At 40.7% G+C, this 144,179-nt stretch overlaps 9 protein-coding genes and 2 non-coding genes across 16 annotated transcripts in view; 2 read left to right on the forward strand and 9 right to left on the reverse strand.

The window, feature by feature from the left end:
* Positions 1-3,788: 3,788 nt before the first annotated feature.
* Positions 3,789-7,730, reverse strand: LOC115017437 (extracellular calcium-sensing receptor-like). The gene is made up of 11 exons (XM_029445872.1): positions 7,562-7,730; positions 7,346-7,437; positions 7,032-7,211; positions 6,711-6,899; positions 6,368-6,610; positions 6,056-6,283; positions 5,705-5,914; positions 5,493-5,616; positions 5,143-5,336; positions 4,643-4,924; positions 3,789-4,548 (listed from the first exon to the last, which is right to left on the reverse strand). Exons 1-11 carry the CDS (start codon positions 7,728-7,730, stop codon positions 4,126-4,128), a joined length of 2,334 nt encoding a protein of 777 aa, XP_029301732.1. The 3' UTR covers positions 3,789-4,125.
* Positions 7,731-9,218: 1,488 nt separating this feature from the next.
* On the reverse strand, positions 9,219-64,675 carry plch1 (phospholipase C, eta 1). The gene is given in 25 exon segments (XM_029446272.1): positions 9,219-13,136; positions 14,035-14,422; positions 14,886-14,945; positions 15,078-15,098; positions 15,100-15,158; positions 15,595-15,741; positions 17,393-17,477; positions 17,614-17,738; positions 18,634-18,741; positions 19,591-19,770; positions 19,871-19,968; positions 21,391-21,488; positions 23,494-23,556; positions 24,306-24,461; positions 26,262-26,369; positions 28,753-28,924; positions 31,320-31,440; positions 32,163-32,366; positions 33,814-33,907; positions 34,455-34,625; positions 37,438-37,567; positions 37,770-38,013; positions 40,328-40,474; positions 56,749-56,870; positions 64,414-64,675. Coding segments are annotated over 24 exon segments (5,784 nt in total). The 5' UTR covers positions 56,828-56,870; positions 64,414-64,675; the 3' UTR covers positions 9,219-10,410.
* A 1,698-nt stretch (positions 64,676-66,373) lies between these two features.
* Positions 66,374-69,367, reverse strand: c18h3orf33 (c18h3orf33 homolog (H. sapiens)). 2 transcript variants are annotated; one of them, XM_029445990.1, is made up of 5 exons: positions 69,149-69,367; positions 68,688-68,747; positions 68,216-68,375; positions 67,000-67,160; positions 66,374-66,874 (listed from the first exon to the last, which is right to left on the reverse strand). In XM_029445990.1, exons 1-5 carry the CDS (start codon positions 69,284-69,286, stop codon positions 66,620-66,622), a joined length of 774 nt encoding a protein of 257 aa, XP_029301850.1. In that variant the 5' UTR covers positions 69,287-69,367; the 3' UTR covers positions 66,374-66,619. The 2 variants fall into 2 exon arrangements, with proteins under 2 accessions (XP_029301850.1, XP_029301849.1); XM_029445989.1 differs by having other exon boundaries at positions 66,374-66,877.
* A 627-nt stretch (positions 69,368-69,994) lies between these two features.
* LOC115017499 (mediator of RNA polymerase II transcription subunit 13-like) lies at positions 69,995-91,547 on the forward strand. Its single transcript, XM_029445988.1, is given in 31 exon segments — positions 69,995-70,858; positions 71,613-71,847; positions 72,907-73,075; positions 75,497-75,642; positions 75,757-75,954; positions 76,558-76,752; positions 76,881-77,037; positions 77,139-77,246; positions 77,341-78,057; positions 78,171-78,387; positions 79,066-79,093; positions 79,211-79,332; positions 79,497-79,587; positions 79,682-79,878; positions 79,971-80,170; positions 80,625-81,514; positions 81,644-81,811; positions 81,936-82,159; positions 82,283-82,478; positions 82,583-82,952; positions 84,305-84,521; positions 85,692-85,883; positions 86,009-86,042; positions 86,045-86,231; positions 86,341-86,483; positions 86,575-86,733; positions 86,841-87,023; positions 87,179-87,324; positions 87,830-87,994; positions 90,431-90,531; positions 90,639-91,547. Coding segments are annotated over 31 exon segments (6,354 nt in total). The 5' UTR covers positions 69,995-70,792; the 3' UTR covers positions 90,772-91,547.
* An 8,023-nt stretch (positions 91,548-99,570) lies between these two features.
* LOC115017308 (histone H4 transcription factor) lies at positions 99,571-104,328 on the reverse strand. The gene is made up of 10 exons (XM_029445613.1): positions 104,195-104,328; positions 103,559-103,753; positions 102,450-102,676; positions 102,251-102,362; positions 102,009-102,161; positions 101,843-101,917; positions 101,280-101,400; positions 100,654-100,792; positions 100,414-100,538; positions 99,571-100,317 (listed from the first exon to the last, which is right to left on the reverse strand). Exons 2-10 carry the CDS (start codon positions 103,707-103,709, stop codon positions 99,885-99,887), a joined length of 1,536 nt encoding a protein of 511 aa, XP_029301473.1. The 5' UTR covers positions 103,710-103,753; positions 104,195-104,328; the 3' UTR covers positions 99,571-99,884.
* A 2,661-nt stretch (positions 104,329-106,989) lies between these two features.
* Positions 106,990-114,303, reverse strand: map6b (microtubule-associated protein 6b). The gene is made up of 3 exons (XM_029446320.1): positions 113,004-114,303; positions 111,434-111,647; positions 106,990-108,820 (listed from the first exon to the last, which is right to left on the reverse strand). Exons 1-3 carry the CDS (start codon positions 113,744-113,746, stop codon positions 108,611-108,613), a joined length of 1,167 nt encoding a protein of 388 aa, XP_029302180.1. The 5' UTR covers positions 113,747-114,303; the 3' UTR covers positions 106,990-108,610.
* A 628-nt stretch (positions 114,304-114,931) lies between these two features.
* thap12b (THAP domain containing 12b) lies at positions 114,932-119,605 on the reverse strand. Its single transcript, XM_029446319.1, has 5 exons — positions 119,249-119,605; positions 117,754-117,874; positions 117,561-117,668; positions 117,425-117,461; positions 114,932-117,312 (listed from the first exon to the last, which is right to left on the reverse strand). The coding sequence occupies exons 1-5, from the start codon at positions 119,335-119,337 to the stop codon at positions 115,385-115,387; spliced, it is 2,283 nt and encodes a 760-aa protein (XP_029302179.1). The 5' UTR covers positions 119,338-119,605; the 3' UTR covers positions 114,932-115,384.
* Positions 119,606-120,139: 534 nt separating this feature from the next.
* On the forward strand, positions 120,140-120,211 carry trnap-agg (transfer RNA proline (anticodon AGG)). Its single transcript has one exon. It is a non-coding gene; the product is annotated as a tRNA-Pro (tRNA).
* A 248-nt stretch (positions 120,212-120,459) lies between these two features.
* On the reverse strand, positions 120,460-120,531 carry trnap-cgg (transfer RNA proline (anticodon CGG)). Its single transcript has one exon. It is a non-coding gene; the product is annotated as a tRNA-Pro (tRNA).
* A 231-nt stretch (positions 120,532-120,762) lies between these two features.
* dyrk1ab (dual-specificity tyrosine-(Y)-phosphorylation regulated kinase 1A, b) lies at positions 120,763-132,761 on the reverse strand. 4 transcript variants are annotated; one of them, XM_029446019.1, is made up of 12 exons: positions 131,922-132,761; positions 130,023-130,092; positions 128,138-128,334; positions 127,727-127,819; positions 127,409-127,597; positions 127,026-127,173; positions 126,621-126,907; positions 126,358-126,504; positions 125,802-125,942; positions 125,365-125,668; positions 124,866-124,990; positions 120,763-124,417 (listed from the first exon to the last, which is right to left on the reverse strand). In XM_029446019.1, exons 2-12 carry the CDS (start codon positions 130,045-130,047, stop codon positions 123,830-123,832), a joined length of 2,244 nt encoding a protein of 747 aa, XP_029301879.1. In that variant the 5' UTR covers positions 130,048-130,092; positions 131,922-132,761; the 3' UTR covers positions 120,763-123,829. The 4 variants fall into 4 exon arrangements, with proteins under 4 accessions (XP_029301879.1, XP_029301878.1, XP_029301880.1 ...); XM_029446018.1 differs by lacking the exon at positions 131,922-132,761 and adding an exon at positions 131,058-131,780 and having other exon boundaries at positions 123,830-124,417; XM_029446020.1 differs by lacking the exon at positions 130,023-130,092 and having other exon boundaries at positions 123,830-124,417.
* A 6,683-nt stretch (positions 132,762-139,444) lies between these two features.
* Positions 139,445-144,179, reverse strand: part of LOC115018171 (CD166 antigen homolog) — a 34,345-nt gene continuing 29,610 nt past the window's right edge. Inside the window, exons 12-16 of one of the 2 annotated variants that reach the window (XM_029447031.1) lie at positions 143,177-143,309; positions 142,457-142,486; positions 141,866-141,977; positions 141,200-141,339; positions 139,445-141,103 (exon numbers count right to left, since the gene is read on the reverse strand). In XM_029447031.1, the coding sequence (XP_029302891.1) occupies positions 141,237-141,339; positions 141,866-141,977; positions 142,457-142,486; positions 143,177-143,309 (378 nt within the window). In that variant the 3' untranslated portion in view covers positions 139,445-141,103; positions 141,200-141,236. The remainder of the gene's footprint in view (positions 141,104-141,199; positions 141,340-141,865; positions 141,978-142,456; positions 142,487-143,176; positions 143,310-144,179) is intronic. The other variant, XM_029447032.1, reaches the window with a different exon arrangement.

Below are 144,179 nucleotides of genomic sequence, written 5' to 3' on the forward strand. Positions count from 1 at the left end.
AATAGAGTTAGATGTTCATCTTTAACTATTAGTTAATAAATTAATCCACAGTGACTCGTAAAATCAGGGCCACACCTCTCACACCAGGGCCCTGCTTAACCACGCTGTTGTTTTAGTGAAGGTTTATTATGACCTTTTGGAAAATGTTTTTTTGTCAAAATGAGAATTTTTGTGTGTGTAAATCTGAAAAAAATGTCCAGAGCATCCATGCACTCATCACCACCATATGTCCTTCCAGGTTAAAGGCCCTGTCACACATATCCGTATGACAGTATACGTATACGTATACGAACATTTGTCAGAGTCCAAATACATCCAACTTTTTACCGGATCGGAAAAGTGAACATATACAGATACGCATGTCTAACCTATTGATAGCGCTATCACTTCCTAATACAAAATGTATCAGACGAATACCCAACAAATGCATAACGTATACAAAAATATGGCGTATACAAAATATCGGCAACACGCTGGTTTACGTTGATATAAGGTAATGGAATAAGTAGTATTCGTTAAGAGCAGGCGGTGTTACGCTGGGGTACGTTGTTGAACGCTGATGTTTTGAGCATGTTCAGAATTACCGGACGTAACCGACGTGTGCTTCATAAGATATGTAGACGTTACGTTATGTTAGACATACGTGAATACGGAATACGTACGTGAATACTTACCTACATAAATACCTACGTAAATATAGTACGTGAATACCTACGTGAATACCTACGTGACTACTGTTAGAGGTACGTTAGATATAGGCTACGTACGGCTGACGGTGAATCCTACAGCCAATGTATTGATAACGACGGGATAATCCTATTCCTACCCTATGTTAAGATGATGCCTGATGACGGAGTAACTTATTAAACGTGTTTCTACAGTACAGCTAGCATTCAGCATGTTAGCCGTTCTCCATCATCAGCATGACGTGAACCAAATGGCACTTTTCCAGCTCCGTTGTCCAGACGCTCTGATACATTTTGTATAAGTAAGTGATGCGCTATCAATGTTTGACATACGTATAATAATTTGTTATGTATATGTTATGTATACGTCAGCTACAACACCGCTGTGGAAAAGTTGGACGTATTTGGACTCGTTACAAATCTTGAGCTACTTTTCATATACGCCGGCATGTTTCTGCCATACTGGAACTGTGTGTGTCTGGCGTGTTCGGCGTAACGTCTGCGTCCTTCAAATGATCACAACATACCCTTAATTTATATCAACCTATTGCCGATATTTCGTATGCGCCGGCATACGTTTCTGTCATACGGATATGTGTGACAGGGCCTTTAGCTAGAAACAAGAAAACCTGCTACATCTCTGCAACTGAAGCAGCAGCACTAAACTCTCAGCTAACAGAACAAAGTAGAACGTTTGGAAAAGAAACTAAAAGAGCCGGTTGAGTTCAGTTGTTGTGCCCATGATCTTACAATTTCCAATAAAGTAACCGCTGTGAGTGTCATCATGTTTATTTGTGTTTACTTTGTGCAAATTCAGGCGTTCTCAAGGAAGATATTCCAATGTCAACCAGGAATGATTTGCCGATTTGCCTCAGCGTGATACTAGGCTATGTAAGCAAGCATGTGAACAATGCCGCTTGTGTCGCAGCTGCTTGTTTACGCGTATGGGTATGGTATTTGTTTTCAACAGAAAAACATACAGTGAAAAACAAGGGTAGGCCTATGCATGCTGGGAGTTTACAAATTGACAATGTGCTTGGGGAAGCAAATGCTGACTTTGCTCAGGTTCATTGAGCCTCGGACAGCTCTGGTTCAAAAGAGTAATAGGTCATCTCGTCTCAGAGGACTAAGTTACATTAAAATTCATTCAGTGGGGGTTAAGTGGGGAGATAATGATGAGCCGCAGGTGTGCAATTGCTCTCCTCTATTATTGTTATTTTACAATCCCATTACACACTAACAGAGAGGTGGCACAGAGGGGGAAACAGAGGCTGTGTGCATGTTTTTTGTTTTTCATTTAGTAGATCATAGCTAACCCACTCTAATCCATTATTTATTGACATACATTATTCATAATGTGAGTGGAATCCTTTTGTTCATTGTCAGGATACATAACTACTATTATGCAGAGAGTGTGGCTTTATATAATGCATAAAGATTGTATGGCAAATAATTAGAATTAAAATGACATGCAGCTTTAATCCCTAAGACTGACACATGAACAAACAGAAACCTAAGAAATGCAAAAAGCAAACAGTCCTTTCAAATGCGGTGAAGTCTGCACTCAACACACTCTGATTGGCATTATACACAAGTGAAGTAGGCAAACAACTCCTCCCCCTCCCCCTCTCCACACACACACACACACGCACACACACACACACACACACACACACACACACACACACACATACACACGTACACACACACACCTATCTGCTTCCCTGATGGGAATAAGTGTTGGATGGGTGTTTACTATGTGAGTAGTTTTATCTGTAGTTATATTCATGGGCGGAGTACACTTATTTTTCAAATATATATTCAGCAGGAAAGTATATTTGTACAATGTATTTGTTGCTTTGTTGAACAAAGAATTAAAGTTGTATTATTGTATAATGTTGCGATTCCCCTGCCCTCAAAGTCCTAATAACTTTCTCCATATTTTCTTTTCTGTGACTATACGGTGGACAGTTAAAGTATATAATGCCTAAACTGTAAATTGCTTAATCTTCACACAGACTCACTTTGCCTCATTTTAAAAATGTCCACAGTAACGTGCAAAGGTTACTGTATATGAACCATTAGGGCAGTTATATTACTTTTAGGTCAAATCCTTCAATTAACAGTAGCGAAAGAGTAAGATGTTGCACAGCTGCGCAAGTTAATTGAAGATTTACATAAAAAGTTCACCAAGGAATAAACCTTGAAATGAGGAAAGGAGCGTCAGAGCATTAATAAATGGTATAATACTTCCATCTAGTGGCTGTTGTTTGGTACATGCAGCAAAACAATGATGGCCATGTTGTCGTCATCATATCGTTCCTTCTTTAAAGTGATTAGTGGAATAACTGTAGATAGAATAATGGGTAGCATATTTTAATATTTATCTCACAGATATGATTTTGATAGCTACATCAACTATTGTAATAAGGCATTCTGAAGCCCCAATTTATTTTAGTTGGTAGATATACTTATCATATCTTTGTAAAGCAAGAACATACGACATTGGCGCAGTGTAAAAGTAATACATCTTTTTACTTCTTATATTATTTACTTTAAATATTGCATGTATAGAGTATAATAATAGCACTGTATGCTACACAAGTTACATAACTTGTAACCAAGTTGCATAACTTGTGTATGTCTGGCAGTGGCTCAGTCAGTAGGGGCTTGGACTGTAAGCCGTAGGGTTGCTTGTTCAAGTCACCAACCAGACCTAAAAAATGGAGTGTGACTGCTACTTGAAGAGGTCCCAGTTCACGCCCTGCACTGCCATGGTGCCCTTGAGCAAGGCACCGGACATCCCCCTTCCCCCCCTCAATCCCATTGCTCCCTGGGCGCTGTCCTATGAGCTGCTCACTGCTCCTAGTACTCGACTCCTGGTACTAGGATGGGTTAAAAGCAGAGAACAAATTTCACTGTGTGTGCTGTGTGCTCTGCATGTGTGACCATTAAAAAGAAGGTTTCACCCCTCCAATTATAATATTTCATGAATAAATGATATATTAATGTTGTTTTCTGAGAAACTGGTGGAGAATTTTGTTCAGTTGGAAACAGTATTTATTCAAAACACAGAAAAAGAGATATGTTCACGTTGAAGCCAGAAAAACTACCTTACTATCAAGTGTTTCTTAGTGTTTCTCTCAGGGAAAACAAAACCTAACTTTTTTATCTCCATGATACAATACTGAATGAATATAATAAATGCATGCAAATTGAAGGAAATCTAAGAGGAACAAAACAATGACTGTGAATATTGGTCATATTTGATTAACTAAAATGACATTGTAAATGTATCTATGTTATCTATGACACATAGTTTTATGTTAAACATGTATGCTATGGTATTATTTGTTTTCTTGTTTTCTTGTTGTAGCTGCAGTGTTTGGTGTGGATGATTTATATCCTGTACCAGAATTTTTAAATAAATGTCCATAAATTATCTTGCCATCAGGTGTTTCTTAGTGTTTTTTTCTGGCCTCAAAAGAATGATGAAACATTTGGGGGCAAAAATACAGAGCAGTAAACCAAAGCTAGAAGCCAGGATTGCAAAAATCTCCACAGCGACAACATATTTCCCAGGAGAGCTAACGTAAGCAGGAACAAAAGCTATCCAGACAGCACAGAAGATCAGCATGCTGAAGGTGATCAGTTTGGCCTCATTGAAGTTGTCGGGGAGTTTCCGAGCAAGAAAGGCCAAAAGGAGACAGGTGCAGGCCAGCAGACCGATGTAGCCCAAGACCAGAGAGAAGCCCACCACAGAAGCCATGGCACACTCCAGGGTGACCTTTGACCCTTGGAAACCCAGATTACGTTTAGGCACAGGGGGACTGAGAGACAGCCATGTGGCACAGATGATAATCTGCATGAAAAGAAAATTCAGTTAAGTGGTTTTGTTTTCAAGTGTCAAGTGTAGAAATGTTATCATCATTTAATCAATAAAACAATATTCACACCTGTATAGATGTAAAGAGGCAGACACTTCCTCTTTGTTGGCCTGGACCAAACCACTTGATCAAGGCTCCAGCACCAGGCCGAGCTGAGCGGAAAACAGCAAGAACCACTAGGGTTTTGACCAGGAGGCAGGAAACACAAAGTACAAAGCTGATCCCAAATGCTGCCTGCTGGAACCGACAAGACCAGACTGATGGACGACCAATGAACACCAGAGAGCACAGGAAGCAGAGCTTCAGCGACAGGAGAAGCAGGAAGCTCAGTTCTGAATTGGTGGCTCGCACCTGCAATTTGGGATTTAATTGGTAATAAAAAGACAAGCACATTAACAACCCAAGATGGATTCCTTCAGAGAATTTCAAACACATATATTTTAATATGCAGTAATGCAGAAATATATTATTTCTGAGTAAATACAGTATACTGACCAACAACTACAAATCAACAATGAGTTGTAGAAAATGTACAGTATAGTCTCCATTGCATTACTCTGGGTTCTTACCATAGGTGTTTGACGGTAGTAAATAAAAACTACAAACACAGCTGTTGTCACAGCGACACCAGACACAGCTACAGTAGTCAGGGTAATGCCCAAGGTTTCATCAAAGGAAAGGAAGTCCAGCTGGCGAGGAATGCAAGCAGTTCGTTCTACATTGGACCAAAACTCAGATGGACAACGCTCACAGTGAAGGGAACCTGGGAGAGGAAAACACACAAAAGAGGGTAGGGGGGAAATGGGATAACTACAATGAGCTGAAAGCATCATACACGGGAGAGCAATAAGGAGAAGAGAGGGAAAGAAATAAAACACAAAGGAGAAATTAACGTTGTCTTATGAAGTATTTTCCTCACCAGTTTTATTGCTAATCTCTCCCTCAGCACATGGGATACAGTCAAAGCAGCAGAGAGGTTCTCCTTTCCTGTTAGCCAGTCGGGTACCTGGGGGGCAACGCTCACTGCACACTGAAACAGGCACCTAAACAGCAAAGAACCTTATTCTTAAGTATAAAATGTTTTGTGTTTTACTGTAAACATTTAATTCAATATTGTTCCTTTTTAACCACCTGATTGGATCCTGTGTTCCACTGAATAGCTGACTGGTTAAGGTGGAGGTCAAACCCGTCAACACGACCAATCAAAACAAGTTTCAGTGACCCCTCAGGGGTGTTCTGCCAGTTGACAAGGTCGTACTTTGCTGGAATGTCAGCACCTTGGAAATAAAACCTTTCCCCTTGTGGTGTGGTGACGTTCACTTTGTTCAAGTGCTGCAACAGCTGAAAGTACAAAATGTTGAAGAGACTGTGGACATTTAAAATTGTGTATTCTGTATACAAAAAATGCATTTACAATATTCAGTTTATCAAAACTTCAAGAGCTATGACTGATAAGAAGGCTCAGTTGATCACTGTGTTTACCTCTATGGGTTTGATGTGTTTTGGAGAAGAGCAGGTGGAGCTGTTGTTTCCAGGTGAGCTGTCTCTGTCAGGGCAGGAGAGCAGGCTGTGGAGGGCGTGGGCTGCAGCATATACAGCAAGGTAGACATTATATGCCACCCTGAGCTGAGAGGTATCAGTGAAGTGATTCTGCACTCCCTCCAGGGACTCTGTCCCACTGCAGGGTGGTAGTGAAGCTTTCTGACTGGACTCTTTAGCAGGAGATGAAGTAGAAACATTTGACGGATGGTTAGACCTTGTTTTGAGCAGAGATAAATATGAAGAGAGAGGCACTGCATGCGATTGTGTAGCTCCAGGTCTGCATCCAAACTTCTTTTCCCAGAATTCTTGTAAGAATTCATCGTCAGGACGACGATTTGGGTGCAAACTTCTGAGATAATTTTCAAATCCGGGTATTAATGAACTTCGAATGGCCACACCGAGAACACCTCTTGCCACTTTAGAGATGGCAAGATCTCGGAGAAGATCATCACTGGTGCTCCAAGCCTCACTGGCCAGAAACTGTCTGTCAGTCACCTACAGTGAGAGAACACTGTCATAAATTATGACAAGAAAAAAACAGAAGACATTTTGTTTTAACAAACTATATCTGTGTTTGTCCATGCCAGTCGCTCACATTTAACTTGGCCAGTTCCAGAAATACTTTCTTTACATCTGTATACCAGCAGAAGATCAGAATCACCCTCGCAGTCGAAGCTTGAATTGTGAGGGCTGCACGTCTGGCATCACTCACAATAGTTTCTCTGCGGACAGTTTCAATGAAATCCAAACACACCCCTTTCCCCTCAGTCTCTTTCTGAAATGTCTGGAGATCAAAACAACAAATATATTCATACATGTATTGTTATATGTACTATATATATATATATATATATATATATATATATATAGAACCATTAGTTTTTTCAGGTAATTTCTAGTATAATACAAATAACACCTGTATCGCCAAATGACCATAATCATTGTTTACAACCACTGCTCCCATCCAAGTCCAGTGGAAGCGTATGGCCAGTCGTGCCATGGCCCGGGCTTGGTATAAATCACTGGGGATTGTTCTGAAGACGTTGGGAAACTTAAGCCTGTCACTAAGACAGGGGCAGCTTGCCAAGTAGCTGATCTGAGAGAAATACACAGAAATATTATTTTGACATGCTTTTATTTTAAATTAAAAATGTTCTAATAATAGAATCTTGATGTATATATTAAAAAAAGGTTAATCAGAGGTATTCCTCTCTAGGTAATGAAACTCACAAGAGGCACAGAGAGAGGCCCCAGGATCCTGGACAGAATTAGGGTTGTTGTTGACGAGGCGGCACCAATGAGCAAAGAAACAGGCTGACCACCTGCTGATAGCGTTAGACGTATAATTACATGAGGACAATCTTTTTACACCAAACAAAACTATACTTACGATATGATATCAAGTCATACCTGCTGTCTCTCCTGGTTGTTCATAAACTGCAGAACGAGACGTAGAGGCTGTTAAATTGCAGCTGTGTGCGTCTCCACTGATCAGTGACAGTGCAGCTTGCAGAGCCCAGTGGGAATGGGAACAGCTATCAAGTATACGGTAGCCCAGCTTCACTCCTGGTAGCAGGGTGCTGTTACGATTGATTTCCTCCACCGCAAACTCCATAGTATATATATTTTTTAAAGACTCTAAATCTAAACTAAGACCACATGAGAAGAAAGGAAAAGTGAATATTGAAATAATTCTACCATAACTGAAATATCCTTATCTCAATATATGTAACATGTTTTATTAATAATGGACCTCTCATAAAACATTATGTGGAGCGATTGCATAACTTATTTTTACATTTTTAAAAGAAACTATGAGCATGAAAAACAATATAAAAATGAAAGACTATGTGTAACATAATAACCACCAGACATTCACTAACAGTACATGTTGTGATTCAGTATTACCCAGTGCAAGGTTCATAATGAGGCAGTTTGGTGAATCCCTGCTCTACAGCTGAAGGCGTGTAATACAGATTAAAAAGTCCACCGATAATCATATCTCCGTCCCGGGAGTGGCACTTGCTGCTCGGTGCTCCCCACCGGGTGCACACTATCGCCTGAACCACTTCCAGCCCTGTCTGTCTGCCCACTACACTGATAAGCAGCAGGGAGAGAGCTGATGAGGGCCACCGAGTGAGAAGCCAGGGGAACCAAGACATCGATGCAGCTGTTCTGGACATTTAACACATATAGATAATCTGAATGTCAGAATATGCATCAATAAATTCAGTCAGTGCAAAACAGTCACATCAAACCCGCTTCATCAAACCTGAAAATAGATTGAATTAAATAAATAAATAACAGTACCTCATAAACAACGTTCAACAGTCCAAGTTTAACATCATAGCGTCATGTCAATTGCCTGCAAAAAGAAAGGACATTATAAACAGAATCATATTTCACTTGGTTTAAAAAGCTCCCATCACAAAGTAAATAGTTAATTCTGAAAACGGTATCTTGACTAAAACATAACCACCACCCCCCACTCTGCATAAGTGAAGTGTTGATGTGAGTATTTATAATAGGTGTAAAGCCTTTTGCAAGGAAGTAATACTCATAACACAAGCCAAAATTATTCCTCTCTAGAGTGATGGTGGAAAACAATCAAATGCTCGCAAGTGATTAGTCTGCAAGTAGTCGGTGTGTGTGTATGTGTGTGTGTAGTTTCCTATAGATACAGTATGATGTCATTCGAATGACCCCAGGTAACTGGGACACTGTATCAAAGGATAGTGGAAAGTTGTGTGAGGCTGCTTATCCTTTATCTCAATAAGATGAAAAGTGGAGATGAAACATAAAAAAAAGATCCAATTTCATGTGTCTTTTTCTCTTAGAATTGATTAATCCATACAATTTAACAAAGAATGGCAGTTTGTTGGAAGCAGTATGGGGAATTGCAAGCCCAGAGCAACAGGTGTGCCATCTTTCAGCCCTATTATACAGTAATTTCATGAGCAATTACATCCCATTATGTTTAAGGTGGCATATGACAAAGAGGCTGTTTGTGACTGATAAATTATTTTTGAGCTTGAGCTTGACTAATTATCTGTTATATGCTCAGTGTATAGTTCAGTAAAACAGGAAATAAACATGACATTTGTTGAAATCAAATACTTCAATATTTTTATTGCATTGGTAGGAAAATGCTCACAGTCTTCTGATGAGCAAAAATACAAAGAATAAAGGATGGCGTAACACTTAAAAAAAAGAAAAGAACAAAAAACTGCTGCTTTGTCTACCTCCCCTCTTCAGCATGGCCCTGTGTAGTTATCACTCTGTTTTTTTCATTCCATTAAGTTTTACAAAATAAAACAACCATAACCTACAAGGGATTATTTTTGCAGTCTGTATCAAAGCAATTATAAAAATAAAAAAACCTTTCAACTGCAAACCTTTAAAATTTGCAATCATGCTTTCGGATTCTACAAATCATATAGAGCAACACGTCCAAGCATGGAAGTTTATGTACTGTATTGCACCTAATACAAACAATCCTATGTCCTCTGTTGTATCCAATGCAACTATTTGTTCTGTGCAAATGTTGGGCGATGCAACATCTATTGTATAAATTGGTGCATAGTCATGCTTGACATGTTCACAGGTAACATGCACAAACATAAAAGTACAGTTAGAGTTGGTTCTCAACTAAAACCCATCTCAGATTAAAAACAATGACAGGAATATTTACACACAATATAGACACAAATAAAGAAATACCACTGAAAAGAGAAGGAAGACTTACATTTGATCTTTGAAAGGATGAACCCCCATCTATTAGAAATAGCTGTTTGATTTTACTACACATTCACATGATACAAAGAAAGACATTCCCTCTCTTTTTTTTGCTTCATAGTCAATTTACGCAGTTTGGACAGTACATCACAGGGACAAAGATAACGAGTATCTGTACAATCAATCTAGGAAGCCATTTGGAGGGAATCAAAGTTCCCAAGTACATTTACACATCAAGCAGAATATAGACAATACACTGCCAGACTAGAAAGATCATTCACTATTGAATAGTGGACACTTCATACAGGAAATTCATGCTGTCAGATCCAACCATGGATTACATTTGATGTTTCACTTACATTGTACAAACTGTATCTTTCTCTAGAAATAGCCAAGATAAGATTTATTTAACCGTAATAATGGAAACCTACTGGTCTGTGAACACGGGAAAAAACCAATGGCATGTGTTTATTTCCTTGATCTTCTGGCTCTTTGTGTAATTGAACATTATCAAGAATCACTGCTTAATCGTTAAATCTTATTTTAGGTTAGGGTCAGAGCTACAGTCTGAGCAGAAAGTACACCTCAGGCTCTGACGCAGAGTGGTTCGAGTCAGCAGGTGGAAGAGAGTCATCTGTGTAGTACCGATCTCCATAATGATCCCCATTTCCATAACGTAATGATGTACAGGCTCCTTCAGGAAGTCCCCTGTCCTCCAACTGACCAAGATAACCTGCTATGTAAGAACCAGTAGAGTGTCTGTTAGCTGGGGGGTTCTGTGAGGCTGGTTTATTCCTCAATACCACCCCACCAATGCTGGAGGTACTATTGATCATAACACCTGCCCGAGGCTTCAGAGCCTCTTGTTGTCTTTCGCGAGCGCGGCTATTGATGTGACGCACTCGGCTTTGGCTCCGAGAAGATAGGCGCCGGGTAAGGGGTGGAGGGGAATCATCTACATCTACATCCCTAGGATGCACAGGAGCTGCACTTGTTGCCTGTGGCTGTGACAGTGGGGCTTTTGCTTCCTGGTGCAACTGAGTAGGCTGGGGTTCAGCTCTGTCACTGTCATCCCCCTCCAAACTGACCAGTTTTCGTAGCTGTTCTGTAAGTGGATCACAAGACTGTGATTGGAAAGTTACTTCCCCCATGGTGCCCATCCTCTTTTGCTTCCTCATGTGGGGAGTGATAAAACTGCGACTAATAATGTGATATTTGCTCTGGAAGTTGCATGATATGTCTTCAGAGGTCAGGTCTCCCAGGGACTTGGACTTACATGGGCTGGGGGCTGTGGGGTCTATGGTACCAGACTGGGGTTGAGTTGGTAAAGGGCCTAAATTTGAATGCAGAGAATCTCTGGATTCAGACTGTGACTTCGTAGTGATAAGGGAAACCTTTTGGCTCGATGGACGAGTCGGGGTGTATGATTGCGTTTGACTTTGGCAGTGTGGCTGGGTGTTTCGAGGAGCTGAAGACTCTGATGGGGGCGTAATGCAGTCATAGTCCAGGTGGCTGTACACTGCATCGCAGTCTGAAGAAGGGGAATATAGGCCTCTGTCTCTACTGATGTTTGTAGACACAGCAGATTGTCCAGGGAGGCTTTCAGAAGAGGAGAAACCATTTTGGAAGCATCTTACTTGCTCCATCTCCATTTGTTTATACCCTAGCCAACCTTGATTAGACCTGTTTATGACGTGGTTGCCACTATAGCTCATCTGTTTTATGTAGGAACTGCTGAAGTCTCTGCTGTTGTTAAAGGCATCAGAATTACTCTGAGGAACTGGGAAGCTGTTCTGACGCAGTGGACTAGGGTTGGAGGGTCTAGAGTTGAGTTGTCTGTGCAAGGGAGAAGGCTTGGAGTTGTTCTGGTGCTGGTGGTGATTAGGTAGCTGATAGGAAGGTTGATTCATTGGGGAGGGACACTGTGAAAATGCAGGTGACGGGTAATGCTGTTGAGGATCGCGGTATGACGAAGGCTGTCTTTGTTGGGAGTAGTTGGGAGTGGACTCGTGATTTTGGTAAATAGCATGCCGTTTGGTTGGACTTACGAGTCCCTCCCATTGGCTGCCGTGTCTCGGTGCGGTCATCTTCTCCAATGGATCCTCATCGACATTTATCTCCACTTCTGCAAAAGCATTTCCTGCTGAGTCATGGAGAAACTGGAAACGGTTGTTGTTTACAGAGGAGTCCATGTACCTTTTAGAAGTACCCTGCTCTATCCCAGGTACTAATGCTAGTGTCGGGGGATCATACACTTCCTCGTACACACTCTCCTCTGCCTCCTCAATTTCTTCCCACCCACCTCTCTTTCTGTTCCTATCATCCCAGCCCACATTGTGCCCTTTCTTTAAACCCTGGACCACCTTTGCTGGAGAGGATCCCAAACTGTTCAAGGGTGTGCTCTCCCTAGTGTCTGCCTGAACATGGACAGTCTGTTTTCGAAGGTTGTACACTGATACAGGCGAAAGCACCTCCTCATCCAGAATAGTGTAGACATCCTCAAGCTCAGCAGTTTCTGGGCTGGAGAGGAGAGTTGGAGCAGGTGTATCTACCAGGGAAGTTTTGCGCGGTGAATGGATTTCATGATTTGTTTTTGGAGCTACTTTTTGGGGACTTATTAGGTGTTTCTCATTAGTAGATGCAGTGTTGGTCCTCAGAGGAGACCTTAAGTCTTGCAGCGCTTTAGGGGTGGTAGGCCTGAAGTGACGAACAGGGGTGTGATCATGAGAGTGTGAATCATTTTGTTCAACGGTGCTTTCAAACTGGCCAATCAGAGCAGAAATAGAGCCACATGTATCTTGCTCATTGTCTAAGGACACAGCATCAATGAGTCTGGAGATGGCGCTATCATGCAAAGAGCTGGGACTTTTCAGATTACACTCCCTACTGACAGGGGAAAGAGGGCGCAAAGAGGAGGGGGCAGAGGAGGAGGATGAGGGGATTGCAGTTGCAACTGTGAATGTTGTGCCGTTTGATGTTTCGGGTTTATCTGATCTCATCTGGTTGTTCCTGGAAGGTGAGACTAAACACTTTTTCTCTGCTCTTGTCGAGATGATCTTTGATTTGTTGACTCCACAGTCTTCTGACTGGTAATTGGCATATTCCTCTTCCTTTCTTACTGATACTCCACCAATAACCAGATAAGAAGCCTCATCTGATTGGTAAAATTCTTTATTTCTATTGATGTATGTCTTAGAAGGGGAAGTGATATTTGGTTCAATAGAGAATGAGGATTCGATGAAAGGGTCCAAAGAGGAAGACCTGGGCCTGTTGAAGGGGTAAGCTCCTGTGGACACAGATAATTGAAAAAAAGGTTAATAAAAAAGGCTGATACCATTTGATGTAAACACCAAGCCAACCAACGATTAAATGACAACAATTAACAGTCCAGCCAATACAAGGCAATAGCACTACACAGACAAATGGATCACCAAGTACGACTGTGAAGGGGAAGCTGGAAAATGAGACTGTGGAGTAAAAAAAAAAAAAGAAGGAAGAATCCATGTTTGTGGACACCAGATTAGGAAAGAGATGGTCGAATGGGATCAAATGACACAGCAATATAGTTCTCAGACCACTTTTGGACAAAATACATTGGGTGAACGCAATACTGGTATGTTTTTGGACGATGCAACCTTCAGACAATAGGTATTTTAGATTACCTGCAGGAATATCCTAGTCAGTTCTCTACTATAAAGAAGCACAACAAATGAAGATGGGACAGAAAAGGCATGTTAAGGTATCATGGAGAGTAGGCTGTAGTATGTCAGTTCACATGGTTACTGTACATGAATGTAAAATAGTTGTAGCTGGATAAGTAAAGCAAAGGACATACATTAGAAAAAATAACATCTTGCAATAATCAATGTGCAAAATAAGTCATGCAAAATGCTGCTTTAAGACATGTCAACTCCAAGCATTTTATCACAAAGAAAGTAACACCTTTGTACTACAGTTTAACGAAATGACTTGAATAACACGGCATAACTGTTCTCAAAGCCAATAGTGACTATGAGATTAATGCCTCAGATTGCTGTGGCTTGGTTTGTGTTAGCATTAGATAGTGAATCACAAATCTTTCAAAATCCCTATACTAATTAAACTAGATTGTATGTAATTTGCTAATTTGCTAAAGTTCAAAAATAATGAATTCTTTGACTGGGATGATGAAAGAAAATACCCACCGATGACCGTGTCTGAGCCCATATCATGCTGATCCTTGTCTGGGGAGCAGATAGATAGCTGCCCTTGCAGAAGCCTGTCTAAGGGCATGGAGATAGGTCTGTGGATGAGGGGGCCTCGTGGCTGGTAACGCTTCTCCACACCTCCTTCCCTCCCTGACATGCCCTCTCCTCTTGCTCCTGCACCTGTGATGTTCTTTTGGTCTGATATCGAAGCCACTGACTCTGATAGCCCCATCTTGGTCTTCTTTCGTCCCTTTGCTGGGGCACTGGCTGTGCGCCGCAGGAGGTGATCACTGATGGAGCGTTTCCGAAGGCCAGTGGAGTTTGTATCCACAGAGGACTTGGAAGAGCGGTTAAACAAACCCCGGATACCTCGCAGCTGATGACCCTGAGAGAAGGTGGAACAGAACACAAAAATAAATAAGAAGGGGAAAAAATACATCAAGACAGAGGAGAGGAAATGCGCTTCTCATAAACACGTTATCATCCAAGGTGCACTTCGGACATAGACTGAACACAACTTTTTCACACATTACAGTTAATTTTCATGAAAACGATGAAACCAACGCACTGAACAGTAAATGTTAACCATTGCATGCTTTTACATGCATCGCCTATAGATGGCATCCTTACTCTGTTATCACAACAAACAATATGCAAGAAGCCATTGAGGATTATGCATGCACCTTTGATGAAAATGAGACAACAGTTGACTTTTTATTTTTAGGAAGCTGTACAACTCAGTTAATCAATGTCACACACAGCGACTTGGAGAGACAGCTGAACACAAACTGCACTTTTGCTTCATGCATTTGCAGTTCCATGCAGCACCAAACAGAGTCTCAGGATACCTTGTTAGATCCTAGAAAGTGCATTATGGTAAAGCTGGGGTTCAGGACTAGAGGGCTCCACTAGAAAGACAAAGGATTGAGCTTAAATAGATTGATGTGTTGAGAGAAACACATTTTTTTCCCTGTTTAACTCGGTTAACAAAAGAGTGTCAAAGGGGGTATGCTACAATAAAAAGGTTATACAGCACTTACCTTTCCATAGACATCATGCACCTGACACATGCACAAAGATGGAAGCCTCAGTCAGCCCCTCCAAGTAAACATGTCTGTAACCTGTTGTTGGAGATGAAGGGAGAAACCAAGTGAGAGAGAGAGAGAGTGAGCGATAGAGTGATGTCAAAGAAAGAGGTCGGCTGTCATCAGACTGGTGATCGTGTAGTAGTTGCTTGAGGAGAGGGCATCAGGAGTTCAGGGACAACTCTGATAGATTTATCAACAAAAATAACTCGCCAAGCCACAGGTCTTTTACTATACATATCATGGTTCACTAGACACAAGACAATGTGCCCCGTGACCATAGCACTGCCATAGGGAAATTATGTGTTTACATAAGTCTGTCCGTCTAGTTGTGTTAAATAGCTGAACTATAATAGTTGTAACTGGCAGTGACAAACTGTGCCCTGTCTTCAGTTCATGTCATCCACACACAAAAATGTTTGTTTTTTTCTCCTTAAATAAAGCTGAAAACACTGAGGAATTCTGCACAGACCAGGCATCAGGCTGCTGAAGGCAACAGTCCGTTGACCAATAAAGTCCCGTCCAATTGGGTCATGGTCCCAGACAAGGAAACGCACCAAAACCACTTCGGCCATGTGAAGTGTAAAGGACAGAGTCTCCTCCCATACTGGATTAAAACCTGAGGAAAAACACACACATAGTATGCAGGATTCAGGATGTGTTTCATCAGTATATCATTTACCCTCTTATATACAACTCCTACAATAAACTAGGAAAGATGGAGTTGGTGGTGGTGATGTGTCAAATTATGCATTTCATGGATCAATGCTCTGCACACTAATCTTTTAATTGAGCTCCCAGGACTTCATAACCTTTCCAAGAGGAGGCTTCTCCTCTTCCCCTGCCGGGTGCCCTACTCTGTAGTGAAATGTTAGGGGTGACACCAGCAGTCCTCTTCGTTCTGGTTCCTTTATGCTTCTAATTAATTAATTATTGTATCTGACTTTTGAACCCAGCAGTGCTCCACAGCCCAAAGTCAAATGCAGAATCTGTGGCTTTGGCATCGTTTCATCTCTGCTCTGTTTTTGTTTTTTCTGTAATGATGGCATTAATTATTGGAAGCTTGCAGAGGTGATGATATCAGATTATATTCCCTTTTGTTTGTGTGCCATATAAAATATGTTCTATAGTATTTAAAGTGTAATTTATATGTAGTATGTGGTACTTTCAAGAGGTAAAGAGTGTGGCTGACCCATTTATCCAAGTGAGGTCATTGTAAATTATCAGAACTCCTTAGAGATCGGAGATTAGATTGGACTGGATATTTTTCATCATATACAGAGAGCTGTATCAGGACATCAGGTTATGCTCTATGCTATTTTGGTAAAATGTCTGTAATATGGATAAATATGATCATTAAAATGTTTCATTAACAGGCAATTTTCGCAGGAGACATTTTGACTTGTCAAGAGTAGGAAAAGCTCAGGTGTTACTAATAACATTAACGATGGCTCAGTTCTAGCCAGCAGGCAGTTATTTAAATTTAGCTGTAATTAATTTAATGATTTACACATGTGCTTTTCCTGTCGCGACATGTCAAAATGTCTTTATTAAGCCTAATTTGAGAAAACATTAAGAGCTACTTACTGTAAAGATACTAAAGTTGAAGAATCTAAACTTCTCTAGTGCTGTTTGTCTAAACTAAGCAGGCCTGGTTAGATGTGACATGAAATACTCATTACCCACCAACAGGAACTAGTCAGTCTTCTATTGGAAGTAAAATAAATTGCAGCAGGAAGGAAGGAAGCAGAGAAGGAGGAATGCTACACTCTAAGAATTTAAAGTAATTATTAACCAGTAATAACTAATTTTGTGGCCACTTGGAGACAGCTGAAACAAGTCATGAACACAACGTTGACATATCATCACCTTTTTAGAATCTATGGCCAACCTGTTAGCAAACAGTTGCTTCTTTACACATCCAGCAGTTATGGAACAACATTAGCATTTTTATGGACTTGTGTTTCTGGCCACATGGTCAGCAGCTAGTATATAACTGTGTCTATCTGCTGTTTGGTGCTGAGCATGTAGTGTACAGTGTTTTTTTTTCTTTCTGAAACAGCTAAGCAATGAGCTGAAAATTGCTAAGTATCTGTAGGTTCACCACTACGAGCGACCCCTTTCACATTGTTTCCACATTGTCATTTGATATATTGTTATTGTAATATTGATTGTGGCTGCTTTCAAGATGACATGTTACAAAATGATTCAGTGGTTCAGTGAGTGCTCAGTGTTGTGATGTTGTTTAAGTTGATCTGTGTGTGTCTAACCGTTGTCATCAACAACTCGTGTCTGTTCCTTGCAGCAATCAATTGGCAGGCCGATGATCTCTACTTCGACGAATGGATCAATAATCTGAGGAGAAATGGGCAATAAAAAACATTCATTCTAATTTCGCTGCGAACAAGTTGAACATTTCTGAGTAGTCAAGCATTATAGTGCGTGTGTGTGTGTGTGACAGATGGAGAATGTGTCCTGTGAGTGTTTATACCTCTCCACGGTCGCCCAGCATGGAGTCTGGTGGTTTAGGCAACTGCTGTCCACTAATGATCTTGAGAATGAGTTGCTTCTTGGGGTAAGCTGGAAGTGGGTCATCACTGAATGGATTGAAGGAGCCTGAAGGGAACACAAGACATCAGAGCAAGATTGATTTATGCCATCACTTAATCCTAAAATCCAATCCTCTTCTCATTGTTCTGTTTGTTCTGGTTATATGCAATCTTTATATGCAAAATGAAGGGTGAAAATAATACATACACACACATTTCTGTAACTTATTAGATAATGTTGACGTATTGGGCTACAGTCACATTCACGTCTACCATAGAGCACACATTTTGTATGCTCTCAATAAGCATTTCATTTTGAAGAGCAGCATCGTAAACCGCATGTGCAGCAAGCTCGTGAAAAAACATCCATGCCTCCACTTTGTTCCTAGTTGGATATCTAATATCAAAACAAACAACAGTGTAACAGTACAATAATGAGGAAGAGATCATCTTTATAAACTCATGTGATGCGAACAAAAACACGCCGCAAAGAGAGCAAATATGTCACATTGGATTACAGCAGAAAGTGTATAACTTGATGCACACGTTACTTCCTGTAATTGTGTACCAATATAAGTCTTGTGTCTTCCCGCGTTTTAATATTTCCCTACCTGAAAATATCATATATTGTAGGTTAAACAGAGCAATCAGATACAAAATATACTGTATATGCAATGGTGCAAATCTTTTTAATTTAAATAAAGAATCTGGAGTTTATGATGTATAGTAATATAGGTTAGTGTAGTCCCCATTCCCCATTTATAATTGGGAATCAGTCATCCAATATGGTTCCATTACACATACCTGTGCTGTCCCCAAGACTCTAACGTATTATTTCATACATTCAATCACAGCAAATAAACAATGATTTGCACATCAATTTGTATTTGTATGAATAAACAGTGATTTGTATGCATGTATTGGTGCTTGTTTGTGTGCATGCGGTCTGTTTGCAGCAGTACCTTTACACATGGGAGGAGGCTTGAGGACGTAGCCAATACCTCCGTTAACCATGAACTTGGCTCTGTTGAGCTGCATCATCCTGCCCTCCGTCTGGTAGTTCAGAGCGACTGAAAGAGAAAGAAAGAACATTTTATTAGATACAAAATGTCACGAAACCTCTGCCCAAATAAAACATATTTATTTTCCAATAGTGTGGAACTGTGAAAATCCCTGAGGATGCTGAATAGTCTTAGGCAAAAATCATATGAGACTGATTTGTCACTCTAGTGATCATTTTGCATTGTATCAGATGTTAATTCATTCATTCATTTATTAATTAAGGCTTTATGGGAATACAACCTTGAAACTTTAATTAGTAAAAACAGATGAGGAAGGAAACCTGTAAAAAGAAAATTGAAACAAAAAGGATGAATCACAGCTGCTTCAATCTAGTTCAGTGTTTATTTATCTTTTTTATTTATGTCCTCCTTTATAACCATTTCTATTTTTGTAAACCTGTAACGATGATTTCTAAGAAACTAAGAGCCCACTATTGCTCTCTGAATTTAACTGAAATAAATTCAATTGGCTGGGATTCCTTGGATCCTCCGATATTGCTGATTGCTGCACATAGAAAAATATTCAGTTCCAACTTGTTTTCATACGCTTACATTCTTTGTAGCTCTACAAATAAACTTGCACATACTCAATCACACTCAAAATGCAAATGCATTCAGTACACACACATATCTTAAACTCATACCAATTAGCCTCTGCATATGACCACTGGCAAACTACACAATGCGATGTATGTAAATTAAGTTTGTGGTGTACAGGCCATAGATGAAATCTGTGTGTGTGCAGAGTCAGTTCATGTGTAATGACATGTATGTGGCTCAAGGGACGACACCTGATGTTTTCATTACCGGCAACCTCAATGCACGTTAAAAGCTTAGAGTGACAGACAGCTGTCTTACCCAACTGACAGCCCACGTTCCAGTAGAACTGGGGGTTGAAATTGGACGAGTCGATGCGATAGGCTGAGGGATAAATCCGTGACAGCTGCCTCTGGTTAAAAGCCAGAAATTGTTCGGCTCTGTGATTAACCAGAGATTGTGCTCTGGTCTCGCTGAAGGACAGAACGTCACCTGGAGTACCTGAAGAGTAACATGGGTTAGGAATGAGAAAATGTCCTTGAGGTAAAGATTGCAATGTCCTTGTTTGTTTGTGTGTGAAGAGCTTTGTTTGATGTTTCACCTTCATTCAGGCACTCCTGTGAGGCAACCGAGTTGGTGAACACCACCAGGTTTGACAGATCTCTACTCAGTTTCATCGTCTTCCTCTTCCTTCCACCCCTAAAACGATTGCCAAATGACAGAAGACATTTGCAAGAGAGGACAGAGGAGAGTGAGTGAGATCATGTAAGATATATGAGACAGGTAAAGTAAGACATGCACTCACTCATATACCTGTTTAAGAATTTAGTAGCAAAAGCAAAGCAATGCAAGATAGGGTTGTCCATAAGGGAGTCAGCTTGCAAACCCCAGGAAAGAGCATCAAAGGCAAAAAAAAAAGCTTAATGGGGACCAGAGTACATGCAGTGCAGCAAGACTCAACACATATTCAACTACACACAAACGCTTGCACACACAGTCTTGTAGGAAGACAGTCCGTCAGTCACATACCCACTCAGAGGCATGCTTGTAGGAATCTGCACTGTGACCTGCATATATGAATATGCAAACAGAGACTGGGAGAACAAAGAGAGACAAAGGCTTTCTACACAGAGCGGGATATATATAGATTTTCTCCACCTTGATTAATGAATCAGATCAGTTTTTAATAACAATGGGAAAAAGAACGTGATTCTGACACGTTGAGTTCTGATTTGAGTCTCTTTGAATAGTGAATATCTAATGTGTGGCGATGGAGCCTGCATCTCAACACTGATAGTACTGAGAGCACTGAGGGAGCTTGTGTGGCATTTATGTTATTTCAATGCAACATTTTTCTCATGACTCCATACTGATACCTGTGGGAAGATGGAGGACTGTAGCAGTGGAGCAGTGAATGGGGAGAGTGATGTGGAATATTTGGGGTGCAATTAACTGTAGTACTGTACAACACTTAAGTACAGATTTGAGGTACTATACTTGAGAATTTCCATTTTTGGCTTCATAATCTTCATACTTCTACTCCACCACATTTCAGAGGGAAATATTGCATTTACTATATTTATGGATAATATATTACTTATTATTAAATACTTCTTTTTAAGAGCAATATTGTGTTATTTATTGGGCTTTAATGCATCAAATATATTGGACAATATTTTTAACATTTTTGACACCTCTCGTCTTTGACTTGAATTGCATTGATCTGATTGTTCCGTCTTTGTTATTTTGCACTTGTGCGTCATTCAGTAAAGTGAGCTGATACAATAAAACAGTACGAAAAAATACAAAATCTGGTGTGAGCAGGAGGTCATGATTGAGGCCTGCAGAGTGAACATTCCTGCTGTCCTTCCTTTACTGTAAATGTATCAAAAGTGACACATAAAAAGAGAATTAATCAAATTCAATAAGGCTTCCCTTTCTTTGTTGTCAGTGGTAGCTCTAGGCTTTAACTCCATCATTCTTTCCCCCACACAAACATAACTGAGTGCTGAAGAAGCTTTAGCTTGCATGGCACTGCTGCCCTGGAGCAGTCAGCAACTATCAAACCTCCCAGTACTCAGGGAGGGGTCAGTGTTTGTGGTGAAGCAGGTCGAAGGTCACCTGTTGAACTGCCCTCCGGCCTCCTTCCCAGTCCCAGTCTCCTGAACGTCGTCCTCCTTGTCCACACTTTGGCATGACAGCCTGGATTTGGAGTGCCTCTGGACAATGGACACACACATATGAATATATCAAAACACAGACACACACACACACTACAATAAAAGCTTCCTTACTGGTAGGAAAGCAGAAAGTATTGTCTTTATCTTTTTCTTTAGTGGAAATCCTGATAATGTGTTAAATACACATCATACCACCTACACATAAACTTGCAGTATGAGAGTTTGTAAGTGGACAAGGGTGGTTGATAATGTGTCATTAGGAAATTGTATGTGTTTCTGTGTGATTCATAGTGTTGTTATTGTAGTAGCTGTTTGAGTGTGTGGTTGTGCACGTCGGTGGGTGTTTTAGGTAAAACGTATGTAATTATAGCGAGTGTGTATTCGGTGAAGTGTGCTTTTCTTTGTTGAGAAAAGCAACATCTCTACTAGGCGAAAGTAGGGTTGAGGAGAGGATGAGGGTAATTACAGGGTTTAGGCCGGATGCCAACAGATTACATGCGCACACACACACACACACACACACACACACACACACACACACACACACACACACACACACACACACACACACACACACACACGTGGGAGGATGCATAATATGAAAAGAGGGAGGCATAAAAGAATGAAGAGGAGATATGAGTGGGTAAAGTAAAAGGAGGGGGTAGAGGAAGGTAAAATGAAGCAAATGGATAGAGGAAGAAATTCAGAGTGGGAAATAACCAGGCTGAGAAATTAGGGAATGTAGCGAAAATGTCTGTAACAAAAACACCCATACAGTCCAAACCTATATCATATTGTAAAATGAACTGTACCTCAAAAGAAAACCTGAAGAAATATGAAATATCTCAATCAGTTTCACTATAAGTGAAAAACACATACCATAGAGAGGATGGTACATGCTTTAGATCTGCAACACACACATTCACTGCATTGATCTGCAGTGTGGAATTGGAAAATAAGTGTGGCAGTCTTATTTGTGGTCCTGCTACCTACCACAGGTTGAAGATAACACTACAAAGGGTGTTTACATTTATATGCATTTGCTTACGTTATGGTAAATTTATCTTCAGAAGAACAGTGAGGAGGCTTCTTTTCCTCTTCCCATAATTGCAAGAGAAGATCAGTTGAAGAGGCACCTCGCACTCTTAATGTTTGCACTTAGTGGCCGGTTTAATGGGAACTCACAGCTAAATATAATTGCTTCTATTGAAATGATGAGAGGTGTTGGAGGCTGAAGTTTGTGTTGTGTTGCTGAGAGGTGTAGTTATGTCTAGTGACTCGCTGTCTTTCCAGCAGAGAAACAGAGAGTCTGACAGTAGCTTCTCACGGCTGGTTAGCTGTGACCACCAGCTCTATGTCTTAATCCATGCTACACTGAGCTATTCTTGAGCGAGTTAAATTCTAAGTTCATCTCAGTAACCTCAGTTATTTAGTGCTCCTCCACAAAAACAAATTGCTGATCTTTAACTGCTCTATCAGGTGAGGTAGTATAAAGAAGAAAAAGTGTAGGGAGGAGTTGATGGATGGGTCAAAAAAGCACAGTACTTTCACACAGGAGACCGCCGTTTGTGTCCCATGTGAAACCAAAACTCAATAGTTATCTTAAGATATATTACGTAACAAACATACTCGTTTTAACCCAAACCACAATCTTTTACTAAATCTAACCAAGCAGTCGTTTTGTTTGAATTCACAACGTTAACCAAATATTTGCTGCAACCATTTTGGAGCGTCATAATTCGGGGTGTAGGACGGCCAAGAAGTCATGACCAAGTTTCGGTATGTGACGAGTTAGGAATGAGAACAGGTTGTTCATTCTTTACGGCCAGTTTGGTGAGTCAGGGCCCGAACAAGGTAATAAGCTAAATATAAGAAAACTAAATGTGGATACTGTCCAATAGACATTATTTGAAGAAGAGAACTACCTAAAGTTCTGTAGCAAAATATTCCAATACCAACTAACATGAAGCTGAACTAACCTATCATTTCAGACCTCACACAAGTAGATTAAGAATCAAGCAACCTCTCTTGACATGCTCCTCACCTTCTGTTTGAGTGTTGTGATGAAGGATCTGCTTTGGGATTTCTTCAGAACCCCTTTGGAGCCCTAGAGACAAGAAGAACACATTCAGAGACTCCTTTTATATGTGTGTTTGTGTGTGTTCGTGTTTACATTAATGTGTGTGGATCATTTCATGTGCATCTAATCAAAACCACATTAGCACCCAGCAAGACACTTAAACCCTAAAGCTCAATAGCTCGAGGGGCTGCATCAGATATCAACCAATAAAGCAGCAACTGAAAAAGAGAGTGGGTGAGAAAAGAGAAAAACTGAAAAAGGAAAATTGCAGTAAGGAAGACCGAGAGAAAAAAGGCTTTAGAGACAGAATGAGGAAAAGGGGATTACCAACAGAGGAGTAGAATAAAGAGAACAGGAAACCCCAATGTACAACACCCACTACGTACAAATGGGTGTCAGGAAACCGAAGCTTCTAAAAATAGCACAAGAGGCAAGCAGAGAAATTAAATATTAAGTAACACTGCAGACATTTAGTTTCTCATCACTTTCGGTCTGTTTTGACATGCTGTTTGGATGAAACGTACACAAGTGCCTTCGGACTGGCCTGAGGAGGTCCTGCTGGACTCTCCAGTTATTATGGATTCAGTGGGTGTGTCTGACCTGTGAGTGGGGCAGTAACTAGTCAACTCCTTTATTCCTTTATTTTCTCCATTTCCCTCTGTGACTAATACCGTGGCCTAGTTTTATCCCCCCCGCCTCCCTTCTCTTTCTTCTCCTCATCTCTTGACAAGTATTACTCTGCTCCATATGCAGCTCTACACATTGCCTTGTGGTACCTGCCGCAGGTTCTTCTGAAGGCCTTGGTGCGTAGCCCGGAGCAGAGCTCGGATGCTGAAACTGTCTGTATCTTCCTTGTCTCCAATCCGAGATTCCTTAAGTAGAGAGTCCAGTTTCTTTCTGATGTGAGACTCCACCTGGTGATGACCATTCCCCTGTGTGAAAGAAGAGGAGAGTTATTAAGGCAAGGAAGAGAGAAACCTGAAAGAGGTCATTTAAATAAAAGGTACAAGGACACATACAGTATATTGACAGGAGATGATGGAGTGTTGTGTCATTTTGGAGCAACAACACGCATTGTCATCGATACCACCAGCACCACCTTTTGGCAAGAAAAGTAACTACAGCAGCAGTTTAAAACTGCAGCTGTAGAAGTACAGTTGTCCGCCATCTACAGGTATAGAAAATAAATGCAATTTTGACTCCCACGCCACCTGCAGGCAACCTTCTCATCACATCAGTATTTCTTCATAGCTGCGAGTGTGTTTAATATTTAAAGCCAAAAGGTGGTACGAGTCTAAAAAATGTAATATTAAAACTATACAGACACACAAACTGTGTCCAAAATCATTCAACTGTTCCTACACTTGTGTCTCTATGTAACACACAGTAGTTTAGTCTGTAGCGAGCTGCAAATGGACATTTTAGGGAGATTTTATTTGGCATAATACACAGTAGGAGAAAACAACAATATAAGTTACCTTTTTTCACTACTGGACGAAAGCTATATCACACTATTAATGCAATGTTCGTGGCGGACTGCTGTGAACGCATACTGGTTTAATGAGCTCAATACAAAACCTCTCATCAGTGGAAACCTGCCACCACCCTTTTAAAATGGCAATGATCATCCAAAGTGGCATCTGCAGCCTCGTGCCGCCAGCTAAATGTGGAAGAACGATGCCATATTGTGTTACACAACGAAACCATCTGGAAAATAAATGGGTGTTTTCCTGTTTTAAATGTGAGGAGGACCCTGGCTTTACTGTCTCATGGAATAAATAAACAGGATTAAGGATGACTATAAAAAATGGCAGGAGGCAACTTCGGGTGTGATCCAGCAGCGATTCGATTATTTTACAAGTTTTACACGTTTCTGCAGCAAGTTCACATTCTTGCATTGACTTAATATTTATATCTGCACCATTAAGCTTTGATCATTCTGAAAATGTACTGCAATGATGATCAATAAAACTTTACAAGCACCGACATAACTACCCAATTACTGAAGTCATTACGTGGAGCACAACAATGTCATTAAGATCCCATTACCTCATTACTGTTAGTGGAGCCTGTGTGTGGAGGACAGGGTTTGATTCTCGAACATTAGTCCCTGACACTCAACAATATGTATTTTGTGATAAGATGTTGTGACGTCTTATTTTCTTTATAATAATGATTTAATATAATAATTTAAAGAGAAGCGTAAATAGAGCTACAAAGGAAAGCTGCCAAAACAGAGACATACACAGCAGTGGGAAAGAAAGTTGAATTGATTCACTTTGCATCTTTATTTTCTTTCATGAAATATGTTGTAGGTAAAGAAATGAGAATACAACATGTCTGCAATGTTCAATATCTGTTTTAATTTGTTAAAAGTATACGTTTTATTCATTCAAATAATTGTGATGCTTTTTTGGTTTCAATGGCATGTAGAAAAACAGGAATGAGGGCTCTGTGACAGGGGAGTAAATGCATATTGTTTTGCACTTATTTAAATGGGAAAGGCCTTCCTGAGCCACTGGTTATTTTTGCCAATACATATAATTGTCTTTTTTATGATCTCTGTAGCCTTTGTTTCACTTACATCAATACTTTAAAGTGAAGACACACATTTAACTCAAAAGTGGCCTGAGAATAAAGAATCGAGAAATGTAAAGTAACGTGGGGGTGGTAATGTGATTGCTCATGCATGAAATGCACATAATGTTTATAGCTACATTCCTCGGTCTTACATTACTGCTCTTGAGCTTGAAGTCGTCCTCAATTTCATCAGCGCTGTCATCATCAGACACTTCGCCTTCCTCGGCGTCCGCAGACAGATAGGCAGGCAGACTCTTCCCCTGGATAGAGAGAGGACAGACAAAGAGATGAGAGGAGAGTAAATAAACATACATTTGACCCGAGTACTTGTCTCTATTATACCCTAGATCGCCCACACACGTTGCACCTCTAACATAGTGCGAGAATAACCCAGCAGAATGCAGCATGTTTACTCAGACGTTCACTGAACTACCTTGACATAAAAAAAGAAAAGAAATGCACCTTAAAGTTACCTCTGTTATGTGGCTCCTTCCCCAGGACTGCCACATATACGCACACCACATAAAACACACACTTGTGCACACACAGACACGCACAATTTCTACAATCAGCTGCCGATTTTCTTAGAAGCTGCCTGAGCAGCTCTTTCAGCAGAGTGGAAGCCCATTAGTGAGCCATTCTGAACGTGTGAGTGGGAGTCAAGATTTTCTAAGCTTCTTTCAAAATCAATGGCAGACTCCGAGCTTCCCGCAGTACATCGAGTGTCTCACTGGGTGACACCACCGCCCTCGTTTCAACTACTGCCAACAGTAGTCGATCCCCTCTTTCTTTTATCTGTGACTGTCAAAAACACACTTTCCTCTATTGTCTTGTGACTCTCTGGTCTCTTGCTCCACCGGGGGATGGAGAGAGGTGAAAGAGTCTCAAGCAAGTGCAGAGAGAGAGTAACGAGATAGAGAAAAACTGTTAGAGGAGAAAAGGGCTTCATAGAAAATCCATAATGCTCTTTCACTTTTCAGACATCTTGCTGGGAGGGACAAAGCCAGAGCTCCTTTTTTTGCCCAGGGAACAATGCAGACTCAATTTTATCCGGATTCCAATAAATGGTGAAAGCTTTTGCTAATCAAGATGCTCTTTGTTCCTTTGTATGAATAATCTTCTCCTGTGCCGGAGGATAAGGATCTTCTGGGTCTGAGGCCGCCAAAGTGAGAGCTGATATTTCAAAAATAATGTTGGCTTTTCGTTCTTTTTGAGGATGATCATATCAAACATGTTTCACAGATCATGCTGCTGTGCACCCGTCCTGCCTTTTGGGATTACAACAGTAGGTGCTGCAAAGAGATAAGTTTGTGAGGCTGGACATGATACCTTACAGTGTAAAGTATAAACCTTTGTGTTTTGTTGACATGAACTTTACTTCCACTGCTGTAAGTATATATAAAAAATCTTATATTGTATTTCTTAGGTCTTCTGACCTAATTAAAACGTACAAAAGCTTGAAGAGGTAAACGATCCATTTGCCACAAAATGAGCTTCAGACTTTTTACAAAATACAGAAATGACCGTAAAGCACGTTTTACTTATACGTTTTAGATGTATAATGGGCTATTCTTTAACAATTATATTCCTTATGGCACAAAGTCATTCACAGACAAAGGAGCTTTAAAACCCAAACAGACTTTTTTGGGACGTTTGCCAAAAATATAACAGATGTATGAAAATTCTTTAATTGAACCATGCTTTACAGAGGTGGTCTCTTGGTCGTTTGAGGTGTTGAAGAGGGACCAGGGTCTCCAAACAGAATAATACAGTTTAAAAACAACCTTCATTGACCGGTGGTAAGAGACAGAACGTGAACTACACTTTTTATACAAACATTTTTACATCCACCCATACAGTACCTCCTCCCTGTATCTAATTCAAGCCAATGCTATGGTTCCCCTGGAGAGGCAACCTCCATACATGGCCAAGTAAAAAAGTAACTAACGTTAACCAAAAGAGTGCGCCAGTCTTAAAGGTATCAGTCTGAATGTGCCAGGGGTGAAAAAACGGCATTATTCATTATTAATCTAGCGGGAAATTGCCATATTGAGCCGCTGTATTAAATGTAAAAATATTACTAGGAAAAACTAAACAAAAGTTTTACTTTGCAGTTTAGTTTTAACCAGGGATTTCAGAAATAAATGATGGATTGTGATTTTGTATAAACTCTGCTGGGTAGCTGTTTAATTTTCAAAGAATTTAAATAAATCTTTAAATATTCATCTATTCATTGTGGTTAATATAATTGCTGTGACTGGTTGCCGTGCAGGTTATGTTTGTCAATGTGCTTGTTTGTGCATGTAGCTGTTACAAAAATATAAAAGGCAACAATGTGTCGCTCACTTATCATGTGCCAGCATCTCTTCCTTTTCTCCTTTCCCCGCTATGATTAATGCAACAACCTAGTTTTGTCCTCCATTTATCCTTTTCCCTCTCTTCAACTTTTTATGGGCAATAATTAGCTGTCCTGAAGTGCCTCTTCGCATCGTCACTACATGACGTAACATATGGAGGGATAACAAGTGCTCCACTTTCTTCACTGAAATAAGAGGAATTAATTCATTTTAATTTAGCTTATTATTTAATCATTTAAAAACATGAACTGTCAGTCCACCATAGTAACCATAGATGTGTTCTTACTTTGATGAGTATCTTGCCCTGCAGGCTCATAGGGCTGGGTAACACTTTTGAGTCTCTGCTCAGTGCGTCTCTCACGTCCAGTTTGTCTCCAAAGATTTCTCGCAGGTACTGAGCGATCTTCTTCTGCTGCTGGATGCTACAGTGGTTCTCTATGGAAAGAATTACCGGGAACCTGGAAAAAAAATCAACATACATATTCAGATTACCAGAATTTACATCAAAACCAGTCAACCCTTAGAAAATGTGTCTTGAATGCAGCCGATGAACTGAAGTGGAGTGTGAACCGCATCTCAAACTGTGCCTCCATCTTTCACCTCCAACTAACTGAAAAGCGAAGAGGTAAATGATAAAAAATACAGCAGCGCATAAACATCTCTCACCTCTGGGGCATGGTATGGTGTGTGTGTGTGTGTGTGTGTGTGTGTGTGTGTGTGTGTGTGTGTGTGTGTGTGTGTGTGTGTGTGTGTGTGTGTGTGTGTGTGTGTGTGTGTGTGTGTGTTTTCATTAAGAAAAGGTGAAATGACTTGTGGCCACATGACAGCGCAGCTCAAATGTCAGGTCTGTCAGACTGACAGCTCTCCCTCAGGGGAACAGCCCTGCTCTCACCTCCAACTCTGATCCACAATGAAAACACTCACATGGCACGTGCACACTTAAACATTTAAACACTTACACACTTACACACACACACGAGTCCTCTGCCATAGACAAAAAGAGACAACAGAGAGAGGAACATCCACAGTGATTTCACTTCGACATCCAGGAGCTCTTCTCAGGTGAAACAGAGAGGCGGCTCAATGAGCTGTGTAATGTGTCTGTGTCTGTGTGTCTGTGTGTCTGTGTGTCTGTGTGTGTGTGTGTGTGTGTGTGTGTGTGTGTGTGTAATAGAGCAGAGACTCGCTCTATTTCAATGCAGCCCAGGGACCATTAATCATATTAACAGGTGGTACTGATGATAAAATATCAGCTGAATGTTAAAGGTGATAACAGCAGAGAGGGTGACAGATTATAAAGCACAGGATGGTTCATAAATTCATCTGTTCGTGCTGTCAGAATTTTTACAAATGACTAATTAATATGGTGTGCGTTTATGAGAATATACAGTTATTTCCTAATTAGCAAGAGTGAATGTTTTCTTTCAGGAGGCCTAATTGAACATATAGTATTCAATCTAATTTACAGAGGAATACAAAGAAGTTACCGTCAGGAGAAAACAGCTTTGTTGACTAAAATGATTAAACAACTTGGTCATGTTTAAAGGAATAGCTATACCTACACCATTGTTGTCATTATAGATGAATCTGCCAATTTTGTGACCATCATTTGGCTCATTGACTAATAAATTAATCAACTAATCATATCAGTTCTCACTTGTAACACACAGCAGTCAAAAGACAATAAAGGCAGCCGGTAACAGGGTTTTTGTGGGATGTTCTATCAATTTCTATGTTCTGCATCAATTTGCATGTTCAGGTAGGTTGTTGTGCCTGTGTCTTTATTTTTGCTTCCCCGCTTTGTTGAATGTTACCCCATTTGTAATTAATCTGGGATTGATTGCAGTTAATGGAATAGTTTGACATTTTGAGAAACAACCTTATTTGTTTTCTTGCCTAGAATTTGATAAAAAAGATCCATACCACTCTCATATGTTCGTTAAATATGAAGCTTCAGCCACTTTGTTAGCTTAGCATAAAGGCTGGAAAGAGGGGGAAACGGCTAGCCTGGTAACAAAACCAAAGAGTAAAAACGTCTAATTGTGGCTTTATGTGGTTTATCCTAAGACGAGCTAAGTTTACCTGCTAAAAATTGAAGGAATTAACATCTAGAAGTAGAACGGCTAGAAAATAACAGATGGCCTTATTAATCTTAGTAAAACTAAATACCAAATGTATTTACACATCTAGTTTTAATGACATGGTTCCATAACACATGTAGGGATGTACTTATGAGTAGCCACAATAGATGTCGAAGCGAGCCAATGTGGCAGCAGGAAGCAGCATCATACACCACTTTGTTTTGATATTGTTGGACCCAGCAGAGACAAACTGTGGCTCCTCGGGGAGCCAGAGAAAACACTGCTAAGCAGATGGTTCAGTAATAGGTGATAATTACTGCCAGGAATCACAGTATTCTCTGAAACCTGACTGTCGCAACTTCCTTGTTAAACCTTATGAGGGGAAACCTTCCATCAAAATTCATAGATATTTCATAATAGGAGTGGGAGGAATGTTAGTTTGAGAGCAGTTTAATTAGGGAAAATATAGTTATGCAGCTTTTATAATAATAATAATACAATCCGTGTGTGTGGAGAAATACTGTGCTGAAGTAAAGAACATTATTTGCTAAATGTCAACCAGAAATGATGCTTCAGTCAGATTTATATGAGTGTGCAAAGTGATGGAGAAATACGTAACATGGCTTTTCTATTTGGCATTGCAAGTGCAATACCTATGGAATGATGGAAGTGTCTAGATTCCATAAAATGTCACAAACACCCACATGCATTCACACACACACACGCACACGCACACGCACACGCACACGCACACACGGTGTTGGCGACTCACTGGTTATTTATGAAGGCATGTTTATTGATGGTCCCTATGACAGACTTGAACGGTATCTTGGAGGTCAGTGTGTAGCCGTGTTGGACCATCGGCTCTCCATCAGGACCGTCCCAACAGTCCACTGCAGGGAAATACAGAACAAATGATGCATGAATAAATCACTGCATTGTGTTATTGTTCTCAGTTTTCTGTCTCTTCTCACCTTTTCAGCTTTGAATATAGAAAAGTCCTTATTTGTACTTGATGTATCAGCGATTACGAACACTGGCGTTAAATTATTCTGGGAAATGGTGAGAAGTAATGTTCAAACAATAACATGTACAAGATTGTGCTACTGGGTTTTTTCAGTGTCGCTGCATCCTTGGGCTTTTTTTCAAATGTTATTACCAAACATTAACACAGCAAAATGGGTGTTCGGTTTTAATTTCCAAACATTAACTAAAAGTGTCCCAAATTGCTCAGCAGTAAACATCCCTGATAGTTTTTGCTTAATTCCAAGTTAAGCAAAAACATTATGTGGTACCATTTGATATAGGGTGAAACACAGATTGTTGCACTTGTAAACCACCTGGGACATTTTGCCATGTTATAGCAGGAAAAGCAGGTGTTACTAATAACATTAACAGTGAAGTTAAGTATTGAAGTGTCCCAGTAAGCCGTGACAGTGACAGTGATGCAGGATCACAGATACCAGAAACCGCTAAATAGAATTTAGCCATGCTACACGTTATTATTTACACCTGTGCTTTTCCTACTGCGACATGTCAAAATGCCTGCTCTGGAAAGGCACAGTCAGATTAGCTCTGCATGGTGTCCATATTTTAATGTAGCTGTATTCTTTACCTTCTACACAGCGGCAGCCGGACTGCAGCACCCAGGCATACATGTCAGTCTTGGAGTGGGAGAGGAGCTGGTCTCCAGTCAGGTACGTGTTATGAGAGGAGGCGATGAAGTAGTTACACAGAGGCTGCTCCATGTCCTGATTCACCTCGTGGTGCAAAGGGTTGAAAATGTCACACGTTGGACTGCGCATGAAACTTGTAAAACCTGAAGGAAAATAGAAATTTATTGGAAAAGAAATTAGAATTTAGAATCAAACCAGTCATTGTTAAAGCATTTTGCTTAGTTTCAATTATGTTTTATTGCTTTGGATATTGGGTAACAGAAATTAAATGGGCTCAGACATCATTTGTTTAATACTAACAGTCGTGTTTATGGCAGTGCTGTCTGTCTCTTGGTAATTGCATCACTTTGGTCCAGACCGAAGTATAGGATGGATTGCCATGCAAACGGAATATTGTAACACAAAAACTTCAAATTACCAGCCACGAGATAATATCATGCACAGCTTCTAACAGCTTCTAACGGTGGCATCTGCAATACCTCTCTTCATTTGCATGATGATCTCCAGGAAAATACCAAGGATGACAGACAAGCACATTCAAACCAGAGCCCTGTGGTTTCAAACCAGAGTAGTGAGGTTTGAATACTGGCGGATATACTTCACACAGCCAACATTATATTTTGTGGGACAGCATGGAGAGGAGAGAGGGAAGAAAGCCTCCTTTCATCCAGAGAGGAGGAATACAAATGAGACAAGAATACCAAGAGCATGAAATAAGCCAGAAAGCAAACAGGGGAAAAGAAGCAGACTGTGGAAAAGGAGACTGTGGAGGAGAAACTGAAAAACATGACGCAAATAGGCCTATTGGAAAGATGTTTGGTATCTGAAGTGATCAGACTGGACATGCAGTCTTGTCACCATCATGGCTGAAATACTGTAGGTAACAGCTCATCATACTGTAAAAAAAGATGTCGATGTGAATCTGTTTGTACATTACTGTCACATCTGTGCACAATGAATGTTTAAACACACACATTTCTGGCCTGCAGACATACTGGTCTGATCAGTCTGACACACAGTGTTAGCCTCCAACAACAAGATTAGTCTCACCCTTGCTGCTCCCCCTCTCATGTCCTCTCTCCATATTCCCTCCTCTCTTTTCTGTCACAGTAATTTTCTCTCTACCGTCGCCCTCATTCTGACTTCCCAATTTTCTCACTCCAGCTACCTTCCTCAAGCCTCACTCCTTCATAAACTGACCCTTTTAGTTGCATGTGGCATTACTTTAAAATGGCTTTAAAAACACTTGCCAAAGACAAAATGTTCATGGAGATTATTTCCTCTTTTCAGGATTGTCATTGTCAGGATTTAAGATTTGTATTATGAGTGGTGGAATAAACAGTAAATAATAAAAATGTCATTTATAATTGATAAATTAGCTTTAAAATGAAAATACAATGGTGAAAATGTCTCGACAAAACCCTGGAATATTTTGGAAAGGTTTAATATTAATGTGTTTCAGTTTTCTAACTTATTAAAATAATTGATGAAGTTGAAAACTGATGGCGGGCAATGACATATACAAGTGGGGCGAAGATGACAAAAGGAAAGAGAAAGGGAAACTTGAGACATTAAATGGGAGAAAAATACCTTCAATCCCCATGACGCCACTTTGTTTATTCTCATCAGACATCTCAAACTTGTCAATGATTTCTGCGACATACTCTGGAGTCACATTGGCCATCTGTAGAGAAAAAACAATACACGTGTTTAGACTCTTTGAAATGTAGTAAATAACAATGATTTATACCAGCGTAAAAGCTAAATGGAGTCATAACCATTTCCCCTCTTTAAAACACATTAATGTTGCTATTAATTCAGCCATGTCAAACGAGCAGTCTTAATGCATGCTGGAGGCGGTAAATACAGCATGATGAAAATGACACCATTGCAGTGTAAGAGAGAAAAGAGTGTGTCAGAAACACAACGAAAAAAAGAGCAACGAAAAAGTGTAAAGAACAAAAAAAGCGGTCCCATGAGGCAAACCAATTTTAGGCGTGATAGATTGGCTTAGCTCTGGGCAGACAGCTGAGACAGAGGGAGTTACATGTTAGACTACGGGAGGGAGAACAGGAATATAATCAATCTCATTTTTGTGGCTGGATCTCAAATTGAAACGGCTGATTGGGGAGAAAGTAGTTTGGACACCTCATAATAAAAAAAGTGTCAGGTTTAACACCACCGGCTGAGCATTTTATTGACTCTCACCCAAACCCGGGGTGACCTCTTACCTTCTGCTCGTTGCGCAGTAAGTTGGTCAGGTCCTCCGCTGTCAGGTGATCCTTCCTGTCACTGTACGCCATCATGAGCAGGAACAGGTCCCGTCTCAGAGACATCATCTTGTAGAAGACAGAGAACTCCTCGTATGTCAGCGTGCCCTGCTGATCGTCCGTGTCTGCTTCCTGTGAGGAGGAGGAAGTGATATGTCATCAGTGACACATCTCAAGCGATTATATTTTGATGGTTAGTGAAACTCTACACAAACTCATAGACTGCAGTGTGACTGTATGTGTGTGATTCACACAGTCCTCATTTGAAACAACAAATGGAAACATATGAAGTTGCTTGTGATACAATTAATGTATAAAATATAACATGAATGCAGATTAGAACTCGACCCTTACTGGCTTTTGGAGGCCATAACAGGCCATATATAATCTATAATTGAGAATAATCAAAACCTGCCAATGAAATAACTGCAACACATAAACAACACTTTTACCAAGAAATCCCTAAATTCTAATTTGGTTAATAAATAATCTGAGGCAGGACAAAAAACATTATCTAACTAAAATGGAAAGAGTTTCTGTCTGTGTGTATGTCCTTTGATTTTCTCGACAACTGTTCATCCGATCAACTTCACACACCCAAAGAAGTGTAGTGTCGAGTGTGATCTCTTGAGATCTACAGGATATATTTATTAGTTGTGCGTTATGTTACACATTGTACACAACGGCATGCTGGGTATGAAATGAAATTCCCTCAAGGCTTTCCTGAGAGAACACGTCCAAGTGAATGGTACATATGTACGGCGGACCCGAAAGCATAAAAAATGTCTGTAAGAGATTGACGCACCTGAACAAGACTTACACAAAGAACAATGAATATGTGATAAACATGAAAAACGTTTAGTTGCTGCTCCGTGTCTGCCAGATGGCTGGATGGATGCGTCATTTGCCACTGATTGGTTAGAAAAAAACTAAACGACCTTCATTCATTCAAGAAATCGGTTAACATGAACTCAACGTCAGACTGAATAGTTGTGAGTGAAATTTAATGGCAATTCAGTTCTGAATTATCAGTCTATGATATATGACCAAAGAACAATAATTACTGGCAATATATCGGTCAATGCACTAAAACTAGTATAGACTCGTCAGCTGTGAAGGTATGCACGGGGGGAACAGCTGAGGCCTTGTGCAGCTGCAAACTGTTTCATCTTTTCCTTATTCATCTCTTGTCATGTTTCTCTTTTACACTGATACAAACACAAAACTCACACCAGCAAGCGTGTACCATTCTTTATGGCACAAACATATTACCCCTGAAGACAATTTATTTTCCTTCCCTAACCTCATATTTCACTCCATGTTGCCCGAGGACACACAAAGCACGGCTCGCTGCTCATTCCCCTCCTGCCACCTCGCTCTGCCTGCTCGCTGGGATCCAGCGTCTCATATTACCTGGATCTCACGGGGGCCCATCGAATCCACACCAAATCTAATAATACCAGCTAATGCCTCCATCACACTCCCGTAATGAGCTCGCTGTGTGCATCGGGGACTCGATCACAGAAAGAATCTACACACAACCAGCAGGATAAATCACTGTGATGGACTTCATGCCTGGACAGAAAACAAACAGATTCAGGGTATTTTAAGCAACTGCACAAGCTGTTCTGGCTTGCAACGCTTTTATCTGCCAATGCTTAAATAGGAAGAGATAAATTAATAACATTTCCCATCTAACGTAAACTCAAAGATTGAACTGTTTTTTTTATAGAGTGAAATTACAGTTTAGTCTATTATGAAGAGATAAAAAGCATGTTAAAATCCACTGTTTAACCCGAGGCTTTCGGGAGATACTTTGTTTGGATAGTTTTATTGAATTACAATACATGCAGCATTTTTAATTATGAGTTTCAAGATCAATCTGAGCTAAAAATATTTCCTGGTCGTCACAAGATCCATTTAGAATCTTGAGAAAACTGGTCCAGTTTGGAACTTTAATAAAAGATTTACATTTACATACTTTACTCTTTCATCATATATAAATAAACCTCTTGGCCTTGAATATTTCTGTTCCAGCATTCCTTGTTATGGTTTCATCTGAGTCATCGTCATCTAACTATAATTCCCAACTTGCATTCACCCTTTTCCCCACACTGTCTTTATTGCCTTGCTGGTTAAAGTTTGCAGCCCTGTTTTTGTTCTGCCTGCCATGCATTCCTTGATTCTTTGAGTGTTGGCTGTCTGTCAAACTTCCTTGCAGGTGTTGATTTATTTGATATGTTCAGCCCCTCAGCCTCTGCCTTGTGAGTCTGCATTTAAATCACCACTCCTGTGCCAGCTTCTTGAATCCTCAAGCACCTGCTTTTGAAGGCAGTTGTGACTGATAACCCAAAATTGCCTCTCAAAATTAGCCACCTCACCCAGGTCCAGATTAAAAAACCTAAATAAATTCTCGCTAATCTCATAATTAACTATCCAATTGAGATGACAGTTCAAAGTCAATCATGCCTGCAAAAACTAGAGCAAAGGTATTGTGTGTTTGTGGAAAGGTGCCACTGCACACTATTAGACCACATGAGAACAGCCAGTACACACTTGTGGACGTCTGACATTAATCAATGTGACTTCTGATTTAAAAATTGAAGCCACCTTCTCCCAACAGTTCTTCATCCTTTCCCCCTAAAAGTGTCTCTCTCTCGCATGAACATATTAAATATTTCTCGCATATTCATATTAAGAACTCAAATGCACAAAAAAATAAAAGATGCAACAGTAATGTGACGTCAGTGATCTTAAATATTAATACGAAAGGAATTTAATGTGTTCAAAATGAAAGCACACCTCAATTTTATTTAATAAGAGGGCTTGATATACGTATGTAAATGTTCTGTACTGAATGTTAAATGTATGTAAGATAGTGAATGTCGGTTTGAGTCGTAGGGAGTATTACTGTAAATGAATTGAAATGGCTTCATATTCTGACCTGAAACATCTGTTTGACCTTCCTCCGTGGCAGATTAACATTCAGCTTGTGGAGAAGTTGGTAGATCTCTTCGATGTTCAGGAAACCGTCTCCGTTCTTATCGGCCTCCTCAAACGTCTGATTCAGCCACGTAACACGCACACATTCAGGAAAATGAGGTGTGTATCATGTGTACGTGAAATATGTCTGCATAATTTCAAGTGTTTAAATTTGATGTAATATTGTATCCAAGAGCGATTGATTGAACACAAACAGCCCAGAAACCACTGGGCAAGAGGTGATTAAAACAAAAGGAGATAACACAAAAGGATTATCATTCGTTTAAAGGATATTGATCGTGTGTACGTTGACGTTTGGCCAGCGAGTCCTCATCACTGATCCCGGCCATCAGGTAACGGAGGCCAGTTATCCAGGTCCTAGCTTCTTCCGCGTTTGTCGTCACCAGATCGAGGGACTCCATGTGGTTTCCATGGTACACTGTGAAACAGCAGGTCGGGTCGAGGCTGCTGTCTGCATGCCGATGGAAGATGTCCGATTGACCGCCCTCTGTCACTTTGTACAGCGAATCAATAGTGACTGAGGAAGTGGGGGGTAAAAAAAAGACCAGTTTGATTATTAGTATAAAACTTTTTTAACTCATTAATGATTTCCGTATCTAACATTGAATTAAAACTTGAGTTATAAGGCTATCATCTTTTCAAAGACTATAACCAACAATGAATTTATCCTTTTCACTGACCTTCATTGTTGTCTAAAAAAACTATTAAAACACGTCGCTGAGCCACACTGTTACATGGGGTACAAGTTCCTTCATTACCCTGAACATGGGCACTGTAGTTAATCTTGATTCTTGAGAAAACACTTGCATAGCTTTTTTTTTTTTTTAAATAACCATGACCAAAATTAAGTGAGTTCCTCTCTATCGCTGCTCTTCTCTATCATGTGTAAAATAAGAAAAAAAACACGCCGGAAAGCAATTCCTATATAGACTTCTGAGTGTATCACGGTCAAATGAGATTGGAGTATAAACTCAGCTATTTTTGTTTCTGTGTCTTTTATAGGAAAGAGAAACAGCCTGCAGTAAACTACACCATGTTCTCCATTTTAACACAGATGCTCTACACATCTGTCTCTTAACCTCGCTTGTTTTCTTGTCACGGTATAGCTCTCAGGTGTGAACCTTTGACGTCCTGTTAAAGGTGTCTTATTCAATTAAATCAATTCATTAATGGCCCTCATCAATGCACTAATGTGTTTTCCTCAGAACAATGAACCATAATCTTTTGGAAAACACTATTATGTTTGATTAATTAATTACAGAATTAATTATATGATGATTCTATTCAGTTAATTGCCTTATCCTCCCAAAAAATACTTTATTTATTATCCATTGCAAAATTATCCGCGTCCAGTTCTACATCACACTCTCATACCGTTACATAATCTCTTCTGTGAAATTCTGCTATAACTGAAAGTAACAATATGGCTGTCTTTTTTTATCCTGCGCAGGCTGATAGCACACACACAGAGACACACACACACACACACAGAGACACACACACACACACACACAGACACACACACACACACACACAGAGACACTTACACAGACACACAGACACACACACACACACACACACACACAGATAGACACAAACACACACAGACACACACAGACACAAACACACACACACACACACACACACAGACAGACACAAACACACACAGACACAAACACACACACACACACACAGACACAGACACACACACACAGAGACACGTACACACACACACACACACACACACACACACACACACACAGACACAAACACACACACACAGAGACACAGAGACACAGAGACACACACACTACTGGGTAGCTGTTGTTTGTTCCTCCTAATCAATGTCAATGGAGAGGATCTAAGAGGCTTATCTAATGCTAACACACACACTGTCATTTATATACAAGCAAGTACAGGTCTATAGACAGATGTATGATTCAGCAGATAAAAAAATTAAACCAGTAAAGTAAAAAATAAAGGGAAGGGGGGGCATTAAATAAATTATGATAATCCCTTCCGAGCCAGATTTAACTTTCTTGGAAAAAATTAGTGTGAAGAAAGGGGCAATCTGTAAAGCACTTTGTAACATGATACCTGATACAAAAATTGTACAGAATTAAATTCTTATTATGTAAAGATTAATTCCTTTCCAACAGGGCAACAAATGGACAATTGGGCATCCAACGTGCAGGATTTCATATCCTGAATTCCATTTGTGGTTAGTGTCAAGGAGGCAAAAGGACTTACGTTGAAGTTAGGAAAATATTGGGGTTTAGGTTAAATAAACATGTTGTGCCTCATGCTTCAAGTCACTGTGGACTTTTTCTGTATTAAACCAAGACCAAGTCAACATTTTACAGATAACAACATCTGTGCGACTTGCCAGGTTCATTAATTAAAACCTATTCCTCATTAAGTACAGTCGGTCAAAGTTGGATACGGCAGTCAGTCTGTAAAGTATCATAGATGCCTTCAATGAACAATTTGGTGAGTAATTTGTATCATTCACCTTCGTTTTCTATTCCAAGTAAATCTGTCTAACCTGGGGTTTCGTTGCTGACTGCTGGTGTTTCTTGCCCCTTTCGACTTTATAGCAAAGTAGTAGATACTAACAGAGATTTAGAATTGCATTTCCATTAAGTTGATGTACAAAAACAATGGTCAAAATCAAAGCAGCAAACACTGAGGTATCCTGATTTTTGATCAAGCTCCAAAAATGCTGGAACCTACAATTCCCATGATGCAACTCCATAAAGTCTTTCATCAGACCTACATCATTCAAACTCCACACCGTATATGTATGTGTGTGTCTGCTCATGCATACTCACTCTTGGCCTTCTCGCTCTTGCGTGAGGGCCTCCAGCGAATGCAAGAGCGATGATCATCCAGGTAGAAGAGTCTCACCAGCCCTTTGGATCCTGCCTTCAGCTTCACCATCTGTGTCCCCGACTGCATCACACTCATGCATCGCTCCACTGCAGAAGAAAACACACAAACACTAGGGTAAGTGGAGCACTATCTTAAGACAGAAAGGGAACAGGTGTCTGGCTTTACTTGTCTTTTCTCAGGAAGGAGTGAGGCAAAGTGTCACAGTGTTGCAGAATTAGTGAAGCAGTGAGCAGCTGATGTGGGTCAGAGTCCAAACTGCAACAGAGATGCTACTGTGTGGACACACAGGGCTGCTTTTCTGTTTCCTACTGACCTGCTGCTAAAGGCAATGGAGAGAAGAGAGAAAGAGAGAGATCTCATGGAGGGACACAGAGCTGGTGTGTGTCTCTCTGTTCTAAGTTTCCCAGGCTGATCAAGAAGACATATCCACATTATGCTGATGCAGGTGGAAGCTCCAACTGAACTACTTTAAAACCTGCCTAAAACAAAGAAGCGGTTTTAATCCTGCAGGGACGATTTAAAATGTCTGTTTACCGAAAACAAACAAATACAACATTCTTCGCTACCTACCTCTGCAGATAGCTTTGTTTTTTATGTGATTGGATTGCATTTTAAAATTAAATTAATAAAATTCAAAGGCCAAATATCTTTCCAGAATGAGTGGGGTGCTACGCTGGATTATCCACAAACCTCAGTTTGCATTGGAAGTATTTCTTTAGTAGAAACTAGTCCCAATTACGTCTAATGGAGTTTTGTGGATCATGCAAAGTAACAGGGACACTGACTTTGGAAATAAATGTTGCTATTGAATTGAACAAATAACACTTGCGCATATTAATTCAAAACTATCTGAATGGCGGCGCTGAATAGCAGCAGCGGTGAGTGAAGAAATCGCTGGATTTCTTTGCTTTGTAATTAAATGTTTGGTAGAAAGCTGTTAGTAGCACTTGCTACTGCATCATCATGGCTGTTTTAAATACCGGGGTAAATAATAACGTCTCTGCCCCATCAGCTTCAACACCGACATACTCACATGATGATTGCAAACCGGTGCTAGAAATGTTTTACATTGAGCGCAAGCTGATCACAGCTGCTCCTGCAATGCATTGTTGTGCTACAGCATACAGTATGTATCATATACTCTGAAACGAAAGCTTTCTTCTTCTACAGGTGAAGGTTCAATTCAAAAAGAACAGAAGACAGAAAATAATGGTGGAGTGTTCTGAAGAGGAGAACAGAAGGACTGAAATGATGGTGAGAAGTGACTTTGTTTGATTGCTTGACTGCCTGGCACTGTCCAGCACCGAGAAAGGATAAAAGACAAAACTTCAAACTTTTTACTTTTTGTGACAGCTGGTGGCAGGGATACAGACGGGGATGACAGCAAAGAGACTTCCATCCTCATTAGTAGAGTGTGTGCATGCACGTGTGTGTGTGTGTGTGTGTGTGTGTGTGTGTGTGTGTGTGTGTGTGTGTGTGTGTGTGTGTGTGTGTGTGTGTGTGTGAACGCATGTGTTTTGTTATGCAAATGTGTGCATGTACCGTCGCACATGTTTTCATGCATGTAATAAGTCTTCAAATAAATTTACATGCATCAGTGCACACTTAGCCCTCGATTTACCAGTTCATTTACGTTCTGTCCCTCACCTCTGGTCATGTGCTTTGGGTAGTGACCGAAACAGAATGAGACTGCGGATACAAACTGCTGAAATGTGTTTCCTATGAAGGGTGGCTGGGCTCAGCCTTTGAGATAGGGTGAGGAGCGAGACATCTGGAGGGAGCTCGGAGCAGAGCTGCTGCTCCTTCACGTCGAAAGAGTTGAGCAGAGGTGGTTCGGGGATCTGATCAGGATGCCTCCTGAGCGCCGCCCGCTAGAGGTTTTCCGAGCACGCCCAACTGGCAAGAGGCCCCGGGGTAGACCCTCAACACACTGAGCGATTATATATATCGTCTTACCTGGGAAAGCCTCAGGGTTCCCAAGGATAAGATGTTAAAAGTTGCTGGAGAGAGTGACGTCTGGAATACTCTGCTTAGCTCGCTACCCCCGGTGACCCCGGCCCCGGATAAGCTGATGAAAATAGATGAATGGATTGAGGGGACACAAATTGAGTGCAGGATCTTTCTTAATGACACTTCAGTTGGGCTGTATGAGGCAATATCCAAGAGGCACAAACACATCCTTAAATTCTTTGCTGGTGCTGAATAATAATAATAATAATAATAATAATAATAATAATAATAATAATAATAATAATAATAATAATAATAATAATAATGATGATGAGTACTGAAAGATGAAGAAATGCCTGCGCACTGCTTGTTTGTTCCCAATTCTTCTTTTTATCGTATGTAGACATGACTAATAATTAAGTGACTAAGGGAGGTTTAAGATAGTTGTAAACAACTTAATGTGTGCAAACCCAAACTGCCTGGAAGGGAGGTGAGTAATACAAGGAATTATACACCTCTTTGAACTTTATCCCTCAATGTGATGGGAATCTTCCACAACACGCAGTTTAAGACAGCAGGATGAAACAGCATTTACGCTCCAAAGTTCGTATGTGAACACATCTGTCGAGCCTTTAGCCATAACACTAACTGTCCAATATCCACAGTATCCAATAGATCCAATATCTAGCTAATATAATTTAGCTCTGCTCAGGGTTCCCATGGCACATTTACAATGTTTCAGATCAATAAAGAAAATAAACTCTGCATCAAAGACCACATTCACAAATTGAAAGTAATTCCCTAAAATAATCTGAACAAATCAAAAAAATGTACAGTATTTGAACCACATAAAGGGTATATTATACATTTGCATTGCATGTTTTCCAAAGAAATCCTGGTTAAGATGTTAGGTATGTATGTATCGTACAGCTAAATGTATAAAAGCCTGTAATCACAGATGGATAAACCATCCATAATCCATAAAACCATGTTAGAAAACAAGCATGGGAAACCTGACGAGGGAACCTACAGACTCAAGTATTCCAGGTTTAAAACTACAAACTGTAACAGTCTATTAGCCCCTTGAACATATGAGAAATTACAAAATGTTCTTAAGTTGTAAGACATTTGTACACACAATTATCTGAATTTTCTGAAACGACATGGGTGATTATCTTCAAAGACAAGTTAAGTCAAACCTCTCATGGATCAAAAACACATATTCAAGAATACTCAACAGAACACACGCTGAGCAGAGTGCTTGTTAACAGGCGCTCAATCCTGAGGATAGGCTTAGTTCTTGTCTTTGATAACTTATTTGAGTCGTAGATGCTCTCTCCACAATATTGGAGCACACACAAGCATAAGCACATGGCCCTGAGGCCTGTGTGTAATCTCCCAAGGTGCATGACAAATACATTGTGAATGCATTAATCATTACACAACCTGCCATGTTGACAACAGAGTACGTGGGGAGAGAAACAGGCAGCGATGTAAATAAAACAGTAAACTTGAGATCTTTCCTCTCACAGACTTCTCCAATAGCTTGCCAAGACAAGTCTCCACCTGGGCATCCTGAGACACATCAGCTCTGGGTCAAAGATAAAACTAAAGTTTTATTTATTGCAGTTTCCAGCAATTCACCAGCAATAGGAATAAGTCCTTCTGGTAACATTGGGTTTAGGCAAAATGTATAAAAAAGATAAAGCTACTATGGGCAAATATAACAGAGCAACATAAATTAACCACACTTAGGAAATGTATGTCTTGCTATAATGATCTAAAGCAGCTTTTATGTTGTCCACTTGGGGGCAGCTGGACAAACTGTAAACACAACATTGACATGTTATCACCTTTATAAGTGGAAATAGCAAACAGTAGCATGTTTACACATCCAGCAGACATGGTGCAACATTAGTATTCATTTGGAGTCATGTGTCTGTCAATCCGATGAATGAAAGTCCAATATGTACTCTCTTTTAGCTCCATCTCCACAGCGCTGGAGAAAGGCTGCTTTATTATCATTCTGCTATAAGGTATAAACAAAATAAGGGTCTGGCTTGTTTGTTTTTCTTTAAACCAAATCACAATCATCTTGGGCAACGGTTCCCTTGCAAAATATATAGCGCAGGTAGCGGAAGGGAAGGAGAATGTCGCAGGAAATACTCTTTAGATGCTAAATGCTCCATTATATTAGGCTCCAGCTAGTCACTACTGAAAGGGTCACTGCTGTCTGTTGCACTTCTAATGACATTAGACAATAAAAAATATATATTTTCTCTGGTTCCTAACTTCTTGCCGATGACTGGTTTGGTGAAAAAAATGCTAAATTGTAATATTATTTTAATTACATTTCTGTAAATAATAAACAAAACAAAGTCTGGTAAAGATGGACAGCACTGATAAAGAGTAAAAGTTAATATTCTACATGTACTATTATATATTCTATTTGATTTAAGTTAACTGTTGTCCTTAAGTAATTTATCATACAAATGATCATTTATCACATTCTAGGAATCAATACAAACTCCTGTCTGCTCATAATGTGTGAGCAAGTACCGTGTAGTGTTGTGAAAACTCCTCAAAATGCAGAAAATAATCTAGAACACTGAAGACACGGAGAGAGACTTGGGGAAAATTATTAATCAGAAACAAGGAAATAGGCCGTTTTGCATTATTTATCTCACACAGCCACTTCTGAAATTCAAGGCTTCATTAATGATGGAATTTAATGGAGGTCACTGTCAAATGTGGGTTTACTGTAGTATTGATCTCTTCCGCAGTCTCCGCTCCAGTGAACAGGCATGTTCTTCTGGGATCTTTGTTCTCACATCGTTTCAGGCTACAAAATCCATGACTCAGACTAGACGAGCTTCCAGCAACACTTTTCCAGTGCTTGGATATGCAACTGCATTAATCAGGCCCAATGTGAATAAACGCTATTCGCCATCACTAGAGAGTAAAGGCCCATTCTCCTACAATTACCGTAAAGTATAAATATGTAAGAGTGTTTTTCTGAGGGGTAGTCAGACATATTCCACAAGAAAAAGCTAAAAGGGAATAAAGAAGTCTGCTTTTTTTTTTCATCCAGCTCAACAGCCAACATGAGTCAGCTCTCAAGAAAGACTGACATGTGTAGGTATAAATTCATCGTCTGTTTGTCTGTCTCTTTTTATTGAAAAACAACTTAGAAGAAGGATACTCCCTATTGCCGGTTCTCCTCCTGTTTCTTTTCCCCAGTCGTCTATCAACCCCTGTTAGTCCGTGACATTTCTGCAGGCACTTCCCAGTCGCTTTACTCTCCATCAGCAATGATAAGGACCATGAAAAGTCAAACTTCAAACCTAGTTAGGCTGACGAGTGCGAGGTAAGAGACCCAAGGAGAAGAGGTAGAAGGATTAATATCCGCCCAAGAGAGGGGAGCTGCCTTCTAATCAAAGATGAGAAGTGAAGTAAGTGGATCTCAAACGAGCAGTGATGGCTGAATCAAAGGATCAGTGCCCTTCACATCTTCACTCCCATCGCTTGTCTTATTTTCACAGCGCAAAACCATCTGAGGGTGAAGATTTAAATGTACAGTTTAGTTTAAACTTGCAATTCCAGTCTCTTGTTGGACATCAAAACAAATGTATTCTTAACCCCACGTGGCATTTATATGAAGGGCATCAATCTTCATGCTGTGCTATATCTGTCGCTACAGTAGCCGTGCTTTCCCAGTTCTCTGCCTCTACTTTTTGGCTCCCATTCTCTTTTGAGCGACACAGAGACTTTGCATTCACTGTTGTGTGTTTATTTTTATGCGAGTCCATGTGTGTGCGTGTGCCAAAACTCATCATCTCTGTCGGTGCACAGCAGAAAGAGCAGATCAAAGCTTTGTCTTGCCACAGAGGCTCAGGCAATTCAAACATATTTTAATAGGGTAGGTGATGAAGACGCCTCTGTGATAACCTGATGAACAAAGCCCGTCCTCACTTAGATCCATACAATGGTCAAGCCGGGACGCCAAACAACAACATCCATCATTTTTAATCTGAGGGATAATATTTCAATTGTTGAACAGCTTTCTGCTTTATTATTATTAGTCATTCAGCAGACTTACTTACAGTTAACTAACTACAGGGACATTCCCCCTGGAGGTTAAGTGCCTTGCTAATGGGCGCAATGGAGGTATTAAACTCACAACCTGTGTTCTATTTGAAAGCCTAACCACTCGACCACTCGACCACCAATGAGGTATTTGTTAAGATTTGGTGAGAGAGTGATGACGCGAATGGACCACAGTCCAAAGATTTATCATAAATTATTCATAACTACATAAATTCATATTCAGCAGCATCTGCCTGATCCGTCATGCACTATTAATGTGACATAAGGCACAACCACTGGAAGTATCCGAGCCAGTCCAAATGTTGGTGAACACACAACAAGCACGGCAATCAAACCAAAATAAAAACTGAATGGGGTCGCAATTCTTCCCTCACTGCTCTGTTAGCTCTCACGACCTGAAGGTGTTGTGTGTGCTGAAGTTTAATCAAGATGCCATTCAGTTTTGGTTGACTAAGATATTTGTACATATTTGCTATGAGGAGTGGTAAACCGCACAGAAATGCATATAATGAGCATAATCTCATTAAGCATTTTATAAGGCACCTCCAAGTAAAATGTATTATTATTATTGTTATTATTATTAAGACAAACTATATATGTTCCAAGTTATGGTAGCAGAAAACGAGCAGTTTGATGGTCCTCTGGATATTTTGCTACATAAACATGAGCTCCTGCTCTTTTCCTGTGCTATAAATAGCAGCAGCAGCAGCAAGCAATATGTTTAATATGCAATATGTTTGTCCACACACACATTTTAGTTTCTTTAGAAGACAACCTGCACAGTAAGAAAAACATAAGGACTAGATGTTTTACACACAATATATTCATTTAAGTGTTTGGAGATGGAAAATGCAGCAGAAAAAAGACTCTTATGTTTGTTAGTTTTAATGGGTTTCCGTCTGTAAGGGCAGCATACTGAGTAATAGTGTTCACACACACACACACACACACACACACACACTTACCAATTTGTGTTAGCCTGCATTTCTGTGGTACAGCCACGGTGCCACCAATATGGTAGACGTTACGCGCCAGGAGAGTCGCGACAGTGAACACAGCCGATTTTTCAGCAGGACCATTAATAAAGGTGGATCGTACTTTATGAACAGATAACGCAGTGGGACCAAAACTAATTTCCTCCATTTTCTCTGCAGAATAAAAAGGAGCCTGTAGGAGTCCTCCTTTGCTCAGTCCCAGCACACCTGTAGCTTAAAAAAACACTTTTGGTTTTCCTCACATCAGGCTCGACTGACACTCCAGACCGACTTCAGACATAAAGTCTCCACGCTCCAAACAACAAGCAAGCACACCGAAACTCCCGCTGTTCATCGTCCTCTGTACTGTCCTGTGATCTGTGGCGGCACCTTCTGACTGAAAACACACACACGTTTCCACCTTTCTCCTGGTCACCTTCTCTCCACTCCCACTTGCTGCTCTTCCCATCTGCCTCTCTCTGATGTTTGCACTGCAGGTTTCTCAGAAGATGTTCCGCTGTGTCAGAGTGTTTGCCAACACACTACTCTAATGCACAGATTTAGATTTAACAGATCTGTATTGTTGTGTAGTTTATGGAGCGATTATGAAGAGTAAGGTAGGAGAGTGGAGAGTGCAGCAGATGTGCGTCTCTGCATATCAGCTGGGTTCATTAGGGTCAACCAGTGGGATACGAGTATAAAAACGATGATATAACATTCATGATAATGCCCTACTAAAAGTACCATTTAATGGGTTGATATGTGCCGTGTGTGTGTGCGTGCGTGCGTGCACGCTACAGAATTACCGACAGCACATCTGTCTTTTACCAAATGCTCTTCTATTTCACAAAGGCTTTGCCTCTGGGGAAGTCCTCGCCCACGTTGCACTATGTGTACTGACATTTTCATGAACTGTATTGCCAAATCAGGGAGACTCCATTCTTTAGAAGCAACACAGCACCATAAAAACTGAGAATATGATTTGACTTTGATGGAAAACCCATTGAGTTCTATTTTCCTGAAATAGGGTGCGAAAGAAAAATGCAAGCAAAATCTCCAGGTGCAAACACAAATGGAACAAATTAAACAAGTTTGGCAACCAGACATAGCCGAGCGCAACATGGAAGAACCGAATATATTACCTGGGCGATATATGGGGCTATAGTTCTGAGGATGTTCATTGCGCAACCTTTCAGAAATAAACATATCGACAGTCTGGCCACTGTCTCAGCATCGTATTGTAATTAACAATATCATACTCTATATTTAATTGAATTAAAAATATATAAGTAATTTGATTGTATGTCAGAAAAATATTTTTCAAAGTCTGGTTTTTAGATCAGCAAGCAGCATGATTTCTATTATCACTGCAGCAGTGTAAATCCAAGACGATGAACCTAAAGTGAAGTAATCTTCTTCGTAAATACAGTCCTGAATTTGGGGATACGTCATCCTGTTTCACTCTTCCTCTCAGGATATTCAACAGTTTATGAAATTAAATTAGTCGTGACTTTGGAATAACTGAGGGGAAATCAGCCTGCATCATGGAGCCAGCAGAACATTTGGGACAGTACTGGGCTTCAGCCTTGGCAAAAACGAAAACTCCATCACCTGCTCCACCTGTGTGATGGCCAGTAATGTGACAACTAGGGTGGTCATATTCGTTCAAGCATAACAATCATACATAATGAACAAATAACAAAGTGACATTTATTCATTTTGTCTGCTTGCTTGTTTTTGTTTAGGGTCATGGAGGCCTGGAGCCTTTGCCAGCATGCATTAAAAGGTGGAGGGCCAGGCTGAATCAGTCGTCAGTCAGGGCTAACAAAGATAGACAGACATTCATATTCATACCAGTGAGACAGTTGGAGTCTCTAATCCACCTGATGTGTGTCATTGGAAGGAACACAGAGGAAACATGCATGAATGCAGAGATAACATGCAGACTGCACACAGAGAGGAGTGGAGCTAGACTCTAAGCCACATGTTCATTCATTGGCTAATTTATTTTGTTTAACGAGAAAGAAAACAGAGAGTTATAGTACAGTGAACACATCCTTTCAGTCTTTTTTCTGCCCTAAATTTCTCCAAAAACGTTTTAGTCACTTTGCATTGCTAAGTATAAATAATTAGCATTAATTATTCAGATCAGATTAATTGATAAAGAAAAACCCAAAACTGTGTTTTTGATAATATAGTGTTAAATTCTGATTGGTGCATGGAACAACGTGGAATCATCACACTCGAACAAGCAACCCACCTCAAAAAAAAGCAAGAAGAACACAAACAAAACACATGAAGTTATAACCATGTTATTACATAACATAACAGCGCTCATGAAAGATCCGGTCGCTCACACCAAGAAGCTGATAGCGAAAATTCAACCTTTAGCCTAAACTACAAAGCTGTGTCAGTGTCTTCCAAACCGCTACAAGTTACCACGACAAAAATTACTCTCACAGCACCTGTGCGGTTAATATTTAGGAAAATTGCTGGAATGGCATTGACAACGGGTGGAATACGAGATGTGGACGTCTTTCGCAAACGTTTTGTTCAAAAGAACAAATCTTTTGGGTGAACAAAGCGAACTGAATCACTTCCTGAAACGATGCGTTCATTTCTCAGTTCAGTTCAGATCAGTGGAGCTCTCAGTCAGTTGTGAGCGAGGGGACAGGGACTAAATGACTGAGTCATTTGTTTGCACATGGTATCTTTATCCAACTCAATTCTCAGCTCACTGGCTTATCCTTCACGAACGACTGTCCTCAGTTTCACTGTTCGAGAGCTTAACTGAACATTTGGCCGTGTTTTAGTTCAGCCAGTGGGACTACGGCAGTTGTAGCTTCGGTCAAACACCGAGAGGGAACGGTCCATGTTCAGTGATTCCTTCAGTGCTACACAGTGAAAGTGAGCCGGAGCCCTGAGTGAAAGACAGTCGCTGAGTCGCTCGTGCCTGCCCCTCTCCCTACCTCTCATGTGTAATGAAGATATACGTGCTGTACATACGTAATAGGACTTGAGGTTCAGGTTACTTTATTTGTACCCATAGGTACATTTGGTTTGCAGTACAAAGACGAGCTATCCATCGTGACATACATTTTACAAACAACACAGACAATAGGTCAGTTTTGAGTCTGCAAAAGGTATCTTTACATCCAACTAAATTCTCCGTTCTCCGTTCACCTGTTAGCGACATTGAACTGAACGTTCAGCCGTGTTTCAGTTTATTGAGGGGGACTACGGTGCGGTCGAACAAATCTTTTTAATGTACGGATTGTAGTGATTCAGTACACTGAAAATAACTGCTTTGTCTATAACTATAATGTTTGTGAGTATGAAGAATTCACACCTAAGGGTACAAATTAAAATGTAAATACATTTTAAAGCCAACTAATTAATTAGACAAAAACCTGCATGGTGGAAGTCAAAAGTAGTTTTATGTACCCTCTTATTAGAGACATAAAAGGTTATGAAACACAGGGAAATGATGAGCGAAAACACACACTCTTATCTCACAGTCACCCACTTCTTCTAATTAAGAGCGCTCAAGGCAGCGCTCAAACCGCCAAAGCTACAAATGGGTTCCCAGGTCCCCCCCGGGGTGCGGAGTATAGGGACACACCGGAATGAAAATAAACACATGACAACTGCAGCATGATAATGCATTCACCAAAGATGCTACAGGAGGCTCCCCGAGTGGAGGAGTTCAGCACTGACATCAAAGGAGGGAACTGAAGCCTGTGTGTGTGCGGGGGGGGGGGGGGGGTACAATATCTTTGGCAGCAGAGCCAGACTGCCATGCAAACTGTCTCGTCTCAAAAGCTTCAAATGTTGCAAAGAAGACGAATTGTAGCTGCTTCATTTTAGGACACAGGCAAATCCTTAAAAGGTGTTGGCTATGTTGTCACCCAAGCTTCCCGCTAGCTCATTACCTGCTGAGGGGATGGAAGCAAATGAAATAAAAGCCAGTGTTTATGGATAATGTGCTTTCTATTTCTCGGTATATAGAGCAGCAGCTCTAAACAGATGATAGCCTCCCAAAAGGTTTTAGAAGCCGATGTTTCCCACTCACATCCAATATACTTGAACAAATGTGACGTGCCAGCGGCTAAATCAACATGCAGGCAAGTATACAGTAACTGGTTATTATTGAAATGATATGTGAATGCTAATCATGGTGCTTTAGGATCCCTAGATATCAGAGATGTGGAGCTAGGGGATGAACAATATTAAAAGCGACATTATTATTATTATTATTATTTTGCTATACAGGATACAAACAGATGAAAAGCAGGAAGGAGAGGAGAGGTAGGGCTGGGTATCGTTTGAAATGCTTCAACACAACTCCAGTTCCAGTAGTATCAAAAACATTATTTATTTTGATACCTTACTTTGAGCAATTTGCCTTTATAATGCTCAGGTCCTGCTTGACACCCACGTTTATTTTATTGTATTTATTTTTGGAGGCACGGGGAAGCTTGTTTTGACATCCTCCTGGATGCATGTTTTTCATATACGATCACATCATCATTTCTGACACATGATTGTCTATGGTGTACTTTTACTATGTTGTTTATTCTCAATACACGAGCTCTATTGCACAGTCTGTCCGTCCTGGGAGAGGGATCCCTCCTCAGTTGCTCTCCCTGAGGTTTCTCCCATTTTTCCCCCTTTAATTATGGGATTTCTTTTAGGAAGTTTTTCCTTGTGCGGTGCGAGGGTCTAAGGACAGAGGGTGTCGTATCCTGTACAGTCTGTAAAGCCCACTGAGACAAATGTGTAGTTTGTGCTAATGGGCTATATAAATAAATTTGATTTGAAAAAAAATGCCTAAAATTGACAAAAAATATATATAAAACATATTTTTGGCAATTGACAGTTTTCAAACTGCAATGAACCCATTTTAGTTTGTACCAAAAAGGTATTGACGTTTGAAACCCTGCCCTAAGGAGAGGAGAGGTATTCATTGAAATGTTGTGGTAATACGCACTTTGAGAAATGTGCCTTAAACTTGACATGAAATTCTGCTTTAAATCAAGAACTATTTGACATGCAATGCCTGCTTTTGGTACATTACGGTTTTCAATATTCACAGACACATTTCAGTCTGTACCAATAAAGTATTTAGGAGAAGACGGGGACCGGAGATTGACAATAACAAGAAATTGTATTTTTTTTTTTAAGAGGAGAAGAGCTGAAAGGATGAGAGTGTGTCCCTCCCCTCGTGTCTGTTAGCTGTTTCTCTGCCCTGGGGCGACAGAAAGGAAGAGGCAGAAACAAAGGGGGGGGGGGGGGGGGGGGACATGCTGAGATTCATCATCAACAGGAGAGATACATGAGGAAAAACACATTTTACATGGAAAAGCCATTTCCTCCATGTGGAGGAGATTAGCAGCCATGCATGCTCCTCTAAAGCTTTCTCCCTCCATCATTTTCTCTCCTTTTCTCTCAGCGAGGGCTTGTGGTGCCATGCAACTCTTCATAACACAAGTGTTGCCAAAATGAATGAAGAGGCAGCCCTCTTGGACACTCAAGAAAGCAGGGGCCTCCCTCTCACATCCCAACGCTCACACAGATAAAGAAAAACAGGCGCTGCAGGGGTGAAGACTGACAGCCTACACATCCTACTTTATAAGTGCCAGGGATGCGCCATATTTTTAACAGCGTATGGGAGAGAGCAAAGGGGTCACGTTAGGGAAGGGACACTAATTTTGCCATCAAAGCTCAACCCCGGGCTCAGTCACAGTGTGTGGTGATCAACATGCCCTGCCTGGGTTTCAAAGGGCTTCTGTTTCTCCTGATGCCAACGACAAAACAATCCACCTCTGTTACCGAGCTATGGCATGTGGTAACGCTATGTGGTCTGTCAGTCTCTCGGGCAGCTTCTCACCAAGACGCTGCAGTGACAGAACCTATAAACATCTCAGGGATGATTTCTGTGAACAGTGGGAGGATGCAGGATTGTAAAGGATGAGGCACATCCACACATATGTGCTGCTGTATGGACTGAGGGCAGAGCAATTGTTACCAAAACGACAAATTAAGAGGCTTTTCTGCCCCCTAGTGACAAGATCAAAGGGGCATTTTCAGCTGCTCCCCTGCTGCTCTTCATCAAGAGATCTTACATAAACTGAGAAAATCAGTTTATAAATTCACATAAGAATAAATCCACTGAGTGATATCATGTAGCCTAATTGATGTACCCCAGATGTCGATAAAAAAATCATTATTGCACAATAAATCCTTCATGCAAATTGACAATCGGCAATTAAGATTCTTCTCAAGTGTCTGTAGCAGCGTGGGGGATGACATTTCTCCACACAAACAAGCGCAAAGGAGAAATTACGCATGTGCTCAAGCTTGTTTAAAATGCAGGCTATTAGGCATCCAAAGGAATTTGTATTCCCCTCCATGTGTGACTGAAAGATGAAATAACCAAACGACAAAAAGCTAAAAGAATTATCACTTACCCTTCTCCAAACTGAGATTTCTGCAAACTTCAAGTTCTGCCATTTAAGACTGGAGTTGTTGGTCTCACAGGGTACCTCCATGCGTTTTGGACATCATTTCTATCTCCTAACTGTAGCGGTTAGAAAACCCGTCAAAACATGCCTGAGTAATCCATTTCTCCATGATGATTGGACGTTCACATGAAACGCACCATGATGGTAGAGTGTCACTTTTTTGCCAAAAAAAAAAAAACGAGCCCAGATTCAAACTGCACCTTAACATCTGCCTCCCCTGAACGATCTGCAGAGTGGATTCACTAACCATCAAAGCTCGCGCATCCACAGCTGCTGCGCACACATCCTCTGCTCTCACCAGGCGCACCACAGAGGCGAGACGATAAGCCGATTTCTCACACGCTCGTTGGACCGACGGAGAGTGGTTGTTAATAAGCAAGAGCTTAAGACTGGTGTGGTATGGGCGAGAGTGAATGATAACGCACAGAGTAGTGGCTTAACCGCCAGAGTTGGACATTTTGGACATTTCATCAGCTTTGCCCGACTGTCTGGTTCAGCTGTTTGGCGACAGTTTGAATTCCCCACCAAACTGAACTCGTGTCACATCCGTGTGTTTGTTTTTGGTCTATTCCTCGGTGTACATCCTTAGGAGAAAAAAACAGTCACAATTGCGCAGGGATGCCATTGCTATGACCCACTTTACGCTCTGTGTGTCTGTCGTTGTAATGCTTCATGGGAGAAGCAGGAAACGGGCTTTGTGGAATATGAGAGATGCTCTGCAGTGCGCATGCTGGGGCCCCGTGCCCCACGAGAGAGAAAGAGACACTTAACGAGCGCAAGTTCCGTGTAAACATTCATTGACAGGTTTAGCTTTTCAATTGTGTGCAAACGAGTATGTTTGTCCAGCCTCAAGTGTATCCCAGTTCAGTCAATTCCCTAATGAAAGTTTGATCAATTTGAAGCTCCCAGATTAGTCTTGCTCATTGGTCCACATTAAAGCCATTTCATTTAGGATTGATAATTATGGAGTGACCAAGCGCGCGCGAACACACACACACACACACACACACACACACGCATGCATGAACAAACAGTTGCGTTCAAATACTGCGGCAGAGGTTACCGAATTAGTTAGTGCTGTCTGGAGGGGAAACAATACATGGGTGACCACCAGTGTCACCCCCAATGCTGTGTGTGTGTGTGTGTGTGTGTGTGTGTGTGTGTGTGTGTGTCCATGCACATGCTGTGTCTTAGCAAGTACATGACGCTTTCCAACGATTGCTCACCTTTACTTAAGTTTTAAACATCTTTACATCCACACCTGCCTGATCACAGACTGTCCCCCTACCCCCTCAAACCCCCTCCTCACTCACACTGATTTATGTACATGGTCAAACTAAAAACATCAGCCACTCTGACATTCACAAAAGACTGGAAAAAGCTGTGAGGAAGGGAAAGAGGCAGAGTGACGAGTGGATTTAATGTATGAAAATAAATGGAGATAGTAGAGAGATGCATATGTATTCATAATGGTTCGGACTAATAAGAAAGGACAAACTTCAGAGGATATGAAGGGACGAATACCGACAGTCAAGAATCATAACAATTAATTTGCACACTATTTGTTTCTCCTTCCTTTATCCCTCTGAAGAACTTAATGGCAGCTTACAAATAATAACTGGGCGCGATTAGATTAGTATCAGAATATGTTATTTAGTAAGAAATGAATTGGAGGGGGTGGAAGGGTGGTGCAAGCTCACTTTTATGGGAAAATGTATTTTCATTTTGTGCTCAGTAGACTATTCGTTTTTTTTCAATAACAACATTAATTAACCACAGATCCTGGAAGTCGATGTTGGTGTATTTACAAAGGGATAAAATGTGATGAAATTAATTAATGAAATGTGAAATTCCCATAAACGTGATAATATCCGAGCATGTCCGAAGGGGAAACGGACACTTGTGTTCACTCTCTGCATCAATCAGGTCAATCCATCATCCACAGCACTGGACTGAAGCAGTCACGCCTGATTTCCACTACGGTACACGCTCGTACAGTGTGTAGCACACCGTCTGCAGGGCTGGGATGTGGACGCTGGCTGTAGTAAGTTGTGAGGCTTTAAGTGGGCTGTCTCCTGCAGGTGTGACAGCCACAGAGGCCGACCGAGATCAGAGATTTGCCTGGCTGATCTGTCAGTGTGTGCAGCCTGAGCGTCTCAAAACGCATTAAATCAAATTGATGTCTGGATTAATTTCAGCTTTAAGGCTAATGAAAAATGCACTCTTTGCTGTGATTCATTATATATAGGATTATATATTATATTTTATAATATAACATACTGGCTAAACCGATATGCTTATATGGTATGTGTCAGGGTACTCAAGGTGATGCATGCCGATGTTAAGAAGAAGAACAGTAAGGCACATCCCCTTGTACATGCATGGTTTCTTGTTTTATTTTCCAACTTTCCACTGTATGAGTACTAAAATGTATGAATCCCCCTGAAGAGAAACATAATACAAGTCAGGTGTTGCAGCCTACTAGTACACATGTGTTGTATTTCCACAACTAAAACTCAATATCCGGTCCGAATTAAGTTCTGTGGACAGTTTTTCATTTTAATGTCAGAGAATGATTTTGTGGCTTGCAGCATGTTTTGTGTAAAACTAAACAGTAATCAGGTGTATTTCACAATACTGAATCTTTGCTGTACTGACTGCAATATAAATGCAGGAGTGTTTGAGGCACGAAAGTGGAGACGAGTCTCCCCCTACTGTTCACTCCCATGACGTACAGTCATAAGATAGTACGTACATTATATATGTGTGTGTGTGTGTGTGTGTGTGTGTGTGTGTGTTATTTACCATGAAAGGCGCTGTTGTCATTCAGGAAGTGCCGGCGGTACTGTGGCTCTCCTTTCCTGTTCACCACCCTGGAGCTCATGGTGAGAGCAGGAGGGACGCAGGAGGAAGAACAGTTGGATGATCTAATAAGGAGAAGAGAATTTAACTGTATTGTCCAAACAAGTACAAGCAAAAAAGCAAGATACTGAACACCCAAATTGCTCCCGATGGCCAACGGTGTGAGTGTGTGTGTGTGTGTGTGTGAATGGTTATCCCTACTGATGAGCTGATGTTCACTTTGTATGTAGCCGCTGACTCTGTAGAAATGTGTGAATGCTGACATGTGTTGTAAAGTACTTTGCGTGATCTCAAAAATTGGAAAAGCGCGATATAAATGCAGTCCATTTACCATTTTGCAGGAATTTAATGAATCTAAAAAGGTATTTTGATTAAATATGTGCTATAATATTTTCTTTTTTTAAATGCATCTCGTGTTTTGTGCTATAAGCAAACTCACAAGTCTCAAGACAAACAGCGCAACACACACACACACACCTACAGTCAGAGACAGAGAGGGGTGAACTAAAAGAAATTTGCACCATGCAGTTCTTTTTCTGAACTGCATGGTGCACCGTCTTTCGCAAAGTACAGCGGAGGAGTGCCCCCCCCCCCCCCCCCCCTGCAGTACTTCGGGTCGCGGACCCCCTGTTGAAGACCTATGATTTAGAGAAGGGATGGGCCACAAAAAGTGTGTCCTCACTGCCAGAGGGCCACTTTGCACCCCCCCTCGCGGAGCTCCGACAGAACCTCAAATTTGACCAGAACTGTAATCATGATCTGTGTACTTGAGTCAAATCTGTAAATGTTTTGTGTTCTGTTTGGTTTGTTTCATTTGTCTGTCTGAAGTTTTTTTTGTGTGTTGCCATTGATGGTTATTCTTGTTTTTGATAATTACATGCGCTGATCTTACGATTTTAAACTGTAACATGTAAATGTAATGATTACTTGAACTATCAGTGTCCATCGAGGGACTAGTGTTGGAAATAAGCTTTAGCCATATTCAGTTACAGTACATCGAACAACTGTCAATGTTTCTCTGTACTTGTCCCTTAAAATAAAGAAATAAATAACAGGACAAATCTTCGGTTTGTGCAGTTGTAGGCTGTAAGACTCTTTGCTGTCTCGATACATCTCTGCCATAAAAACATGATCTGATCTTCCTCTTTACTAAACTCTCATTCTACCATTCCCATCCATCAAGCCAGTTCTTGTTGTCCAACTTTTTGCCTCCTTTGAATTTCTACATCTCTCTCCATGTGTTCTCATTTATCTTCCTTCTGTTTCTCCACGCCATTATTCCCGGATTCCCAATTTCCCACTACTTCCTCCTGATCACTTTTCATTCCTACCTCTCCTGCTGCCAGTTTCACTGCTTAGTGTTTCCCCACCTGTTGTTCATCTATCTTTCTGATTTCTCTCTCTCTCTCACACACACACACACACACACACACACACACACACACACACACACACACACACACACACACACACACACACCACACACACACACACACACACACACACACACACACACACACACACACACACACACACACACACACACACACACACACACACACACAGATCTGGAAAGGCTCGGAGCCCACGGGACAGTTAATGCCGTCTGGTGCCGGCTGACCCGAGGAGAGGTGACTGTCTGGTCGAACGAGTACATCTCACGGGTTAAGAATCTTTGAGGTGAAAGTACTTTCTTGTGACCCTGACACTACCTCACTTTAAAACACAGAAGCCTGTGAAGTCTGTGATGTTTATTAGAGACAATAAAGCCCCACTCATTCTGTAAACAGGACACCATGTTGGGGTGAATTAGTGTGTGAGAATGCAGCCAACGTAGATGACTAATGTAAATGTATTTTAGTTTGTTCTATAATGCAAAGAACGTCTGCTCTCTTACTATAGTTCTAGATCATATAAGCAATGTGTACTATCTGTTCCTTTGAATAATGTAACAACAGTCCTTTTTTATCGTCAGTTATATTTTATTATTATTGATGAGCAGGAAATTAACTTTAAAAGAAACTAAAAAGAAAGAAACATCCTGCAAAAGCTCAAACTAAAACAAGACAGAGAGAAATACAGCAACAAAGAAAAGTAGAAAAGACCTTTAAGACTGCTCTGCTATGATCACAGCTCTCAGGTGCTTTGGAAGAGGAACAAATACAGCTTTGACTTATAACAGAATGTTCTTCTTAACTATGAAACCCTTTCAGTATGGAAGGTTTGAAAACGTTTGTGTTACCTTCATGTTATAAGCATAGAAAGTCATCTTCTTCAAAGTAATTAAACTCTGCTTCACCTTGTGCCTGCAACGCTTCTTAGTTGCTCTGAGCTCTCGAGCACGGTCCCTTGTGGCTTAATTATAGAATAATGTTTCTAAATTACTGTTTGTTTTCATAACAGAGTCCAAATTAGAGATATGAGCTGTGCAGATGACTGGAGACAGTGTTTGAGCAGCTTTAATGGCATGACAGGTCCTGATACAGCTAGATTATATGAACCCTCCATAAACGCCAAAGTCACGTGGCGTGAACAAGTTGCCACAATGTGCAAGAGAGAAGCTTTTACAAATACTGCACAAGGTCACACAGCAAAGATGATCAGAGATCATACAGTGTGCATAGTGCTGGTGCATGTAAAGTAAACCTCTTGTCTACTTTACATTGGTAATTAATATTTTTGTAATACTGTCACAAACATAACAAGCAAAATAATTGCTACATATTTGCATACTGCATACCTACCACTGAAAGTAGAGTACCATTATCCCAATATGACCTAATTAAAGGAATAGTTCAACATTTTGGAAAATGGGCTTAGTAACTTTCTCGCCAACCGTTTTATGTTTGTCCATTAAATATGAAGCAACACAGCCAGCAGCTTGTTAGCTCTGCTTTGGATAGTGGAAATATCATAAATTCAAAAAATCTACCGACCAACACCCCAAAAGTTCACAAATGAACACGTTAATTCTCCTTTGTGTAATTAGTAGAATAACTGGAGTGTTATGTGCCATGTGCCGGACTATTTCTTGGCCATGAGCAGTGACTGCTTGGAGTCTTGTGAGACTGCCAGGCAACCAGCGGAGACTACTTTTGTATGGATTAAACAAACAAGATAAGATAATTAGTGAGGTTTAGAGCTGCTGGTAGGTGGACTGTGTTACATTTGGATAGAGTCAGGCTCCAGTCTAAGCTTTGTCTAATTACAGTCTAACTGTATGCACCAAGGTTGATGAAAAGTGAATATTTATACTATACTTATTCTTCTGATTTGGATTCTGAAGCTAACCTGACTGAGGCTGCTGGCTGTGGCTTCATATACAAACAGAGTGGCATTGACCTTGTTATCTAACTTACAGCAAAGAAAGCGAAAAAACCTTTTTCACCTAAATGTTCAACTATTCCTTTAATTATTTAATAATAATTAATTAATTAGCAGGTTAATAAAAAATCCAACATATGGTTTATAAACACCAAAGCAGTACTAAACAAGTGTGTGTCAGTGCATGTGAAGTGAATTAGTAAACCGACTCTGCTTCTCCTCTTCTGACTGTGCGTAACACTAGTAGCCTTCTCATCTAGAACGAGGGCCCAAACCTCAGGGGAATACAGCCTGCTCTTTCCAGTCTATCAGGCTACTGGGAGAGAAAGCAGCTTAAAAATAAATGTTTCACTGCCACTCTATCTCATGCCCTGGCAGGAAGTAGGTCGAGGATGCCCCCTAGTTAAAAGTTTTGTTGAAATGTATATTTAAATCAAACAGAAGTAATACAATCTGAAACATGGGGTTGCAGCATTTTAGTAGTTTCTCACTTTTCCTCTCTGTCCTGTAAAACCCACATTATCTGACAGGATAGAAATCCTTTTTTATACACACAGGCTGTGGAAGATACAGTGCTACTACAGCAGATTCATCATAAAGATGAATAAGCATTGGCGGTACACATGGCACCCTTTAGGGATAATATTGAGTTTTTCAAATATAACACTTTTATGTCTAACTTTAGTCCCAATTGAACCTCCTGTTTGACAATCTGCTGATATGTTTGTCTGTTTGCCTGACTGCGCATTTTCTTTGCCTGGTCGGACCTCATCGTAGCGATGTCTCCTTGTTTCCAGATGATCTCAGCAATTGACTTCAACGTTAACATAACTGATATAAATTATTATATAATTATTGCCAAAACTTTGAGCATAATAAATAAACCCAATTAATTTAAGAGTCTGGTTAATGTTCATGGCACATGTGGCATAGCACAAATTATCCCTCTTATGTGCATCCATGTACGTGACAATGGCCCTGTCATGACACACAGAAACAAAGACAGCAGCATCTGTCACCCCATATTGGCACATGCCAAAGAGCACTCTATTTTGACACGAATGATGAGCTATACAATTGCGGATCTATTTTATGTGACCATCTGCCATAAATGCTGAGTGGTTAATGACCTCGATTACAATTTTATTTTAATATGCATCTATGGTTACGACTTCCTGTAAAGCACAAATACAGGCTTAAATACACCGCAGGTATTTTTGCTTCCTTTATATCAGTCAACTGGAATGGATGAGGATCCTAATGGCATTCAGCCGGTAGACCACCTACCCGCTCTACACAGTCAATGAGTAGCTTGTAATTGCTGATTAAGTACTTACCAGAACAGAGAGTAAACAGTCTTGGTATGCTGATGGTTGGACAGAGGGTTGACTGCTCCCTCGCTCACTAACTCATTGATATATAAAGGTGTATAGGGGACTATATTAAAAGGCAATTTAATTCATGTTCATTAAGGGAGACACTATAAGTGAATAAGGTAAACATTTAAACTAATATATATATATATATATATATATATATATATATATATATATATATATATATATATATATATATATATATATATATATATATATATATAGTTTTATGTTTAAATATTTAAATGAGGCATTATTCTATTGAAGATGTGCTCATTTGCATTTCAAAACATAAATCTGAACTTTGGATAAAGCCAGGTTCAAAATGTTTGTTGCATTTTGTTGAGTCAAAGGTTTGTACAGAGGGAATTGTGGGTATCTCTTTGTATCACTGTATAAATCATAAAATACTGTCATCAGCCATAAAAGAAATCCATGTTATGTTATTGTTTATGTTTTCAGGAGTAAAATGTTATACAAACCAGGCTATGGATGATAAATGAACAAAACCCTCTCTTAAAACCTTCAGAATATATATAGGAATGTGGAAAGTGGAAAGTGTGGTGTAAAGAGCTACTGAAGTGGATATTTCTGGCTCTTTCAGATTATGAGAAGAAAAAAAAACTATTTGAGAAAAAAGCCTTTAAAAGATATACATTGTAAAATTCCAATATTTTTGTAACAATTATATTAAATTATTAAAACAATTAAGTGATTGTCAAAATGGTTGCACATTAATTAACTAATCATTTCAGCCCTACAGCTGTGTTTCCACCAGGTTAAGAGGAGCATTTGACCTGATAAGGAAACAGAGCGACCCTCGAGTCAGCGAGGTTACTGAGGGGTCAGAGTTGTTACAGAGAGGCAGTGAGGTTATCTGAGCTCGTCAGCAGACGCTGTATTAACATTATAGAGTCGTAAAAACTAAAAACTGAGGAACCTCCTCTGCAAAAGTGCTGAGTCCAAACTGATGCATTGTCTAGATTTAAAGCTGTAAAAGATGTCTTAGGAGCACTTATGTGTAAAAAATGAAGCGCCTACGATAAGAAGTTTCTAGAAAAGGTTCATAAAGTGTCAAATTATTTTCGAGTACATCCTGAAATTGACTTTACCATGTATAAACATGCATTTTAGGTGAAAGTCCTGTCTCTGGAGCCAGAATATCAAGTATACTGCATTTTCTGAAAACTGTAAGCGCTCAATCTTATTTGAACTTTTAACTTTTTTTGCTACTGCACGTGTGTGTGGTAGAATGTGTGTGTGGTGGGGTCGTCTTGCTTTACTGTGAAATTGAGGGCTGGATAAGGTCATGAGTCAAACCTCAGATCTATTTCAAGAAGAGATGCCCCCTCATCTCTCCCTCCTGTTCCCATCCTTTACTTTTACTCTCAGGTTTTAGACTCAAAACTGCTGCTTAATGTTCCTGATTGACAAGAGACAACTGTTTATTTTCTGCTGACGTGAGTGCTGAGTTGATAACACACCAGCTTGCACTAAGGAAGATACAGTTTCCCATTTCTGTAAAATTGAAATGAGCAAGTGTGTAATTGGCCTCTGACATACAGTAGCACAAAGTGACAGCTTGTTTCTGTCTTTTACTTGCAAACACACTTATACTGTTCACACACACACACACGCGCACACACACAATTTGGTTCATTCAATCCCAACGTGTCCACTCTCAGTCCTGCTCCCATCCTTTCCACCAAAAAAAAACTTCAATTATTCATGAGGGATCACAGCGCCCACAAAGAGTCATGTTCCCACTCCTACAACCCTACACCAGCAAGCCGATACACTGTTCACAATACTTCAAGTCACATAATAACAAGGGAGTCACTTTACGGCTGATGCATTCCTTCAGACAGACGGACACACACACACACACACACACACACACACACACACACACACACACACACACCTCTATAGTGCATGTGGGTGTGTGAAGCTTAGTGTTATATTTTCTTACCAGTAAGTATGTATTGTGACAGCAGGTGAAATTAAATAGCAGTGTTATATGGAGAGAGAAAGTACAATTAAAAACTGCACAAGTTCTGAGCTGAGGCCTTTATGCCTGTATCAATTTACAAATAAGCTTCACCGACTCTGCCTGACAAAGACACTCCTTGTATGAGATGTTGACAACAATCTGTAAGGTTTATCAGGCAGGACCAAAGATGGAGAGTTACCTTTGTGTTTCTTTGGGGTGTCACACCAGCTCTCTGTCTCTTTAAATCTCTTTGTCTTTCACACCCGGGCAGCTACACACAGCCACTCAAATCAAATCTAAAAATCCCCAAGGACCCTGCTCTCGGACGGGGGAGTGCCCCATCTCTTTCTCTCCAGGATGGCTACCGGCTGAGTGTAATAAAGGCCTTTGTTATGCTTCACATGCTGCAAATCTCTGTTGTTAATGCACAATGGGAAGGAGCACCAAAATGTGAAACGCATGCAGCAGAAAATGTTTTATTAATCACAGATTCATTATTGATTCAAGTAGCAAAAATGCCAAAGTACATGAGGTCAGGTCAGGCAATTTGTGATTGTCAAAATGATCCAAGAATAAGAAAATGTATTGAGCCTGATGCATGTGGCTTACCTGGCAGGGTACAATAAAGATAACGCTTGACATGTCTTGAGTTTCCATATTACAGAACCTGTTTCCAGGCACAAATGTTTAATGGGTGCACAACTGCTTGGATACTGTATACAGTATCCTACCTAACAGTACATTTAAAGTGACAGCTAACTGTATACAGATTGCCAGTCAGAAAACTGCAGTTAAGTTCCAGGAAACTTTTTAAATTAGGAAAATGCACCTTGTAAGATATAATGTCATACTGTTTTTCTCAACAACAACAAAAAGGTCTTCAAGAATCACATGAAACATTACAGGCTTACTTACTTTTGTCACTTCAGTTTAAATTGTTTGAAACCACGTTGTCAGCTTCCTCACACAATCTTGCCACTTTGACCAGAACAGTAGTCCTCCAGGCTGTGAACGTCCATGGCACAGAGTATAAGGTGTACACAGGTGTAATACAGTCAGCGATAGTCCCAGCAGTGTGGTTTCCAGGAAAGAGAACGTCCCAACAACTTCACTGGTGTGGGCAAGTACCCACCACTACATAAAGCACGATGCCTTTTCAAATGACTACCAGTGTGGGACCAGTAGATTTTGGAAAACCTGAAATGGATTTCGGAGTGGACTACATTTCCACAAGCGACCAAAGAGATGGGTTACTCATTCATTCATTCATTCATTCAGTCCTTCCGTTTAACACTAGGAACAAAAAAGAGAAAACAGAATACATTCTTGTATATCAAAATATAAGAACAATGACACAAACCTAACCTTATTACCCTTTTTACCAATGTGACAATACCTTTCTTTTAATTGGATGAAATGTTATTTATACTGTAGTTGTAGTTGTAGTTATTTAGTTTTAAGTCTAAAAGTCATTATTTTTTGTGTAGTAATATTTAAAACGTCGAAGAAGCAACTTCCCTCCCTAGAGGTTCCAAAACATTTCTGATTACATTTGGACACAAGTGAGTACATTATGTAATGTACATTGTACTGCATGGCAGGTGACCATGCGGTATATTGATGCCCATATGTCTCCTGTCAAATACTGACTGTTGAAAGAGATTCCTACCTGCACCAATATTAAATCCTCATCTGAGTTGAGGCAAAAGATGCAGTCACACTAAATATTACACACGTGTGTAAACCTCATCAGTGAACATGACTATCTCCATGTGATCTCCAGTGTCAGAAAGTCTCTCTGCCTTCCCCTTGCTGTTTGTTTCAGCCGTGGTTTCCCTCCCACTCTTCCCTCAGTGACAGTTCAAAGTCTGGCAGCAACAGCCATCAGCCTGAAATGCACCTTACAATTTAAACCAGGCCACCAATCACGAGCCTCTTCGGCCATAACAGTCGCAAGTAACATTTGCACAACAAAAGAAAGCTGTTTCATCAAACCCCCCCTTCTTCTTCACTCCCTTTCCCTTCCCCTGTGACTCCTCCTCTCCTGCCTTTGTGCTCGGACCCAAAATCCCCTTCTACCCCTGCGACCCTCCTCCCCTTTGCACTAATCTCCTTGGGCCCATTGGGTTGACTGCTTCAGTGCTACCTCTCACTGCACCAAGACCCCCACCTCACCCTGCACCCCACAGGACACACATCACTGTCTGGCTTCATTCGCAGGCCCTACTCCTCCTTCTCTGCCGTGCATGGATGAAGCATGGATAGCAACCACAGCACATGGAAGCACAAGGTTTAATGTTGGCAGTGGCCTTGTACTGCAAACAATAATGACAATCACATGAGCGTAATCCTGGACACACAGGAAATTTGCTTTGAGGCTTATTCTCCAGGACTCTGGGTTGATTTATATCCAAAATGAACAGATACCAATCATAATTTATTCATTTTTTGTGTGTTTTTCATTCATTTCTACAATGATACCACATGAAATCAAGGGCAGTTTACAGACTTGGTCTCATTTCTGTTCTACTTCAGTGCTTAAATACTCATGTTACAGCTAAAAGGGCCGTCTTTGTAGGTACCGGTACTTAAAGACCCCCACACATACACACGACATGTAAGGCTCCCATGGGGTTTGAGGGCTGCCAATATAGAGTTTAGCCTTTGCTTCGCTTTGTATTTCACATTTGGGGTTTCTATAGCAACAGTGAGAGGGACAAGTGAACCCCCCTCTCCATTTTGAACTCCATCAATTTACCCCGCCCCCGTCTTGTGATTAGTGGGGTGTCCCACACACACACACACACACACACCAACAGAGGAGGCTGTTCTTCACTGTGGTTTAATGGGGTAAGTGAAAGCCAAGAGATTGATATCAGGGTTTGAGATAGTTTTATAATCATTTCAAACATCTTAAAACTGTGAAATACAGTAACAATAAACCACAAGCCTTTGCAACAGGTGTAATGAAAAACAAAATTGACTCTTTGTAGCCTGTAAACTCCTTTTAGATGTGTCAGTAAATCCGTGGTCATCAACAGATATACAGTATAAATAAAACAGATTGTGTGCTGTCACGTTTTGATTTAGAAATGCTGTCTTGTAATGGTCACTTAGTGCATCAAGTCCTCCTAAAGATCCTCCTCATCAGTCTGAATAAAGCGTTGTCCCTGACGGCCTTGGAATATCTCTCCCATAGGCTGTCCTGCTTCCACAGTCCCTGCCCCTTCCTCTCAGCTTTGACCTCTGCCCTGTGCAGCCGTTTGTGGAGACGCCAGTAGAGGCGAGAGTCAGGCAGGACCCCAACCATGGGCGCAGTGCGAGCCAGACCGAGCCTGAGCACCTCTTCGTTCATACAGTAGCTCCACATTGACCCCTGCTGGAGAAATTAGGAAATTACTCCATGGATTTAGTGTATATACAATTAGGACAAAAACAAATGTCAGCCCCTGGCTGAGAAACTAATAATTCCCCCTTTAGCTCAGTTATTAGAAGCCTCACCTTGCTTTGAGACACCAAACAGTGTAGCATGTCGTCCTCTCGGCTTATGAGTTTTAGCCAGACAGTTTGGGCAGGAGCCAGGTTCTTCTGCAGCCATGCCCAGCCCTCTGGGGTTAACTCCACTCCTGCAAGATTCACCAGCATCGGAGACGTGCGCACACCTTAAGAAGACATAAAAGAGCCATTTACCATACGTGTTACAGTAAAGCATAGGTTATAGCTGACCTGTAGTTATGCACACTGTAAAATACTGATTATGATTAGGCTGGGTTTTGTTTTTAGTGATGATATAACCCTGAGTTTTGGTACCAATACATAAAAGTATTTTTCTAATATCATAATTTCTGATTAAACTAAAGGAAATCAAACTTTTCAAATGTTGTTGAAACACAAGCAATAACTTTGCTTACATAAAATAGTCTAATTTTGGAAAGGTTATGGCTTCATATTAGTAACTATCTAACTAAACAAGACCAATAATGTTATCAAACATGTGACGCCAGCTTCCATGACAAACAAGTTTTCAATACGGGTTGGTACGGTCACATTTCAGTTGGTAACAAAAATAGGTTTTGAGGCATTGAAATTCAATGTGAAGGCCCACATGTGATTGACTGAAACTTTGTATGAAAAATAGCATACGCAGACCCAATAAATTATCTCTTACAGCCACGGTCCCAAACGATGGGTCTAACCAGCTTTAAAACGTGGGAGGTCAAGGGGGACAAAGGTAATATTGGAAATAGCTCGACAAGAGCCAATCTGTTCATGTGAGTCCTTCACACTGAAGTTGCTGATGGAGCACTCTAGTTAAAGCATAAACTGCTTGATTGTATTGCTCAGTGAATACCATGATATGATAACACCGCTAACAAGCTTACCTATCACTCTCCCTCATGAAACAATGATAAAATACAACAGACCCTGACATTTACACAGTAAAAATACCACAATGACATTTTTGGAAGTAACAAGATAAAAGGGTGCACCTGCAGTAAATGATCATGTTGTTGAACGAAGAGGACAACATACATTTGGACCATTTTAATTTTTCAGACTCCTTAAAAGGTCATCCTTGTGTAAGAAGGCATAGTACAAGATTGACTAATGTGTGTGTGTGTGTGTGTGTGTGTGTGTGTGTGTGTGTGTGTGTGTGTGTGTGTGTGTGTGTGTGTGTGTGTCTTTATGATTTCATTCAAAGGTTACCCTACATTACCTTTGCGTTTCGAAAGTAACCTAGAAAGGACTGGCAGATGAATTGGGACATGTTCCACTTCAAGTCCTCTCTCTGTGATTGAATGAACTTTCCCGCGGAGGCTGATGTTCCTCTCAATAAAACGAGCAGGGATCTCAGACGCAGCTTGAAATTTGGTGATCTGAAGAGGTGGAATGAGACAGCTGAGTGGCCACATTTAATGACTCATTTAGGTAAAAGGTCTGAAAATGCATTTCATTAACATCCTACAAGTCTAATACTATAACACACAATGAGAATTGCTAATTAAGAGGGTGAATAGAAGCTGGTAAGAATCTATACATTTTCTACTTTACTGAGGAGTATTAGTGTCAAGACACCTGAAACAAAGTAGGGAGGTTATTATTGTGCAACAGCAAATGCACAATAAATCCAAAATGCAACTGTTAGCTGAGTCTTTAATTTGCCTCAGTGTGTGCCGTAACCCTCTTACCAGTTTGATACTTCTTGCTATTACAATAACACCAACAACTGCCAGTCCGGTGCTTATGTTCTGTGTGGGAGACGAGAGAGGGGTTTAGAGTTGAAAAGAGGATGACAGTGATAATGACAACGAGAAGACAGAGATAATAGTGACACAGGGGCATGATCAAAAACTCACTGGGGACAACTGTCAAAGCTTGACAGGATATTTGGTTTGGTTAATGTGGCGACAGCATGGGAGGAATAGTTTGGAGGGAATAGGTCTTGAATGATTTGTAAGTCCAGATATATGATTTTTCTTCATATTTCTTTGTGCCCCCCTTGTTTACCAATACATGCTACCACCCACGGAAAGATTACATGTATACGTAGGTGGCTGACGTACACTATGGCAGTAAAGTTACCATAACATTGCACGTTCATGCCCGTGCATCACCAGACCAATGCAGGTCACACAAAGGAGACTCCTACCCGCACAAATGTTAAATTATCATCTGCGAACTGAGATATCGAAGACACGATGTTATGAGACGGCTGGTTTCCTTCATCTCTTTGTTGTCTGTCAGTCATTTCTTCGTCAGTTTCTGTTTCTCTTGAAGACTCCGGCATGTTGACATTTTCTCGATGCACCCGGCGCTCCGCCTTTATGGGAGGGACGTACAGGGGTATCGCTTTTGTAAAGTCTCCGCCCTGTGGTTTGGTTTGGATATGACAGTACGAGTTCTCTTTATACATCCATGGTTGAAGTGCGCCTGAATTAATTAATCTATGTTTTTAAAAGGAAACTAAAAATGTCAACAGTGTGCACTTTGCACTGTGAATGTCAAAGTTGCCAAAAGCTCATTTTAGCACAGTTATATAGCGGAGGGCAAATTTAGTTCATGCACAATGCAGCTGAGATTTATATGATCAACCTATTAGCCTAATAAATACCGCTGGGATCAGTGACGTCCCCATCTTTGTCTGCACAACTTGACCTAGATAACTTCATACCTGCAGTATAATTCAATGCACGAAGTAAAATGCCAGTCTGACAATATAATGTTCCTCTTGATATTCATATTTATAATATTTCATATTATGTGCAAAAAGAGACAATTTCCCCCAATAAATAAATAAATGTCTCAGTTTCTAATAGCAGTCACATGGTGCAGATGTTGCACAGGGAAACATGTTTAGTAACATACATCACTGAGGAGTGACCAGTGACTGTATGACAGATGCACTGGAGCTCTCATCTTGTAAACTGTGAAGTCATGGAGCTACTTGAAGACGGATGACGCCCCCATTACCACAAATTGGCCAATAGGAGTTGAGAGGCAGAGTTGTCCTCCTGGCCGCCATTAAAGAATTCAATCCATGAACTGAAATAATGGAAATCTGCAGGACCCATGGATCAGGCAGAGAAAAGTAGCCGATGAGTACTCTCGCCAATTTAGCATTTCATCCGTTTTAAGAGTAGTTTTACTATGACGGAGCCCTGTGATGGTTTTAGCGAAAAGGAGGGCGGTGTAGCTAATTGTTTTATTTAGCTAGCAAGCTAGCGTTGGAGCTCTGGTATGTTAGCTTTTGTGCTAGCAGGCTAGGAGAGATCAGGGGGAGGGGAGAGTTCCTTTGCTTTGAAATTGTTTCAGATCAGCTAGCTGGCGTTAGCATTAGCACACCGGGGACTAAGCTTTTGGGGTGAAGTTTTTTAGTTTTCGACCTCGTATTTTTTATTGCGCATCTAACTTTTCTGGTATTTGATTCAACGTTAGTCTGTTCAGCTCATGTTAACGTTGACTATTCGGTAAGGTAATGTAATAGCAAGCTTGCGGCTAACCAGATCAGACAATACATTTCAAATAGGATTGATGAATCGAATAGCTAGAAGCTTACAGTTGACGCTGGCTGCCTGTCTAACGTTAGCTTAGCTACCGGGCTAGTGGTGGCTAGCGCCGGTTAGAAGTTGTCTGGTTGACTAGCGGTAGCTAGCTGTAGCTAGCAAGTTGGTCAGCGCTTTGACGGGATAATTACAACTGAACACCGCTTCGCCAGCGAGTTACCTACATCAGCTATTGCCCCCGATGGTGATTGAGACAATGGACTTTAACGTTACAACCACGCAGTGAAAGGATGAGTTCGTGCTTTGTACCAAACGGGGCCAGTTTGGAGGACTGCCACTCCAATCTCTTCTGCCTGGTAAGACTCTGCTCTATGCGCTAGCTAGCGTTAGCTATGATACTGAGAGGCCAGAAAGCCATTTTGGCTAATCAGGCAACAAGCTTTGTAACGTCAGTTGCAGACTGGCGTGAAGGCATCGGGCCTGCAACTTACAAATCGTGATCTAGCTAACTTTCATAATAGAGACAACACATACCGTAGAGTAACTATATTGAAGAGTTGCTCATGGAAATCGCATGATAGTGTGTTTACACTGCATTGGATACAGAAATACTCAACTAGCATTAACGTTAGTAACAGTGATGGTAACAGGTCAAGCCAACAGGCGAATTATTGAAAACCTGTCAAAAACATCTTCTTTTTCTTTAATTAAAGTGACACTGCAATATTAAATGATTTGCATATTGACAGATTAGATAGTTATAAATTAAATAAACTAATCATATTTTAGTCTGACTTGCAGTGGTGCGTCATTAGTTGTTATTAACTGCTGAGTAAATTACTGCATGACAGTTATGTTTTCAGGCAAGATTGTGGTGTCACATGTACAAAGTATTGCACAACTTTCCAAGATGTCAGCAAGTCTCAGTTTTCAACTTTTTTTCATTCAAAGTGATTTTCTGTAGGACAGCAGTCTTCAGCTTCTCATTACTGTGTGTTTGTAGGGGAAGAACCACACACACTCACTGAGTTATGTTGCCAACAACAGATGATTGGCTTAATACTGTGCAGCTATGTTGTATGTTCATTCTCGCATTGTTTTTCTTTTTAGGCTGATTTGACTGGAATAAAATGGCGGCGTTTTGTGTGGCAAGGACCCACCTCTTCGCCCATCCTTTTCCCTGTGACCGAGGAGGACCCTATCTTGTGTAGTTTCAGCCGATGCCTATCTGCAGATGTGCTGAGTGTGTGGAGAAGGCACCACACCCCGGGTCGCAGAGAGCTCTGGCTTTTCTGGTGGGGGGATGACCCCAGTTTTGCCGAGCTTATCCATAATGAGCTCTCAAGTAAGTAAATGCAACACCTCAATGTTCATCAGAAATAGTTGCACTAAAAATATATTTAATTTAGCGTTGTAATTAGAAACCATATTCTCACATCTACTTTAAATGATGTGTGTATTCTCATACAATCTAACCCTTTTGTTCAGTGCTTTGGAATTGGCACGAATATGTTATTAAAAACAAAAAATTCAGAGAATAGTGGTTGATACTGTCTAGAGCTCGAGGCAAAATTGGTCCATTTGTGGAAACCGTTCATGTTTAAACATGTTTACTGCTTGACAACGATGCCAACCATTCTGAACTGCGGCAGATTTCAAATACAAAGTCTGAAAATGATAAGTTGTGAGAGCCTAACTGATTTTTGGCTAACAAATCTTTTAAAGTCTCTTAATAAAGCCTTGTGGAATCCATTGGCTCTCAGCCATAGAGGTACAGTAGCACAAGAGCAAGGTGTTGTGCATCAGTCTTTACTTTGGACAAGGGGTTGGTTCCAGCTCTGGTAATCTTCATATCTCTGAAACAATTCCCTTTAGGGGCTGCCACGCTGACCAGGTATGCTGGTCAAGTGTTACTTGAAAACAACACAGATGGGTCATTACAGAGACAGAGAGAGCAACATTATCACAATCTCTCTCTCTCTTGATAAAATATTGTTGAATAGAGCGGCATACCAAAACAATCCATGAGTAGACTTCACTTGCAGAACAAATTTAGAACTTTTCACAATAACGCTATACTTTGTATAAACAAAATGGTTAATTTTGTGTCACATAAGTCATTCATGTTACCACCTAAGGGGCTGACTTATTTTTATTTTGGATCATGTTATTGTATAATGACCAATAAGATAAATGTTGAAATCAAATGTTATTCATGTGCACAAATTGGTAATTTCAGGTGTTACTGTGGTCAGTTGTTTACAAACCAAACGTCTCCTCATATGCGTAAAACCCATTTAACACACCATAGTTTACAATTGACATGATGCATTTTTTTTAATCAAGAAGAAGAAGAAGCGAGATCTAATTTTCATGATTGTTTAATGTATCTGTATTGTTTCAGGTGAGGAGGACGGTGAGTGGGAGAGTGGCCTGTCCTACGAGTGTCGAACGCTCCTGTTCAAAGCCATCCACAACCTGTTGGAGCGGTGTCTCATGAACCGTGGCTTCGTTCGCATCGGCAAGTGGTTTGTTAAGCCATACCAGAAGGAGGAGAAGACCATTAATAAAAGGTATGTCCCGCTTCCAAAATAGCAGACATCAAAGCTATATGACGTGCCATAAATTGTCAAAGTAAAGCAGACTCTCGACTAATTGTCAGATCACAAGTTATTGCTGGGGTGCGTTCTGTTCGAGTCAGTGGGACTTACCTGTATCTCTACCTGTTGTATTGGTACAACAGCGTGGTCATGCCACACGCCGCTCGCTGTTGCTCTGGTTTTCTCTTTTTAACAGAAATACTGTCCTCACTCTCTGATTGACTTTAATGCTGACGGACTCTACTTTTGTCACTGTTAAGCCGCTATTAATGAATCTCAACATTACCTGCAGGTGATTGTACTGCTTTTGATATGAACATGCTGACAATATTTAAGTCAGAAAGCCTATTCAGGAGTCAGCAAAGGGGTCGGCTCGATTAGTGACGACAACGTTGTTGGTATTAACCGGTGTGCGATGGTCCTTTCCAGCTGCATCATAAAGGGCCATTTCACATGTACCTCAAGGCAACTTGTTCATAACACACAAGACACAGCACAATTGCTGAAGATAAATATGGCCGTAGAGCCAGATGTCGTGAATTGTGCTTATGCTGAAGGGCTGAACATTACTCAGCATTTGGTGTTGGAGTACTGGTCAAGATTTGCTGCATGTGGGGGTTGGCTTTTCCAGTTGTCTTTTTATAAAGAGGTGGATTTACTGAGCAGCGTGACATATTTGTTCCGCAAAATGTTTGAAGCAGCATGCATGCATGCAACATTTTATGCTTGTTGAAGACGGATGCCTATAAATGCTATGCGTATGTGTACTGCAGTGTGGAAAGGCTCATTGGGGCAGATGTCGTTATTGCTATGGAAGTTGTGCTTTCAACTTCCCATAACAATTCCTGGAATCTGACTGCCTTTAATTGTTAAGATTCTCATTTGGGATTCAACCCAGAGATGGTGATTGCAGCTGTATTGTTTCAACTATGTTGTTATAAGCTGATGGCTGTTTAAGGGAATGAGACATCATCTTCCTATAAGAAAAACAGCTCGAACAAATACACACAAGGCTTTCCTTAAGCAGTGTAACCATGACACTAGACTGTTGACTGCATATCTGCTGCTCTGATTTAACTACTCTCTGGTTTTACACTCTGAGGTCAGTTGTAACTCGTATTAACTAAGCATTTGCAACTAGATTCATGTCACCAATATCCTTCAACGCTCAGAGAAAATGTTGATTCCCGGAATTAAATGAGATGTAATAATGTGGTGGAGTTTGACAGGATTATTACAATTTTGTAATTACGTCATCAGTGTGACACATTATCCACCTAGTTTCACATCAAGTAATAGTCACCCAGCTGGCATGTTGCGTAATTTCTATTTCAGTTTAGACTTTTGCTAAGGTAATAGCATGACACTTCCAAAGGAATGTTTAATGTCCACACCTCCACTTTTCCCAGCAGCAAGGTAAAACTGGTCTGTGTTGTTGTTGTTGTTGTTGTATGTTTTAGAAATACATGCTTGAGGTGAACCAGCAGCAGCAGCAGCAGCACATAAGTTCAGAGTAGTGTTCCCTGAGTGGAGTTCCCTGACAAGCTAATTTGAGCCCCTGCTTTTTGGGTGTGTTGATCCAAGCGGACTTGTGTTTGATGCACAGCCCTTTTGGCTCAGTTCCCTCTGGCAGCTTTTTATCTACGAGAGTTTTAGTGGCTATATAAAAGAGTTGTTGGTATAGAACAGGAGGCGATTTCTTGCTCGCTGGTGTTTAGCTTCTGTTTCTACATAAAGATGTCTACAAGTGTGCGTTGAGGCAGCACCTCTAACAGAAGAGTCTGGCAGTCTCGCTGTCGCCTGCCCTCTCTGGCTGGTGAACAGGCCAGTCTTTGGAAAATGCTGAGTGTGCACAGTGGTTTTACAGCAACCATGTCAACAACTATTTTAGTGCATTCAGCCGCCTGGCCCTCCAGAAGTAGTTAGAGAATAAATATGTATATTGTTTTAACATTTCAGGACTATAATAATCCACCATGTTTATTTCTGACTCATATTTTTGCATGTGTGTTGCAAAAACGTTTGATAAAGGTTAAATGTGTTGAAGCGGAGTGTGCTACGTGCACAGTCTGATCAGCAGGCCTTCGTGTTCTCCGCCCCGATATCTGGGGGAGCTACAATTGTAAGCATGATTTGGATAGAAGCCAAACATGCAAGGAATTATACGTGTTCCAGCATCACCCGTTGCATTGTTCCTTTAACAATGAGTGGTGGCGTGTACATTGACAAACTCGATAGCCTGCAGGGGTTTACGTTCGCTTTTCGTTGCTGCCTGCGAAGGGAAGCTTCAGTCAAGTGTTTTCTTTTCATTCCTTTAACTTCATGACTTTGTTATGACATGGGACCAATCTCTCTAATTACAATGCCTCTTATTATCTTTGCCTCACCCTGCAGCGAGCACCTGTCTTGCGCGTTCACCTTCTTCGTTCACGGCGACAGCAACGTGTGTACAAGTGTGGAGATTGCCCAACATCAGCCTCTTCAGCGGCTGAACGAGGAGCATCTCAGCCTCGCCCAGCAGAGCTCCAGCCCCTTGCAAGGTAGGAACACATCAGCTGTGCATAATGTCAAATAAGTGTTTCCCCTTCTTTTAAAAAACCATTGGGTTTATTAGTTATCTTACGTAAGTATTGTGACTCCTCTCCGCCCCGCAGTCATCCTGAGCCCGTACGGCTTGAATGGGACCCTCACCGGTCAGGCTTTTAAGATGTCAGACCACCCTACTCAGAAGCTCATAGAGGAGTGGAGGCAGTTCTATCCCATCAGCCCCAGTCCCAAGGAGGTCCAGGAAGACAAGATGGAGGATACGGACTGGGAGGATGACTCCATGGCAGCTGTGGAGGTCCTCGTCGGTAAGACATCAAAATGTTAAAATGAGGTGTCGTTGTGCTGAACTTTATTTTGATGAATGTTGAAGGATAAGTTAAGTTAAGTGATGTGCTATGTGTTTCTTGGGTCTTAGTGGAGTAGGCGAGTCGGGAAGGTTTATGAAACTAACTTTATTTTCGTAATTTCATGGTATTTGTTGACAATTAATATATTGTATTAATAGTATCTTGTCCTTTTTAATAAAATGGATGGTTGTGAGATCAACACGTAGCAACAGAGCCTATAAAGGGTTTTTAAAATAGTTGCCTCCTCCAGCGGTCCATGAATGTTTTCTACAAACAATTATGAAAATGGCTGGGTGGGTATAAAAAAAGGATGTTGGAAAGAAAAAAGAAAATACAAAAGATGTTGCTGCAGCAAGATCCTGTTGTCTCTGATGAATGAAACACATGTTCGAAACATTTATTTGGCCCAAGAACTGAAATTAAGATGATGAATGATCAAGGTGTCAAATTGACTGGCTGTAGAAATGAATTGCAATGTTGCAAAAAATGTGAACAAATATTTCTGCATGCAGTTAGAAGTTTAAAACAATAATAATAATAATTGTGTTTGTTTGGTTGCAGCGGGAGTAAGGATGGTTTACCCTTCCTGCCTGGTGCTTCTCCCCCTGTCGGACATCCCTGCTGTGGTCCCTCAGGGCTCAGTCAACACCTCAGGAAGCCTGTGTGGTGCTCAGCAGGGCCAGGCTGCTCACAGAGATCCTGCCATGTCCTCTGTCACTCTGACTCCTCCAACGTCACCAGAGGAGGCTCAGACTGGTAAGAGCTGCATATTGACCAGAATTGAGCACCTTTTTTTTTTTCTTTCTTTTTTTAAATCATCCTTTATTTCTGAGGGATTCTGCACACTAACAGTATTGTACTTTTGCATTTTTATTCCCTCATAGATTATCAGCCTACCCAGAGGTGGCTCAAGTTGTCCTCTGCGTCGGATGGCTACAGCTCTAACAACACTCTTCATGGGGGTAAAATCCCTCGCAGACTGGCCAGCCAGATGGTGGAGTCTGTGTGGCAGGAGTATAACATTAACCGTACAGGGAACAAGTATGTTTAGTGGCTACTCTTCCTCAAAATGAGACAAAGTAGTGCCTCCATGGTGACTGATTAAATGTCAATCTGCCCTTCTTCTTTTTTTTTTTTAATAGGAGGAAATTTACTACCTTGACCAATGGGACCTGTGAAGAGGAGTCAGACAAAACTGGACTTTGGGATTTTGTGGAGTGTACTCACAGGCCGCATTGCAACTGCTCAAGGTATGTTAAATTGAATGCATTCACAAGTGAGTCGAGATTTATGTTCATAATTAAAAGAAAGTATCTTGTAAGCATTATTTGTTTCTTCCTACAGACACAAGAATCAGAAACAGCGATCCAACAGCACCTCAGGACATCCGCCTTCAGCAGGCCAGCCTGCCCAGCCAGCCCCCAAGCACAAGCTGGGCGAGAAGCTGGAAAAGGGGGAGAAGCTGCAGAAGAGGCCGCAGACGCCTTTTCACCACCGCAACTCTGTGAGCGAGGAGCAGTCCCTGGAGCCACAGACCCAGAGGCTTTGTTTAAGATCACAGGAGGAGGGCTCGTATCCCAGCCTGCACCACGTGGACACAGTGCCCTCCAAAGCCCCTACGTTGCACACGCACGGCCCCCCCGCAGACCTCGTCGGATCCCCGCCTCCCCCTCCTCTCAGCCCACACCCCTGCGATCACGTAGAAGGTGACATGACTCCAGGTGGCATGAAGAACTCGTCCACGCCCATTCACCAACCGTTCTACCCGCCGTCAGTGGAGCCCTGTCTGCTGCCACAGAAGGGCTCATCTGAGGACCCTCAGATGGAGAACATGCCTATGCCTCTTCCCTTCCCCCAAGCCTACAGTGAAACCTTGGAACCCACCGTCTTTGTGGGTTCAGCCATCAACCCCAATGAAGACTCTACCCACAACCCCTGGAAGTATTTCAACCTGCCCAGGAAGAAGGCATCACACTTCCTGACGCCCCTGCTACCTGTGGATAAAATACGAGATGATTCTGGGCGAAGCGGAGGAACAGAAAGTGTCGTCTCCATCACAGAGTAAGTGTTGAATTACTCACCCTCCGCTGCATGAAAACAAATGTTGCTGTTAATTTGAACCGCATACCTTTTTTATGTGTCTGAGCGTCTCTGCACAATTCCTTTCCTCTCAGGTTGATGTCGGGCTCCACGCAGCAGCTGAAGGTGTCAGAGGAGCTGGTGAGGACTTACGCCCAGCGGAGAAACAGCCATCTCGCCTCCGCAACGGGAGACGAAGACCACAGCGAGGAGCCAGACCCTTATGCCTTCGGAGAGGGAGACGAGGAGTTCAGCTTCACAGAGAAGAAAGACAAGTCCGGAGCAGAAAGAGATGGAAACAAGAAACACAAGGTGGGCTTCTGACTAGGGATGATCTACCGGGTTGGGATCACGCTAAAAATCTGCTTCGGTTTCCTCGTAAAAGTACCGACTGGAACCTAAGCATGTGTGTGCGTGTATGAAAAAGGTTTGTTGAACCTCAATACTATATTGGCACTGAAATGAATTGGCATCACTGCGTATCAAACATGGCCAGGTACTGAAAGCTTCGAATGCCCGTCAGACTCAGTCTCACTTACTTCCTCCTTCATCAGGTCTTTACTGATATAGTTTTATAGACAATGCTGCTTACACTAAAGTTCTCATAAGGTGTTTGTTTTTAGACAGGCACTTAAAATATGAGAAGTTTGGCTTCTGTTAAATAAAAAAATTAACTTATTTTGTAGAAGCTGGATAATATTTTATAGCCTTATTGAGAAACTTGGGTATCTGTCATACCAAACAATCCCCATACCAAAGCTGTGTTACTGACTCTAATATAGCAGCACATAAACGTTTGATTGTTTTTGTGAATCATGGTAAAGGTGCTCTGTGGAGTTTCCTGATTTTCAGAATAAGTGAAATAACCAGAACTTTGTATAGAAGTAAAACTGGCAGCGGCTTTCCTGATGGATCTCCTGTAGAAGTGTGTAGTTATCTTCCTACTACATTACAATAACTCCTTTTGATCCGTTTCTTTTTTTGACCCAGGCTGACGAAGGAAGTGGAGCATCAGATGGTAAGTCTTCCTTCCCTTTGTTCGTTTTGGCCCCCAGGTTTGACATTTCTTAAATGTAATGTTTGGAGTTTGGCATCTTATTCAAGGTCCCCTCTCCAATTTGTTTTTGCGGTGCAGATGGTCAGGGTGCAGCAGGCAGTAAACCTATAGCCTCCACCAGCCTTATCCACGAGAACGACTTGGCCGTGTCCTACAGCGACCTGGATAAGATCTTCAATTCGGATGAAGATGAGCTAGTGGTAAGCGCATCAGTATAGTGAACGAAATTGTTAGTTGAAAGTTGTGCAAGTCTTTCTCTTCAGCTGCAGAACTGCTGCTGATGTGGGCATGTAGAGCCTGTTAAAACCATGACATGGAATATGTATTGAGGATATAGTTTTTGCGTTTCCCCCCGTCTGCACAGCCTGGCTCCAAAAGAGCTGGAGTCGGTTCAGAGGACAAGTTTGGCTGTAAAGACGGTAAAGGAGCCACGTCGGATCCCCTGTCTTGCATAAGTAAGGAGTGAATCATTTCAGTTAAGCATTGTGCATTGTAACTTCTTCTTTTTTACAAGTTTTCAAGAGAAGTAATAATGTCTTATTTCTCCAGGCTCAGCAGACCTGCACCAGATGTTTCCCACCCCACCCTCCCTGGAGCAGCAGGGTTACTCTCCAATGAACTCCGGGAGCAAGGATAGCCTGGAAGGAGGGTCGGGCCTCACCCTGTTGGACGGCAGCCAACTCAACAACCACTTCAAGATGGAGGTGGAGGAGGGATATTGTAGCCCGAAGCCATCCGAAATAAAGGTATGACATGTCGCACACCTGCCAAGTAAGAAGCAAGTGGGAAATGTCCCTACATCAGCGTTCTTCACCATTTTGACTTTTTCCACTTTCAGGACTTTTCCTTCGTATACAAGCCAGAGACGTGTCAGTTGTTAATCGGCTGTTCCATGTACGCACCCCTGAAGATGCTACCCAGTCAGTGTCTGTTGCCTATCAAACTGCCAGAAGACTGTGTGTACACGCCCAGCTGGACCATGGGCAAAATGGAACTGATACCCCCAGTGACGAATGTCAATCTCCTCACCAAAGACAGGTTCGTGCATTTAGCGTAAACAGTGGGCCGGTGAGAAGTGGGGAAGGGGACCGTTTTGGGACTGAGCCCAGTTCCTGTAACTGATATTTGAAACTTGTGGATAAACTACTTTTTCTATTTTGTCATTTGATTAGACCACAAGTATTAATATGGCTTTCAGTTTGACAGCTGCAAAGGAAGTCATGTTAAAAAAAAACCATCTGGTGGTTTTGAGTTGCCAGTTAGTTTTTTATTTATGTCTTTTCAACCAATTAACAAACTATTGATTTTCAAAAAAGTAATTTGACTTTAAGTAAAACAATTAGTTTGAAAGACAATTTAAATACTTTAATTTCAGTTAAGTTTAATATAAATGTCATTTGTTTTGTGAACATTTTGAACCCAGTTATTACAATATTTAGAAGAATGTTGTCTGTTGGAAATAAATGTGAATCCCTGTTTCTCTGTGTAACAGTAACGTCCCCAGTGTGGAGCCAGACTACAGCCAGACCTACACCCCTCAGACCCACACACCCTTCATGTCCAGCAGTGCCCCTCCAAGCAACAGCGGCACAGGCATCCTGCCCTCCCCAGCCACGCCGCGGTTCTCCGTGCCCACGCCTCGCACACCACGCACCCCACGAACTCCCCGCGGCCCGTCAAGCGTCCAGGGCTCGCTCAAGTACGACAACTCTGACCTTTACTCCCCCGCGTCCACTGCCTCCACCTGCCGACCACTCAGCTCCGTTGAGCCGGCCACCGTACCTTCCATCCCCGAGGCTCACAGTCTCTACGTCACCCTCATTCTCTCCGAGTCGGTCATGAACCTCTTCAAGGACTGCAACTTTGACAGTTGCTGCGTGTGCGTTTGCAACATGAACATCAGAGGAGCAGACGTAGGAGTGTACCTTAAGGACAACGGCGAGGCCCAGTACCCCTGCACTTGTGGCTTCAGCGCCGTCACCAATCGACGCTTCGGCCAATCGGCCGGACTGTTCCTGGAGGACGAGCTGGACGTGGTGGTACGGGGCTCAGACGCGAGTCGGGACACTGAGCGGTGTTTCGAAGAGCTGCGAGCTTCCACGACGCACAAAGCTGGCAGCCTGACGGAGAAACCTCCAAACGAGCTAATCCTGCTGCTGCAGGACCAGTGCACCAACCCTTTTGCCCCGATGGCAGGCGTGGAATACCCCAAGCAGAGCTCGGCCCCCAGTTCATTTTTGAGGGTGGAAGAGAGAGACTGTTATAATGACTGCTACATGGCTCTGGAGCACGGCAGGCAGTTCATGGACAATATGTCGGGAGGCAAAGTAGATGAAGCACTCGTGAAAAGCACCTGTCTTCATCAGTGGCCAAAATGCAAATGTATGTATTTTTTTATATATAACCATTTCTTCTTCCTACGAACATATTTCCCCCCCTTTTTTTTTTCTTCTTAACCTCAAACATGGTAAAGTTAAAACTTTTTTTCTCTTTTGTTTTTTCTTTTTGTAGCAGCAGACATGAGCAAGCTATTCTCTCAGGACGTCCTGCGGGTGTTGTTGTCCCTCCAGCCTGTGCTGCAGGACACCATTCAGAAGAAAAGAAGTGTGCGCTCGTGGGGCGTTCAGGGACCGCTCACTTGGCAACAGTTCCACAAGATGGCTGGGAGGGGATCATATGGTACGTGGAAAGTGTTTGTAGCTAATCAGTCTTCTCTCTAACAAATTTAGAGATCTAGTTTTGGAATATTGCGGTTGTTGAAAGAAAGATGAACCTTTTTTTTTTTGTCTACTTTTCACTACAGGTACAGATGAGTCTCCCGAGCCTCTACCCATCCCCACGTTTTTGGTCGGTTATGAGTATGATTTTGTGGTGCTGTCTCCTTTTGGGTTGCCCTACTGGGAGAAACTTCTTCTGGATCCTTTTGGTTCCCAGAGAGATGTGGGTTATGTTGTGATCTGCCCAGAAAATGAAGCTCTTCTCCGCGGGACAAAGACCTTCTTCAAAGATCTGAGTGCTATGTATGAGGTACGCACGTGGCAGGATCAAACTCATCCTTCTTGTACTGACTTGCCCACAAAAACAGTTTCATGTTCTCATGAAGTGATTCACATCGTTTCTTTTTCGCATTCAATCCCTTTTTGTCGACAGGCATGCCAGCTTGGGCAACACAGACCCATCTGTAAGAGTCACCCAGAGGGCGTGTTGAAGGTCGGCACCACAGAAGGCAGGAGCATGACTGAGCAGCCCCTTAGTGACTGGTTCCTTAAGATGGCTGCCAGAGACGGAAACAATGAAGCCTTTAATAAGCTCAAACTCTTTGCTCAAGTGTGTCGCTATGATCTAGGTAACATCTTTACTCAATCATCTTGAAACACAATGTTGAAAAGGTCACATGTTTCGTAAAAATGGGAAGTGATTTTTGACATTCTACCTTGCTTCTCCCTTCAGCTCCATACCTGTCAGAGCAGTCTTTGGATAGCTCCCTATTGTCCCAGCGCGGCCCTGTTGTGGCCTCTTCCTCCTCCCAAACCTCCAGTTCTTCCAGCACCACCTCAGGACCCCAGAGCACCAACACTACCAGCTCCAGCACCAGCTCTGCCCCGGTCAACAGCACCCCTCCCTCTTCCTCCTTAGGCTCCCAGACAATCGGGGGAATGGGCTCAGAAAAGCCAAGCTCTTACTCGCCGTTTGGGACTGCAGGTTTGCAGGGCAGCACGTCCCAGAATGGACCCCAGTCAAACCCACAGGTTGCGGGGGTGCTGGCAGAAAATGGACCCACGGCCAACCAACCTCCACCTGCCGCTGAGCCGCCAGAGAGGTAGGTTACCACAATGAGACAATAAATCATCCAGACAGAGAGAAAATGTTGTTTGCAGGCGTGTTTTGGCTGTTTTTTTCTTTTAATACTTGACAGAACTGTAGCTTATGATTATGCTCTGATTTTTCTTATGAAACATTTAATATTTCAGTAAGTTAACCTATTAAAACATACAAAAACATGATAAACTAATGAAAGGACATTAAAATACAAGCCATACCATAAACACAATAAGAGCAGGTTTGCAAATCTGCATTAAAAAGCAGTGACGGTCTATTTGGCCTAGTTTTAAAATAGTTATTGCTGTGAGCATGAAAGAGTTTTTGTAAGTTCTCTTTTTTTTGGGGCAGAGGTGCTCTGAAGCGACTTCCTGGTGGCAGTAGCTGTAAGCAGGTGTGACTCTGTTCACTGCTTGACTGAAGGTCTGAGAGTTGGGTGTGAGGGGTGCTGGTGATTTTTTCATTGCACGCTTGACGATTCTTGTGAGGTTTTTTTTTCTTTCTGAGAAAGTTGTACCAGGATGCAACGTTAAATGTGAGGACTGAATGTTAGTCATTTTGTAACAGTATACGGTAGTCAAACCTGTTCACAGCTGAGATGAGCACATTCTTACAATGGACTTGGATGTGACAGACACTAGTGAGACACTGTCTCATGTGTAAATGCAGAACATTACGTGTCGCAGCCAATCATTGCATGTTGCTGTCAGAGTGACAGCTGAGTTGTGACGATGCTGTGAGACAGCGAGCAGAACGAGAGGATGCCAATGATGACCTTTTTCAATTTCGAAAAGTTTCGACCACATGGATTTATGACTCTGTAGAATTCTGGCTTTTAGTTGTTTAAATTGAACTGGGTGCACTTGTTGTTTTTCTGTGTTCATTTCGCTTCATTTGATGTTTTGTTAGTGATTCACACACCGGACTGGCCTGTAAACAACACTTTTATATTTTTAGATTATACTAAACTTGCCTTGCAACACATTAACACATTTTTAGGTTGAATATTTGTTTTTGTTATGACTTCGCAATTTAAAAAAATGCTCAAATATTTCTGACATGGCAATCTTTTCCTTCTGACTGCCTACCGCACAGTACGTCTGTGCTAAATACTACATCCTGTTAGTGAATACTGCTCAGAATGCAAAATGCAATGTACGCGTTGGAGTAGCACGCAAAGTTTGTCATTTAGCTCATTTGACATGCAAAAAATAAACGTGGTCATAAGATTATTTGTAAAGTCACATTTCTTTCCTCTTTGTGTGTTTGCCACATTGTTCAGAAATATCTCCTGTGCGTTGTTTCTTTATTACTGATTTCTAAATCATTGCGTGTCTTTTTTTCCATCAACAGCACAATGGAGAGGGACAAAGTTGGGAAGCCAACAGACGGAGAGTCCCACGCTGTGTCTTACCCGCCTGCCATCGTGGTGTATATCGTCGACCCCTTCAGCTACGAAGACGACGACCGAGAGGTCCACTCCAGCGCCTACACTCTGGGCCTACTGCGCTGCTACATGGAGATGCTCCAGTTCCTGCCTGCTCGCATCAGAAACGCGGTCTCAGTACAGGTACAGGCTCACGTGATGGTTGAGTGTTTGGCTAGGGGAGGTCTATCGCAGTAATACTAAATGGACATGTTAAGATCACACAGTTACAGGAATCGGCCGATGAGCCGTGATTGATGTCAGCCTTAGTTTTAACTAATGTGCTCCCCTTTGCCAGTTGAGTCACAAGAGAGCAGGTTACCAGCTGGCACAAAGGGAGGTGAGAAAGAGTAGGGGACTCATTAGCAAACACTAATTGAGGTGGTAACTGCCACACCTGTGATATAGTGACACCAGAGCATCAACATGCCAGAGGGGATTCTGAAAACACGAGAGGTGTGAATGGCACTAATGGTTAATCATTAGTCAGTGCTAGTGGTAATGTACAGCAGGTTTAATATCTTTCTGCTTATGGTTTGTTACTGTATGTTGACATTGTTTATATTAAGTTTGAGAATGTAATACAGCTTAAGTATTTTACTTAATTTCACCAAAACTGGCACAAGATGCACACGATACCCACTAATCACTCTGGAAGATTGTGTACCCCCCTTGCTCTTTCACTAATTGTTAATTAGGCAGTATTCAGGTGCACGTCTTGAGGTTCACCATACGCTGGTTCGTGTGCTCGTCTTAGTTATGTCTCCTATGTAAAGGGTCATTTACTCATTTAATGGAAGATTACAAAAATGTGACCGCTTGGATGAAGCCGATTATTGTCGTTGAAACGAACAAACACAACACAGCTGGTACACCAAATTGTCATTTTAGAATTGTATTTGTTTAGTTTACTAGATTACTTTGTACTTAATATTTAATATACTGTATAGGGCTGTACTGAATGTCCATCATTCTTATTTATTTTTTACATTCAACGCTTCTATTGAGGTTTTCACTTTTGGACTTTACAACGCTCTGGGGTTACTGGAAATGTTTGTGTCGCATGAGTCCGAAACAATCCTACACAGCCGCCACTGGAATCTAATTCTACAAATTATATAACACTAATAATATTAGTGTGGCCTAATCTTTATCTGACGATGTGCTGCACGATCATCCAATGATGTTCAAATGCTGAATGTCACACGGAGAACCTGACTGAAAACGGTTCATTCTCAAAAGTCGGTTGCTCTTAAACAGATGAGCACAACCTTTGTCTAAAGTGCCACGCTTCTTTTTGTTTTTCTCTGTCAGATTGTTCCCTGCCAGTATCTGCTGCAGCCTGTGCGCAGCGGCGAGCGTCACCTCTACGGCCAGCACCTCAAGTCTCTGGCCTTCTCTGTGTTCACTCAGTGTCGTCGGCCTCTGCCCAACTCCACCAACTTCAAGGCTCTAACGGGCTTTGGCCCCGGTCTTGCTATCGACATGGCACTAAAGAACCCAGAGGTAACTGCCACTCTGGCTGCATATCTGACACGGATGTGGCTTCTAGTAAAGGACGTGAGCCAACACAGTCTGGCAATGTGTTGAGGTGTCACTATTTAAACTAACAAGTTTTCCTTTCTGTGCAGAGGCCCGAGTGTCTGCGTCTGTATACGCCGCCCTTCATTTGGCTCCTATAAAAGACAAGCAGACGGAGCTCGGGGAGACGTTTGGCGAGGCCTCCCAGAAGTACAACGTCCTGTTTGTCGGCTACTGTCTGTCCCACGACCAGCGCTGGCTGCTGGCCTCCTGCACCGACCAACACGGAGAACTGCTGGAGACCTGCATTATTAGTATTGATGTACCCAATAGGTATTTGCACTTGTAAACAGAGAAAAATCAGTCCCACAGTTTATCGCTAATTTAGTTATTGATAGGATTGTGTTTGTATTTAAAGAACATTTGTTGTGTCTCGTTACAGGGCTCGCAGGAAAAAGGGCTCAGCCAGGCGAGTGGGTTTGCAGAAGCTGTGGGAGTGGTGTCTCGGCCTGGTGCAGGTGACATCGCTGCCATGGAGGGTGGTCATTGGGCGGCTTGGTAGAATGGGCCACGGCGAGCTGAGAGGTACACACACACACACACCTGCAGTGTTTGTGGAACATGTAGCTTATTTTACACACATGAACACACACTAATGAGCTCGTCCCTGTTCCAGATTGGAGTATTCTGCTGAGCAGGAGGAACTTACAGTCTCTCAGTAAACGTCTGAAGGAGACATGTCGGTTGTGTGGCATCTCTGCTGCTGACACTCCCAGCATCCTTAGCGCCTGTCTAGTTGCCATGGAGCCCCAGGGTTCCTTTGTCATCATGCCAGGTAAACGAAATTAGTAACATGGTTATTTAGACTTTGTAAAAGAGCCCAGTTAAGTTTGTACGTTCTCACGCCGACTCCAAATCTGACTGTCTGTCTCGTCTCTGCAGATTCTGTGTCGACAGGTTCAGTGTTTGGTCGCAGCACCACACTCAACATGCAGACATCGCAGCTGAGCACTCCTCAGGACACATCCTGCACACACATCCTGGTGTTCCCCACCTCAGCCATGGTGCAGGTCAACACTAACACTGCAGAGCCCATCGACATCAACTTCAATCCCATAAATCCTGGTAAGTACTGCAGCTGACAAGGCCTCAGAAAGAAAATGCATCACTTCATCATCTTGCTCGTCATCAAGAGGTCCTGAATCATGAATGTTGCATACTTCTACTTAAGTGGAGCCACACACAAAACCCTGAGCTCTCTGCATGTTTGTCCTCTGCAGATGGAAGTGATGGTATGGGCATCTTTGACCTGTTTGACAACGACATGGTGGATCCAGACCTCATCAACATCTTGCCCAACTCCCCCACAACCTCGCCTGTTCACTCCCCCGGCTCCCACTACCACCCGGGGGGAGATGGAAGCAAGGTATGTCACCTTTTTTGTAACTCAATGATTTAAGTGTTTTCACAGTTTCCCCTAAATTAAGTTTTTTGCTTATTTGTTTTTCCCTTTTTAAATGAGTACAATGTTCTGTCACAAAGGTTGTCTCGTCTTTATTCTTCTATCATCTACATGTCAGCCAGTGAGCCTCGGGTGGAGCAGAATGTAACAGAATTGAATCACATTTTGCCTGAAGTTTGAAACGAGATCAGAAATGACTTATTTAAATAAAGACCGCTTAATTTGGGGCGAGGTAACTGCTCCTGGATAAAGGAAAACTGAATACTATTATTGCCGTGAGCTCACTATATCATAACCTTACAATGACTCGCACAGCATTATGGGTTGGTAGGCCGTCCATTCATACTTGGTCAAGTTACATTTTGTTTATGGAACCAAGTGGCTGAAAAGAGACACTTCAAATCCAAAACTCCTGCTGTAGAAAACAAGTCTTGCTCTGTTTATTCATTTCACCGATGTATTCTCGCAGGGCCCGAGTGCCGACCGTATGGAGTCCCATGAAGAGGCCCTGAACATCCTGCAGCAGCCGATGGCGCTGGGCTACTTCATCTCCACAGCCAAGACGGGACCACTGCCTGACTGGTTCTGGTCGGCCTGCCCGCAAGCCCAGAACCAGTGCCCACTCTTCCTCAAGGTACATTACCACTATGAGTCAGTCTCAAGTAGAGCTACAACTAACGCTTTAAAGCCTCATTATAGATTCATTGGATGATTATTCCTCAAGTTTTTAGTCTATTAGTGCCCGTTCAAATATATCCTTGTTCAGAACGAGCTGAATGCATGGCCCGTGGTATTGCTGCTTGCAGCTGTCTCGAGAACCCCCTCATACAAACACTTCACACTCGAACACCATTGCAATACAGTCTGGTTCACGGGAGGGAAACACAACATAGTCCATCTCTGATAGCGGTCAGAAACACCGGTGAAATACTCTCAGCAGATGTATTCATTTTCAAATAGGCATATTAGTCGCTTGCTTTGACATTACTACTGCAGTTCTAAAGTAGATTATGGATGTAAGTAGTGGAGGTATTTTGCCAGCGGTGACGTTATAAGTTAGCATGGCAAAAATGTACACAGTTTCCATGTAACGTTGGCATACGCAGCATCCAACAGCACAAGTGAACTGCAGTCAATGTGCCAAGGCTTGCCCGCTGCATACGGCGTGCTCAGTCTGTCCAAATTGCACCAAATTCAACACTGAACCTTTTGGGTCCCCAGCAATACACCCTCCAAGTCTGAAGTAGATGGGATGATTGGTTTTCGAGATAGGTGAAGTACATACCTGCAGGCAGACAGACATTCCTTTCCTTGTAGTTCCATAACATGTCAGATAATTCTCTAATAAGTTAATAAGTCGCTACAACGGATTTCTGTCAATTGGATTCCAAAAAGGCCATTTATTTATCAGTGTAGATAAAAATAGGATTTTAACTTTAGAGGACAAGACCCAGAACCAGCTTCCTAGTAATGTTATGCCCTTGTTATGTCAGTAGGTGGCGGTAATTAGCTGTGAATTCGCTATGCTACCGGAGTTAGTGGGTACCTCTGCTGTTCTGGCTCATAAAGCAAATTAAAAACTAACATTCACTGCCCTTTACAACATCAGTAATAATACAATATCTGTTTTAAAGAGCTTTAGTTGAGGCTAATTGGGTCAGTTGAAGTGTTTCTTATTTATATAAATTACATGAATCCAGCATAGGGGCTTCAGAGTTGCAACTTACACAAACTTGTTGTGTTTGCTTATAAGTTACGTTTCTGTTCATTGTGTTTGGAAGACGTGAGCTGATGAGTCCATGTTCTAGTGCAGGGGTGGGGAGCCTCCGGGCCGAGACCATTTGAGCCGGTCCTCGAGGTAATTCGTAAAACGCACGCAAAGAAAATCCTCTAGCAAAAAAAACTAGACGCAATATTTTAAACGGGCGACTGACTGTTTTTCCTGGCCATGGTCAGGGTCCTTGAACACAACACGAGCTGAACGTGTACATCACGTGGTCATATCATGTCAAAAAACTTCAATAATAAACGAGACGGTCATTGACATCAGTGAACGCAGCGTGGCGAGTGTAAAACAGAAAGGTGGATGCGGAATGTCGCACTTTCCAGGAGAAATGGACGAACGATTATTTCTTTGAGGAAGTAAAAGGCCAGTGTGTCTCGTTTGTGTGGACGTACTTGGGGTGATTAAAAAATAATCTTGACCGTCATTACTACACGAAACATGCTGAACTGCACGAGCTGAGAGGACTGAGTGTGTTTGGATAAAGTTAACGCTCTTTGGCGGAGTTTGGCCCAACAAGCAGCTCTCTGCAGAGCGGAACATACAAACATGGACAGATAGAGAGGTCGACCACCACACCAAGAACAGACTGTTGCACCACTGCCATTTACAATACTCACTTTTTATTATATTTTTTATTCTATTTAATTATTGTGTACTGCCTTTTTACTTCATATGTTCTTTTGCTGTGACAAGATACGTTTCCCCGTTGTGGGACTAATAAAGGATTGTTTTCTGATAAAACGGAAAGATACATGGATAAAATAAGTTGCTTTTTTGCATTTAGCATAAAAGAAAAGTGAAATGAATGGGCTGTGTCTTAAAAAACATTTGCAGAGGTTATGAGATCAATAATTAGTACGGCCCTTGAAGGATGTTGTAAAAAATAAACTGGCCCTTGATAGGAAAAAGGTTCCCCACCCCTGTTCTAGTGTCTCATCGTGGCCGGTGCAGAATGTCTTTAATGAGAAATGTTTGTAGAAAGAGTTATAAGGGCCGAGCGCAGGTCACAGTGAGTGGGCTTGTAATTAGAGATGAACAATGAAATATAGTGTTTATTTGATGTTTTGGTAGATATCAACATTCACTCTACTAACCAGGAAAAGACTGACATGTATAACTTACCTCTCCTCTAAACAAGATGTGTAAAGGCTGGGCAGTGTGTATTCTCTGTCGTTTGTTTTACAAATACAAAGTACTGATTTTATAATTGTTTTGCCTGGAAGCCCTGCAAATTAATCTAAATAATTTGATTTCATTTGGTTCTCCATCTTTCTTTTTGCCCAGGCCTCTCTGCACCTGCACGTGTCTTCTGTCCAATCAGACGAGCTTCTGCACAGTAAACACTCCCACCCCCTCGACTCCAACCACACCTCTGATGTGCTCAGGTAAACTGCTCCCTTCTGTCTGTACAGTTGTAATACAACCATGTTTAAATGAGAGTAATGAGGTGAGACTAGTATTAACTTTGCTGTTTCTGCCTTCTGCACGATAGATTTGTTCTAGAGCAATACAACGCCCTCTCTTGGCTGACGTGCGACCCTGCGACCCAGGACCGACGCTCCTGTCTGCCTGTTCACTTTGTGGTGCTCACCCAGATGTACAACTTTATCATGAACATGCTCTGAACTCTAACGGGATCAAACTGCTGAGATTTGATTGGATTTCCTGCTATGAAGGATCCCTGACACTCAAAGGACCTCACACTCCATCAGGGCAAATGTGGAGGAAGCATCCCTCGTCCTCCCCGGTGTATCTCACACAACACTGACTACAAGTTTCCAATCAATCAATCAGATGCCAAGAATCCATTTTAGCATTTTGGAAGATCAAGGGACGTTTCATAAAGGAGAATAAATTGTCTTTTTAATGACTATAGATTGCAATCTATGAAATTTTATCTTAATGAAATGCCTGCATATATTATTTATTGTAAGTTTTTAAATGTGGATTTTTTAATGCTTAATATCTTTTATATATTACAAATCCTAGAGGGTGTGTACATCTCACTGTAAAGGAATTGGTTTAAAAAGTGTAATTTTCTCAATTACAACACGGAAAAACCTGTTCAAGTGAATTTGCTGTAGATTGCTTTTAGAATATTATTTTTTCAAAGGGTACAGACCTTTTTATTGCCATGCTGTAAAAATGAAGTAAAAGCTGGCCTGGGCATTTGTGTCCCCACCCAATGAGTGGATGAGACTTACCTCTCTGTCTGCTTTGGCTCCAGAGTCTCTCGCACAGTAACTCAATGAGCTCTGAAGAGGAATTAAAAGGTACATTGTCAGATTATATATTTTATATAACAGATTTAGGTAATTGTGTGTGTATATGTGTACATATAATTGTGTGCCGCTACTGATGGTGCAGCTTCTGTTTTAGGAATAAAGTGCGTCTACCTTAACCTCCATTGTTCTTGGTAACTTGTTTTTAACATTTAAACAGTTTTGGTTACATAAACATTTTAAAGAGTAATCCAGCAAGTTAGTAATGCACTCAAGTTATAGCTGGTGACTTATGCAACACACTTTAACTTGCATTAGATATACCAGGCTCAGTGTTTCCCCTAGGTTTACTGCTTTGGAGGGGATGCTCACCGTGAGACGGGGGGCGAGGTTTCTATTTAGTTCTCCCCTCTCCTTTCTTCCGCTCTGTAGGTGTGTGCGCACGTGTGCGCGCGCGTCAAGGTGCGAAGCCCCGCCCCTCGTAAAACGGAGCGAAGGAGAATGTAGACAGTACAAACTGAAACGTGCACATAAATTAGATCAATAGCATAAGCGTTTAGTTTATTTAATAAAAGAGCACCTGTCAATGAAAATTGAGTTATGAATAAATTAAAAAAGAAATCACCTTGAATTTCAGGGGGGGCGCGGGGCTCCGTTGGCGGGGTTCCGTTGGCAGCGCCCCTCCAAGACAATGGTAGGGGAAACACTGCAATGATTGTAAGACAGCACCATTTAACAGTCTTAGTTTGTGATAACTCATTGGACTATCAATTCAACATAATACAGACGGTCGGGGTGGGAAAACAAATGTCCATAAAGAAGTCACAGTATGTCACAAGTTATTAGATAAATCATAGTATAATAGGCCAAACAAAAAGTCATATGCCATAAAAAACTTTGTTAGTATTTGTTTCTTATAGTTAAGCATATCGTTATTGCAAAAATACTTATTTTAGGACCATATCGCTCACCGTTAATACTGCATTTGGTGTCAAAGTCACTTGTTATACTTGGAAGCGCCAAAGTTCAACAAGTCAACACTATTTTTATGCGAAGCCCATCATGATACAGCTACTTTATCTAACTCTAAGGAGGAACTAATTGCTAGCATGTGAACAGCAGCGCATGAACAAAATGAGTATACGGTAACTTCCATCGTAGCTCCTTGTGTTAGATCACTGCTTTACGTTTAATAGTCTTGGCACACAAGTGACTTGTGGGTTATAAAGGGTAATGGTTCGTGGCCGGGTGAACACTGTTCCTCAAAGAAGCAGCAGCTTTAACCCTGCACATGCTAAACAAGATTTGGATAGTTAGTGAGAATGGAATTAGCTAATCAAGGAGAACATGTCATCCCAAAGCCTCATCCACTCACCGTCTTATGTTTTTCTTAATGGGATCCAGTTGAAGGGTAGCCCAATTTGTCTGGGGCGATTCAGGACGACCACGAGACAGATCGCAGAAATCAAATAATCTGTTTCAAAGAATTTCATCAGGAAACTCAAACATTGAAACTGTATTAATACTGGTTGATGTGTTTGGAGGCGGCAAACTGATTTTAGTACAAGAAAAGTGTCTTTAAATGTGGAACTCAGTTTGATCTTTAAGAAACTAAAGGTAGGTCTTAAATATTGTTTGTGCTCAACATCAATTGTGTGTGTCTGTATGTTATCCATGTGAAACAGGAGCGCTTGTAAGGTGGGAAAACTAAATTTCCCCAAGGGACAGTAAAGCATATCTATCTATCCTGCCTTTAAATAAGTTATTTATTATCAGGATGGTGACCTGCGGACTGAATTAAGTTATATCTGACTTTTTTTATCAACCTTTATTCATACAAAGCAAAAAGAATGTGAGGCATTAAATTAACCCATTTAAGGGTGTACAACAAAACATGCTTAAAATGAAACCTGTCACATTTAAATTATTACTTTGGATATAGTCAAAAAGTTATAGGATGATAAAAAATGCTTCATTTTTGAGTGTGCTTTTGATAGACACTATTATGCCTCACAATGCACGGAAGAAACGGAGAAGCTGCTCGCTACAAACAATTAAAAAAGACATTCAACACATCGTACTAATAATAAAACATAAAAAATATAAAAAAGAACATAACAAAGGAAGTTTTATATATGTTAACGTGCTAAAGGATGGCAATTCAGAGGTCAAAACCTAAAAATATAAAAATACTAAAAACCATAAATAATTAAAGACAAAATGAACTTTTAAGAGCTTGTGGAAAATAAGTTTGTGCAGGCATGAAGAGTTTGGTTAAATACAGTATTTAGATATATAGGCAGAGCATTGCCACACGCGCATTATTTAGGTGACGTGGGGGGTCTGTTTATTTATTTACATAAGCTGTATTTCTCTAAACTGAATCAGAAGGGTTTAGAGTGCTAATGGGATTACTTTAAGCCATTAGGAGTAGTTAATGGTCTTTCCTGGTGTTGGTAAGTAACACTGACTAATTGACTAAAGGACAGCAGACAGCGGACACCGGCTCACAGCAACAGGTGTTTCCTGCTGAACTGAAGTGTCTGCAGAGGGACGACAAACAGGATTCATTCTCCTCACTTAATGTGGCTGATATTTAAAGAGAGGAGTCTAAAGTCTGTATCTTCTAACTTTGTTCACTGATGAACCGGCTGGGGATGTTATTCACCAAATAATAACCTTCAAACATCAGGAAGACAATATTTTACATTCACTTGGCTTCATCACACAGGTAAGAAACACTAAACAGGTAGAATGTCTCTAATACAATTACACATGTAGATTACTTTCTACACTTCTACACTCAGAGGGTTGTTTGGTCTTTGTAACTTTAAATAGTGCTTTAAAACATTTAATTTATATTGTCTGTCAAGCAAGAAGAGCATCAGCTGTGTCTTTTTACTCTGATATTATGTTCAATATGCAACAATTTATCCATATATGACTATTTACAGTCATGAATGGATACATTGTTGTTACTGTTTGAGGGCTGCAAGCAACAATAATTTTCTTTATCAATTAATCATTTATCTACCAAATGATCTATAAAAAACCTTTTGCTCTATAAAGAATAAGAAAATAGTGAAAATCCAGCAGTCTAAAACTTAAATATGTAGATTCATTCATAAAAGAATAAGAAAGCCAGGGACCTGACAGAAACCGATTCATTTTCTAATCAACTAATAGCTGCAGCTTTAAATTCTGCAGGAAAGATTGAGGTGTACAACTCATCTGCTGGCAATTTGCTGTGTGTTAAAAATGAATAAATCCGTTAACTTCTGATACCTGAGAACTATTGAGAGTGGAAAAAGACGTTAATATATTAGTATTCAAGTATTAACATTTGACTGATGTAGATGCAGCGCGTTTTCTCTTGGAGGCGAGTACTCTCAGATGACACAGCGAGCTGACTGATGCCTCGTTCAATCGGTTTGCGCGCCTTACAAACAGCTCCTTTATGAGATTAAAAGATTTCTGTGGCACGCTGACATGGAAGAAATGTTGAGAACATAGGATGTGTAACCCCCAGCTAATCTTGTCTTTATGAGAAAGGAGGGATAAGGCTATTGGGTTGCTGTGGCCTAGAGAGGTTAAAGGGGCACAAACAGCAGGATGAAGGAGTAACACACAAACAGGAAATATATCTACACCAACTTTATGTACCTCTGGTTTCTCTTGGTCTCCTTTCTGTGTTTGACTTGTATACAGTATACCTGCTACCGTATCTAGTCAAACATTAAGTTAGAGCGATACACAACACAGTAAATTCAAAGTGTGGCCTCTTCTCTTATATTCAAGCACAGATATACTTCATATCACAGTGGTCACTCACAGCATTACTAATCATGTGTCCTTGAAACGGATGGATCCTAAATTAATTAAATGGATTGGCACACTGGGTTCCTCAATTGGATTACTGTCTGTAATGCAATCTAAAAAGATACTGTCATTTGCATGTGATTTGCAAAGCTAATTGCCTGAAAAGTATTAGGTTTTACATTTTGCATTCTTAAAAGATGTTTATGTACTGGACTGGTATTCTTACAAGCTGCAAGACGTGGTTGTTTTATTAATTCTGTGAGTGTTCACTGATTCATGCCGTTTGTGTCTTTACTATAGCGGTGATCCATAATCTGCAAAGAGAAGAAATCAAGAGCATCTGAACCTGCTGGTGTTTGGCTGCTCCTTCCTACCAGTGAACTGAGCCACACACAGACCAGTGGGACCAGTGGGCCTTCAACCAGCCTCGTGTGATACCAGGAGCAAACTCACTAATTAAAGCTCCAAAACACACTCCAGTCTGGTATGACCAATTACACTCTTTTACACGAAAACCTTTTGTTGCAATCTCTGCAGTTTTGTATAAGTAACGTATCTCTGTCAAAACCGGATGTGTGACCAAAAAGGTTGATTTATTTCCCTCTAGAATAGGTTTTCAAACTGTGAGGGAGAGAGATGAGGCTCAGGCAAAAAAAAAGATGTGAGGTGAAAGGGCCAATGGCAGTGCTAGATGTGGCAAATGTTAGATTTTTAGATTCAGTGTGACAATAAACGTCCATAAATCTGCTTTCAAATCGGAGGTAAAAAAGCTTCCTCTCTCTCGTCTGTATTTTTCTTCTTTTTTTTTACAATCTGGCAAATTGGCCCCATTAAAAGTATGTTGAATTACCTATCAGCAGCTCACATTTGCACTGTACCCTTGGATGTACGGACAACTATCCCTGGATTACTTTGACACGGAATTTATAAACGTGATGTTTCTTAGGCAGGTTCCCTTGCAGAGTCAATTTGCACAGATCTAAATATCCATGGCTTCAACATCACAGATGATAAGACTTTCTTGTATGAAGACGACACCCTGCTGTTTATTAGAAAACCTAAATCCAGTCTCCCTGCTATTCTGGACATGATAAACCTGTTAGGGACCTTCTCTGGTTACAGGATTAATTATAGTTAAAGGTTAAAGGACCTATTCCTGATACAACATTTAAAATTCCTCTCAGACATTTTTCTATCTTGGGATACAGAACACTACGGGTCTTTTAAAGCTAATTATCCCCCTCTTGCGTACAAACTGTGAGCTAACATTTCATTTTGGAGATTGCTCCCTATTTTACTGATTGGTAGGACTAACACAGTTAAAATGATATTCCTCCACCAGCTGCTGTACATCTTACAAGACCTCCCCTTGTTTTTGGCCAAATTCCTTTTTTAAACATTTAGATTATATTATTCCTCCCCTTTATTTGGGATGAGCGGAGAGCAGGGAGTCACAGTTCGATCAAATATGGCAGCCCTTCGTCTGTTAACTTAGAAACAACCCTTAGGGGTTGCATAGTGTTGTCAGACTTTGAACATGCTCTAGAGTAAACCATCCTGCCTGCTCAGGAACTAAAAGAACAACCCTCTCATATCTCAGCAGTCCGCTTCATATGTGCACAGCCTGGTTCTTCAACATCTTCAGATGCATCAGCACCCTCACCAGCATGCCTTCAATCCCATACTGCACCAATCCATGATCATCCTACCTGCTCCAATGGGAACCCAGGACAGCAACGTAAGAAGACGTATCACTATACTGTGTAAACATTTACTTAGCAGGGATTTTATTCACAACTTTACATCTGAAGTCACTTCTGACCTGAACGTAATTTCTGCCATTTTCTTTCCTAATCGCCACTGAGCCACCAAGAATAATTTCCGTTTACTTTCACCTCTTGTTCCAGTTCAGCTTGCTCCTTCCCAGAGCAACAGCAAGGCCCTCTTTTGCTCCTGTCACCACCTTTTACAAAGCAGCACAGAAGCCCTTCAGGTCAACAGTGAGTCCAACATACATGGATCAAAACTGACATGTGAATACAGCTAAAAGTGAAGCTACTGCCTCATTTCTCTTTCCTTTAAATGTCACTGTTTAATTATGAACAATAGAATTATGTATACATACATTTAGTGAATCACCACTGACAGTTTGTTACACAAAACAATCACATTTCTTTTTTCAGAAACGAGGGAGATGGGGCGCACTGCATGTCAGAATTGCATGGAAGATTTATTACCACGAACAACTCAAGGTAATCATTTATTATTAATAATTACAAAAGGTTTAGACGTGTTTATATGTGGCATCTCAGTTGTCACACATAACAAAAAGCCTACATTTTAAAGGCTAAACATATAGGAAAAATATTATTGTACATGTTTGGATCTCCAGAATAATATGGTTTCTTTTACTTAGACATATTTTTATTGTGACTTGTACTTTTCTATCAAATTACAAAACAAATGTTGTGCTTTATTTACCAGAAAAAGCAGCAAACCACCTACAGTGTCCATCGTGAACTGACACCTGAGTATCCTGCCACCAGCATACCTGACACAGTACAGCACAAGGAATCAGACCAGCCCTCCTGCCTACACACAAATATCGGTGAGTTTAGCGATGTAAGAAACTAACAACAGTATTATATTAGTCGCATTATTAAAACTGATCTTCCTCTCATTGTTTAGTCTCTCCATATGGACACTCTGCTTATGGAAACACTGAGGACAGGAGTGAAACAGGAAAAACAGCAGAACATTTGAGCCACTTCAACAGAGGTTATCCCTCCCACCTTTACACTTCTTCATCGCCGTCTTCCCACAGCCAAACGACCAAGAGGGAGAAACTGGAACAGCCCCCGAAGCTGCACCGGAAAGAGAAAGTCGATGAGAAGACGAAACACAGGAGCCAACAAGTTGAAGCAACAGAGGATTTACCTCTTAGAGATAAATCTTGGGATCGAACATGAGACTCCTGAACTTGTCTCACTTGACAGGAAGAGGAAGCTCGAGTGTGACGGCTCCATTAAAGTGAAGAGGGTGAAGCAGGAGATTGTAGACGATTCTTCGAACCCTTCGCACACTGATCCATCTCCGTTCAGTACGACTCACGCGCGTGTATCTTCACACACCACGCCAGTGCAACATATAAACATAAGTGATTTGTCTGTCTTGTATCCTAACAGCAGTAGAAGTAATGTCACCAGAACTCCTGGGGGATTCATCTCTTATCCAGGAGCTGAAACGCTTCCCTACCAAACTGCTTCATGGGAGCAAATGTTGGATGTTCAAAAGAGAATGGATCTCTGCTCCAGACCAAACGTCCTAAAAGACTATTATTTAAATACCTGCAAAGCTATCAGGATACCTCTTGGAGCACAGGGGCAAAAAGAGGACTTTCATGGTTACTTTACACCACCTCTTTATCTCCCTCTTGCTTTGAGGGAGCAGGAGACAGTTTACCTCAGAGGGAGGGAGTTTCACTCACGTCACATGAACTGTCATTTCCACCAACCTGGTTATCTGGCAACATCCTACCTGGGACACTGAGTCTCCAGCGTCTGTCTGACAAGAAAGGAAAGTAGATAGTAGTCATACTTACACTTTAATGATTCCATTGTTAAAGTGTTGTTTTTTTTATTAAATATATGAAGACGCATGCTCTTGCTCATTTGTTTGAATTGGTCAGGTGATATCAACGCTCATGTGTAGAGGAATAAAACAAATATTTGTAAATCTGAAAACCTAAAAATGAATGCAGCTGGTTGTGAGTTGATGAGGTCATTGCTACCTTACACAATTAAAGAGTTTACAGCCAAGCTAGTGTCTCTGTGCACTTGTGCTTTAAGCTAAATTATACCATGCTAACATGTTCACAATGACAATGCTGATGTAAGCAGGGATAATGTTTATCATGGCCACCCTCTTAGTTTTAAACACAAAGCACATCTGATGCTGAGGTGAATGTCATTAGTTTTGTAAGTATCTGGTCATAAACTAAAAGTATTGGACAAACTTGCTTTTATACCTTTTGTTTTTTTAATTATAAACATTAGTACAGCTGAAGATAGCGGGGAAGGGGGTAGAGAGGGGATGATACAGCAAAGGGAGTCACGGGTCAGGATTAGAAGACAGGTCCGTTGCTAATGACTCAACCTTACAAGGACCACAAATATAATTTCTGACCTGAATATGGTACTGGATGAAAAGTCTGGACAAACTATACACATAACAGCACGTGTAAGAAAGTAAAAAACAAACCAAGAAAGGCTTAATTAAAAAAGTCTTCTGAAATCTTCTGTCTGGCAGCATTGTGGAAAGATCACGGACGATGGAACGTGGCGTGTAAAAAACACGTAAAGAATTACATTGATTTCCTAGAACTAGCTTTGTAGAGCTTTTAATTCATCTCATTCATGTAAACTTATTCCGAAACATTAACAGGCAATGGGAGACATCACAAAGCCAAGCTAAGGCATTAAAGTTAATAAGATGCTGCTACAATTAAAATGTGGTCTCCAAGTAAAAGACACTCTAAAAACACTGGAGACCATGCGAAAGCTTTGGCTAGAAATAACAGTTGCGGTCTCCACTGGCTTCTCCACAGATTATATACTACAAGAGGCAAACCAACGCTGTTGTATAGGAGCGACAACAGCGCCTGTGATGGATGCACGGTGCAGTGCAGCCTGCAGGAATCACACCACGTCCATGCCCAGGCCCCTTGCGACCTCAGTCAGGGCCTGGACCGCTTCAGATGTCCCACTGCCATCGCAGTCCTCCTGCGACAATCCTCCAGGCTCCTCCTCAATGTGAGGGATGGTGCTCATGACACAGTAGACAGGAGAGTCACTGCCTCTGGGGCTGGGCTGAGAGGAAACGTCCTCACCACCAGAGAGCTCTGAGGAGTACGAGGAGGAGGTGCTGGAGGAGGGCGAGGAGGATCGCGCGGGAGAGCTACGGCTGCTCTCCGGTGTGGCTGCGGCCCTCTTGTTCCGGCTGCTGGTTCTCTGACTTTTCCGAAGGCTCTTCGGCTTTTTGGCCATGTTCTTCATTATCTCCTTCGTCACTTCCACAGTCTCAAACCGCACCATGTTTACTTTTAGGAAGCCGTCTACATCCTTCCTGTATCTGTGAAGAAAGCACGTATACTTTTAATCTTGAATTACATCTGATGTATGATCTAGGAAATGGTTGTTTTCGTTATTAATGACTGTTGCGACTCACCGAAAGCGGGAATGTCCAGAGGGCCATTTCAGCTCGTGCTTCTTGCGAAGGTGAAGTGTGAGTGTGTAGCACCAGGAGAAGACCTTATCACAGATATGGCATTTATATTTGGACATCCCTCCGACCTGTATAATAATAATAATAATAATATGTAATGATGTTAACAATCAAATATTATGACAGTCAACAAGATTGCAGCAGGTTGTAATTATAATCTCATAAGGTTTTATGCTAACGAACCTCGTGCACTCTCTTGTAGTGGTAGCTCATGGTTGGGAATGTGTGACACGAATAATCACAACCCTCCACTGTACAGTGATACACAGTTCCCTCGTTGTGAACCTCTGTGTGCTTTTGCAGGTCGCGCTGGTTCTTAAATCTGGAAGAAGAAAGAAATACGCAGGACAATTACTACGAAATGTTGAATTAATTACTTTTTCCATTTTTTGGTATTCCAATGACATGGATGGATCGAGGAACCAAAGAGCAAGTTCAAATCTGGGACACATTGTCAAACATTTGTTAATGAATGTTAATGTTACAGGAAACATCTCTTCTATTTTCTAACTTCTAAATTACAGAAAGAAATTCTGTGTAGGATTTTAGTAACTCCTCTTTTAAAAAGTGTGCATACATATAAATTGCTACATAAATATAGTTGAGTTACTTACAAATAGGTAACGAATGATAACCCTTTGATACAGCATACAGGTGTTTTATGAACATAGCTGAAACTTGATATCTCAAATTAATGTTAAGACACAATAAAAAATAAATAAAAAGGGTTGGAAACAAAGTTTGACAAACTATTCCCAAACCCTGATTTTTGTCAACCGGACAACTAATCAGCCGTTTTGAAGGTCTACCTCTTGTCGCAGAAGTCACACGGGAAGGGCCGCTCGTCACAGTGGCGGAACCTGATGTGGATCTTCAGAGCTGCCAAAGTGGTGCAGGTCATGTCACAGAAGGGACACTTCACCTGATTCACTGGGAGTGAAAGGAACAACAAGTGATCAGTGACCTTTGAACTGCAGGTTACATTCAATGTATTATTACATGCAATTTAGTCTAATCAATCCATGAAACGAGGCATTTTTAAAACATGGCAATCTAAAATAATATGAAATGGATCTTACATAACAGATGCTTATTAATACAAAAAATTTAAAAGCTTTGACTTTGACATTTTGATCTCTGAGATCAGTTTGGACATTACCAACTCTTTGACAAGAAAATACTTCATGCACACTTAGTGAGTAAACACCTCCTTCAATCTTTAACAGTAATAATGTCAACAGCCATAAAAATAATAATCTTATCAGGACAGAAACAATTACAATTTTAAAATGTTACTGTTTCCAGTAGCTCATCATCCCGTTTCGTCAAAATGTAACAACAATTTAGGATTATAGTCGTAGAACATGATTACCGTGTTGACGAACATGATCCCTCAAAAGCCTCTCGTTGGAAAAAGCTTTGCCACAATGTTCACATACCAGCGACTCTGTTCGAATGAGGTAAATGTACAGAAGTAAGTATTCAAGCAACACATTTAACGCCATCTGCATCCTACAAAAGTTAAGTGTCCTTCTCACCTACTGGCTCGGCCTGTCTGTGTAGGTGGTCAAACAACTTTGTATTGCTGGAGAACATGCTGCCACATGTAGGGCAGGCTACAAGTCTCTCCTGAGTGTGGCTCCGCATGTGTTCTCTCAAACGGTATCTAATTTTGAACGAAGCATCGCAGCCTGTAAAACAAACATGAAGTATAGTTTAGGTTAGACATAAAGTTAGACGTACTAGGAACATCTCTTTGACTTCCTTTGCTCAGTCGTACCTGTCCAGTGGCATAAGAACGTCTGCTGTTGATGTGGGAGAGACTGTGGCTCAGCGCTTTCAACGTGATTGTCCACATGTCGATAAAACCACTCAGGATTGTTAAATGTACTCTGTGGAAAGACAAGAATAATTCTATAATATTAGTGCTATCAATCATTGGATGACTAATGGATAATTTTTTATTAAAGAATACCTACATCACACTGCTCCCACTGGCAAACGTATCCATCGGATCCTTCAGGAACCAGGTTGTTGCTGTGCAAACCTTCGTTGCAGCTGGGCAGATCAGGACGGGACTTGAGCAGCTTCGACCCGACGAACTTGAGTTTACCGTGGTAGTTGTGAAAGTAAGCATGGACCTCCAGCTCCGCAGGGCAACCCATCGATAGAAATTGACAGCCATTCCATAGACAAGCATACTCATCTAAGCAAAGAGAGGGAAGGAGTAATTACTGCAATGAAGAAAAGACAGTTATTACAGTGTACAGGGAGTGTGTTGACATTTGACTGAGTAGGGCTGGGCAATTAACTGAACATTTACAGACACAAACCTTTATGCTCAGTCAATTCCTTCAGACCCTGTTGCCCTGTTCTTTATTGCAAATGAAAGTCCAACAACATCTAATCCAGAGTAACAACTGAGTCTTTGTCAACAGTTTCCTTTTATTTTAAAGTTCCTTATCTTCTGTATTATTCACGATGCAAAAGCAATAAATCCTTCTATAGTGTGACCACCGCAACATTAGATACAGTCATCATATAAACTGCGCTGGTCACTTAATCTTAAGTGTTAATGCTAAAATTAGATGAATTGATAACATATCTTTATTTGGCTATTCGATTGTTGAGAGATAACCTTACTGATTTCTGGTCAGTTAAAAAAAAATCACAAAACCTAAAGCACACACTGACTATGACTCTACCACTATAACATATTTAAAATCCTTGTTGTAAACATGTTATAACCATTCCTGCTTCATCTTCCAAACCGTGGCATCTGTGTCACATTTATTCTCCAATTTAAAACTACAGATCACAGATGAGATTCCAGAATTGGGTAAATCTTGGTACCCCACAGGTAAATACTGAACATGGGAACGTTAGAGATATCTCTTCGCGGGACTTATTGTACTTATTTATTCTACCGTGTCAAGGATTCTTGTGCAAAACAGATCTTGATCTCAATTAAATGTCCCGACTACCTGAAGGTTAGAATTAACTGTAATATTGTTTTCAGCCAACCCTGCCCTCCAGGTGACATATCCTGACTCCTTTTGTTTGTCTTATATCCTCCTCACTCACTCACCTAGCTCCTCCAAGGCATCGTTGTCTCCCAGGTAGTCCTTTAAATGCAGTGACATATGATCGCTCAGCTCCTCCACGGTGCAGCCCTTGAAGTTGCATGAATCCCACTCACACACCACCTCAAAGTTGTCTAGTCTCTTGGTTGTCATCATGATGTTGGTCACTGTGAGCTGCTGCTGCACACAATCCGGACCACCTAAATCAGAATCAGAATATGGTTTATGTCCGAATACACAACGTCGGTTAGCATATGATGATAGCAAGATGTGGCAGGAAATATAAACACAGGCTAACTAACTTAAACAAATGTTAAACCGACCTTCGATCAAGTTAGCTGAGAAGTGGTTAACTCTGTCGCTGAAGGTTGCATTGTATAAAATACATTTGCATTCGTATTATTTACTGATTGTACTAAACCAGCAACAAGCTAACTGCAGATTATTTATATTTTAGTATGTTGTGTTCATGTAGCTAAGATTTAGCATGTTGCCTAACAGTCTAGCTAACGCTGAACCTGTCACAGTTTTGCAATATATCGGACTATTCCTAACATCTTGACATCTTAATGGGGAATTTGTAAAGACATAGAAATCTTTCTGACACTTGTGATACACAACGTTTTGTAAATGCTTCTTACGAGTATCACTGTCACTTGCTGCAGCAGTTGAGCTTCTTCCCTCGTCTTAGCTCGTCTGGCTTTGTTTATTTCCGGTCAGTGCCAACCTTCTTCTTCTCTGGTTTTAATGGCGGCATTACCGCCAACTACTGGATTTAAACTAAACATTTCCACTTACTAAATAAAGTCATAATAAAAGTTGCTAGCAGTAATGAATGGGTCATCACGTGCTCGTCAGCGTGAGTGCCAGCCGCGGTCTTATTACGACCACTGGACACTGCGTGAAGGAGTACAGTATTATTTACTCTGTGGGGTAGATGGCGCTAAATGTCCTGCTTCCAGTAGGTGGCGCTATGACTTTGGCTCAATATTGACTCAATAAGATGTCAGGCCTGTCTTCTTATCAAGCAGGCCAAGTGTCGAGGTCAGGTCACTGTCCAGTGAAGACACCTTCCTGTTTCATGGCAAAGAACGACAAGTCAAGATGAAAGCGTGGATCAAAACTGAAGAGCCTCACAATTTGTCATCCTTTCCCGTTGCCGCGCGAATGCCAGCTGAGTGCCCCGCCCGCCGTATTCCGCGCAAACGCCACGCGCGTGCTGCCTGAGTGCCGCGCGACTACCGCGACTGCCGCTTGCATGCCCGCGCGACTGCCGTGCAATTGCCGCCTGAGTGCCGCATCGTCTGTGAATGCTATGACAGACCGACAGAGGGATAAATAGTTGGTCTTTAAAATACAAATAAAAAGCAAACATTAACTAAATAAAATACATTACAAGTCAAATTCATTACATACGGCTTTAGTTTTCACAGTTTAAGAGTGTGTGCAGCATTTTAGTGTGTCCAGGTAGCATGTTATGGAGGATATGAAGACAGCAAAGCCAAATATTAATCTCTAAAAAATAGGTTTCCTGGCAGTTTCAGGTCCAGTAACACTGTTGGACCTTGCTGGGCCCTAATAACGCCTTCCCAACCATTTCCCACTCAGATATAAATGCACTATTTTCCATGTGTTATGGCTTCATAGCTTCTCTCTTGCCCTATTTATTTACGTCTCTCTTACACTTTTTGGACAGTTAGTCTCACAAGCTTTACAATTAGCTTTCTCCGTCTCCTTGACATTCAATCTCTCCACAAAAGCACTCCTACACATAAACATACTATGCCCAAACTACCCACAATTCTTACATTGCAGCAGTTGAATTAATAATCCTGACATAGCGACTATGACCAGGATTACTATGTTCCACTTTTACGTTTGTTATGTTGTATTAAAAGGTTTCTTTGCGTTGTCAAGTATTTGGATGACCATGATATCAGAGATCAGAGCCAAGCAGGAAGAGAGATAATTACATATATCCCATCCAGCCTGGGGACACCTTGAAACCTTCAAGAACTGGATGATATCGAAAAGGAAATCTGAGCTACTTAGCTTGGCCCCCAGCCACCTTACTTTGTATTCAGTTTACATGATGCTATGTGCTATAGATCTTATCCACTAGAGGTCATAATTTGCTGACTATGAGCAGCACAGTATGCCATGTCTTGTGTGTCCAAGAAATACAATATTTTCATGAGGGTGTATGTCTCCTAATGTGAAATCAATGCAACTCAAGTTAAGTCACACAATATTGTTCAGTGATGTCAATCATCCAGGTGTTAAAAATAGTCATTGTGTGTCAAAGAATGGTTCGGTGCAGACTCACAAACTACTTTTAATTGGCTGAATATTTAGTCTACATATAAATTGTATGTCTAGTGTTTTTTGTACCCTATTTCTAACTGCCAGTTACTGCTTCCACATGAAACAAATAAACACCCATAAAATTATGTGAAACAAGTGTATAAATTCTCAATTCTACCCTTTCAACACAAAATAATAAACTATGTAGGTGAGACTGTAACCAGCCAGACAAGTCTTTATAGAAGGGGCAGAGCTTAGGCAGCTCCAGTGCCATCACAGATCTGTTATTTAATATTTCATGCTGCTCTGAAAACATAAGAGCCCATAACAACTGAATTATTCATGCAGTTTTATGTGAGGATGACTGATTCACAGGAAAATGACCACCAGCATCCAAAAGCTAGCTCGTGAATGAAGTGAAAAATTATCAAATAATATTCCCATTTTCCATTTGGACTTTGAATCCATTAAATCTATTTTGCAATTCTTAATTATTTAATCCCCGAACTGTAAGAAACATGAAGAGAACGATGCACCGATAACATTTCATGTGAAGAAAAAATCTCTTTAAATGGCTCTAAATGTTCACTGAGTTTTAGTGGAGGATTAAAACATCTGCTGGGCGCAACATGTCTTTTCTTTAAATAAAAACCGTACATACTGTGCTTACTTTGGCCTCTGGAGGGATGTGGGAATAGCATCCAGGCCTGGAAAATGTTTTTTTATGGCCTGTTTTTTTTTTTTTAAACTAGGTTAGGTTGATTTTGTATTCTCTGCAAAATAGCCCCATGTCCTGCAATTTCACTGTGCTATTAATGTAATGCCTTGATATTTTTCTAATCATTTATAAATATATATATATATATATATATATATATATATATATATATAGATATATATAATATGTACGATGGGAATACATACTGTAGCATTCAAAGTCTGTTGCACCAAATGCAAACAAATGATAAAAAACATTCTCATTGAATTTATTTTTTTTGCAAGATTTCTGCAACTCTAAAGCACTTTTTTTGTGAGAGTTTATGTGTGAAGTTATATTGTTATTCAATTTTAAAAATACATTAAAGAAACACTAATGCCTAACACAAAGGGTAGAATAAGTCACAACACAGGATTCCGTATCATCACTTTAATCAGAGTTCATTCAGAGCAAGCTGAGAGTACAAGCACAATGTCACATGTCTGCAGCAGTATGACGTTGTCATATCATCACTCTGGTCTGATGCCACACGCAGTCCAAACCAGACAGCATATAGGATGAGAGATATAGCACCAGGGTGTTGGAGTGCACAGCAGCACGTCTAGTGTTTGGGTCAGACTTGATGCTAGCAGGCAGCAGGCTGTAGAGGTCACACACAAAAAACTCTTCTCACTCACACTCACACACAGAAGCTAGAACTGGAAGCAGACTCACGGTGGGTAGTGCTTGACTGGGCTCTTACACACTGCCGCCATGTTGGCCGCTAAGGCGTTTAGTAAAAACACCTCATGTCATGCTCACAATGAACAGATGTGATTTGCACATTTTCAGACAGCAGCATTTTAAAGAGCTGAACTTCAAGTCCTGGCCCATTCCTTGTCCTTCAACACCTGGAGAGATCAGCCCATTCAGAGTGACATGTATTGAGTAAGTACAATAGGATTTCCTTTTTCAGCCTGTATGTTTACATTTTTTTTCTTTTTTAGCACAACTACAGCGTCACAGCTCAGAGGAGAGGATGGAGTAAAATGTCACGAATACGGAGTCATCATAACAACTGCAGTATTCCCATTAAATCGAAGGAGTTGATCTCCATTTAGTAAGTAATGTGTTTGTGGGTGAAACCATATCGTTGGTGTGTTTAGTTCATAGCTTTAACAGCCACTAGACTATGATTTAGTGCATGTACTTTTGTTTTTCGGTGTGACCAGAATCTATTACTACACATGCATTATATTTGAAAAGGTCTTGCCCTTATACATTTATCTTTAATGGCTCAATTTACAAGCTAAAATGAGACCGTGTGACATAAAGTCTGCTAAAATGTAGCCACTCAACCAAAAACAGGGGTCCTGCATGCAAGCTGTAGCAATTATATTACACTTCATTTGGTTTCTTAGCAACCAAACTGATAAAACCAGATATCATCCAGAACAATGAAATGAAAACCAGGACCATACAGCGGAGGCACTGTAACTAGGAAACGCAACCGTAAAACTGATTTTGTACTTTCACAAAACCTTTTATGTGATAACAGTCTCGGAGAAAAAGCATCCCCGTGACATTTTCTACAATCATTTTAATACTAATCTTAGTTATCAACCATTCAGACGAAGGTAAAAATGCCCTTTCATACGCATACTACATGTGTACTGATGGCTCTTTTTTATAGTTCGATATCAAACAGAACTCATATGAACAAAGTGCAAATGATGTGCTCAATAATATAAAGCGGTTCTGTGCACCCAAAATACAAGTAAATCACATATTGTCTCACACACACACACACACACACACACACACACACACACACACACACACACACACACACACACACACACACACACACACACACTTTACAGTGACATTATTTGCATTATTCTAAAAGCTCAACATCAGTGCACATTCGAAGGTGAACAATATATGACAGGACAGCAAAAACAACAGGTAAGGAAATAAACCAAAAGGAAGAAATTTCCCTAATTCGTCAAGTCGCCTTTGATCACGCACATAAAAGCGTAGAGATGAACTACTTTTACTGCTTCGCTTCAGCTAGTCTATTGCTGATCTCTTTGCTCTTCTTTGTGACGACTCCATCTGGTTTGGGTTCTGGGGTGCCCAAAGACGGCTTCTTCTTGGCTGACTGGGAACTAGCAATCTGCTTCTCTTTTGATTTTTTCACCATCTTCCCTGTTGTTGTTGTTGGTGTCTTTTTTGGTTTGGTGCGAGACACTGGTTTATCCACCTGAAAGAGAAGAGAGTTGAAAATACTAAGATTAAAGAGAAAAATAGTCAATTCAATTTAAACTGATGTTAAAGCAATAGTTTGATATTTTGGGAAATGCACTTAATCGCTTTCTCGCCAAGTTACATAAGAAGATCGATACCACTTTCATGTCTGTCCATTAAATATGAAGCCACTGCCAATTAGCTTAGCTTAGCATTAGGACTGGAAATGAGGAAACAGCTAGCCTTGTTCTATCCAAAGGTCGTGGGGGGTTATGTGCCGGACTTTATCTTGGCAGTGACTTCCTGGAGACATTCCATGACCGCCAGACTGTTAGAAGGGACGAGTATCAATCTACTCATCTAAGTCTTGGAAGGAAAGCAAATAAGTCTATTACCCAAAATGTCAAACTACGCCTTTAAACGCTTGCTTAAAGCATGGAGACTCTAAATGATGTCAAAGTCCTATTTTAGCATGCAAAAAAGTACCTTTTTTTTTTAACCCTGTTGCTTAAAATGTCGACAGGCAAATGACACCGTAGGGTTTAGGTGATATTTGCAATATGTGGTTAGTGCAATGAAGATAAAAGAAAAAAGAAACAAAGCACAAAAGGTGTATTTGTGCCTTTGCTTTTATAGAACAGTGGTTCGTGCAGTTTTCTATTCAAGTTTTAAAGAAACCATAACATACAAAGTTAATGGTTCATATTAGTATATGATGTTAGTCTGCACTGTTAAATAATTAAATATCTAGGTAACATTCAGCTATAAATAGTGGTGGCAAAACCAGAATGCTTAAGAAGCAGGCGTTTGACTGGAGGATCGCTGGTTCAAATTCCCTTACCACTGGGGAAATTAAGCAAGGCACTTAGCTTCTCTCTGCGCTTGTGGAGTTGACAGAACAACAAAAATACTTCTGTAATGTTCAAATTGTATTAATGAGTTGGTGTGCAGCAAAAAAAAGTTGCAAACATGCTCAACTTTTGCTGAATAAATAAACCTTAAAAACTTATATATTGTAAAAGATGACAAATGTATGTTTCTGACAGTAAAAAGTGAAAGGCTCTATTTCTGTGAATAAAAGGGTTGTGGTGCTCAGGACATGGTAAATACTTTTTGTAAATGTTGCCACAGACGCGTTAGTCAAGGTGGAATAAAGGGGAATATGTTAACATTGGGTGTGGTAGGGTATTGTGCCATTCACGACCAAAAAACCTTAAAAGCAGTGTGTTTTCACGATACAGTCCAGATTATATTCAACACATTTACTAATTAACAGTAAACTTTCTTGATACTGTGGACCTTGAGGAATAAAGTTCATGGCAAAGTTGAACTGCTTCTATAAAAGTCAGACATTAAAAGCCAAAAAGATAACATCATCTGCAAACAAGTGTTACCGATGCTTGATACCACATGCCACTGCACACTCTGCTGTGCCTCTCTTCCCACTTGTATGCAGTAAAGTTCATGTTGAGCCAATTGTGTGCAGACATGTGAAATCTTACAAGCAAGATACAATTTTGCCTAAAGTAATTGTCACCAAAATAGAGCCCAAAACAGTGAAAATATGTTTAAATGTATACTAATAAAATGTGAAGAGGTTTTTTTTTACTTGTTGGCCTCCACTAATGGAATACATACATCTCTTTGGTTTTGATCTGTCACTCAGAAATATAATCTAAGCTTTTCTGAATTAACCCACCCTCTTGCTGCATAACAGGTGGTGGGTGATGCAGGCTGAGAGGTGGGCAAACAGTGAAGATGTGGCCGATACTTATTGCAGGGTTGCATCTGGCAGCTGGTGACACGAGAATGTGGCTCATACTGGCCAAGGCGCATATAGTGTGTGTGTGTGTGTGTGTGTGTGTGTGTGTGTGTGTGTGTGTGTGTGTGTGTGTGTGTGTGTGTGTGTGTGTACAGTATGAATGTTTTGCGTCTGATCAATTTGAGGTCATCCTCCATGCCTTCTAGAAGAAACAGAGAACACACCTGACTACAGCAGATTTAGAACAGAGCTGCTCTCAGTCTCTGAGACGTCCTACAAGAATGAGAGAGGGAGTGGCCATATGAACACACTACTATAGACACATTATTAACCAATTGTTGTCTGACTTGTCGATAACATGCACGCAGATCTATGTGAAGAATATCTTAAAGGCCTACTTTAATATGAGATGATGTCACTTGCTGTTAAAATCCAAAGATGGGATGCAATTAAATATTTACTGTATTGATATGTTATTGTTTGTTTGGTTCAAATGTACACAGACTGGCTATTTAAACATTTTACTGTCTGATTTATATGCATGATGGAATAATATAACAATGACAAGTGCTTATTCGGCAATTTCAAAGCCGTTTTGTTGGTGTTTAAAAAGTCTGAGAACCAATCACAGGCCACAGTGGGACTTGCATGGCATGTAAAATAGAATATTTACACAGCAGCGCTTCTAATGAGTAAGAACTGATCTTCAAAACAAAGTAAAACTGACTGAATTTATGGTATAGTAGGTCTAACAGAGTTTTAGACATGAATATAATTAATGGAAACTCTTGTAATAGTAAATGTTGGTACCAGTATTTCACAGACCTGAGCTAACATCAGTGGATCTGTGTGTGGGCATGCGCTCACCTTGCCAGGCTCCTTGCTCGGCTCGTTGTACAGGCTGCGTATCCTCCTGCGATCCACCAGCTTGTTGTCAGTGGGGTTAGTCTTCACCTGCTCCCCCTTGTATGTGGCGCTGTAGCTGGTTTCCAGGCTGGTCTCCTCCACTGGGGGTTTGTACTGAGAGGGAGCTTTAATGGCCTTCACTGGTTTCACATCCTTATACGCCTTAAACTCAGTCCTAAGAACAATGGGAAAAGGAAACAGAGTGTTTTTTTTTACTAGCTGTGATTTATGATTATTTTCATTATCGATTAGTATGACAATTATTTTCCCGATTAAAAAAAGAAAATGATTAAACCCTCATATTGGGGAGGCTGGACCCAGAGAAGTGTTAAGTTAAGGATGAATTATAAAAATAGTTGCCGATTCATTTTAGGTCAAATTAAAGGATTTATCGACAAATCGTTTCAGCTCTAAAAAGGGAAATGTAATTAAAATAGTTAAAAAATGGCAAATTTGTTAATCAAATTATTATTATTTCTTAATGTCAAGGAGGAGTTTTGCTAGGTATGGATTGTGATTAATTTGCTCATGTTAAATGACACGTACTCATCACCATGAGCAGAGTTCTGAATTATGTTTTTCTCTTATTATTTGCTGAAATCAAAGCTAGTTTCCGGTCAGTGACTAAGAAAGTAGTTCATTGGCAGTTTCAAACAGGAAAGCCCGTTTTAATCAACACATGAGGAAGTCTAGTTCAAAGATAAACGTCATGTGGCCTTTCAACATCCGAAGAACAAAAGGTTTTCTAATGTTTCTTTGTTTATTCTTGTTGTACAGGTCTGTGTTCTTCTTCTGTACAACTGCCAATTATTAATCTAGCATTTCATTAATTATGTAATCATATTCAGTTTTATTTTACTGCTCACACAGGACATCGTAACTGCGTTTTAATAAGTGGCGCATTACGTTTATTGGTCAGTTGAGTTCATTTGAAATAATCATTCGTTTCTCTTTTACAAACTAAACCCACATCTGAACGCACTGGTAATGTTAACTTCAATATTTCAGTGGGGCAGAAGGAAAGCCAGCAATTTGTGCACGCATCATGCATCCCTAATTAAATTCACTAGAAGCCTGCAAACAAACCACGTTAAGAAACTTGATTACATTCAGACCCTTTTACTGGCTGTACCCATTCATGGGCTACTGCATTGATTTGGTAGTACTCTTAGGGAGGATACAACAGAGGCAAATCAATAATGCAACCTTTATCTGGGGTAATATCAGTTTACTTTGAACATTGCTGGAGATTGTAATGAGAGACCACGCAATGCCCAATGATTAATGATCCGATCTCTAAATGCTCCATCACTTTACATCGGAGCAGTGTGGCATCCAGAGGCTACCTCTGTGGGTTAGTAATACTTTCAGAAATGTAGTGCAACAGGGGATACCAGCACTGTTGATAGCCTTATAAATACACACTCATCAGTTGTAAAAGTAAAGCAAGTGTGTTTCGATGGGCCTAGAATAAATACAACACCCTCATACCAGGCCTACATAATAAAGGCTCGTCTACTCTCAGATTTACCTGTAGCTGCTGGAAGTCGACATAACCTGCTTTATCTGTCTGTTGAGAGCGTCTGCAGCTGCTCTGCCTTTCCTCTGCTCGGCGCTCACATCTGCAGGCATCTGTTCCTCCGTCTTCTCAGCAGTTTGTCTCTCTGCTGACTTTTCCCTCTTCACGCTTCTCTTAATCGGCTCCTTTGACTCTTTCGCTTGTGTTTTCTCCTCGATCTCGCTCTTCTCCACGCCGCTCTCGGCCTCTGTGGCCGCATGCTCCACTTTACCGCTCCCTGCGCTCCGCTCTGGCCCAGCGGAGGAGGTGGCGGTGGGGCTGGGTTTGGGGATCCAGGGGTGATCGTGCTTCTTCGGTATAGGCCAGGCTTTATAATCCTTCTGGTACTGAGTTTCGTTATTGAACGGGGCCGCCGAGCGTTGGAGCTCATTTCTGGGCTTGCAGCTGGGCTCGGGACGCACTTTCCACGCCTTGAAGTCTTGGCGCATGACGGAAGCAGCAGAGCCATCTTTGCCCGCTGCGGCACCCGTCGCGGGCGGTGCCTTCTCAGCCTCATGCTCGCCGGGATGGGGCTGGGTTTCTATGGCAATGGCCCCGGCCCTCTTCTGTCTCGGCTGCAGGTGATGGGGAAGATGATGCACCGCGGCCACATCCGAGTATTTGCTAAAAACCAAAGGCACCGCGATGTCCCCTTTGTCCAGCTCGGTCCAAAAGCGGTTGATGCAGCAAGCACGCGTGATGCACGGCCATGCCATGATGATAAATACTGGCGAGAAAAAGATGCGCAGAAAAACTCTAGATGGGGGATTGACGTGCAAATAAACGTCCTACTCACGACTCGAAGGCTTGCAAGGGCTCGGTCCCTCACCCTGTCCAGTCAGGGTTATTCCTCCTTAAAGCTTTATACAAGTCTCTGCTCTCACCGATCTTTGCCTGAGACTAGTGAACGTAGAGCCCTCACGCCCCTCTTTCTCTCCTCCTGCAGGTTATTTGTTCTTACTGAAGTTTAAATAGACTTTGGGGATTGCACATTGATGTCTGGATGCGCATCAAAGCGACCCCACCCACATTTGTGTGATGCTTAAAGATGCCCGGGGTCTGTGAGTTTGCACGGTGAACTATCACCTGAGCTCGTCACGGTCTGGCCAGTGGAGAAGGAGGAGACACGTTTAACCCCTGTGCTGCCATGTCAGGAAACGTCAATTTACAACTACAGAGGATGTAACAGTAGCCTGCTGTTCCACGAGGAGGAAATGGCCGATGATGATGCTGGATAAATAAATAGAGCTTTACTTGTCTACGAGTCTAATATTTATAATGTTTCCTTTTTGTGGAGTTTGCATGTCATTTTCATTAAAACGTGGCAACTAGATGGATCCACAAATATAGTATGCATGCAATTAAAGAAAGAGAAAAACAAGAGTGGGACTTTTTTGCCACTAAGCTGACTCAAAGTTCCTTATTTTGCTTTATGTACAAATGATTTTATTAAACCAAACTGAAACAAGATCGTGAAAGTATGTCAAATCTGACAAGTTAATGAATACATTGTGTAGAAGAGCACCATCTCCCCATGAATAATTAACCACAATAACATACGATCATTGCTACATCCAGAATTGTGTCCAATTATTTTCTTTTTGATTTGATCAAGGGCTATTTCAATCTGAATGTACCCTGTGAAGAGGATGAACTTCCCAACATACTGGCTTTTTTAACTATACAGAACATATCACATTAGCCGTATACACTTTTTGTTTATGAGAAAAATGTCTTCCCATTGAGCTTGCATTCAGGGATACAGCAGATATTGGTGTAACTGCTCCCTCTTGTGCTCGTCCTGCCTCATAGCCAGTGGAAAGGAATCAATGTTGTGTAAATCAACATGGCCACTTGCCTTCATTGTGTGAATTTAAAGCACACAATGAAGAACAGCCAACAACAAATTAGACATTTACGGCAGTTCATTTGTGCAGAAACTCCATCTACTAAATGTATCCAATATGATCAATGATGGCTTTCTTGATATCACAACAAAAGCCTCAGCACTTTGAAGATTTAAAGATCATGCCCTTCACCCCGTCTCACATTTCTTACTGAATCATCATATTGTTAATTAAGTTTAACATTTTTGTCCCGTCAGATTTGCTTACTTATTTACAATGCAAGATAATTATTTAACAGATACAATAAGAATAACTTTTTTCTTCTTCTGGGAAACCTCAGGGACTGAAAACAAATGGCATCTATTACCTCTTAACAGCATTAAAATTACTTATATCGAAGTGTACATACATCAAAACATAAATGAGCGACCAAAGGATGATGTGTGTTTGACTAACAGTGCATCTGTACCAACCATTTCCCCCCTCCAAAATAGCGTCCGTGTTCCGTCATTTCATTGCAGCGGCTTCCTCGGCCACCTCCTCGGCCACCTCCTCAGACTCGGCCTCAGCCTCAGCTTCAGGATCATCCTCTGCATAGAGTCTGCAATATTTGTCTACCATGACATCCAAGTCATGTTTGACATGAGTGTTAACGTAAAGCATCGCAAGACTTTTGTTCCACTGCTTAGCGGACATGCCGTCAAGATAAGCCTGCAGTCGTGCACTCGCTGTGTCACATTTATTGTCCTCTAGTTTCAGAGCCGGCAGGGCGGAAAGCACCTTGAGGAAGGAGTTCACGTTGGGGAAGAACTTGACATCCGGCAGCTGAAGGGTTTCGTGGATGGTGGTGGGCAGGCGCACCTCTTTGCCCCTGTGCTTCCACTTGATCCTCCAGCAGTGAAGCTCTGCAGGAAGTGTGTCTGGGTTGGGGAGGTCGTTGCGGTAAACATCTGCGTAGTTCTCCTCCGTGGTGTTGAACTTCATTTGGCCCATGACAGCTGGGACCAGTGACAGGCACTTGAGCGCTTTGAGGTTGGTCTCACAGAACATGTCCTCCACCTCCTGCATGACGCCGTGGATAACAGGCACAGTCACATACTCTTTAAAATACACCTCTGCTTGGATTTCACCCACATCAGCGGCACGCTGTTTTCTAAGAAACAGCCTCGGCACCATCACAGGAATCTCCATTACGCTGGCCACGCTCACGGCCTCCTCATACCAGAACTCATGGTAGACATCGATGTTGTCATTGACCTCGTTGAGTGAATGCAGCACAGCAGTTAGACTGTTGGCAGCGAAAAACACATCGAGTGTTTCCCCTTGGAGATTCCTCCCGAAGGCTCTGGTGAATGTGAGGACATTCTTAAGGATGACGACGGTGACGATGATCTCGAAGTCAGACAGAGTTTCTGTGAATGAATACGCATCGGCTGCGACAGAGTCGGCAAACCTTCCGTCATCATTGTCCCGAATGTTGTCCATGCACAGCAGCAGGGGCGGCAACATATCCAGCAGCACATCAAAGACACTGTGCTGCTCCGTCCACCCCGAGCCACAGGCTTCTTTTAAGGTAGTTCCTTTCTCTTCATTTTTCTGGTAGTGAGTGGAGATAGCTTTCTCAAGCTCATCCTGGGTGAACGGGGTTCTAAAGAAAGTATTGATCCTCCGAAGAGTCTCCATGACGACTTGGACATTGGGAAAAGGCAGACTGTTGGCCAGGTGGATGTTCAGTGCCATATGAGAGCAAGGCATGTGCAGTGCCAGCGGATACTTCTCCACCAGTAATACTGCCACAGCCTTCATCTTGGTGGTGGATGTCCCAGTGGCCTTGTGTGCCTGACCGCGACATTCCTCCATGCTGAGCCCCCAACGGTCAGTCAGATGAGCCTCCAGCCTCTCTACCAGGGCCGACTCATCACCATCAAACAACATACAGTCCAAAAACTCCTCTCGGAGGACGTTGTGCTGATTCACGAAGCGTAAAAATAGAGGCAGGTGTTTCTCGTTGGCAAATTCCACAAGGTCACCCGTCACTAAGGAGAAGAAGCGGCTCTCTCTCACCTCCATCAGCATCTCCTCCCTCACTGTGGTCTCACAGATGTCCAACAACTGGCTCTGCTGGGTTGCAGAGAGGTATTCTGTGTTCACAGCTGTCGCCTGAAAGCGCTTCTTCAAAGCTTCATCTCCAGCATTCATGCGGTAATCTAGAAGGGCCTGGAAGTTGTTGGACATGTATTCGGCTTCTGATGCTTTGCAAGCCACTAATGGGATACTCTGTTCTCCTAACATGACCACAACCTCGAACAAGGATCGCAGGTATTCACGAAACTCCTTCTCCTCTGTGGACAGTTGAGGTTCATCCTCATTGGTGCTTGAGCTATCCTCAACGGCTGCATCTTTTTTAGAGGCAAGCTGTTCAATAGAAGATACCACTGCAGAGAGACAGACATTAAACAGTGATCATTTTCACTAAATACTGAATCAAATTAAAAGGAATTTATTTGACCTTTATGACCATAAAAAACACAATTCCTTTTTACTTACATAGCCTTTCTTTAATCTTCTTTAAATCTTCTTCAGTCTGAAATTAAAACCGTGAGTTAATTTACAAAAATCAGACAACAGTTGGTAAACCATCAAGCTTAAGCAGTAAAGCAAAGCTCATAAATATTTTTCTTACAAGTTCTTTAATCCGCTTGCGATGTCTGGTATGAGGATTTCTTAGATGGCTTGTCAGATCAAATATGGTTGGAATGGCTGTATCCTTCAAAACAGTCCTATAGGGGCTCTGAAAAGCAATAAACTCAATTAGGTTTTTGGGAAATAAGTGGAAAAATGCTGCCAGGCACGTTACAATCGTGTGAGATACTCACCGTTTTGCACACCATCGCTGGGTCGAAGTGTTTAGCACATAGTCTGTAGTGCTTGTTCAACTGGTCTGATGTTTTCGCCTCTAAATCTGCTCTGCGGCAGTTCTCTACCCAGATTCGGCATCTAAAAAAGACACATAACAGCTATCTGTGACATTTGAAGAACAGTTATGTGCTGAGACAGTAGCTGTGTCTGTATCCTCTTCCTTCAATCAACTTCTATAAAAACAAAGTATGCTCATATGGGACAAGTGCTAAAAAAAATGCCAACATGCATATTAAAATATGGGTGTTGACATACAATTTTGTTCCACCAACGTTAGGCTATACAAGCCAACATATATCAAAGAGCTACTCAACACTGTGGACAACATTCCTTACTGCTACAGCTATATTTGTAAAAAAAATTGGTTTTACAAATAATGATTTGAAAGAAGCTATATTGTTTCATAGCTTCATGTTGTAGCCTACAAGAGTTACCTACCAAGTAGCCCTTAACTCACTCAGAGTTTGAAGATAAACAGAGGTGGAATGTAACTTAGTACATGAAATCAGCTGCTAATGTTAATTTACTAGTGTACTCAAGTACAATATTGAGGTAGGCCTAGTTGTACGTTACTTTAATAATTTATTTTCATGCCATTTTCTACTTCTTTCTCCACTTCTACTCACTCATCTTATTATTATTTCTTCTTTTTTAGTACAATTTTGAGGTTTGGACAAAACAATGATAACAGTGATGATGTCATTCATTAGCTCTGGGTAACTGTGAAGGCATTTCTCACTATTTTTACAAACCAAACAATGAATCTGTTAATGGAGAAAATAATCAGCAGATTATTCCCTAATGAAAAGGAGGCTAATTATTAGTTAGTTAATAGTTCAAAATGAGCTCCACCTCAACCAACTACAACATTACAATCATGCTTTAAAAGTAATGCATGAGTAATAATACCATAATGATATATTAATAGTCAACAGTCCCAGGGGCCATTTTCCTGCATTGAGTACGTTTAGTACTTTTTAATACATTTGTCCCCGTTTTCCTGATTATATCTAACAACTTTTACTTAAGTAACATTTTCAATGCACTTGTAACTGTTTTTTCTTCATTTACAGTATAGTGTTAGTGATTTTACTTAAGTAAAGGCTCTGAATACTTCCTCCACCACTAAGCCTGGACATGCAACGTACACAACTAAAGTTAAAATAGACGTCCATGATGAGTTCAGATAGAGAAGTATCGCTAAATATAAGTAAAACATTATTTTCTGCAAAATATATTGAAATAGGTATTGTAAAATGAAAGACAATCCTAGCCTCACCATGAACAGCATATCGCATTCTATTTGAGGTAAAGCTTTGTTTAGGTTCGTTAGCTAACTTTGCATGTTATGATTTCCCAACACTTACTAAGAAAGCACACAGGGTTAACGGTTGCATGAATGCTTCAGTTCGTCAACATGGGTAACGTTAACATTAATAAATGATGCCTTACCTCTCTGGGTCTCGTGGAAACCGAAAAAAGGCCAAATCTGACTGTGTGCTCTTCCGTGTACAGTTTGGGGCCGCGCAAAAATTCGGCATGCTTTAAGCTAGGTAGTTAGCTTAGCTAACTTAGCCGACTATTATCATTTGTTTACTTTAGCGCTGTTGATTACGGATTCGTCTGGACGGAGGTGATTTTCTATCAGTAGCAACTTATATCACCTCAAATAGTGTCCGATAGGCATTTTCGTAAAATAACTACCAAACAGTTCATAATGAATTCACGATCACAATCACAACGGTTGAATTTGGAGTAGATAGTTTTGCAGGACGATGTCCCGCCCACAAAGCATCTGATTGGACACACCTAAATTCTGAGCCAGAACTATTGGTCACTCATGCTACGCCAATCATTTTTATTGACCAATTAAAAGACAACCACTTTTTCTTCTTCATATTTGAATGTCTTGACAACAGCTTTTCAAGGTGCACTGCTGCCACCCACTGGCTCACCCCCTACAAGACAGGAGCTAGCTCGCTAAAAGGGTAGGGCGACCAGTTAGATTGTCACCGTTTACTAAATTAGGTGAGTTATGCTATTGTTAGCTATTGACCCGTTTTAAAACTAACCATTAATTTAGTGTGTTTAAAAACAGATAGCTAGTTATTCTAGAAAATAGCGTTAAATCCATTAGCAATCGGTAGGTAGCTATGTATTGCCATTAATTACTCATTCTTCCCGGTCGCTTTTTAACTAGCTATATCCTAATTCCAGTCAACTTGGTTGCTAGAATGCCATTTTCTAAAATGAATAAAAGTGCAAATGAAAGATTATTTATTGTAGCAATTATTCTTTGTAGCACAGGTACTAAAACGAAATAGAACATCTCTTCCGTCATATGGCTCGTTGGTCTAGGGGTATGATTCTCGCTTAGGGTGCGAGAGGTCCCGGGTTCAAATCCCGGACGAGCCCTCGTATTTTTTATGCGTATTAGTTTTAGAATTCACATCTCACACCTATCGGACACCTAATGTAATATTTAAATGACATGGAGAGTAATCGGCGTCAGAAAAATCTAACCGATACCATGACAGCATACGAAAGCCACATTGTGTTAACGATTTCACTTTTTCTCTTGAAATTACGTACTAATACGTATTCACGTAAATTATTAGTGATTAGAGCTTTTTACACTCTTTGTCCCTCGAGTAAAACACACAGGGCTCGTCCGGGATTTGAACCCGGGACCTCTCGCACCCGAAGCGAGAATCATACCCCTAGACCAACGAGCCGGAACGTCTATATATGGTTTCCCTGCTTTTATAAAATATCGGAACAATACAAGGTTGAGCATTTTACTTCCTGCTTTTGTATTCGTTTAATATTCGCAAGTTAAACAATAGAAAAGGCACTGTGTGATTGCTTATTTTAATTGATTGTGTTATTTTATTACGATAGATGACGATAGAACTCTTCTTGGTAATGAGTTCATGTAGATGGAGAACAATAAAGACACACAGCAATTCAATTAACTTCTTTTTATATATCATACATAAGACTGTCTTAATATAATACAAAGGGCATTGTCATAAACACAGCAAAGTCTTGACTAGATCTTACAATCTGTGGATACATGGACTTATCCTTTCCCCCATGCTGTTCAATTCTATAGTGCATGTTGCATGTACAAAAAAAGTGAAAAAAAAGTGTGAAATCAAAAATGAGAAGGATAAATCCAAATTAAATAAGAGGATTTCAACTTCTGTTGGGTGTTCAGATATGTCGACAAGTATACGTGTTTGTGTATAACCCACAAACTGAACAGGCTTATGAAAGATGGAACCTTTTTTTCAACCATGTGCTTCTCATATAACCAAAAAGTAAGGTTTGTGATGTACATGCACTTACAATATACCCTGTGAAAATTATTAAGGTTTGAAGATCTAGCTTTCCCTGTTTGATTCAAACCCTACCTCATAGTGTTGTCCTGATGTAGTCAAGTACCTTTGCCAAAAGGCAAGGTTTTGCCACTAAGAAAACAGGAGTTCCTGCCCACTGAATGGTCACCAAATTGACAAACATAATCAACATACCAGCAGGAGCAAGGTAGTGAGTTCTATACTTCCTTTATTAAAAAAATATAAATATATACATAAATTCTATTTCAACTATTAAAAAGGGGCTGCATTTCATGACAACTGCTCTAAATAAGAGGTCAATCAGCATGATCTGAAATAGGCGCACACTTACGAGTCACTGCAGTCAATTTTTTTTCTTTTTCAGTCTTTATTTTTGGAATGTTTAGTACCAGTATGAGTGCCAGTAATAAAACCACTGGCAATTTCTAAATGTCTCAAATTCTGCGGGGTATGAAAAATGATTGCAAATTTGCAATTAACCTTGACATCCAGATAAAACCCCAATCTCAATATAGGTAGCTTTACATTTGTGTTTGTGGAAATACCAAGCATGATCTCTTATGATGGTTTCTCCTTTAAAATGGCAACAGCATGACCTGTGGCCTGCCCTTATTTTGAAAGGTGGCTGTGGGCAGGTTTTTCTGTCTAATTTCAAAGCTGGTAAAATGAGCAACAGAAGAAAGAAAGCACTTCAAAATCCCTGATATAAAAAAAAAAATCTGGTTATTGACTAATGTTTTGAGGACATGCATGTCTGCCTAGGCAAAGCATGTGATTGTGGGCTGGCGGACACCCTTTCCCTTTGAATAGGACAACAATCATGGGGGATCTGCCCTACCAAATCAGAAAAATACCATTAAACACAAACTGATTTGCCACAATTATCCTTACCCTGCCAAGACAATGACATTAAGTCTTGCTTCACGGCAGAAACTAGCCAAGTTGACCAAATGATGTATGAAAGGCAGCAAAACCCTTTGAAATAGTATGATGGGGGCAAAAGAAAAACGACGACACAGAAATAGAACGCATTAGTCTCCTTTTTTTTTTCTTTTCTTTTTTTTAAACCATCAGCTTCTATCTTGCTACTCCGGAGCCTGCAGAGTAACTACCAAATTCTCTAACATACCAAAGTTTTAAAAGACTCCCAAAATAATCTACCAATTAATATGGAAACAGTTTTGGTAAAACGTTGCAAACAAATCTGGCCAGAATACACAATAGCCAACGGTCTCAACAACGGTCTCCAGTTTTGCTAAAAGTAATATATTGCAGCTGTTTGTATTGACGTTAAAATAAGATCTTGATAAACTTTGCGTCAAAGTGGTGAACTGCTACATTATTGGTTACAGACACCTATATGCTATAAAACAACTGCTTTGGTATAAAAACATATCCAAAGGGAAAATAAATTCTTGTAAAATTCACAGCATAATTTGAGGAGAAAAAAGGCAGTCACTTAACTCGTTTTTTTTCTTCAGTTTCCATGTTTTGGATGGAGAGACTTGTGCAGGTGGTTCTGATGAGGAACTACATGCAAAAGGGAAAAATAACAAAACATAAAAGGGTAGACTCTGGAATAGATAGTTCTTTCCACTGCAAAATCCTTAACCAGTGAATAAGATTTTCAAGGAAGTAATGTTTAGGAGGTTGTTGTGTACAATAAGACCCTGTTATGTGGGGCCCTGCTGAAGAAGAAATCTTTGTCGAGAAAGGCCTCAAATTACCATTCTTATTTACCTTTTCTAAGTTGTTTTAATTTCCTTAAAGAATTAAGGGCTGTCTAGAGAGAAAAATAGAGAAAAGCCATCTTAATTCAAATGATAATGTCCAGCTCCATCCCATTCCAAGTCCATGAGTCATAAGGCCAAAGGGTTATCTAGAACCAGCCGCTGACTGTCTTCCTTTCACTGGGCTGGATCCTTTCGTCTCCCGTGCCCATCGCTGCTCTCATCTGTGCCGGGCCAGGTTGCAGCTTGCAGGACTACGGGGCCTCTTGGCCTGAGGGGTGGTGCCTCCCTCTCCTTTGACCCGGTTGGTGTCAGTATCCACCTGCAAGGTCTTTTCTCCACCCGGCCAGCACATGCTATAGGGACTCCACTGCTATGTGCTCCCCTTTAACAGAGTTACACAATACCGACCAACAAGAAATATCACCGCAAACACTTCCCCTCATTGTCAAGCTACAGGATTTACAAGCAGCTTTTACGAGAAATTTCACTTAAAAAGGGCAAAATAATAAAGAACCAGTGGAACAGTAATGTCAGGCAGTCCACGGTTTGAACCGAAAGAGGACGCCAAGCATTTCATCACCAACAGCTACCTGCAAAACAGCATCAAACTTTGCTCTGAAATGCTCCTTAGAAGATTTTGCCACATAATACCATATGGTGATTACTTGGTGGTTACATGAAACTGGTGAAATGGTAAGATGGATGTCTCAATCTCACTATGGTTATTCCGCAGTATTATTTTGTGCCTAATGATTGCAAAAGAAAAACTGATGAAAATTACATATATACTTTTTAACAAAAGGTTTTTCTCTGTAGTAGCGGTTCAGTGATATCTCCCTTCTGACGTGAGCAGCTTTTGTTCTCAACACACCTTGTAGTAAAAAACACCACCTTAAAAATGACGCACAGGGGGAACACACAGCCAAATGTCAGTGCAGTCACGAGCTGGCCATAGAACTCTGCTGCACACACACTCCAGTCATTGGAGACTCCTCCCGGTCCATGCCCTGCCTCATGCCCAGGTGGCCTTCCGCTAGGTAGTGGGCAGGCCCTGTGTTCGTGCCCATGGAGAATGCAGGGTGCGCTGCCATGCCAGTCTCCTGCCGTGGGTTCGAGAAGGCACCTAGCCCCATGCTCAGCCCACCATTCTGACCAAAGTCAAGGGCTCCGGCAGGCAAATGGCGGAGCTGGTAGGCCTGGTTGCCATGGTTCCCAGTGGAAGAGGACGATGTAGAGGAAGAGGAGGCAGAGGAAGACAAGGAGGTCATGGACAGATGGCCATGAACCACCTCCATGGAGTCCTGTGTCGAGGAGCTGTGTGTCGGGGAGGTGTAGTGGCGTGGGCGTGGCCGTGTAGCCATCATCGGCCCGTGGTGGTGATGAGTATGTGAGTGGGGATGCAGGGCCTTAGGGTGCTGAGGGGGAACATGGAAGGTGGTCTCCTGGACTGGGTGGGTCTCTCCAGTGACGGACTCTGGTCCAACGCCACCTCCCCACACCATCGGGGGTGGGTAAGGCTGTCTTGCCTGTCAATGTCAAACAAATAACACGAGTCAGTTGTGGAATATGCACCATCTTAAGGTCTTTAGTTTGCATTTGCAAGAAGATTAAACATTTAATGTAATTCCCAAGTGTAGGAACATTCTTTGGCAATGTTACCTTCATAAAATCTGATTCAAGACCACAGTTTTTGAATTGGATGAATGTGCAACATGAAAAACTACTATATTCCTTCAGAGGATTTGTTAAAAAGTCAAATGTATTAACCTCTTTGTTCTGAAAATATCTTTATTAAACAGCTTAAAATAATTGGGGGAGCCTCCGTGCGCATGCTGAATGAGCAAAACCTTTACAATATTTGGAAAAACAAAAACAACCAGAAAACACTCAAGCATTTTTAATTTACCACCATCACAATAACTGCACTCTGTATCAAATGGAATCAATTTCAGATTGTTCTGGTATCTTGCTGACCTGTGGGCAGAGGCTGTCACCATCAATGGCAGGCATGGCCGTGCCGAAGTGTCCTCCACTGTGCAAGTGGTGATGGGTAGGGTCTGATCTTGCTCTGCCACTGGTACTTGTCCCAGATGATCCTCCTAGGGGTTAAAACAAAAGTGTCACAAGTGACGCCTCAACAACTTGACATAAAATATGTCAAATACTACAATATGAATAGTTAACGTTTATTAAAGCATGTGATACACGTTAGAATTGTCAGATTTTCTGAAGTTCCACAATGAATTAGATTGGAATAGTTTGATGTTGTTCTTGCTGGTTAATAACATGCTACAGTTTACAGTGTAGATAACACTTCTACAAAACCAATACCCCTTACTACATAAATAATTGTAGCAAAGTGATACGATACATTTCTCAAGGTGACTTAGAACACAACAAATGGCAAATCAATGTCTTTCACTCATTTAAAATTAAGGACAGTGGAGCAGCAGAGCTTTCAGGTGTCAGTCACCTGAACTAGAGGAGGTGCTGGAGGTGGTTCCTGAAGACTGGGACTGCTCTAATGCGGGGCTTGTAGACACGCTGCTGCTTGTATTGGTCCCCTCGTCCGCAGTCTTCTTGAAGAAGCTGTGTTGCAGGGCATAGTAGGGCTGGATGCGGCTCTTAGGGTCATAGTCCAACATCCGGAGGATCAGGTCCTTGAACTTCAAGTAGTCAGCAACAGCATGGCCAGACTCCCCCGCCCGCCGGCCACCTGGACCCCCTGTCTCCACACCCAGGATAGAGTGGAGCTTCCTCGAGGCTGGAGGCTTATACTGTTTAAGGCAGAGTACACAAAGATTAAGAGATTTACTCAGCCTTGACTTCTCATCAAACAGTCTACCTTGGTTTCCACAATAAAATAGCTAATTTTAGTAGTATAACTGCAGCAAAACAAACTGAGCTCACCCTTTTGCCATCTTTGGTCTTCTTAACACTCCATGTGCCATCCGAAAGCTTCTCAAAGAACTTCCTGGCTTTTGGGGCTAGGTCCATTATGTGATTAGGTGGGATACCAAGAACCTCGACTATTTTGTTCATCTGGTCCACCTGGGGAAGAAGTTATAAATCAAGTTACAGTAACGTCTACAGTGCACATCTTGAACTTAAAAGACAACATACTGAATACCTTTTTATACCCAGTAAATGTGAGGTAAATGCAATCAAATGTTATCCTAAGTTGCCAACATGTAGGTTCTGAAAAGTGGCCACAATTATTGGAAATTACCATTTCTATTAAGGCTTGACATCTGAGTGTTGTGCGATATGTTTAAGGCTTGACATCTGAGTGTTGTGCGATATGTTTAAGGCTTGTGAACTCCACTTCTCAATCTTTGAGGTCTATGTGACATAATTTGTAAGCGAAACATCAAGTGTAAAAACTATCCATTTCCAGGAAAACCTTGACATTCTCATAAATTACAAAACACATCACAAATCTTTGAAGTTTTTCAGGCCCTTTTACCTCATTGGCTCCGCTGAAGAGAGGTTCTCCAGTGTGCATCTCTACCAAGATGCAACCCAAGGACCACATGTCGATGGCCAGGTCATAGGGCATTCCTAGCAACACCTCTGGGGAACGGTAGAAGCGACTCTGGATATATTGGTATATCTACAAAAAGAAAGCACGGACAGTCAGACTTCCCATTCACCTGAAAACTCTGAACTATCACACACTTCTCAGGGACATTCATTTTATTGCTGATTAGGAAAACTGCAGCTAGATACCCTTTGTCCCAGTTGGCATGAGCTGCCAAAGTCCACTATTTTGATGGCACTCCTCTTGGGGTTACAGAGGAGGATGTTCTCAGGCTTCAGGTCACAGTGGATGATGCTGAGCTCAGGCGTGGCCAGGAAGAGCAGCGCCGTGCATAGCTGCTGGGCAAACTTCCGGGTGAGGTTGAGTGAGACACCACGGAAGTTGGTATTTCGGAGTAGGTCATACAGGTTATATGAAAGCATCTCAAACACGAGGCAGAGGTGGTTCCGGAACATGAAGTGACGCTTTAGGTGAACTGTAGAAAACCAGATTGTACCCATGTTAGTCAAATAAAATAAAGAAGGAGGAAAAAAACCTTTTAATTTCTTTCATATTTCTTGTCAGATCAAAGGCAAATTTCAAGAGTGGATTACCGATGTAGTATTTCATCTCGGTATCATGTTTGTTCATGAGCTCTAGGAGGCGCACTTCAATCTGGGCTTGATTGAGGAAAGCTTTCTTGTTCTTGATGATCTTAATGGCAACCCATTCCTGCTCAGCACGGTCATACGCTTTCACAACCTAAAGATGCCAACAAAAGCAAATTGTATCATTCCCAGAATTAAATGGGAACGGTTCCTTTGATAATAAACTAACATTTCTAATGTTAACAGCACTTTCTTCAGTAAGAGGAATCAAACATCAAGGTTATACAGAGCAAAATGAAACCATTTGTTTGTCAAAATTCAAGACACATTTGCTCAGTTACATGTACTCAAAACAAGTGTGTTTGTGTGTGTAATTTATAAGTAAGCACCTGTCCAAATGATCCTTTTCCTATTAAGGAATCAATCTCATAGCGGTCCATCCACTTCTCCCCATTCTTGACGATGTAGTCATAGTTATCATCGTCATAGCCATCATTAAAGACCTTCCTCTCTTTTTTGTGACTGGAGTCTTCACCCTGACCCTGTTGGTGCCGTCGCTTCTTTTTTGCATAATACACCTATAAATGAACATGTAAACAATTTACATGATCACACTTGAAGCATTTTAAATGTGCTATGATTTACAATTTTTTACAGTGTAACAAACGGATAATAGATAAATGCATTCAATGAAAAACAAAACAAACCTCATTGATGTGTTTGTATGTTTTGATAAGGTCAATGGAGAGCTTCCTCAGGGGAGCTGAAGTTGGGTCACGAAAGCACTGGGGCATGTGCCTCTGAAGTATCAAATGGGAAAGTCACAACATTTCATTAACAAACAACATGGACAGTGCTTTTGTAAGTAACAGGGCTCATCTAAACTGCTATTGGTAAATCTTGGAGGCTACTCATTAAATTGAATGGGCCTACAATATATTTTGCACAATAGTAAATGGCTAGACTGAAAGAACATTTCCAAGCGGCTACTCTGCCTGGTGACAGCATCAAAAAGGGAAGTAGACTTTAATATCACATTAAGTATTTCAATTATTGTAACACTAGAAAATGAAGACTAAATAAAATGCAAGAGCTGGGGTAGGGCAGGGTTAGTGTACCTGATTGGCAGTGAGCTGTGGTGTCTGGTCGCTGTACGGTAAGACCGTAACAGATTGGTCAGTGCTTGGCTGGTGGCGGTCACTGTACTGCTGGTGCGTATGGGGCATTGGAGCAGCCATCTGAAGACCAGCAGTGTGTAAAGAAAAAGAGGGCGCAAGCCGGACGGACGAAGGTTTGCATGCTGAAGTCTCTCCTCCTAGAAGAAATTAACGCTGCTATGAGTTGCATATTACCTTATTTCAACATTATATATAAAAAAGAAAAAATGAAATAAAAAACACAAAAAGGAGAGCAAATGGTAATGATATTGATGTAAAACAGCAGTATTTCATCTTCCACACGAGATTTATGGCCCAAAAAATAAAACTGGTAAAATATTTGGTTCTTATTGTATAGATTTAATATAACTGAGCATTATTTGCTGATAAATCAAACTAGTGAGAATTTCCATAGCACAATAATGTCTCAATTTAATTTTGTGAAAGAAAAATATATGCAAAATGAAAATTATTCATTTGTAATATTAACATGGCTGTTGAGATGATCAAGCTCACACTTTAACACAGACAAAAATTATCATAAAATGTTGAGAACAACAAAGAGGATTAATTCATTGTTAAGAGAAATGTCAGATTAATACATTGTGTCTTTTGTTAAACATGTAAAGTCAGAAAAATGCATCAAAGGATAACCACAAAATAAATTATAGCAGTAATATATCAACCTTTGTGAAGAAAAAGGAGCAAAACAGCAGGTTTAACAGTGAAAAGGGGTGAAAAGAAAGCATCTCCACACTATACAGTGAATCATCCTTCATTTTAAGCCAGAAGGAATCAAAAAATTATCAAATAGCATGTTCAGCTATCAGCATCTCTCACCAGACAACACAATTCACCAGTGCTACACAGTAACCACTATTCAGAATCCCAGCAACAGCACCTAATTAGCATAGCCTATCACCACAGAGATACAGCGTGATTTGGCAAGCCCATCAATGCACAGACCAATCACAACGCAGTATGCAAATAGCCTACTTTTGTTGCCAGGGCAGAGCTGCTCCCATTTTCCAATGAGAAAACAAGAAATAAACAAGAAATAAAATTGAACTTTGGCACACTTAGACGCTGCTTTCAACACAAGAGCCTGACAGCAAAATAGCTGCACAGCCCAAAACCTGCACTCCATCTGAGAGCATTAGAAAGCTGACCCAGCTTTGGAAAAGGAAAAAATACACATTCACTGACAGAAATAAGAGGAACTGTAAGATGATAGAGCACAGGCAAAGGCTGTATTTTAAGAAACCAAGATATGCATGTGCTATATAATATATAAAATAAATATATATAATATATATATTTTTTAACATGCATTTAATTATGGTATGAACGGTTTATTTTATAAAAACTTGATGTTGCAAGGATTTTCCCAACTATACTGTTATAAAATAAATGTTGCTTAATTAGATAGGCCTAAATCCAATATTTTGTGACTTTTATACACGTATCAAATTTAAAGCACTAAAATTATAAAGACTGATCTTGTCATGGTGACTAGTGTGTCTATGTTCCTGCTTGTTCAGCTGAGGCCTAAAAACTATCATGTCAAACAAATCGTAATCAATTTGAGCCCTGCCATCAAATAAAAAAATAAACTGCATTAAATTCATATTTAAATTCTACATTGGCCAATTCTAATAATGATTTAGCATTGTTTGACTTCCCCCCCCCCCCCCATTTAAGAAATTCCTAAAAAATCTATATGTCAAATTCAAAACAGCCAAACAACTGAAAAAGAAGATCTGAGGTGTACCATTTTCCACCAAAGGGACAAGGCTTTATATATATATATACACATATATATATTTATACTTATATAGCAGCTAACCTGGATGCATCATCTTGTGTAACATTTCATATCATCCTGGGAGGAGAGTCCAGCAGCAAACCACAACCCACTACAAAGAATAAAAACAGACCATTATCATAGGACATCTTTGGTGAGGATTTAACTTCATAGTGGTTAAACTTTTGTTGAAAAGAAGGGACTGAAACTTTATAATGTGCTCTTTGGGGTAAATAAAGGAACTTTAAAATAAAGTTGATGTTCAATAAAAGGCAAGTTGTTTGTCGATCAACAGTCAAAAGCAATTAATCTTTTTTAAACACAAAATATCTAAATCTCTCGTGAAACTGTTAAGATAAATATTTCACTCAAAGAGGCACATACTGCATTATACAAATACTTAACAAAACTAATCAGGATTACTATTGTTGTGGACATAATAGCACTGATTCTACTCACAGCATGTCCATAGTCAACATACTTTTATAATTATAGTGGATTTTATGACCTGAAATATACTTTTTTTTAAATAGGTAGCCAAACTGAAATGACTGTAAATACGTTATTATACAATATTGTGCGTTAGTGTATCATGCATATTGACAAAGAACTGAAAAAGTTTGGTTTGAGCCCATTATATAAACACAATACCTTACATCAGACTAACTATAGGGTGAATTTGACCATTTAAAAATCTCTAACCCAAATGGGAAAATTCAAGCTGTATTTGATCACAAAGGCATTTAGCAAGCGCACTTGTAGCTCTTTACTCTCCTCTAAACGTTTGATTATTCTTCATTTTCAGTACTGACATATGAACAGTTCCTTTCCTGGCTCTACTCATCACGGCATCAACGGGCCTATTTAGGTGTAAATATACGGACAGCTAGCTTGCTAATGGTAGCCGTATCATATCATAAGTGATAGCTGAAGACCTCTGTAACAAGCGTATGTGTCATCTTCTCACGCCCAACTGATTATATCCATGCTAAAGCTGAATCAAATGTAACCCATCCAAAACAATTAAAAGCCTAACGTCGGTGCATAAAGACGGTGCCCGAGTAGCTATGTACTTACAGATGATGGGGTAGATCTCGTCATGGTTGGAATTTAGAAAGCATATTCAGTGTTAATTTGCGTCCCCTCTTGCTACATATCGTTTGTGTATGCCTCCAATTCCACGTATAAATGGCAAACGTATTAATGCTCACGTTAAGGTTAGCAGTCTAACTAGCTAACGGTGTCGTCGTTAACGTTACCCTGAAAACTGCGGGACAAGCAAGCATATCTCTCACCAATCCAACGTTAACGTTAGCTAGTGACGCTGTGTTCAGCCAGCGGGTTGTGGGGCCCATTCAGCTGGTTCGTCAACAAGTCAACGTTAACCATTAGCCAGGTTAGCCGAATTAGCTACCAGGCGTTAGCCAGGTTAGCTAGATGAGCTTCCGTACTGTATAACTCAAAATCCCAAACTACACCTAATATTTATACAATTAGACATTGCATTGACAGTAAATGAAACGGGGGTGTTAGCTTACACGGCAACATTTGCTTAAATCGTACAATGACAATGTCTAATATCACAGGGTTAACGTTAGCTGTAACGTTAATACCGTGCCAGCATGACTCTCCGTCCAAGCCCATACAAACCGTTGCACCCTGTAGCTCACAACAAGCTAGAAAACGGTTCCCGTCTAACATTAAAATTAGTCCGTTGACCTACTGACTGAAAGCAAATGTGAACGCTGGCTTCAGCGGAATCGGCACCGCCACAAAATGTTAGCTAGCCGCCATACCCTAAGCTACCGTTCTCAACTTCACTGTCGCGTCCATCATTGTTAACCATTCGCGTTGCATATAATATACATCTGCGAAAGCGTTAACGTGAAATGTTAAGATAACGAAGGCTAATGCCAAATATAACATTTTACAATTGCTTACCTCTGATGGCACGATCTTCATTTAAAGTCCAATAACCTGTATGATGAGGAAACTTATCCAGCTTGAGATTCTCCCCTCCCTGCACGGTTAGCGAGTAATGTTAACGTTAAATCCAATCCCCGTCCTCTGATCGGCAAACTCTTAAAATAATTCGCCAACCAGATTTAATACAGTCTTCATATTCCAAGCTTTGAAGAACAACATCGGCGATCGAAGCAACTTTGACTAACGTTACCATCAGCTGATGACTAGCAACATGCTAACGTTAACTAGCACGCATAACTCACTAGCTAACCTTAGCGAACTGGCTAGCTAGTTGACAAAATGAACGCAGCTAACATTAGCTACCTGCCCGGGCTAGCTGTAGCTTCCTTGGCTAGCCTCAAGCTAACAATTCTAGCTACCGCTAAATAAACGTTATGCCAAATTCTGATTTTACGTTGTCTTTGCAAATTTAGCGTCGGCCACTTCGATAAGTACGACAATACAGTTAAATCCAGAGTATTTCAAACATGAAACAGAAACAGTGTCCTCTGATAATTTTGGTTAGGAATTTTGTGTCAATTTTCACAAAATGGCGCGCGGTCCAAACCTGCGCAGTGAACCGGCCCGGTGGACCAGAGACACGGACAACTGAGTTAGTGCGGCGCCGCCTAATTATTTCAACTATGTTAAAACGTCGGCCTCTTGATCTTCTTAATCCGATCCACTAGACGCATTTCGATATCCAAAAACGTCAAATATATATCCACTGACAGCATTATTCCGGCGGGAAGGGAGAACATTTGAAAAGACTGAGCTGGGAAAAAAACCCTCCTGACAAAATGGCGATGCTCTAGCTTGTTGCCATGGCAACTGTCAATCAAAGAAATAAAGTACCCGGATGTACCAATGACGAATAAAATCTAACTGGCCAGAGTTACAGGACACACATAACTCCAGTGGTGTCCCTGTCTGTTTTGTCAACCGTGTTTGGCCTGTTGCTACCATCCGGCAGAAATGTTTATTTTTACAATTTGAAACTACCATCGCCTTTTACGATTGGATCGTATTGTATTGGTCTGTGTGTTTTCCTATGTTCTTTCTTTAGCGTTGGTGATTCTTAGAACTTAGCTAAAACTCCTTTACAGCCCCCCACCCACAAATTAAAAGGTTTCTATTTATAATTATAAGATAAAAAATATTCATAATAATGAAAATAATAATAACGTTTTATATACTCAGATAAGTTCAATGTCCTATTAATATTTTATATTAATATTTCTTTCTTTCTTTTTAAACGTAAAGCAGCTGTATTTCATTTTCTACTTTACAGTCTTTTTAGTATACAATTCGTAGTGTTTCACTGCTGAGCTGCAGTGGAAGATTTGTAACAAAATCAGGGGATTTTGAGCTAAAAACACAGTAACTTTAGAAGATCTCCACTGTGCTTCTCTGAAGCCTCAGATAAACTTGGAATATTTTTGCTCCAAGGGAGTAGCCTATACTTAGACTACTTTTTTGTCCTTTGAGAGGGGATATCTTAATGGCCAGCATGAACAAGAGGAATGATTAAAGCAAGACAAACCAAACCTGTTTCAACATACATATGGGCACCTGACTATTATTTTAAGACAGACTTTAAAAAATGTCAAATCATTTAGCCCACTGTAGCCTAGATACTTCTCAAATCTAAAGATGCCCTAAAAGTATAAACCTTTAATCCATGTTTATCCCAGTAGCCTATAGTTTGTCACCCGTCCTAACTCATTGTATTTCTTCTGTAAAAAAACGATATACAGTTTTACCCTGTAAAAAAAAACCTTAAGACTTAAAAAGCATTAGGTTTAGAGCTAAAAACACAGAATAATGGTGAAAGGTTAAAAGGTAAAGCAATTGGCCATACCTACAATTAGCCCCAAATAAATGCAAGTGCAGCATAAGAAATAAGTAGCTACACTTTCATTTTAATAAGTCAAAATAAGATTTATTAGGTCAGCTTTTCTACAGTACACCTCATTAAAATGTATAGCTCATCATTCTCAACATACATTTTGGTTTCCCAAAACACTTGTTATTCCATCTGAGACTGTTATGAGAGTTAACCACTGCATACAGCAACTATTTCCATGTGTCCTCCAGGCACAAAAGGTTCAGGTATAAAACCAAAATGATATATGTGAACTGAGTGAAATTGTCAACTTATGACATCTGCTGGTTGTGTGCAAAGTAAACCCCAGGGAGATATGTCTTTATCATCAAAGTGTATATCACTGCAATAGATCTGGATTGTATTTTGGAAAAATATAAAGTAAACAATTTATTTGTCTTTTGCACTTTATTGCTTCCTAAATCAGCTGAAAACCATCTACCTTTGCCGATCATTTATTGAAAAAGGCAGGGGGCAACATGATGACCTTCTCTCCCAACAGCAGTACCATAGGAGTGTCTGCTGAATGTGGACACTGTCAGACAAAGAAAACAAATGAGATCAAATGTTGAGATTGTATTTATTCAGAGTTGTCAAGTATAATTCTGGTTTTACTCCTAAATATGTGCTATTGATGGGCAGAGCTGTGCATCTTTATCTATTACTTTAGGACTCTAAGAGGTAAATAGATCTCAAGGTATACTGTCTATATCTGTGCACTGTAATATTATACAAAACAAACACCAAGGCGTAATGGTCCTATTCGAAAGACCTATTTTAAAGCAGAATATATCATTATGTCATCCTTATCAAAACCACTCAATAAATCTAGAATATAATTGTTTAAGGACATATTTTTAAAAACATAAGTAAATGTTATGACTGAAATGACATGTTTACCGTAGAAAACAATGTGCTTGTTTAATTCGTCTTAAGCCCCTTAGCCCCTGTAAAAACCTATGCCTGAATATTTATGAAACTTTTTCATAAAACTTATCTGGAGTGAGGGCTGATGATCAAACCTGCATCGGTGAAATTGCACCCAAACACTTCCCTTTGCAAATGTTCTATCCGTCCTTCATTTCTTCTTTATTCCCCCCCCTCCAAAAAAAAAGGCCTCCTAAGTCATTCTGTCTTTTGTTATTTCTTCTCTTTAAGTTTCTCTCTTTTTTTTTTATCCTCCTTCTTTTTACCAATACAGTTGGGCCAGACAACAAACAGCACATCCCACTATCTGGTTATGACCATTTGCATAATGCAGGTCTATTAAAAGTGTCCTGAATCAGGGATTAAAAGTTCGATTATTAGATGTCTATAATAAGCATTGTTTCAATGGACTTTTCCATGACTGCATTTCAACATATAGCAGGTTCTTAATATCCCTCATGGTGTTGTTCACCATGAAGGTTTACAAACCTTTTGCCACAGATGAATCTGTATATCAGTCATCAAGTAGACCATACCTGTTTCTGAGCCAAGACATTAACTGAAAGGAATATTTCACCGCAGAATGATCATTTCTCTATTAATTCTTTAAACTGCTTTATCCTGGAAGACCGGAAGACTTTGTACTGTATTGTACTGTATTGTACTGTACATTAAACAGCACCAAAACAATACCAAAAGCTTATCAAATTACAAGTGAACCACACGCTTTGGAAGACCTAAGCCTACTCTTGCATGCTTTCATTTATTTTAACCACATTTTTGTCAAATACAGTGCTTCTGCAAAATACTCTATGTCATTATTAGCCAAGGGTATGTTTGACCCACTATATTTTACTTGTTAACCCTACTGTACACTATAGTCAAAGGGTATCCAATGCAGAGTGCCACTGAGTGCAATCAGTGAATGATTGACCATTAATTGTTACTTGCAGCCCACAATGGCAGCCTGCATCACATGCAACCGCAACACACACACTCCAGCAGTGACCGCGGTGACCCTAATGCACATAAAGTAACAGAAAACAATGTTTTGCAAGAAGAGTACATGACCACTGTCAAACCACACCTAATGTTCAAAGTCTACAGAAAAAAAACAATGTATACAGTTGACTGTTTCTGAAAGACTGAGAGTTATGACATGAAACTGTGCAAAACAGGTCGATTAGGATGTCAGAGTAGCAACAATTGATGTGACTGATTTTGTCATTTAAAAAGTAGGATAAAAGATTTCACCAATAAAGTGGACAGGTGATTCATTCAGTATACACGTATAGTATACCAGTCTGTAAAGTAAAGGTGTAGGCGTTTGTCTAGAACAGCTAATAGTTACGTGTAGATGCAACAAAAAAAAAGGTGTCAGAAACGTATTTAATCAAAATGATTGGGTCTGTTTATGTTATTTTGTAATATTCTTTCATACATTCATACTCAATTTAAAACATGAACGTCCCCATTTGATGCATCGTATGAGATTATAGCTTTTAGGTAATTCGCATAGTCCCTTGGTAGGTCAAATCAAATAGAACACAATAACTCACAGTGCAGAGTAAAGACATAATACAAAGTTACACAAGACAAGACATGCAATACCTAGCTACACACAATAGACCATCGCAAATGTATGCTGGTCAGATAAAAGAAAGTCACGAAGACCATAAGATAAAAAAGTCAAAACGTGTTGTCTAGCTTGTGGTGCCAGTCGGGCTTCACTGAATTAGTTTAAATTGTGTCTCCTCTGACAGGCAGCATTATTCTGAAGTTATAACCACCATGGTCACCTTGGAGTTTTAATTCAAGCCTTCACCTAGTCCTCATTCCTTCAGGAAATTGGTTTGATTAATTCAGTTAAATCTAATCTTAACCTTGTCTGAGAAAGAAGCTATTTGTTCATTCGGTTATAAAGGAACATTTTAGTCTATAATTTGTCTCCCTAATGTAGCATAAATATATATAAAATAAAAGGTTACATCCAATCATGATATCTTTATTGTCACAGCAATGGAAAAGAAAACTGCTGATCACATTTAGAAAGAAATCTATAACCATTGATTTGCTAAAAAGTTTCAGGTTTTTTAATCTTTCTGTTTTGTTTGACTATCAGAGGACACACAGTGCTCCTTGAAGGCCACAGAGGTCTGGGGTTAATTAGATTACAAAATAATTATCTAGTGACTATTGTGTTTCAAGATCATGAAACGTGAGGATGTGAATGAATCATCCCAAAGTATAGAGACATCAAATGTATTGTGACCATTGAAACATCAGCCAGACTGATGAGATTCTTATATGGTAATCGTTTTTAATCAACAAACACATGTGTCTGAAATAGTTGTTTGAAAGCTACAACAAATATTCCAATATTGTGTGAAATCCTTTACGCTTTCCTTTCTGTTTAAACAGGAATACAGGAATTGAGCAACTGCAACTGTTAATCATTGTAATTGATATATTGGATCTTTTTTAATGTTCTCTGTGTTTCTGTAAAGCTGTTAATGTGTCAGCTGCCTCTCATCTACCTGTGAATCAATGTAGGAATGTGTCATGTAAAAATCCCTCCATTCATTTAGTTTCACCAGCGACCTCACATGTCAGCCACATGTTTAAAATGAGTCATTATACTGTTATAATAACCCCGTTAACAATATCATGGCACCACAATAGGTCGTTGTAGCGGTGAATCCCAAGTGAACCTGTTCTAAGTAACAAACCTATACATATGTGATGTCCATCAGTGGTGGTGTTATTGAATTTTAAATTATAGAAAACTATTATTATAGTTGTGCTCATATTTATATCAATGTAGCTAAAAAAAAAGTTGAATTTCCGGTCTTAATCAGATTTGTCGTCCATTGTGTAGCTCGTGGACTCAGACTTCAGCTGCATGAGCACAGTTTCTGTACTCGGAAAAAAACACCTCGAACGGAAATGTCCTTGAGTCCAACACTGCCTGTACAGTGTACTGTTTGACCACAGGATGGCAGCAAAAGCATATTTAGTTTAGTATTAGCAGACCAATCTGATGATGACGTCCATGGTGCTTACATTTCTTAGTGTGCGTTTGATTCGGAGATTGGGCATCAGCTACTGACTGGCTGAGTAGAAGCTTGTTAAAGGTAATGACTAATCAAGAGAAGAGCTATCACTGCCACAGTCAGGGGACTGCACCCGCTGGAGACATGATCTGTAAATGACCATGCATTTCATGTGATCGAACAAATAATGTGTTTTAAGATTTTGTGAAAAAGTATATTTATGTTTCCAGTTGAAGTAGTTTTAATCAAATCGGTGTGTCCTTGTCTTTGTAGGCCTCACAATGCAGAATCTCTCAGATCAAACTTCCTGACTCCTTCCTTTTCCGCTTCAGTCAGTGAATTTAATGGTTTCCATGATGTTGCCCACTGTGACATAATATTAAATCCACTGCAGAGACAACAGGACTGAGTCAAAATAGAGTCCAAAGATGTTATTGCATGGCATTGCTGGAATAATATATGTTATTTAAGTGAAAGTAGCGATACCACATAATAAGAAAAACACTGCATTGAAAATGTTACTTAAGTAAAAGTACACAAGCAGTAACAGCAAAATATACTAAAATGATCAAAAAGTATAAACATAACAACAGAATTATAGTTTTATTTGTACATAGGCTTATTAAGTTATTATATACATAATATTAGTGGATTAATATTACTATTGGTGCACAAGAAAGCAGCATTTTAATGTTGCACCTGCTTGTTGGGTAGTTTACTCTGTGAAACATAATTATATTTTATATGTTGATCATATCATTTGTGTATGAAATCTTAAGTAGAGCCATGAGTTACTACTAATTAAAGATGTGAAACAAATGTAGTGGAGTAAAAAGTACAATACTGCCTGAAATGTGGAGTAGAGGGGTAAAAGTAGCAAAATAAATGGAAAGGATGTTCAAATACTTAAAAATTGTGCTTATACACAGTACATGAGTAAATGTACTTTCCACTACTTGCTAATGGTGAAGAGGTTTAAATGCTTTTTAATCTGATGTGATCAAAGGTGGTTTACCTACATCTTACTTATCCATCCATCTAGTTGTTTTCAACTTTTTTGTTGTCACAAGGGCAATTTAGGTTACTGTGTCCTGACACACTACCTTCCCTTAAATGTGACAGCTATCCTGATATAGTAGTCAAACAATATGTTGTGGTTATACTCATCCCATATCAGTTCTGAAATAAATCTTGAATCAAATCCAAAATCCTGATCAGTTTTGTGCCCATAGATTTGTCATAATCCTTCATGACAGAAGGATATGTCGCCCTATTGGTGAAACATCTTCTACCGCAGACGAATCAAAACACAACCTTCTAAAATCCTCAATCTTTTGTTTTGTATTGTTGTACTTCTGATGCAGAAACATTTCCGGCAAATTCCAAAGATTGATTTTAATAGTCAATAGGGGAGGATTATGAACAGAATAATCTAATCCTGCAGAATACATGACTATTTCTGCATACTTGCAACTCTTTTACTGCTCTGATATGTACAGTCACCATACAGTCGGTCTCCATCATCTTCACATTCGTGTTGCATTTATACAAGTGAAAAACATTTTGTGTTGCTCTTTATTTCGAAAGAGGAAAAATGTGAAAAGTGTAACAACATAATTAATATTCAGTGGACATAACTTTTCCAAATGTACACTTTATTTTAAACAAAAGTACAAAAACAAACATCAGGTATTTACAATACTTGCATGGCAATGTTCACTTTCTTTGGTCATTCTTCCAATTTGATGGTTTTACACAAGGTAGGCAACAAACAGCAGCTTGGAGGTCTGATATGATCACATGCTGAATCTATTATTCAACCAGACGCTGGGCAACCTACCGATGACTCACAACTTCATTACATTTGTGTAAAGTCTGCAAGTAATTTAACAACGAATTATGAATTATGTGACAACTATTGAATTTGCCTACCAGGAAAATTTCATCTTGTACAATATAAATAGCAAAAAGAAAATTAAATTCACAAACTTCACGATTACATCCTGGTCTTGATACAATTTTAAAATTTAGTAAATGCTCCTAAAAAGGACCAAAGTTTGTGACATGTACAGCTGCGCGTATTCCATCGTATTCTACACAAATCTGACATGAAAACATGAACCCTAGTGCACATCACAAACAGAAGAATTTACAGGTAGATTTTTAAAAGAAGGCAAACATATAATGACGACTACTTTGACACAACCCCCTTGTCCTCTCTGTGTGCTCCAAAACATAATTATCCCATAGCTACACAATAAACAATCGTACCTCGACACTGATGAAGCACAAAGTGGGAACTCACTTGCAGCCTTGAAACAAAGAATTCCTTTCACTACTACAGGCTCAAGGACTTCTTCTTGCATGAAAACAAACGATGGCTTTATGCAAAACAATCTGTACAGTTGAGTTATGCTATACATTCTCTCAATAATCTACCTGCTTGTGTTATACAGTGGTTATGTTGAATGTACAGTAAACAGGCAAAAATGAACTGAGTGTCTTTTGTTTTCTCTCCTGGTTACTTTGCAAAGTGGTACATACAATCGAAAACCAAAACCAAAAAAAAAAATCATGTAATGCCAAAGAACTGTGTGGCACATTGCCTACTTCCTGCAATGCAACATGTAAATCATATCACCATCTATAACTAATGCCGAGTATAACAATATACCCATAGCCCTTTCAGGAATTTCATCTCCATTTCAACTTTTTTTCCAAACCTGAATGAACAAACTTAAATGAATGCACAAATAAACAGATTTCCTACGCTGATGTTGAAGGCAGAGGTTGTTTGACTGTGATGACGTGAAGCTAAGAAGCGATGGAAGGTGATGTCCCTCGGTCCCTGCTATGTCTCCAAGGGCCAAAGAGTCAGACTAATGCAGGTCTACACATCCTTACAGCAAAGGCAACTGGTCTAGTAGTAATTCTACTTGCATCAACTAACGAAACCAAAACGATCTGCATGTTATCAGTTTCCCAAATTCCATTCTAACAAACATGAATCCTAATAGTCGACAAGTTTACACGTGTATCAGTAGTGCAGACAAGTTATGTATATCACATACAGTATCCATTCATCTTTTTTAGGATTGATTGGAGGGGTGAGGGTTTGAGGAACTGGGGGTAGGGGTGGGGGGGGGGGGGGGTTTTGGATATGCTTTTTATTTAGTAAAATTCTCCCTGAAACCAAATCCAAATCGTCTTCATCCCAATGTACACTTGTTCCCCTCCCCCCCCCCCCCAAAGACGAGAGGTGAAGAGAAATGTGCAAAAGTTCCACGTTTTCACTACAAAGAAAAGAATGAAAAGAATGTTAATTAAAAAGACAATGACTTTCTTCATCTTTAATTCAGAACATGTTTAGAAATGTTTTTTTTTTTTACCTTTCACATTCCCAATGGATGGTTGCCGTTTTTGTTTTTACACCTCAGCTTTTTGGCTGTTCTCCTCCACTTTCTCCTCCAGTTTCTTCTCCTCCTCAGAAGACCCGTCCTCCTTTTCACCAGTCTTCCAGCTTCCTTGCCTGTTTAGAATAAAACATTGTTAGCCAACATGCTGATTACTCTTCCCTCTACAGGTATTTGTATAAAAAACAAACACTATATGGTTTTATGGTATGTTGACTACACATGTGCAGAATAATATCTAAAATCCACTTGCACTTAAGGAAGCTGCGTATATCCATTTGCTGAATCAAGATCTAATTCCCTTAATTTGGCAAATGCATGGTTGATCACTAAGTGGGTAAAACAAGCAACTGCCCCTCTGCCCAATACCCCAAGCTGTCCTAAAAAAAGCCCCAGATTCACTGTGGTTAATTCTTTTTCATTGATTCAGTTAAAGGAAGAGCCAAAAGTAAGATGTAATGAAGCTGACATGTATAGTCTGCCGTGTACTCCATCTGCACTTAGTATACACTAGAGGTGTAACACAAAGCAACTATCTGTATCATACATATCATGTATAATAATGCACATTTAAAAAACGATTACAATCATTATTATATAACAAGATTATGATTTGTAGAAAGGTCAATGTTGACTACTTACTTGGATTTCTTCATGTAGGCCAAGTATGCCAGGCCTATAACCACAGTGGCGACCAGGAGACCGACCACAACGCCAACCACCACCTTGGTTTGGTCATTATCATCTGATTGGTCTGTAAGACAAAACAGAAACATGTGAGACCTGGGAGACGAAACGTGAGAGACCTGGGAGACACATTTCAGTGTGAAACTCCAGCCTGACTGCATACCAATACAGGGAAGAAAAAAGTCATTATGTGCAATAAATGCATTGATGAATGGACACATCCGCACTGTACATGGATATGACTCATTGAGTTAAATGTTAGTGGCAGATATTCTTAGTTAGTGACTCATTTCATCAGCCAATGGGATTACGGACAATGTTAACATTTTATCAGGATGCTGGTAGCTCCACTCCTCTCATTCTTTCATATCTGTGTTTTATTATTGGCAACACAGAGTCCAAAGATTGATTTTCCAGGTGTAGAGTCCAAGGTGATGTTTAAGGTAAATATTTCATCTTTCAGTGAGCAACACTTTATTTCCCCATAGTCTTTACTTAACCCCCCTCCCGCCGATTCTTACAAGCAAGGAGACCGCTACAACTCACCTTGTTTATCCATTCTCACCTCCTCAATGACTGAAATCAGATATAAAATAATATTATCTTCCAATCAAAACGAAAAAAAGAAAACAAGCTTGATGTCCAGGAAAGGTACCACTCTACTTCTATTCTACTTTAGCATGCAAGTAGTTCAAAAGAGGGAACAGATTACGTCCAGCATCCCAACGTACACACCACTAAGTGAAAGGGAGAAAAGGAGAAGTGAAATGTTGTCTCAAACGCTCAGGAATGAGTAAGCATGAGCGAGCAAAGAATGATTTAAACTCTACACGCTTTGGGACAACAGTGTGTACAAAGTGCTAAATGCATGCATGGATAACATAGACAGTGATGAAGTGATAGACGTTATGCTTGATGTGTTTTTCTTCTTATATTTTACCGCTTATCTTTCCCTGGTATGGACGGAATTTTTAGATTTTACTAAACTGATTGGTTGATTTTACAAAGTATATATCAGAAAGGTTTATGTCAGCCACAGATTATTTTACAGATAAAATTTAAAAAGAATCCTAAATCATATGCATTCACCCTCGAGCCTGCTAAATTACTGTAGTTATATTTCAACATTATGTAAAGTCGACATGCAGACAGAAAGAGTTTGTGAGCAGATAAGGAAAACATCTACAGAGGCAGATTACTGAGTTAGTCTAGGAAGAACACACAGCGGAGAGAGGCGAGAGGACTGCACTACCACTTTGTACTTACGGGATGACACATTTATAGTTTTGCTATCGACACCAAACTCATTGGACACCGTACAAGAGACAGTCAGGTTGGCAGTAGGTACCACAGTGATCTTGTGTGTTATCTTTCCATTGACGAAGGGACTCTCATCAAGCTGAACGATAAGAGAAAAAAAACACAAATGTTAGTATTTACATATCTGACTTTATACATTTCTAAACCTGCCACGGCATGTAAGAAATGTACATTGTGTTCCACTAGGGGGCGACGTTGGCTCGTTATGTGACTCAGCCTTTCCATGACAAAGACCCAGCGTGTGTGTCTCTAGGATATAGACACTTGAGTCTCGGAGGTAAACCTCAGACACAAAGACAAACTGCCAACACCCTTTTCACGTCTTCTACATATACAGTACAAGAGTTTTGCAAATACCCATAACTGAGCCTGTATTCAAGCCTTACATTATTATCTTCTGTGAATAGGCTTTCAATGATGGGATGAGAGGAGGACAAATACACTTTGACTGAAATGTAGAAATGTGTATGAATTGTCGTTGAATAATTATGACACACAGGTTCAGGTTTGGAGGTTAGACACTGACAGAAAGGACTGAATCCCTCCTACACACCCCTCAGGTGCACATGCAATTCAAACTGCTTCATTGAGTGCTTCTGCTATCAGTGTGCACACAGGTACAACACAGAAACAAAAGTCCATTTAAAAGCAATTGTCTTCATGACAGTCCAGTGCAAAATACCGTGTTTGAGCCTCAGAGAAAATTAAGAAATGTTCTCTTTCGAAACACTGAGCACAACTGGCTAGAAATGTTTGGACTAGATAAGTGCGGAGGCTGGGGAAAATACTAAGAGTGCACACAACCTGTATTCACTCAGTGGCGAAAGCAAAGCATGAACTGTCTCAGGACCAAGACTCTGGCAAACCACACATTTCTTAGCTTCTTCACAAGGGGAGGAGGCTTAAACCGAATGTTTAGTCACACCTTCACATCTCTGCTGATGTTATT

This window comes from Cottoperca gobio, chromosome 13 (assembly GCF_900634415.1).
Source record: "Cottoperca gobio chromosome 13, fCotGob3.1, whole genome shotgun sequence".
Classification (NCBI taxonomy): Eukaryota; Metazoa; Chordata; class Actinopteri; order Perciformes; family Bovichtidae; genus Cottoperca; species Cottoperca gobio.

Coding starts and splice junctions, on each gene's coding strand:
- LOC115017308 (XM_029445613.1), bottom strand. CDS start 103,709: ATGATGACAACCAAGAGACTAGACAACTTTGAGGTGGTGTGTGAGTGG. Junction 101,918..102,008: donor CAGACAGGCCGAGCCAGTAG/GTGAGAAGGACA, acceptor TCATTCGAACAG/AGTCGCTGGTATGTGAACAT. Junction 100,793..101,279: donor TGTGACTTCTGCGACAAGAG/GTAGACCTTCAA, acceptor TTCTTCTTCCAG/ATTTAAGAACCAGCGCGACC.
- map6b (XM_029446320.1), bottom strand. CDS start 113,746: ATGGCATGGCCGTGCATCACGCGTGCTTGCTGCATCAACCGCTTTTGG. Junction 111,648..113,003: donor TCGACTTCCAGCAGCTACAG/GTAAATCTGAGA, acceptor CATTGTTCTTAG/GACTGAGTTTAAGGCGTATA. Junction 108,821..111,433: donor CGAGCAAGGAGCCTGGCAAG/GTGAGCGCATGC, acceptor CTTCTCTTTCAG/GTGGATAAACCAGTGTCTCG.
- thap12b (XM_029446319.1), bottom strand. CDS start 119,337: ATGCCGAATTTTTGCGCGGCCCCAAACTGTACACGGAAGAGCACACAG. Junction 117,669..117,753: donor CAGCGATGGTGTGCAAAACG/GTGAGTATCTCA, acceptor ATTGCTTTTCAG/AGCCCCTATAGGACTGTTTT. Junction 117,462..117,560: donor GCAAGCGGATTAAAGAACTT/GTAAGAAAAATA, acceptor TTTTAATTTCAG/ACTGAAGAAGATTTAAAGAA.
- dyrk1ab (XM_029446019.1), bottom strand. CDS start 130,047: ATGTTACACAAGATGATGCATCCAG. Junction 127,598..127,726: donor CATACAAACACATCAATGAG/GTTTGTTTTGTT, acceptor GTTCATTTATAG/GTGTATTATGCAAAAAAGAA. Junction 125,943..126,357: donor TCTTCAGCGGAGCCAATGAG/GTAAAAGGGCCT, acceptor CTTCTTCCCCAG/GTGGACCAGATGAACAAAAT.
- c18h3orf33 (XM_029445989.1), bottom strand. CDS start 69,286: ATGCCGGAGTCTTCAAGAGAAACAGAAACTGACGAAGAAATGACTGAC. Junction 67,161..68,215: donor GTTACTTTCGAAACGCAAAG/GTAATGTAGGGT, acceptor TGTCTTCTTAAG/GTGTGCGCACGTCTCCGATG. Junction 66,878..66,999: donor GTTTGGTGTCTCAAAGCAAG/GTGAGGCTTCTA, acceptor TAATTTCTCCAG/CAGGGGTCAATGTGGAGCTA.
- LOC115017437 (XM_029445872.1), bottom strand. CDS start 7,730: ATGGAGTTTGCGGTGGAGGAAATCAATCGTAACAGCACCCTGCTACCA. Junction 6,900..7,031: donor ATGGTCATTTGGCGATACAG/GTGTTATTTGTA, acceptor TTTGATCTCCAG/ACATTTCAGAAAGAGACTGA. Junction 5,915..6,055: donor AACACATCAAACCCATAGAG/GTAAACACAGTG, acceptor TTGTACTTTCAG/CTGTTGCAGCACTTGAACAA.